Here is a 107,732-nt window from a genome sequence, read left to right on the forward strand (position 1 = left end):
CTTTTCAAATGCAGTAACTAGTAAAGTAATCTCATTACAATTTACAGAAGTAACTAGTAACTAGTAACTAGTTACTTTTTTTGAGTAACTACCCCAACACTGATCTTTAGATTACTTGTGCTTCTCATAGCAAAGATGTCATATTTCACAGGAGGTGGGATCCAGTCTTGATATATATGGGTTTAAATATATCCTCCATTCTTACTAGAGGGTTTGTTTAATGAGCTTAAATATGCAGGTATATTTAAGTGTAAATATGGAAGGAATATTGTTTATACAATCATCTTTCTTTCTACTTTTTTTTCTAGATTGATTTATAGGAGTGGTGAGCCATAGCCTAATAATATTGTTTTTTTCTTCGATTTTACGTTATGTTTGTAATGATTGAAAATTAATAAACACACAAAAAAAAGGTCAACTACACTCGACTGTACTAGTTTTTGGAGTCAAGTTTTGACACGCCTAATGAAACCTACAAGTGCCAGCAAATTCCCATACTTTAATTGCGTGACTTTATAAAAAACAATCCTCAACGCCCGGTTGTAAATTGCGCTGCTGGATCTATGCTGGAGCGTTAGTGAAACCAGACCCAATTTATCATCAGTATGAAAAGCCTTGGATTAATCTTTGTTTTCTCATTAGTTGTGAGCGGTAAGTGCAACGCTTTGGTTTTATTTACTGGTGGAAACGTGTTTTAGAACCCTAGTGTGTTTTTTCCAGCCCAATCTCATGAAAGTGCATATCTATAGCCTACCACGAATGTTATTTCTCGTTCCATTTATGTCAAAAAGTTTTTGCATGCATATGATACGCACTTTATGGTGCACTTTACTTTACTAAATATGATATTTATATCATACCGTTGAGTAAAAATCAATGTCACTCAAGTCTTCTTCATTGTGATTTGTTCTGGTGATTGGTTTGTAATGATCTAAGTTAATCATATGACTGTCAGTTCTACTGTGTTAAGCACTTTTTGGTTAAGTATATATGGCCTTTGACCTAAGCTAAGCATAAGCAACGTAAATAACTGTTTCTGTGTGTTCTGCAGATGTGTCTGGTGCTGAGACAGATGTTGTGGAGTCTGTATCAGTGATTGTGGGAGATTCTGTCACTCTACATACAGATGTTACAGAAATACCTGATTCGATTGAGTGGAGGTTTGGAAAACATCTCATTGCTAGAATCAGTGAATCTGATGAGGGCAAACCCACTAAGCCTAAGAGAAAGAGACTGCAGCTGGACCATCAGACTGGAGATCTCAAGATCAACAAAGTTAGAATCGCAGACTTTGGACTTTATGAACTTGAGATCAACAGCGACACCACCGGCTTATCATCAAAGAAATTCAATATCAGTGGTGAGTATGTCAGGTATTTAGATGAGGTTTGAGACTCAATGAGAAAGTGTTTGCTCTCTGACAGAAATGTTTCTGTTCATTAGGTGTGAATAATCTAAATGGAGTGAAGCTCGTGCCGGTGCTGGAGAGAGACTCTGTCATTCTATCGCCTGGTCTTACTGAAATACAGAGAGATGATCAGATAACCTGGACGTTTAATGGCACACTCATTGGTCAACTAAAAAATCAAACACCTGAAATCTTTGCTGATGTTCTTGATGGGAGATTTCAAGGCAGACTTCATCTGAACCAACAGAATGGATCGCTCAGCATTACTAACGTCGGACCCAACACCGCTGGACCTTATGTAGTGGACATCACCAAGAGTGGCAGCAGTTACACCATACACAAGACTTTCAGAGTTACTACCATTGGTGAGTCACTTTAATATTGAAATGCTTTAATGATCTCATTAACAAATAATTTCAAAATCGAGATGTAAACGCACGTGTCAAGTTCTCAGAAATGTTTTATACCATTTTTCAGTGTTTTCATGAGAGAATACCACACTTTTCTCTTTTTTAAATGTGACTCATGATCTGAGAACAGCAGTACCACCCTAAAATTATTGACTTAATGCCTCACAAAATATAAAAAGAAATGGAAAAGAATTTAGTCTTTTTAGGTTTCAGAAGGGTGGTCGCGAGTGTCCCCTTTGCGGTCGATATGCGCCCTCGATGCGCACTTTTTACATCTTCCCGACAGTCAAAGCGGCGTAGGAAGACCGCAAGTGCTTAGAGTGCCATTATTAAATTAATAAAAAATAATCAATTTTGACATCATTAAAAGTGATTTGATTTGGCTCCTGCATGGATACAAGGCTTGCATCTTGTGCCTGGGCTACGCCGAGATGGCGTTTGACAGCCCAGCTAGCAGGGAACGTTCTTAGAACTTTGGCTAACATTCCCTACAAGTTTGGTTAACGTTCTGAAGAAAACATTTGAATATAATGTTTAACGAATATTTTAAGGATGTTTTCTCATTTTAAAAAATGTTCCTATAACGTTAAATGTAAACTAAGATATAACATTTTAACTGCAACATTCAAAGGATGTTTTGGGAATGTTTCTGAGGTAAGAAGTTGTACAATGATCTCAATAAAACATTGTCCCAATGTTTCATGATAACAAAAGAAGAACATTCTCTCTGTCACATTAGGAAAATGTTTTGAGGATATCATTGAGAGATGAGATGTTGAATGTTCTTTATAAAACGTTCTGCTAATGTGACGAGTTAACACAATTAGAACATTCTACTTGCAACATTTTGAGCATATTTTGGGAATGTTGTTAAAGTTAAAGTTTGTACAATGATCTCAATATAACATTGTCCCAATGTTTCATAAAAACAAAAGAAGAACATTTTACTTGGAACATTTTGACCATATTTTGGGAATGTTGTTAAAGTTAAAGTTTGTACAATGATCTCAATATAACATTGTCCCAATGTTTCATAAAAACAAAATAAGAACATTTTACTTGGAACATTTTGAGCATATTTTGGGAATGTTGTTAAAGTTAAAGTTTGTACAATGGTCTCAATATAACATTATCCCAATGTTTCATGATAACAAAAGAAGAACATTTTACTTGGAACATTTTGACCATATTTTGGGAATGTTGTTAAAGTTAAAGTTTGTACTATGATCTCAATATAACATTGTCCAATGTTTCATAAAAACAAAATAAGAACATTTTACTTGGAACATTTTGAGCATATTTTGGGAATGTTGTTAAAGATAAAGTTTGTACAATGGTCTCAATATAACATTGTCCCAATGTTTCATAAAAACAAAAGAAGAACATTCTCTCTGTCACATTAGGAAAATGTTTTGAGGATATCATTGAGAGATGAGATGTTGAATGTTCTTTATAAAACGTTCTTCTAATTTGACGAGTTAACACAATTAGAACATTTTACTTGGAACATTTTGAGAATATTTTGGGAATGTTGTTAAAGTTAAAGTTTGTACAATGGTCTCAATATAACATTGTCCCAATGTTTCATGATAACAAAAGAAGAACATTTTACTTGCAACATTTTGAGCATATTTTGGGAATGTTGTTAAAGTTAAAGTTTGTACAATGATCTCAATATAACATTGTCCCAATGTTTCATGATAACAAAAGAAGAACATTTTACTTGGAACATTTTGAGCATATTTTGGGAATGTTGTTAAAGTTAAAGTTTGTACAATGGTCTCAATATAACATTGTCCCAATGTTTCATAAAAACAAAAGAAGAACATTCTCTCTGTCACATTAGGAAAATGTTTTGAGGATATCATTGAGAGATGAGATGTTGAATGTTCTTTATAAAACGTTCTTCTAATGTGACGAGTTAACACAATTAGAACATTTCAAATGTAACATTTTGAGGATGTTTTGAGGATGTTGTTGAGATAACAGATTATATAATATTCTCAGTAAAACATTGGCACAATGTTCCATAATAACATAGGAGGAACATTATCAAATCAACGTTTGTAAAATGTTTTGAGGATATCACTGAGACCTGAGATGATGAGTGTTTTTAATAAAACGTTCTTGTAATGCGACTTGTTAACAAAACTAGAACATTTTAAATGTAACATTTAGTAATTAAACTACACAATTATTGTTAAATTGAGCTTGCTGGTCAGACAGCAGGCCAACGGGGTTCACGATGGAACATATGGTGCTTTTAAGTCCTCCTGGGAAGTTTGTATTCATGAGGTTTTACAATTTTTTTTTATGTTTTAAATTAATGAAGCCACTGTAAACTTTATCATCACATATTATATTGTTATATTATAATGCTATCATATTTTGTGCAAGCATTAGCTTACTTCATTGTCACTGCTGAATATCTAAGTATAGTGGTATCCCACAATGTTTCTCTCTGACACACCCCTAACGCTTCAAGATCGGGGTTAAAGAAAATCCTGAGCTTCCTACTCATATTCTCATCATTGTGTTGGCGTTCAACTTGTAAATACGATCTTTATGACATGACTTGAATGCACCAATAGCTCTAGCTTAATTAGGGACAATCCATACAAACACTCTTTGCTAAAATACATTACAGACTGTCACAGAGAGAAGTTATTCATCATGTATCAACGCTAAAGGCCTAACCACTGCAGTCAACACCTTGGAGTCTATCTATGCTGTTAAATAAAAGTCTGTAGACAAGGGTTAGGGTTAGAGTTAGGGTTAACCTTAACCCTTAATTTCTAACCCAGACCCGGTTTCACAGAGTTTAGATTAAGCCAGGATTAGGCCTTAGTGCATTTAATTAGCTTTTAAAAATGTGCCTTAGAAAGAAAAAAATAAACATTACTGGTGTGCATCTTGAGACAAAACAATGGCACTGACACATTTTAATATATGTCAGTGCAAGTTGCTTTCAGGTAAAACAGCTCAAACGTACATTTTAGTCTGGACTAGGCTTAAACCTTGCCTCTGAAACCCAGGGTGTATGTTGCAACTTGTATAGAATTATGCCAATGTTAGCAAAGTGTTGTGTTGGACAGAGGATTAACCCTAAACCAACAAGTTGTGTAACAGTGACACACGGGGTGAAAAGCAAGTTGACATTATTAGGCATAAGAGTGTTTCAAAGGAAAGGTCAATATTTTGTTAAAGTGCAAAAGGATCATTATGGGTCACATGAATGTCCCTCTAATGTCACCATGATACCAATCCATTAGTTCCCTTTCGAAGGGAACTCAACAATACGTCATCGACGCTATGGGGAACGCCTCAGGCGTGACAGGTGTCTGAAATCACAATCAAATCACGGCAATCACATTGACCGGCGACAGCCCGTGAATCATTACGTGAATGATTAACGTGCGACCTGGAAGTATATAAGGGCGCCTTGCAAACATGACAAATCATCTTTTCGTCTTCAGGGACTGTATGTTTGAACGCAAATTCACGAATAACGGAGAAATGAAGCGTGCAGCAAAAGCCAGTTGCTTTCTGAAGTGTGCCGACCCGTGTCCTCGATATCTGACGCCGGAGGACACACACCAGCTGTGCGTTTTTTGCCTGGGTGAAGAGCACGCACGGGAGGTTCTCGAGGGAGCTTCCTGTGCAAACTGTGAGCGTTTTTCGTTGAAAACGCTCCGCTCTCGTCTGTCCCTCTTCTCGAGTGAAGGGGGGTCAGCATCTGGAAAGCCTCGTGGTTCAGGTCCCGCTCGTGCCGAGGCAGAGCGGCGACTTGCGTCATGGGGCTCCCAGATGGAGCTTGTCGATCACCTTGAGAGGGCTGTAAACCTCTCAGATGGTTCGACAACTGACGAGGGTGAGCTGCAGGTGGATGATGATAGCCTTTCACCGACTATTCCTGCAGCTAGTGCTCTTCAGGATGCGCAGGAGATGGCTGAGGAGGTTGAGAGTCAGGTGGATCCTGAACCCCCTCAGCCATCCTGCCCCGTGTATGCGGAGCTGGTGGATGTGATGGAGCGCGCCGCCGGCAGGCTGCAGCTGCCATGGCAGCGCGCTAGAGGAGAAACCGCTCGTGGCAGGCTCGACGATCGGTTTCTCCCCGGCCATAGACCACCAGCTCAGGTGAGCCTTCCATTTCTCCCCGACCTCCACACTGAGGTCGAGAAGGCATGGAAGAATCCATACTCCGCCCGTATCCACCGGCATCAGCGGGCTAGTTTCGCTGATGTCGAGGGGATCGGAGAGTATGGATATGTGTCGATGCCGCCCATTGACGAGACGTTTGCGAACTATCTCGTCTCTGGACAGGCATCGACACTGAGAGCTCCAACCCTACCATCCAAACCGCTGAAAACTACGGCTCGTTTGAATGGTAGAGCATACTCGGCAGCAGGTCAGGCTGGTGCGGCCCTGCACACCATGGCGGTTCTGCAGGCGTACCAGGCCGACCTGCTGAGGGATCTCGACCAGGGGGCAGGATTGTCCCCTGAGGCGGTGGCTGAGCTGCGCCGCACCACAGATCTGGCTCTCCGGGCCACCAAACAAACCGCTGCTTCGATCGGCCGGTCGATGGCAGCGATGGTGGCCACGGAGAGACATCTGTGGTTAAATCTGGCCGACATCGGGGAGAAAGAGAAGTCCTTTCTCCTCGATTCGCCGGTTTCGCCCTCTGAACTCTTCGGCACCTCCGTAGAGGCGGTGGTGGGGAAGTTCAGGGAGGCAAAGGCGCGCTCAGCAGCTTTTAAAACATGCATACCGCTGAGATCCGGGTCCGTGCCCAGGCAGGCGGGAGGACCTGGCCCATCCCGGTCTGAGGACCAGAGGCGGGGCCAGCGAGCCAGTGTCACCTCTCGTGCGCCCCCTCCAGGTAGGAGCAGGGCGCAGAAAAGGCGTGACTCCCGCAACAGGAGGGATTTGAGGGATGTTATCCAGCAAAAACGTCAGCGCCGCTGAAGGATAACTCCCTCCGAGGGTCATCAAATCTGCCCTCTCCTGCTTCCGACTCCCCAGGCGTTCATCACATCAGGCCTGGGGCGGGGCCTATGATGAGAACGATGTTCTGATGGCCCGCCTAGGCTTGGCCTGTGAGAGCGCCTCTTTCAGGCATGTAAAGTGATGGACCCCAGGTTCATAAGAAACTACCTGGCGAGTCTTCACTCCGCACGCCGCAGGTGAGCTGTCTGGTCTTCTTAGAGTAATTTCTGAAGAATATATACTAATATGTATCTCTCTACAGACCTCGTTCCCTGTATAGAGTCATGGGTATGTCATTGAAGGACAGAATAAGGTAAGGAGGAAAAATCTGGATTTTTTGGGGGCCCTGAAGTTCCCCTTTAGGTGGCTGGAACACTAGGAAGAAGCACCATCTGTTGGGGCTTCTTTTGTGAAATTTGTTGGCCCTTGGGCTCTTAGCCACCTCAGGGTAGAGTAGTTGGTCTCTCTCAACTAGGATTTTTTGATCTGAGTTTGACTGACGCTTGAGCTTCAGATAGATCTATATGTCCGGCCCACGGGACCGTTTGACGTCCTTCCTGAGTACATCGCCCCCTTGAGCTCTGTCTGGGTTTTCATTGGGCTGAGCGATTCTGCAGCCAGTTGTATGAAATAATAACTATTTTTCTGTTAGGCTGTGGCTCCTCCGAGCCCTCAGGTAGATCTATGCTTGCAGGTTGGCCCTCACCAGGGCCGCCTCTGTAGCTGGCCTAGGCTGTGCCAGGGTTAGTAGAGGCGCTCTGCTTTAGCATTTCTGCCTCTGAACCTTCACTGTGTGAATTTAGGTTCCTAGCATCCCTGTATGACAGCCTCCTCCAATGGAGTCGTTAGGCCAAGGCCCGCCCCCTTCTCTGCATTCTGGGGCGACTAGAGTAATGCAGCGTGGTGCAGAGGTATGGTTTATAAAGATCCTGGGTTAGGCCTCAAATAGGCCTCCCCGGTACAATGTGTCTTTATTGAGCAGGGTGAGGCCGCCTTTTGCCTCACGAGGAGGCTGGGTCTGTCTGCCCGACCCTGCCGTGCAGAACTAGCATACGGAGTACTCCCCTGTGATACAAGGCAGGTCTGAGTCCTTCACTTTCAGTTCTGTATTATCCTACCTCGCACCACTGTGGCTCGGGTTGAGCGGAAAGTTCTAGCCTTCACTTCTTTTTGGTCGAAGTACGCTCCCCTGAAGCCAGAGCATTGCCATGAGCTGACGCCCATGCTTACAGTTGGTAGGCCCCTGACTTTGGGGCCTCCATGGAGGCAGGGTGGCGTATGTTGTACTCCCCTTGCTCAAAGGGTGCTAGCGCTTTTGCTGAGTACACTGCCATGGGCAATGTGATTAGGTACCAGAATGCTGTAGGCGCTGTCTAAACAGCTTATCTGCCAACGAAGGCTGCGCCATTAGGTAGTAGGCCTCAGCAGGCCTCCTGAATGGACAGCTCCCATGAGGGCGCTGTAGGCCAGCTCACCTCATGTGGCTGGCCTTGGTGGTTCGGGCAGTTGACTCACTGATGGGTAGTAGGCCCTAAACAGGCCTCCTCGGAAGTGAGTCCCAACATTGTGGGACATACTTGTTGGTGTGGTATGATTCCCAACAGTGTACCTTTGGAGCAGATTGACTTGCTGTCAGCTAGTAGGCCCAACCAGGCCTCCCTGATAGGCGAGTCCCCAGTGGGCTGGCCTTAACAGGCCGCCTTCGAACTGTCACCCAGATTCAGGGCTCATAGCTACCAGTTGTTTAAGATTACTATCAGGTAGTAGGCCTCCTCAGGCCTCCCTGAAGGTGAATTCCCACTTACGGTGGCTATCAGGTAGTAGGCCTTACCAGGCCTCCCTGTAGGCAAGCCCAAAGGACAGGCAACTGGACAGCTAGCCTGACCTAATATCAGGTAGTAGGCCTCACCGGGCCTCCCTGAAGGCATGTTCTCAATCAGGTTACAGGCCTCACCAGGCCTTCCTGGTCATGAGCTCCCACATGCTGGGGTTATCAGGTAATAGGCCTCACCAGGCCTCCCTGAAGGTGAGTTCCCACATACTGTGGTTATCAGGTTACAGGCCTCACCAGGCCTTCCTGGTTATGAGTCTCCACATGTCAGGTTACAGGCCTCACCCGGCCTTCCTGAATGTGGGCTCCCACATATTGTGGTTATCAGGTTACAGGCCTCATCCGGCCTTCCTGGTTTTGAGCTCCCACACACTGTGGTCGCTAGGTTACAGGCCTCTCCAGGCCTTCCTGGTCATGAGAGCTCCCACATACTGTGGTTATCAGGTTACAGGCCTCACTAGGCCTTCCTGGTCATGAGAGCTCCCACATACTGGGGTTATCAGGTTACAGGCCTCACCAGGCCTTCCTGGTTATGAGCTCCCACATACTGGGGTTATCAGGTTACAGGCCTCACCAGGCCTTCCTGGTTATGAGCTCCCACATACTGTGGTTATCAGGTTACAGGCCTCACCAGGCCTTCCTGGTTATGAGCTCCCACATACTGTGGTTATCAGGTTACAGGCCTTACCAGGCCTTCCTGAATATGAGCTCCCACATACTGTGGTTATCAGGTAGTAGGCCTCCAGGCCTCCCTGTGAGTGGTTCCCCAACCATGCTGGGTTCTGGAAGCTAGGGGCCGCCTGCTATCAGTTCAGCTGGCCTTATTAGGCCGTTGCTAAAAGCGAGCTCGTGCCCTGGCTCAACTAAAGTGTTCATCCTCTGCTTCTGGTTCCCTCCGGGAACTTCTTACTCTGCCTACAGCCTGGTTTCCTACCAGTCGGTCCATTGCTCCCCTCACTGAGGGTCACTATGAGTGTTGGACTCTTGAGTCTGGTCAGACGGTTGTAGGCCTCTCGTGAGGCCTCCCAGTTAGATCAGCCCCTAGGCCTTCACAGGCCTCCTCAGTGTTTCAACACAAACACTGGGTAGATCCGTGGATCGAGTAGAGAAACTCCCCTCTCTAGCAAGGGTTGTAAAGCACTATGCTGAGTCATACTCTCCGGGATATCCCGTCTCTGAGATCCGGGCTGAGGGTTCACTGCCAGCTTCGCAGTCCCTCGGGTTGGATGCCTTACCTAGGGCAAATGTCCAGAGGCTCTGTCTCCGGACAGACAGGAATTTGGCCAGACTGAAGTGTCCGACGTAGTGACACCAGGTCAGGCCGTCCTGGTGGCATTTCGGGTGGTATATTCCCCCGTATAGTGACTGGCTGGGGTTCCCTCGGGTTCCCTAGCCACATTCCCTAGAAGGGACCCCTTCTAAATTGAAGTTGTGGTCCTAGGCCTTTGAGCAGGCCCAGGTAGGCCTTCGGATTACATATTTGGAGTTCCTCCTGTTAGGCTTATAGCTTGGGCTATGACCGTAGGGAATGCTGTCACTGACAGCCCAGTGTGACCTGAGGGTGAGTGGTTCTTGCATTTCTTTTGAATTTGCTGGTTCTGACAGTTGTCACTGCCTCCTGGCATGCACTCCCCTTAGCATGGCGGCGTGGGTATATCGTTCCCCATAGCGTCGATGACGTATTGTTGAGTTCCCTTCGAAAGGGAACGTCTCAGGTTACAACTGTAACCTATGTTCCCTGAGAATAGGGAACGAGACAATACGTCTCCCTGCCATGCCTCGGGGCCTGCCTACCAAACAGTCCCTTCAGACGAAGGATGATTTGTCATGTTTGCAAGGCGCCCTTATATACTTCCAGGTCGCACGTTAATCATTCACGTAATGATTCACGGGCTGTCGCCGGTCAATGTGATTGCCGTGATTTGATTGTGATTTCAGACACCTGTCACGCCTGAGGCGTTCCCCATAGCGTCGATGACGTATTGTCTCGTTCCCTATTCTCAGGGAACATAGGTTACAGTTGTAACCTGAGACGTTTTTCATGTAGGTAGGTATACCGAATTGTATATGAATAGCCTACATTATGCAATGTTTGCTCTGTTTAATATATAATATGTTTGCTCTTTTAAATTGCTGTTTGGCAGAGCAGTGGTAAATATATGTTGTTATAGCCTATATGGTATATATTATTTATGTTATTTATTATTATTATTATTTATATGTTATTTGTATGTTATTGTAATTTTTTTATCATGCACTGCAATGAAGACACCATTTAACCAATTGATTAAATATAACAGCCAGCTTACAAATACAACTAAATAAATAGCATGTGTACATTTTTTTCATATTCTTTCTTTTAAAACATGTCATCTTTTCCTGTAATTGCAATGTTACCACATTATTGGCTGTCTCTTCGAGTTGTTTTGAGCATGATTGGTTATTCAGACTGTCATCCAGGAATCTGGCCAATGACAGCTATGCGCGCCTTTTACAGGTCAAGTTTGAATATTCGTCTGTTGGAGTGAGTGAGCGAGCGAGTGAGTGTGTGTGTGTGTGTGTGTGTGTGTGAGTGAGCTGCTCGGGATCTTCAGTAGGCCTCCTTCGGTTCTGTGGCTTTTACATTGTTTAAAACATGGATTATTTTGCATCGTGCTGTTACATTTATATTTTGAGCGAGTTGCGGGATGTAAATGGACAACGAATTTTAACAACGTGTGTAACGGACATATTGCAATGCAATCTGCGGAAGGTAAATAACTTTATTTTATATAAAAAATACATTCTGCTATCAAAATGTTAAATTGAGAATCTAATGTTAAATGCGATTAGAGCAATATCGATATTGTGTCAATGTTTCAGGCTATGTGTTGTCAGCTAACTTAGTTTTTGATAAAAATAAATAAAATAAAACTCAGCATAGAAGCTTTGCAATGAGTGAACTGAGAACATTGTGTCTTTATACAGAGAGGAACTCGAACCACATGCAGACGTTAGGCTTTTGAATATTGTTGATCGCGGGATATCGGCCCGTTACCGATCCGTCAAAATGATGTGTCATCATAAAATGTTTTGAGCTGGTGAGTAAAATTTTGCACGCTTTTGCAAATGTCTCTTTTAGTAAGTAAATACAAATAGCTAATAATATTGCTGTATGTCTGTGTTTCCCTCATTATCCAGGAATTTTGGGAATAAATATTATCCAGCCACACGATCTTCAGTTGGTGAGTATTGTCATAGTAAAATACACGTGAAATAGAGGCAGAACATATAAACTATGCTCAAATGCACACTGGTCCAAACCCTCCAGACAGTATTTTACCTGTCTTCTTGATATGAGTTTACGGGCCTAGCTGACCCAAACATAAATGTCCTTTCAAAATTAAATTATTTTCAAACCTGTATGACTTACTTCTCTGAAACACAAGAATGTTGGGAATAAAACAAAACTGGAACCTAAAACATTGGAACCCATTTTATTAAAAAAAAAAAAAAAAGTGAATGCATTTCTCAAGATATCTTAATTAAGGTTATACAAAATAAATTCATACAGTTTTGGAACATCATGGAGTAGCCTTAAATAACGAGAGAACTCTATTTTTTGGATGAGCTGTTCTTTGGACATGTTCCTAGGGTCCTTTGCAAAATTAACCATGGTTTGTATTATAGTAAAAGTGTAGAAACCATGTTTTTATGGTGGATAATTTATTACCATTTAGTTAGTGTAGCAAAACCATGGTTAATGTTAGTAAGGGTTCTCCAGATATAACACTTAAGGAACACATAAAAAATGGTCCTGTGACCCAGATCAATAGTCTGTTAACACACATTAACACACTTTTTACATTTTCTTAAGATCAAGCATTGGAACAATGTTTACGGAGCAGAACAGGCACCAACAAGAAACAAGTCCATCACTAGTAAGTATCCACTGCAGTTTATAAAACCGTAGTCAATTTTAAAGGCACAATGCACTCCAAAATATAAATGATCTCTTTTTTCTCCCTCGTGCCATCCCAGATGTATATCTGACTTTCTTTCCACGGAGATTTTTAGAAAAATTATCATTAAAGAGAATCATATAAAGAGAAATGTGGGAGGAGCTTGAATTTATTGCCTAGCCCTGTTAGTTTGAACCGCGAGAGCCGTCAAAGCTTATGCTACTCCTACGTCGTACATTGACAAGAGTTACTCTTTGGGCGTAATTTGACTTGCATATGGCTGTCTGCCGGAAGCTCGTTATTTAAGTTGATAAAGTTATATGGTAGGGCTGGGGAAATGAACGCGTTAATTTGAGATGCTTAACGCGTTTAAAAAAATAACGCAATTAACGCAGCACTTTTTTTGCCTCGTTTTAATGACTTCCTGTTGCGGAAAAGGCTGAAAATATGCCATCCCGCCCCCCCGTGTTCGAAGATCAGGTATCATTCTCGCGCAGCTTTCATGAGCGGGTCTTTTCCGCACCGCGCTCTCCATTCCGTGTGTGTGTGTCGCACTGACACACACAATGTTGGGTCACATAAAACATTGAGCTCTTTGCTCAATGTTCTGGTCCGTGTTTGCGCTGCGCGTTCTGCTCTGTCGTTAACGGCCCAAACACTCCAATCATGTACCGATCACGCACTGGAAAAGCAAAGTCAAATAACGTGAAATTTCTCAGTAGTAGTCTTCTGTGAAATAGCCCTACTGAGCTGGTATAGTCATGCTGGCAACAATGGTAAAATTACATGCTCTTGTAATAATAGCTTTGTAGGACTATGTTTTCAGCCCTAAAATATGGATATGTTTCTTACACGAACGCATCACTTCGCTTCACCTTTCGCCTTGATTAACCTACCAGAGATGTGTGGAGTGCTTTTATCATGGATGGATGCATTTTTATGGACTTATCAAAAAACTCCCACCGGGAGCTACAGAATAAGAAATCTTTAAAGTCCACTTTTTTAATGTCTGTTTCCATCAGTAAAATTACAGGGGTTTTTTTTTCTCAGAATTGTGAGGCAGGAACACACAATTGCAAGAAAATATCAGAATTGTGAGCTGGCTTTTTTACTCCCCTCAGAATTCACCCTTCGAGGGAGTTTGATTGACAGGTATTTATTTTTTACATTCTATTTTTACAAAAAAATATTTTTTTACAAAAATTACACAAATTAAACGTTGAGACTTTGTTTCATATAAAAAGTAACCTGCTCTGTCTTGTCTCGGCGTTTAGACGTTTCAGCGTTTTTTCTTTGATCCGCAATGTATTTTTCATTGCATGACATGATGTGTGGCGTGAGAGCGCCATGGCTTGTTGGACATAGCAACAGTAACTAAAGGGCAAATTGCAAGTTTTGCAAATTGCATTAACCATGGCTGTCTTTTAATTATCACTGGACTACTTCGCTCTCGCATCTCCCAAAAGTTATTTTTTGTTTTGTTTTCTTGATTCCATTTTAATGGTTTAATTAAATTGCTATAACCAATTATTTAAAATGTAACGATTTAGGCAAAACTTTCTTCAAAGGTTAAACCAAACTTTTATTTTGACGGATTGCCGTGTAGACCTTTGAGTCTCTCTGTGTTTTATGATATGATGATCGTTTTTTTCAAATGAAGCTAAAATGCTGCGGAAGTGACTCTCAGAGCGGCTGTATTGATGAAGTGCATTAATGTCCTCATATAGGCTAAAAACATCGCAAGCGTCATGCGTGCCTCAGTGTGTGTGTGGTAAATGAAACAGCGCGTCTGTGCCATTCATTCACAGAGACACAGAACATGCACGATTCCTATTTAAATGGTCTTTATGCGGTTTAATATTGACAGACACTGGTCTATATCGCGATTTTATTTAAGTTTACTGACCTACTTTTCATCTAAAGGTGTAACTAAGTAACCACCAGAAGTGAGTGCACTGCTTGGCGATTTTGAATGTTCCAAAACCAGGAAATGAGATAAGGGCCTATTGGACTTGATAACTTGCAATTGTACCTTTATATCTCACAATTCTGAGAAAAGACAGCAAAAAAAAAAAAAGCCAGAATTGCTTTTTTTTCTCAGGTTTTACTAATTTATCCTGTGATTCTGACTTTCAAACAGCCAATTGTGAGTTTATCTCGCACTTCTGAGAAAAAAAAGTTTGAATTGTGAGTCGCAATTACCTTTTAAAAAAATTGTATTCCATGGCGGAAACAAGCTTTCATATGCACAGACAGTAGCTCACATTTAACATGCAGATTGTGCGCACACAGAGACCTACTGGAGCACAGAAAGTTAGTGTCAACACTGTCCTGTGATTTCTATATAAGAAACTGCGTAGAAACAGAAGTTATAGCATTTCTTTATGCTTTTGAAGTAACTAAAACTTACAGCTTAGCTAATAGTAAAGAGACGATACACAGGTATGATTAAATCACACTAGAAATTGTTCTATCGCCAATGCATTCAAATGCAGTGCTACTTTATCTGTATCTGATTTAAAACAAGCAGAAATCTGCAAGAAATGTAACAATCCATAGACAGTATATCTGATGAAAATGAGCTGTTACGTCAGAGCAAAAGCCTCGTGGGCAGTGCTGTGACATGCTGCAGCTGTGCTCAAGGCGACCTGAGTTCAAGGTCCACACTTCTCAAGCCAAGTTTGTAGTTTGTTCACATAATTTAGCCTCTAGTTGTGTTATTAACATGTAGCCTATATAATGGATTAAATATATGTTTTAAATAAACATATATACAAAATAGATATAAGGTATTATATTTATACTTTTAAATATTGCTTGTGTTCTTAATATGTAATATGTATTTGTATTCTTTCTATTTACACTGTTGCATGATCTTCTTTTATAGGCTATGAGGAAAAACTCTACCATGCACACAGAGAAAGGAGCTCAATTCTGCTAACTGGGAGAGCAGCTGAAAAACAAGAAGAGAAGAACAGTAGAACACCTATTAATGCAGATGACTCTATTCTTTTTCTGCAAGAACCAGCAAAGACTGATGATGAGCGCTCTGAGCAAACAGCAGTCAAGACGTGTGATTGCACATTGGACTTTACTGAGTTCTTCATGTAATGTTGGGCATCTACTGTACGCAGAACTTCTAATCATTAATGTGGATGCCATTCATAAACCTGTTAGATTTTTGTGTTTTATTTTTAAGATTAATAAAATTGTATGTTTTAACAATGTTATTGCTAAGCATTTTTTATGTTTAAGAGAACATTTTGGGAACAAAAATAATAATTCCCACTAAAAACTTTATAAGAATGTTTAGTATTTTTAGGAGTATTTTTAGAGAATGTTATCCTAACTTTTAGAAGAACATTCTAAGAATAAAAATAAAACTTCCTGCTAAAAACTTTATGAGAATGTAAAGGGATAATGTTCTAAAAAATTTATGATTAAACCTTTATAGAAGGTCATCACAAAACATTTTTAGAGTGTTCTTAGAGAATGTTATCCTACCTTTTAGGAGAACATTCTGGGAACTTTAATAAAACTACTCAATGAAAATGTTATAAGAACATTAGGGAATAATGTTCCAACAATGTTATCATTAAACATTTTTTGAATGTTTTTAGAGAATGTTATCCCACCTTTTAGGAGAACATTCTGGGAACTTAATGAAAATGTTATAAGAACATTAGGGAATAATGTTCCAACAATGTTATCATTAAACATTTTTAGGGTGTTCTTAGAGAATGTTATCCCACCTTTTAGGAGAACATTCTGGGAACTTTAATAAAACTACTCAATGAAAATGTTATAAGAACATTAGGGAATAATGTTCCAACAATGTTATCATTAAACATTTTTAGAATGTTTTTAAAGAATGTTTTCCTACCTTTGAGGAGAACATTCTGGGAACTTAAATAAAACTACCCGCTAAAAATGTTATAAGAACATTAGGGAATAATGTTCCAACAATGTTATCATTAAACATTTTTAGAATGTTTTTAGAGAATGTTATCCCACCTTTTAGGAGAACATTCTGGGAACTTAAATAAAACTACCCGCTAAAAATGTTATAAGAACATTAGGGAATAATGTTCCAACAATGTTATCATTAAACATTTTTAGAATGTTTTTAGAGAATGTTATCCCACCTTTTAGGAGAACATTCTGGGAACTTAAATAAAACTACCTGCAAAAAATGTTATAAGAACATTCGGGAATAATGTTCCAACAATGTTATCATTAAACATTTTTAGAATGTTTTTAGAGAATGTTTTCCTACCTTTTACAAGAACATTCTGGGAACTAAAATAAAACTACCCGCTGAAAACATTATTATAACATTTCAAGATAATGTTCTCAGAACAGTTTTAGAACAAAAAAATTCTAGCTGGGAGGTCCGGCTGTCAGCACTGTGAAGAGGTAACTGTCGGGATGCTGCACACGAGGTTCTCTATTGTGCTGAGCACGGTCTCTGCTGCCCCTCTGCTGCCATTGAGCCATGGGACAGGAACCAGCGCCAGCCACGCTCAGGAGGCTCTTTTACCCCTTTTCCACAAGCAAGAACCAGGTGCTGGTTCAGAGCTAGAGCTATTGCCGGTTCGGAGTTGGTTCTACTGACGGGTCTTCTAAGAACCAGTTTGCCTTTCCACAGGCTAGAGAGCCACAACAGAGCCAGATCTTACGTCACTGTTACCCCTTTTCCACCAAGGCAGAGCTGGTGCTGGTTCGGAGCCAGAGCCTAGTTTCAAATCGGTTCTTTGTTTTTCCACCGCCAAAGCACCAGCTCCGAACCAGTAAAACTGGTTCTTAAGTAGCACCAAATCATTGCAGGGTCTAGAACGGAGCCAAGTAAGAACCGCTTGCGTCAGGGGCTGGGGGCGGGGTTACCGTGACCAACAAGACGAATAGAAACTTGTGACCGCCATTTTTAAATAGCAGCTAGTCGAGCTAATAGCAGCTCGATTATAATATCCGTCTATGTAAGTTACGGCGAGCTGCACGAACGCGTTGGATTCCGATGTATTTTTGCAATCCCATGAGCATCCATAGTATTGCAACGTCCGTTATTGTTGATGGCTTGTTCGAGATGCATCGGAGCGGCGCGGACCGATCAGAGCTCCGGGAGTGTGTGGAGAGCATACGACTCCTTGTGCTTTTGATCGCTTTCGCAGTGCTTTGATGTCACGCGGCGATCGGTCTGCGAGAAGCCGAACCATCTCGAACAAGCCTGGTGTGTTTGTGTTTGGCGCTGCCGCGCTAGCGTTGCTGGGCAACATGAGATGTATACACAGTGACGTAAGATCTGGCTCTGTTTTGGCTCTCTAGCCTGTGGAAAGGCAAACCGGTTCTTAGAAGACCCGTCAGTAGAACCAACTCCGAACCGGCTCTAGCTCTAGCTCTGAACCAGCACCTGGTTCTTGTTGGTGGAAAAGGGGTATGTGTATACATCTCATGTTGCCCAGCAACGCTAGCGCGGCAGCGCCAAACAGAAACACACCAGGCTTGTTCGAGATGGTTCGGCTTCTCGCAGACCGATCGCCGCATGACATCAAAGCACTGCGAAAGTGATCCAAAAGCACAAGGAGTCGTATGCTCTTGTTGTGGCAAATTCTTTCAAACAAACATCATCACTGAATAAGAGACACTCTGAGTCCAAATTAAAGTTTATAAAGTATTTATTCTCTTGCAAGAGAGATCTTCGTCACCAATACACATGTGTGAGTCAGTGAGGAGAGATAAGGAGAAGCAGTGCCAGTCTGTTTTATATCTTATGACCTCCAAGGCCTTATTTTTTCCCTCCCCTCACAGGAGAGATATTCTTTGTTATTTATATCTCTCCCTGTCCCCGAGAGGTACAGTAAATGCCCTCTTAACCCTTTAGGCTATAAAGTACAAATGCACTCAAGATGACCCCTTGACCACCTGCTCTTCCCTACCTCCACTGACTCCCAAACACAGTAAATTATCACACAAAGGCCCCCTCTCACTGCAAGCGAGAGAACAGATGAGGCCATCATTAGCAATCACTGAAAATCAGAGTAATACTGAAAATTTCCATTACACTCTCCAAACACTCCCGGAGCTCTGATCGGTCTGCGCCGCTCCGATGCATCTCGAACAAGCCTTACATCAACAATGGCGGTCGTTGCGTTACTATTGATGCTCATGGCTTTGCGAACCTACATCGGCATCCAAACACGGCGGATCCAACGCGTTCGTGCAGCTCGCCGTAACTTACATAGACGGAGATTACAATCAGGCTGCTATTAGCTCGATTAGCTGCTATTTAAAAAATGGCGGTCACAAGTTTCTGTTCGTCTTGTTGTTCACGGTAACCCGCCCCCAGCCCCTGACGCAAGCGATTCTTATTTCTAGTCCATCAATGTTTTGGTGATACTTAAGAACCACTTTTACCGGTTCGGAGCTGGTGCTTTGGTGGTCGAAAAACAAAGAACCGATTTGAAACTAGGCTCTGGCTCCGAACCAGCATCAGTTCTGCCTTGGTGGAAAAGGGGTCTTTGAGGCTCTCTCAGCCCTCAACACCAGCCTTGGGAAAAGACGACTGGCGCCGTAGCTTGCTCCAGGAAGAGGACGCTTCCCACAGTAAAGTGAGTGAGCTGAACGGTTAGCCCACCAATGCTGATTAAGTGAGAATCCTCTCGAAACCAGGGGATGAGCTTAGACTGGACTGAATAACGAATTCTATAGTTATGCGCATTTAAATATATGTGCGCAGGTTTGTAATCCCCTACAAACCAAGCCTTAAACTACTTGTCTGGCCTTAAAATTTGGAAACAGAATATTATCACTTCGGGGGTAGATACGCGAATCCGAAATTATCCCGACAACGCTTTATCTGTAGAGTGGTAAAGGGATCCTTCATAGGGGAGAGACTAGTTGGCACTTCAGCACTGCGTTGTCATCGGGTCCAGGCAAAGGTCCTTCCAGGAAGAACAGCTCGTTCCGCGTGTCATACGTCATTACGCTATTTAACATCATTGCACATGCGCAGTCCTTTCAGCTTCGGCTTTCAATCCGATCAAGCGTTTACATGTTCTCTCGATCGCATTACAAAAGGAATGCGCTCCCCCTCCCCCAGCAGGTGAAAAAGTCCCAAGGCAAAAATAATCAAATGATCGATCGTCCATTGGCAAGGAATACCAATCGCCATACTCCAAAATCATACAGTATGCATTAATGACATTCAGTTTATTTTTCAAGTATAACAACATATGTTTGTAACCACCACATACACTCGTTGCACGTTTAAATTGAATGGACAATTCAGTTTCAGAGAGACTGTCTCACTGGATTGTGGATTGGTTACATGCTTTAATATGGGCGTATTTGCGGTTGGCTGATCCTTTGGATGTGTTGTGTGATGTATTGCTCTTGAGCTTGCTTGCTATTGGAATATTTGAGCCTGTCTTTGACATGCTGCTGTTTTGGCTAATTGTGACTTCCATTTCCGAGAAATGGATGATCTTTGTAAAAAGGCAAATGCCTAATGTGTAAATGTTTTACTTTATACTTAATCTCTGTCTGTGAAAGTTATCCTGTGTTTTACTGTATGTCGAGACAGATGGAGGGAACAGGATGTCGGTGATGGAGGGAACTTCTGTCACTCTAGAATCTGGTGTTTCTAAAATACACAGAGATGATCTGGTCATATGGAGGTGTGAATATGGAGACTCTGTGATAGCAGAAATTAGACATGGGAACTTCGCTACATTTGATGGCCCTGATGGGAGATTCAGACGCAAACTAAAGCTGGACTTCAAGACCGGATCTCTGACCATCAGGAAGACAAGAACTAAACACGCTGGACTTTATCATCTCGATATCACCGGCAACCGACGCACCATATTCAAGAGATTCAATCTTTCTGTCTATAGTGAGTATCTGAAGTCTTTTAATGTAGGCTAAAAAAACATAAGATCAGCAGTGTGAAATGGTAAATGCTCTGAAATTAGCTAAGGTTAATTAAGTAAACTATTAATATTATAGTGTAACTGACAACCAAAACAGAGAGGTGCAAACGTCAGTCAGAAATGATGGTCAGATCTCTGATTGGTCGATCTCTTTATCATTACAGCAAGAGATTGGTCTCCGTGTGTTATAGCAGTAATTGGTGTTGCTGTTCTGCTTCTGGTCGTGGTTGCATTTGGAGCTGTTGTGACTTGCTTTTTGAAACGGCTTCTGGTCAAACAAAAAATAGTAAGTATTACAAACAGCTGATATAACAAGTGAAGCATTTTAGTTTTTTTTTTTTTAAACCGGCATCAGGAGGAATCCCGGTAAGATACTTTTTGCACTATTATTTGCAGCACATATAATAAAATTACTAACAAAATATGTTGTTTGTGCTGGCTTTGTTTTTGATGTGTTTAACTTTATTTTGTGGCTTTTTTTTATTTTCCGAACTGGTGCCGTCATCTGTGCTCAGCTTGTCAAACATTTGGCAAATAACACCAGTCTTGTCATCCAAATCACTGCCTTGTTTACTTTGCAAATGTTAGTTTTGGACACATCATTTTTTATTATAGTTAAAAAATTTAATCGAGATGATAAAGTACGCTAATTTTAGTGTCTTTGTTTATCCCGAGGTTTTCCCGCAGCCTGCCGGAACCAGGCTGTATCCAGATCTGAGGAAGGACCTTCGCCTGGACCGGAGGACAATGCAGTGCTGAAGTGCCAACTAGCCTCTCCCTATGGAGGATCCCTTTACCACTCTACAGATAAAGCATTGTGGGAAATTTGCATATCTACCCCGTAGTGATAAAATAAAATAAAATTCTGTATCAAATTTATAGGCAGGACAAGTAGTTTGTTTAGGCTTGGTTTGTAGAGAATTAGAAACATTCGCACATATATTCAAAACGCACATAACTATAGAATTAATTCTTGATGCGCAAGTTTCCCTACCGGGTGACTGTTTGATGGTGGTGGACTCTGACACCATGAAGACAGACTTAAGGTTTAGGTAAATGGACTATTTGTACAGCATCTTTTTAGTCTTTTCAACCACTCGAAGCATTCAAGTCATTCAAAACATTCAACATTCTGTGGCCTCCCCGGGGGAAGTACAGCTGAACATTCTAGGAGGAAAAATGTACAGTGTGTCTTGAGTAGAAGACAAGTACAAGAATCTACAAGAATCACATTTTAGTAACCAGGTGTGTGTGTGTGTGTGTACCTTCCAGTTGACATGTTTTGCAAGAGCAAAGGACACCACCACCTTCAGAGCCGAGGAATATCATCCTAACAGATTTAACGCAAAACTGAGAATGCAGTCAAAAACTTACTGGAAAAAAAGAAACTGAGAATGAGGTTTTCACCTGATTAAAGTCAAATGTCCAGTCCAGGGCCATATACAATGCATACTAAAATAGACAACGAATACCATTGAGAACATTGAAATACTAGAATGTACTGTCACCAGCTATTCTGTACTTTTGTTGTAAGTACACTGGACCATCTATATCTCAAATATTGTATGTCAATTAAACAAATCTTTTGACATCACGATTCGCAATACTTGCCCATAGTCCGTAATTTCACAACTTACCATCAGCATGGACACACCACAATCGGGTCCCTCTGTCTGGGTCGGAATATTCTGCAAAATGATAGATAGATAGATAGATAGATAGATAGATAGATAGATAGATAGATAGATAGATAGATAGATAGATAGATAGATAGATAGATAGATAGATAGATAGATAGATAGATAGATAGATAGATAGATAGATAGATAGATAGATAGATAGATAGATAGATAGGTCTGCAGGATTAGAAACATCCAGGCAGGTGTTTTTGAGGCGGTTTAGAGCTACACGGTGGCCCTCCAGGAGCAAAGTTTACACATGTGATCTAAGTCAGGGGTCAAGGTTTGTCTGGTTTATATGGTCTGTTCACCCTTGCTTATACTGTAGATGTTCAACTACACTGTAAAAAAAAATTGCTGCGATTATTTAGCACAACTTAAAATCCAACATTGTTTCAACTTTAAAAAGTATGTGTTCAAGCTTGACTTAAAATATTAAGTTTAGTTAACTTTAGTTTAGTTTGGTTAAGTTGGATATTTAAGTTATCTCAACAAATTTTAACTAATCGCAGCCACATTTTTTACAGTGTACACCATTATATAGGGGAAATCACCTTTTATACACGCAGCCATTCATTCATGGTATTTTTATAGTTTCAAAGTCACACACTTAAAACATCTTGCGAGATGTAATATTTAAAGTGATCAGTCACATGGTATTATCAGTCAAGTGTCACGATACACGCACACAAAGAAAAAAGCTAACAACTGAGAAAAATGGCATTAAACTTGTTGAAAATGCCACTTTTTCATTTAATTTAGCTTGATTAGTTTTTTTTCCTTCCTTCTGGAAGCTGTTCTTCATAAAATGTGCAGCGCACAGATAAACGTTGGGTTTATAATGTTCAGGAACAGTGTTTAAAACAAATTAAAATAAAAAATGTTTGTCTGCCTTAGGAAGGTCAAACAAATAAGTTTTGGAAACGAGGTGGACAAAACAACGTCTCTTTGACACAGGGACAACACTGTCTTCTCTAACACAGCTCAACCAGGCCCGCACCTTTTTTTGTGAATTACGTGGGTGGAGACTATGAATGAGTAACATTGTGACCCGGGAAAAATGCGTTGTAGTCCAAACGAGCTTTGTATTGTAACCTTGGAGATCTTTTTTATTCTCAAACAGCAAAATTACAGACTAATTAAACTTGAAAAAGTATAATACGACCCCATAAAGAATCGGCCACAGACGTATTTGGACATGGGCGTGGCTTCTGAAATCACACTTGGATGGGCGTGGCTTCTGACATCACACTCGGATGCGGGTCAGGTTGGATGTCGTATTTGGACATGGGCGTGGCTTCTGACATCACACTTGGATGGGCGTGGCTTCTGACATCACACTCAGATGCGGGTCAGGTTGGATGTCGTATTTGGACATGGGCGTGGCTTCTGACATCACACTCGGATGCGGGTCAGGTTGGATGTCGTATTTGGACATGGGCGTGGCTTCTGACGTCACAGTTGGATGTGGGTCGGGTTTGAATGTCCAGCTAAGGCTGCAGCGAGTCACTTCTCGCACATTTCATTAGACTTGTTCGACTTCATGCACCTCTGCGCAGACCAATCGGCGGCTGACTTGAAGCAATGCATGCCGGTTCGAAATTTTGTCCGACTTGATACAGCGCCGACGCCACGTGACTGTGACGTATGCCATCAAAGTAGCGCTAGAGCGATTCGAGAGCAGGAGCGGCTGCATGAGCTCTGATGTAGACACCTGTTCTACGATTGGCCGGATTCACCGCATGACAACAATCATGTGTTTTTCAGTGTTTATTCGCAGACCTTTAGTTCCAATAAAGCTCACAAATCAGTTTTTTTATGACAGTAAACACTATTTTCATGTAGTCGTGACTCGCGATGTTGTATTGTGTCATGTTTATCAAAATAAAGCTGATTAAAAAACGTCGACTCCACTTCAATGATAGTAGCTAGGCTTATGTTGAACTTTATTCTTATTCAAACAGACGCTGTATGAAGCAGTAGCTACATAAAGTATTGAATGAAAATGGCTCTGGAACATCTGTGTATTTGGCAAATATTGCATGTATTTCACTTCAGCTGTGGTCAAGTATGCAAACACCACGTGAGTCACTACGGGAACCAGACTGACCAGTCTGACTTCACGTCTCCGTTTACACGCGGCAACTCTCGCCGATCGTTACATCCAGCCGCAGCCGATGTACGCTCGGAGGTGTGACGTTGGATGACCAGGCTAAAACCAGCGGGTTTCATGCTGGCTTGTTTTACTATGCGTTTCTTTTTTTTCTTTTTCTTTTCAGTTGCTCCTCACTGAGATTTTTTTATTTATTAATATTTTGCATTTAATAGAACTGCCAAAGCAATCATAGCAAAGTTTTCAACAGTGCTATTTCTGCCAGTATTATTATATTAAAAATATAAATGAAATACTTTTGGACCCCCGCTGTCTAGGTATTTTAGTGGCATTTGATAACTAAACAACAGGATAAATTCCTTACTGTTTTGTATCAGATGGCAAATGAAATAGCCTAAATGAAATAATTTAAAAGACACAAAGAGGCTATGTAATATTTTGTAATAATCTTAACAGCTATTCTTCAATATAATTATAAAAGTTTTTTTTTTTTTTTTTTTACATTTATTTACATAAACATGCTTTTTGTGTGTGTGTTGACTAGTTAAAACTTTGTCATTTTTCCAGTCAGATTGTATCAACTTATTTTAGGCTGAATTATCAAGTGTAGCCTATTTGCCACATTAAATTAAATGATTAATCCATTGAATTCTGCATATAAACATTTAGATGTTTTCCTGCATATAATCCCTAGAATCGTTGTGTTTTAAAACTCCTTACATCTGGCTCAAAGTTGAAATAAATCTCAATAAATATTGTTTTAAAAAAGATGTGTTACCATTTATACAATGTTTAGCAAATTAACTCATCTAGGGATGGAGAAATTAAGCCCCATGAACCTCTGAAGCTTTACTACAGCATTCAAAACATTAACCTGGAAATATAATGTATATTATTATTGCTTTCCTACACGGAGGAACTTTTTCTATCTGATGTCATTCTTGCAGAAGAAGCTTTTTCTTTATCCCTCACTGGGCACCAAACCACAGAAAATAAACCAAAATTAGCAACAAAAAAACATGTTTAGTAAATTCAACGACATGCTGCTTAGAAATTATTCACAGTAAATTACACTCAACTGTAGCCTACCGGTTTTTGGAGTCAAGTTTAAACACGCCTGGTTATGATGATAAGTGCCGGCAGTTTCCCTTACGTCCATCACGTGACTTTCTGAAAACAATAACCTCGACACGCTCCGTTGTAAATTGCGCTGGTCTGGATCCATGCTGGAGCCTTAGTGTCCCCAGACTCAACTGATCGTCAGTATGAAGAGCCTTGGATTAATATTTCTTTTCTCATTAGTTGTGAACGGTAAGTGTTGGGATTTTTTCTTTTGTTTTTGGTTTTGTTTTTATTTATTTTTTGGCAACGCTCCAAATGTGTTTGGTTTAAGTTGCTAGTGGAAACATGCTTTAGGAAGTAAATGTATGTTTTAGGAATGTAGAGGCTTCCGGGTCTAAGACAACTAATGATTTCCCCCCCTTTTTTTATTCTATACACTACCATTACAATTTTTAGATCAGTAAGATCTTTTTATGTTTTAAAATAATTATCTTCTGCTCACCAAGGCTGCATTTATTTTGTACCAAAAAAAAGGAAAAACAGCAATTTTTTGGAAGAACATTTTATCAATGTTGAAAACAAACAAAAACAAATTCAGGATTATTTGATGAATAGAAAGTTCAAAGAACAACATTTATCTGACATAGAAAGCTTTTGTGACATTATAAATGTATTTATATTACTGTCCGTTTTGATCAATTTAATGATTTCTTGCTGAATAATTTCTTATTTTTTTCAATAATTTCAATTTCAATATTTTTCTTATATATAAAACAGTAGTTTATAATATTTTATAAAAAGCTATTTCCTCTCATTTGTAGTGCATCTCATTTCTCAGAATTTTCTTCGAGAAATTAATTTGAGTAAATCTGTCGTATTTAGGTGATGGGGGATTTTATTTCTGCTTACATTTAATGTGAAATTCAACGTAAATAACGGTTTCTGTGTGTTCTGCAGATGTGTCTGGTGCTGAGACAGATGTTGTGGAGTCTGTATCAGTGATTGAGGGAGATTCTTTCACTCTACATACAGATGTTACAGAAATACCTGATTCGATTGAGTGGAGGTTTGGAAAACAGCTCATTGCTAGAATCAGTGAATCTGATAAGGACAAACCCACTAAGCCTAAGAGAGAGAGACTGCAGCTGGACCATCAGACTGGAGATCTCAAGATCAACAAAGTTAGAATCGCAGACTTTGGACTTTATGAACTTGAGATCAACAGCGACACCGCCGGCTTATCATCAAAGAAATTCAATGTCAGTGGTGAGTATGTCAGGTATTTGAGGTTTGAGACTCAATGAGAAAGTGTTTGCTCTCTGACAGAAATGTTTCTGTTCATTAGGTGTGAATAATCTAAATGGAGTGAAGCTCGTGCCGGTGCTGGAGAGAGACTCTGTCATTCTATCGCCTGGTCTTACTGAAATACAGAGAGATGATCAGATAACCTGGACGTTTAATGGCACACTCATTGGTCAACTAAAAAATCAAACAGCTGAAATGTTTTCTGATGTTCTTGATGGGAGATTTGAAGGCAGACTTCATCTGAACAAACAGAATGGATCGCTCATCATTACTAACGTCGGACCCAACACCACTGGACCTTATGTGGTAGACATCACCAAGAGCGGCAGCAGTTACACCACACACAAGACTTTCAGAGTTACTATCATTGGTGAGTCACTTTAATATTGAAATGCTTTAAGGATCTCAGAATGCTTTAAGGAACAGCCGTACCACCCTAAAGTTTCACTTAAAAAATACAAATAAATGAATTCAGCAATTTAAAGAATGATCCTCACAGAAGAGGCATATTCAAGTCTAAGTATTCATCAGTGCAGTCATCAGTGTTTGAATGTGATTATTATGAGTTTGAGTTTGTTTGAATCATAGATGCTTAATTTTTTTCTCCATTGTTCAGACATATTGTGTTTTTTTAAACACCAGATGCAATGTGATAAGATTCCAGTGATAATCATTTTTTTCCACCATACGTGACAACATTAATCACAAATCACAGCCAATCAGAAGTGCTCATGGGCGGGCTTACTGTCTCACACTTGCAACAAATTGGATAATTAGGCTACCACATTATCAAATTAATGAAAATGAAACAATTTTGACATTCAAAATACATACTTCAGGGCTGGTACAATATATTTTCTGGTACAATATCAATATCTGGTACACACTTGTTTGTTCAGGGTTTGAACATTCTTGTTTCCTTATATAAAAGCCATGCGCTTATATAAAAGCCATGCAAAGATGTCAACCACTGTGTTGCAGAAGTAAATATCATTAAATTAATATAATTCCCCTGTTCCTTTTCAAGATCGGTTCATTGACATTGCATTAGTAGCTGACGCTATGAGATACTGAAGCCCAATTTTATTGGCCAATGACGCTCAAGGCGCACATGTGATGGCCAGAGCCATCCTCTATATAACATGACACTGGCCATCATTGCCTCAGAATATTTCTCCTTCAAGCTATTGGAATATGACTCTTACCATAGATTTATGCTCTCAAGAGGAAAACACTCTCTTCACAAATCCCCTTCAGCGTTCCAGTGAAGAAGTGGATGGGGCTTGCATCTTGTGCCTGGGCTACGCCAAGATGACGTTTGACAGGCCCGGCTGTCAGCACTGTGCAGAGGTAACTGTTGGGATGCTGCGCATGAGGCTCTCTATTGTGCTGAGCGCTGTCTCTGCTGCCCCTCTGCTTCCTCCTCCCGCTGCCATTGAGTCATGGGACTCATGGGAAAGTTCATGTGCATGTAAAGGCAGACGTCCCAAAACGTTTGGCAATATAGTGTATGTGGCTGCTATCTCATCGTTTCATGCCCAAGTAAACCAATGCTCGGTTGGGAGGCATAAGTTGGTGACGTGTTGTTTTAAAGGGAGCGAGGCAGCTAAACCATCCTCGCTCTTCTATGATGGCTCTCTGGGATTTGGCATTAGTTCTAAAGGCCATTTGAGCCGCTTCGCTCTACTCAGCTGTGAGTGATCTCATTTAAGACGTTAACCTCGCTTGTCTGGAGTTTGGACGGGATGATTGTGTTTTAGGCTGCCATATACCCCAAAGGAGTTAGTTATGGTTTACAGATACCACTTATGCCTCGCCGCTGTGTCCTGTACACTCGTTTCAGGTTTACATTGAAATCAATCCAATTTCAGAGAGACTGTCTCACTGGATTGTGGATTAGTTACATGCTTTAATATGGGCTTATTTGCGGTTGGCTGATGTTGAGGATGTGTTGTGTGATGGATTGCTCTTGAGTTTGCTATATTGGAATATTTGAGGCTGTCTTTGACATGCTGCTGTTTTCCGAGAAATGGATGATCTTTGTAAAAAGGCAAATGCCTAATGTGTTTTACTGTATGCTTAATCTCCGTCTGTGAAAGTTATCCTGTGTTTTACTGTATGTCGAGACAGATGGAGGGAACAGGATGTCGGTGATGGAGGGAACTTCTGTCACTCTAGAATCTGGTGTTATAATACACAGAGATGATCTGGTCATATGGAGGTGTGAATATGGAGACTCTGTCATAGCAAAAATGAGCTATGGGATCTTCGCTACATTAGATGGTGCTGATGGGAGATTCAGAGGCAAACTAAAGCTGGACTACAAGACTGGATCTCTGACCATCAGGAACATAAGAACTAAACACGCTGGACTTTATCATCTCGATATCACTGGCAACCGGAGCACCATATTCAGGAGATTCAATATTTATGTCTGTTGTGAGTATCTGAAGTCTTTTAATTTAACAACAATCATATTTAGATCAGCATGTTTTCAAATTACCTGAGGTTAATTGAGCAATCTATTAATCTTATAGTGTAACTGACAAGCAAAACTGAAAGGTGCAAACGTCAGTCAGAAATGATGGTCAGATTGCTGATTGGTCGATCTCTTTATCATTACAGCAAGAGATTGGTCTCCATTTGTTATAGCAGGAATTGGTGTTGCTGTTCTGCTTCTGGTCATGTTTATTGGGACTTGCTGTCGAAACAGGGTCTCTCGTCCAAAATGTTTTGGTAAGTATTACAAAAAGCTGATATAACAAGTGAAAAATTAAAAAACATTTTTAATCTGATTCATGTTTTTAAAACAGACAACTGGAGGAATCCGGAACACCAGGTAAGATCCTGTTTGCACTATTATTTGCAGCACATATAATAAAATTGGGAACAAAATACATTTTGTTTGTACTGCCTTCGTTTTTGACCTTTTTATTGTCAGAACTGGTGCCGTCATCTGTTGTCAGCTTGTCAGTTTAAAAAAGAATACATGTAACAAGAAACTTTTGGGATAAATGATACCAGTCTTGCCATCCAAATCGAAATCTTATTTACTTCGTAATTTTTTTTTATTTATACTTTTTTTAAAGAAGCCTAATTTTGTTTTATTGGCTGTATTAATAGTTAAACATCATAGAATTATTTTAGTTCAAACAGTGAAAGTCTATTTTCTGCACGTTGCTGATCGTATCTCATGCTCTGAGCTTATCTCTGGTATTTGTGTTTCAGTTAACGTCTCTGATGTAATATGAGAGTTATTGTTTGCATTTTTGCGTGGCTTTATCAGATTTGTGCAATCGCGTAAGCTTATTTACTGGAAGGAAGGTGAAAATCAAGTTCAGCACAAAAAATATTCAGAAAGCCTCGGGCAGCTTAATCAGAAACACTGATCTCAAACGTTTTGTAATAGTGTTTATTACAGTTAAACACAGGACAGCAGGTGGCAGTTTCGCTAGATCTTTTATTCCTCTCCTGAAGGGAAACATCCACTGCCTCTGAGTGAATTGCCCTTAACGTTCTCTCTCCCATTCAGTTACAATGTGAAAAGGAAGAGGTGAAGACAGAACGGGAAATTATGTTTACTTCGGACATCACACCACTTAAAGGGAAAGTCACTCAAATTGCATTCACACATTTACATCAGGTATGTGTTAATGAACAATTTTGTGAGAATTCTAATTAATGATATTTAACAGTATCATTTGTATACCTGTTACTCTAGGAGCTTGTTACAAAGGCTATTGTTTGCTGTCACTCTAACCTCTCTATTAAATCTCTCCCTCTGTACTTTCAGGAACGAGTATACACAGCACATTGCTTTAGCGAAACTTTCTCGGCAAACATTAACCGCATGATCTACCCCACCCTCACAGAGATGGAAGATCACAGTGAAATACGGAGACGCCCGCTAAACAAAGAGATGTGATGTGCAGCAAAGTATGGTGTCCCATTCATGGCTTTTCTGATCTGCATTTCACCCATCCAGGTGCACGCACACACACACACACAGCAGTGAGTACTAAACACACACACACCGTGAACACACGCCCGGAGCAGTCGGCAGCCATTTTTCCTGTGGCATCCGGGGAGCGATTTTGGGGTTAGCACCTAAATTCACTGCTTATACTGAGACTCGAACCCGCGACATTCGGACTTTCTAAACATTAGGCCACAACTGCCCCTGTAAAGTTACAGCAGCGTAATAAATAAGTGTTTATATTTCTCCTGATTTATGAGGTGCTGTGCATAAATGCAAAAGTTTGCAATCTTTGACTTTATACATGATGAGTTCTGTATCTCTATTTTATACGGGTAAAAATGTTGTAAATTACTTATTCTGCGCATGCGCCGTCTTTGCCTTGCAGCACAGCGCTAATAAGGTGTCAGGTTACAAATGTCGCTGCATATAATATAAAGTTTACATCCTGCCTTATATTTGCTTTCAATCATTTGCTAATAATGTTCATGTTTAATTATTCATCTTATTTTATGTATGCTGTATTAGTGTCACCATCTTTAATTATCACTATTATTATGTATACTCATATGTCACTATTTCTATTTTATAGAAAACCACAACCACTCATAAACACCCCCATCTATAAATCTGATACTTCTGAAAATCAATTACTCAATTACTACAATCTTCTGACAATTCATGGGTTATTCCCAGAAAACAAGTTTGTTCTGTCTCTAACCGGCCAGACGTTGGGGAGTCAGCACCCTGAGCCGGCAACTTGTCTATGGTGAAGAGCTACTAAAAGCCAACCATTTATTTCATAGCTTTTCAAAAGGAATCATTTCAATAATTAAAGCCCTGTTGTTTTAATATCCATATTGATCAATGATCAAGCACCGCTGCTTGGTGGTTTTAGTTTGTTTGACAATATAATGTTACTGTAGGATTTCCACACACATTTATATACATTACCTCATGAATGAAAATATAATGCAATCTGAGTAATTTTGTGTCATATCTAAAATACTGTCAGACTCCTCACACCTGCTAACAACTTTATTTTTAGAACCAAGGAAAATACTTCTATAAAATGTCAAGTGGGTTTTTGGAAGATCTTTTGTATGTTCATGTAAAAAACTAATTACATTTAATTTGAAATGTAAATACAACAGCTGTGAACTTGTTTGTTATTAAATTAATCTGATGTATGAATTTATCATCATAAATAATGTGTACTGAACTGTCACTGAATCATTTAAGAGCTGCATTTCAGACCTTGCTTCAAGAAAGCAAACGTACATCTCTTTTGTTACTTCATTTATGCTGTTTATCGCCTTTAAATAGCTTTTTATATTTGCTTATTTTATTTCATATTTTTCTGTTACTGTCAAATCTTATGTTGTAGGGCACTTCATGATCTTCACAATTGACTTAGAGATAAGGTGAAGTCTCCATTTCAACGAATGCTTTTGTTAACCGTGTGCTCTCAATGTGCACTATGTTTTTGTTTTTATTATTGATTGATATTTATGTATGAAATGTATGAAATGGCACGTGATGATTAATGGGGGGGGGGGGGGGTGTACATTTGTGATTGGTTGTTTAATGAATAAAATCACCTTGAGTGAGCACAGCTGCAGCTGTGTGTGTTGCAAGTCAGATACGTTGTTGCGTTTACTCTGTGAACAGGTTATGGGCCCAGAACGTCAGGAAGTCAAGCGCTTGTTTTAGTAGAGCCATGAGTAGGCCTAACGCCAGAAAAACGGAAGATAGCGGTCGCTGGTCGCGGCTACTGTTCGACGGGGATGAAAAGAATTATGAACTTTGGGAGGTTACGTTTTTCGGCCACCTCCGGTTGCAAGGCCTGAAAGAGATAATTACTATGGAATCAGTGGGTGTGGAGACACCGGAATAAGCGGCTTCAAATGCCGAGGCATATGCGGAATTAATCCAGTTCTTGGACGATAAAAGTTTGTCGCTTGTAATGCAAGCAGCAGCCGACGATGGGCGCGCAGCGCTACAGATTTTGAGAGACTACTACGCAGGTAAAGGAAAGCCACGAGTAATAAGCCTGTATACTGAGCTAACCTCGCTTCAAAAATCAAGCAGCGAGAGTGTGACTGAATATGTTATTCGTGCTGAAACTGCTATCACGGCTTTACGAAATGCTGGAGAGACTTTGAGTGACGGACTGCTGGTGGCTATGGTTCTAAAGGGGCTTCCTGAGACTTTTAAACAGTTTGCCATCCATATAACGCAATCGGATGACAGGATAGCGTTTGCTGAATTTAAAACAAAGCTTCGGAGCTACGAGGACATCGAAAAGATGCGTGCTCCAGCTGTAGAGGATAATGTAATGGCTGTGCAGACAACTGAACGGGATGTGGTGTGCTACAGATGCGGTCTGAAGGGACACATTGCCCGCGCTTGCCGGCGCAAACTGTGGTGCAGCCACTGCAAGAGTAATACTCTGTGAACAGGTTATGGGCGACGTAACCTGCAGGAGGAGACGGCGCCAGGACGCAACATGGAGGACCACCGAGGAAGCGACCGACGAGTATGTTTTCAGGGTGACCGATGGAGCGGCAGGATTCCAGCCAAACAACCAGGGTGTCGACGTGAGGGGCCTGATGGTCGACTGCGGGGCAACCTCGCATATCGTCACCGACATCTCCAAGTTCAAAAGGTTCGATGATGAGTTCCAGGCAGGGACTCATTACATGGAGCTAGCTGACGGCACAAGGTGTAAGGGAGTAGCAGAGCGCAGAGGTGATGCTGAGGTATGCTTGGTGGACATTCGAGGACGCCACCAAAAAACAATGCTGAGATGGGCGCTGTACATTCCCTCAATACCCACAGGACATATTTTGAATCTCCTCCATACTTATTATAAATGTGGCGCTCAAAACTGATTACTGTCCGTCGCAGACTGGGAGGAGCAGTTTATAATCTTCCCGGTACTTTAGACCGCGGTGTAAACGCAGAAAGCAACCGGTCTAGGGCAAAAAAAGTTCCTGGGAAAAAAGTTCCTGGGACAAATTTTTCCGGGTAATTTCGGTGGAAACGCGGCTTATGTTTCTCACCAGGCATCTGATGAGGAAACTGATCAGGTGCAGATCAACATAGATTACTGTTATAGAGTGACATGTAATATACCTGTGACTTTCACAGAAGCTGTAACCTCGGACAGATCAAATGAGTGGGTCACTGCAATGGATGAGGAGATGCAATCACTTAGAGAAAATCACACATTTACCCTAAGTAGTTTGCCTGAGGGTAAAAAAAGCAGTGGGGGGCAGATGGGTTTATGCGATTAAGAATAACATAGATGGATCTGAAAAGTGCAAAGCACGTTATGTAGCCAAATGATACAGTCAGAAGAGAGGTGTTGATTATAAAGAGACTTTTTCCCCTACAGCTAACTTGACACGTATCCGAGTGATAATACAAAAAGCAGTACAAGAAAACATAATTTTGCACCGCATGGATGTAAAAACTGCCTATCTGAACGCACCAATAGATCACAAAATTTAAACAGAACAACCAGAATGAAGAATGGGTTATGAAGTAAAATCTGGCACAAATGAAAAATTGGTTTGTAGATTGGAAAGGTCATTGTATGGGTTAAAACAATCGGGCAGAAACTGGAACAAGGTACTACATGAGTACTTGACCAAAAACCACTTTGTGCAGAATCAAGCTGACTATTGTGTGTATACAAGGGAAACAGCTAATGAAAAAGTGATCATTGTAATATGGGTTGATGATTTGTTGATTGTGGCAAGTGATGAAAATGTTCTTAGACGTGTGAAGGACATGCTTACTGAAAGATTCCAAATGAAAGACTTGGGCAAATTAAGGCATTTTTTAGGTGTTGATTTTAACCAGAGTGACAACTGTGTGAGAATGTCACAAGCAAAATATGTGACAAAAATATTGCAAAGGTTTAACATGCAGGATTGCAAACCTAGATCGACTCCTTGTGAACAAAAAGTTGACTATAATAATGATGCCGAAAAGATGATTGATGTGAAAAAATATAGAGAGGCAGTGGGAAGCCTAATCTATTTGACCATCTGTACTAGAGCTGATATACGTTTTGTTGTAAGCAAACTGTCACAATATTTCACAGAACCAACTGTTGAGCAATGGTCCACAGTTAAACACGTACTGAGGTATCTTAAAGGTACACTTGACAAAGAACTGTGGTACAGAAAATGTAATGAGACACTGGGAATAAGGGCATACAGTGATGCAGACTGGGCAGCTAGTAATGACAGACGTAGTACAACAGGCTATTGTGTAAGTTTAACTGAATGCGGTGCTTTGATTTCATGGAAAACAAAGAAACAGCCAACTGTCGCCCTGTCCACCTGTGAGGCAGAGTATATAGCCCTAGCCACAACCATACAGGAGTGTCTCTATCTTAAACAACTGTTGGAAAATCTTGATACATGTCAATACTCGCAACCTGAAGTATATGAAGATAACCAAGGTACAATCGCCTTAGCAAAAAATCCTGTGAGCAGGCAAAGATGCAAACATGTTGACATCAAATACCATTTTATTAGGTCTTCTGTAAATAATGGTGACGTTACATTAGTGTATTGTCCCACTAATGAGATGGTAGCAGATGTGTTGACAAAGCCTGCAACCAAGTGTAAGATGATGAAGTTTGATGCATTTATTTTTGGAAAATAATGCGTTCTATGTTATCAATGTGAGAGCAAGTGGGGGTGTTAACCGTGTGCTCTCAATGTGCATTATGTTTTTGTTTTTATTATTGATTGATATTTATGAAATGAATGAAATGGCACGTGATGAATAATGGGGGTGTGTACATTTGTGATTGGTTGTTTAATGAATAAAATCACCTTGAGTGAGCACAGCTGCAGCTGTGTGTGTTGCAAGTCAGATACGTTGTTGCGTTTACTCTTTGAACAGCTTTAATTATGATACTTGTTGCATCTGCTCAAAGTCTGTATATATAAAGCAAGTTTGAGTTTGACATTTACATTTGATTTTTTTTTTATATATAAATAAATTTTTCTGAAACAAGGAAATTAATTATAAATGTGATAAATGCCAATAAAAACACATCTGATTTCCCCATATAGACTAGAATATTTCAGAGTTTGCCATGCAATTATTGAGTTTGTAATCAGAAATAACTCAAGTGATTGAGACTTTTTAATATTATTATTATTATTATTATTGGATTATGGCGCAAATCTTGGAACAGTGAATTCCTGGTTAGGGCACTACATACTGCACTGTAAACGCGAATAAGTTGGCAGAACTCAAAACATTTAAGGCAATCAATTGCCTCAATTTTTTTAATTTCTGAAATTCAAAGAAACATGAAACATGGTTACTACTGTAAATTAAATTGCTTTGTGATTTATAAGTGCACAATGTTCTTTGTGGTGAACATTTTCAATAATTCTGATATTTACAATAGTAATGGTGAACATGTTGCCTAAGCAGATGGCATTACACAAGCATAAACTTCTGTAGGAATATGACCCATCCCTCTAGTGGTCAAATGCTGTTAGTTTCATTTCTGAGGGTGCTCTGCAGCACAGGTAGGAAGGCAGTGAGGTAGTTGTAGATATATATATATATATAAAATGTGGGGGCTGGGTAAATATGACAGAACACATGTTGGGTTATTAATGATTACGGATTACCTTCAGTTTTTTACAGTATTGCATATTTCATATATTTTAATACATATTGCCTATATTGCCTATAGTCCCGTTTTCTCCGCAACAGCGCTGGATCTTGTGCAGGTGTTGTGCCGAGTTTCGACCCCCTGCCAAATTATTACCCCCCTCGTCGAAGTCAGTACCTGATTGCCGAATCCTATCCTAACCACACTTAATCCTAACCCCTCCCCAAAAAACTAATCATAAACCTACCAATGTTAGGGGGGGTAAGAATTTGGCGGGGATCGAATTAAATATAATAAAAATGCATCCAGATATTATTAAGTAATCCCTGAAGTAATTCATCCAGTAGCTTTTTTTTCTGTGACAACAAAAGCAGACTTCTTTTGTTAGCAGTTAGCACTTAGCCTTAAGCAGGGACTCTGGTGAGTTTTTTTTTTTTACATTTTAAAGATACATTCATTAATCTGGTGCACTTAGAGTCCCCCAGATCCGCTGTTAAAAATAAATAATCCACCCGCCAAACCTATGATATTCTCTGATATCTGCATCACATTACAATTATTATTATAAATTATCAGTGTTAAGCGTGATAATATGGTAAAATATCACACTGAAGTAGGCTGATTTAAAAATAACATTATTTAAAATAAAAGTTCTTCTTTTGTCAAAATTATATTTCCTTAATAGCCTCAACAGAGGCTTTACTCCCTTCAAACTTAAATTGTCAACTTTTCATTACATCACTTTGGAATTTGTATAGGTTTATAAAGGGACTGAGGTCACGTTAGTAACCGAGTAGTATGTTATTTCTTTTTATATATATATATATATTGAAAATTGTTTTAATCAGGGCATTTGTCTGGTTGGGCAAGTAGCCTACAATTCCCTTTCACTTGTCCCTTAAAAAACACACTACGTGTCAGGGACAAGCGTTAATGTCGAAACTATATTCAGATCAGTAAATTGCCAACCAATCATAAAATAAAGAAATATTATCTTACCGTCATCGTGAGGTGAAAATGAGGATCCACTCTGCCAGACTCTCGTGAAAGTGCTTATCTATAGCACAAAATTAATTTCTCGTAGGCTACCATTTATTCGTTAAAAATAGTTTTTGCGTGCATATGATACGCAGTTTCGCGGGCAGACAGTTTGATACGCACTTTATGGCGTGTAGGCTAATACGCACGTACTCCACACCCCTAATCCTACCCAAGGGGTTTGCAGTGCGTATCATTTACAAGCAAAGAAAAAACTATTTTTGGCGTATTTTGGCACGATAAATAAAATCTATCTGTTAACAAATTCAACAGTCTGTAAATTCCTTCAGAAAACAGCGTGTGGCGCACTTGAGCGTCTTTTCAGACGCAAATCTAATTTGAAGTAGCCTACTTTCTAATGGCAGCGGCATATAATATAATAGCTATATAGCCTATAGGCTACCTAATAAATTATGTTTCTATTATTTTGACATACCAGGGGACCCCCCAAGGTAATTTGTTTGGGTCTTATCCCTTGATGCTTATGGGGGGCCCCTATATGCCAAAAAATCTTGCCATAGCATTTTGCAGTTTATCTCTGCTAGTGTAACGTTCAGAGAGGGTCCGTGTTTCACTTATTTCCTAAAACGTTTACTGATACTGAGAGGTTTTAATATGATAGTGCCATTTTCGATAAATTTATTTAAAATTAAAGTTATTTAAAATTGAATGTTTATCATATGTTCACATCTCGCTGCGTGCCGCCATGTTCGCGTGACGTCACTTGCTATCGCATCTCGGCAACAAAAGTTATGGACTTCCCGCATGAGTTGTAAATCCAATTTAAGAGACTTTTCTTTGCAGAAGTTGGAAAGTATCACTTAGTAGGTGGACTAATTAACATTCAATCTTAAAAATAATATTGCACAGTTACAATTTGCAAGTAGCCTACAAATTATCCCATTTACGATTTTCACCTGGTGAGAGATACAAAAAATGTCCACAGACAGAAAGAACGACTGAGGGAGCAGAACTTTAGCCTAGTAAACAACCACACAGAACACCCTAGCGACCGCATAGCAAGTCTCTGAAACCTCAGACTATACCTTTGACATGTGCTTTTGCAAAGCTAGAGAAGGTGCAGATCTTCATCAGTCCCTCAGAAGTCTGGAGTTTAACGCCATAAGGATTCCTCAAGGTAGTGGTGGGCAGATCGAGGCTTCGTGAAGCAATTAAACAGTTGAACCAAATGTGCCATATTGTAGAGGCTTCGAATCAATCCGACACCCGTCTTAACGGTGACACCTAGTGGTCACTTGCAGGTGTTGATCTGCTGATCTGCCATTAATTATTTTTTTATTTTTTTCTAATATGTGAAGCTTTATATTGTAAGCTGTTATTTTGGTCCTGCAAAATGAATATTAATAAAATAAATCAAGCCCCAATGTCTCACTTTTTTAGAGATTTTTATTAAAAAATATTAATTTATCTGCTGTGGAAGGGCTTAGCCTACTTCTTTTTTTAAAGTTAATTTCTCCAGCTGAAAAAATCCTCTCACAAGGGACACTTGTTGCTGGCATGCAAATATATATTTTTAGCTAGGACATAGAAATGAGGAAAGATTACTGCTCTCTCTTTCCAGTAAGTTAGTGGATCATGAGTTCTGGGCAAATACGTATCATTGATGTATTTTTTCACTTCCACTGTGGCATCAGCTGTAGCATATTGTGTAGTATCATCTGGGTTTGATGGATACGAGTATCAAAAAGTTCCCATAAATTGTCCTGTGCTTCTGTTGAAGATGATGATGATGATGGGTCTGATGTTGACATTTCTGGCTCTGAATAGAAATGAAAACAGCAATTAGTAACAAATTCTAAACTGACGGCATATGGCAGAGAAGAAAACCCGCGTAATATCAAAATACTATTGTTATCGTGTCACGAAATGTAATTCTAAGAGTGTTTCAGTCGAGAATGTAGTTGTTTAAAGCTCAAATCTGTGGTTTATTTATAAAGATAGCGCCTATTTGAAAAATGTATCTGACGTTTTCGAAGTTGTGAGATCCAGGCGATCACCGGGCGTTCAGCGCTCAATAACCCCGACTGGACCAGCTTTTCCTCGGCTAGTGCTTCTGATGTTTGCCGCTGGCTCTGGTGTCTTTAGTCTAGTGGTTAAACATGAGATATTATTCGTCTTGTGTATATCTAACGGGCGATCTTTGGTCTCATTAATCTATAATTTGTTCCATGGCAAATCGTTTTGGCTGAGGGCAAAGTGAAGTTTCATAATTTTATATATTTAGGCTATTTAACTTGAGCTATAGGCTATTTTAAGCTGACTTATGTTTGACTGAGTTGTTTGCTTTATTTATTTTTATTTACTTATACTTTTATACTGGATATCAGATCATTAAAACGGACAGGGTTGTCCGGGTTGTGTAATTTTATTTTAGGCAATATATTTTAAAATATATATAATATTTTTTATATTTATTTTATTATACATTCTCTTCACTGTACATATAATAAAATAAAATGACACAACCCCGTCTGTTTTTTAAATGTCAGTTTTAATGTTCAATAATGTTTAATATTTTTAAAATTAAAGCAAAAAGAAGCAGGGTTGCGTTTTATTTCGTGTTGTTATAAATATATGCAGTGAAGATAATCAATGTACACGTTGCCTGAACCACATTTGTGTGGCCATTTAATGTGTTTAAGATATTTTTTAAATGAAAAGAGGCAGAGTGTTGTTTTATACCATATTTCGTTTTATTGTTGATTAAATATAGCCTACATAAAGAGATAACCGGGGTAGCCAGAGCGTGCTGAGTGACGCGATCAAGAACGCTGCTGTCCCATTTGCAGAATAACCGGACTTGCGTCCTCTCGTCCTCGGGAGTTCGTTCTCCTAAGTCGAACTTGGCAAGTCTGAACTACCAAGGACGCAAGTCCGAAGTTTGCGTACTTGGTATTGAGAAACGGCCTTGGCTTCGTTTGGCCGTAGTCACGTGGCATGGGTGTTTTGAATACGCTTTCTGATCAGTGTTTCGAAACATCTGCGCTTTGGGAACTCGAAAAGCCCCAGCCCCTGTCCCCTTTGTCTCAAAATGTATTGTGCCCCTTTCTGAATTTGTAAATAATAATTGTTATTATAAATATTATAATAAATAACAATACACTTGCACACCATTGCCACTAACAACAATAATAATACAAACAAATATTATATTTAAAAAAAAATTGGCGAAGGCATTTGGCGGAGAAGTGTTATAGGCGGATTTTCCTTTGCAGAGCCTACGCATTTAACAATTCTGGTGCGCACTACGCAGCAGTTCGAGCGAGTCTTCAAACTACACGAGCAGCAGGTAACGTTTAATCTAATACGGAAAATATAAATTTATCCTACCATGCTACTCTAAAAGTTGCCGGCAGCATGCGAGTTATCCTACTTAACTATAATAAAAGTATAACTCGATTTCAGACGCATTCTGAGTCTGTACAATGTCATTCGTTTTTATCCAAGGCCATAGCCAGTGTTATTAGCTTGGGGAAATACATCTAGGTAAATTAAATCTTAAGTCCATGTCTAACTCTAAATTGTAAGGAATTTATATCTTTGATTTCATAGTAACAGTTTACAATAAGTTTCAGTTGTTCATTATTCATGTTTGAACTAACCATGAGCAACACATTATTTGTTCATCTTAGTTGATAATACAACTGTAAATTGTTTATTCATGTTATGTCACAGTCAGTGCATTAACTTGATAACAAATGCAACTTTTGATTTTTAATGTTTTAGTAAATGCTGAAATTAATATGAACTAAGATTAATAAATGCTGTAGAAGTGCAGGTCATTATTAGTTAATGTTAACTAATTTAACTAATGAAACCTTATTGTAAAGTGTTACTGATTCATGATAGCTAACACTTTCATACATAAAATACATGCATTAAATTTACAACATCAACAAAACTAAAAATGAATTTTCCATAATTACCTTCTTGATTATCACTGTTTTGTTTGGTAAAGTAAATAATATTTAGTAATATTATCATAATTTCCCTATTTTCATTTGATGTGTTATGCATTCTAACTGTATCAACATATTTTCTTAGAATGCCAAGGAAAGAAATAAAAAAATAAAATAAAGTAACTCTGATGGTGATTTATTTAATACATAATTGCATTTAAATTCTGTAAAAAATAAATTTGATTGTTATTTGAAGTAATACTTTTTTTAGTGCCCTTTTTGGTCCCTCCGCCCCTGCCCCTGAGGAGGTCTGTGCACGCCACTGGGCCCATTGACTTCCATAAAATATCAAATAAATTGTACTGGAAAAAAAAAAAAATTGGTTACATTCAAAAGAAGAACTTTTGTGTTCAACAGAAGAAATTCATTCAGGTTTGGAACGTCTTGAGCGTGAGTAAATTACAGAATGTTTTTTTACTATCCCTTTAATTTCTGACCATGAATCTTTTCTAGTAGATTTTCACTAGCAACAATACAGAGAACGAAAAGAGCCCTGCATGAAGTGGATCTTTACTGACAGCCATTTGCAACCAAACTAATGCATTGTCTGTCAGTGTTGAAGGTCTTTATTAAGATTAACTTACGTGTGAACGACTCTTTACTGCAGATAAATCCATTTTAGACCTGAATAAAAAAATAAAAAATGCATGAAACATTTTAAAGTATCTGTGACTTATCAGTATTTTGGTAAATGTTTTATTAATTTTCCTAAAATTACATTCAAACTTGATTTGTTGCTCTACTGTGAGATCTATTTATATTGCCCATCTGTTAACAGTAGAGCTACAGTATTCTTGAACACTAGAGAGCGCCAGACTAGTAGTGTAAACACGTGGTATTATACACTCTAACTGCAGGGCCCAGTTGGTCAATAGTCTGATCGGAGTTCGAAATAAAAATAAAAAAAGATTCAGAAATAAGATTAGAATATTTAATATTTTTAATAATTAATAAAAAAATATTGATTGTTCTGATCTGGATTAAATCATCAGTTTGTGTTGTTCAAAACTTTATAGTTATATTGGGATACTTTTAATCCTTTAATAATACAAAAATCTGGATTTTACTGATCCCTGTCAAAACTGTCGGTGAAAGCGAGGCTCGAGGGAGAGGTTCTGGCGAGCGTTCGCGGGTCACATCGGACTCCTGAAGTCTCTGGGAGCGGCGCTTCTTCTTGCGCGGCCCGCCGGTGACAGACGGAGTGACAGCTTCAGCGTCGAACACGGCAAGTCGAGCCCGCAGGCCAGGGTCGACATTGACATCTCGTCGACATCTCGTCGACATTGACATCTCAATTCCTGAAAAATTATGAAAATATATTGAAATATAATAATTTTCTCTCTGAAAATCACATTATTTACAGTAACTGCCACACAATTTCTAGGAGTTATTTGCCACCACAATGGCAACAAGAAGTCTTTGATTTTGTCTTATCATGGAAATGGACAGTAAAACAAAGCTTAAGACGGGATGCAAATGTACATATATATATATATATATATATATATATATATATATAGGCTATTGACAGTGAAACCTTTTGTATAACCCTATATATAGTAGATAGATGGTAACATGGCAGACGACCACCAAAACAAATTAATTTGTATGTAAAGTATGTCATTTTCCTATAGTCCAGTCTAAAAGTTTTTACAACAGTACTTTTCAGTTTGATTCTGAGCTCAAAAAGAAGGGAACATTATGTGTCCTGGCATCTGTCTGCATGTTATTGCATTTTTGTTTGTGTCCAGTACTTTCTTTTTCTTAATGTGTGGACCTCTTGTGCTTTGTGGTTTTTACTGGCAAGTGAGGGCAGTGTATGTGGGAAGAAATCCTTTTCCTCCTGAAATCCTGAAATCTGACAGCTGTGTGAATTTGCCTCATGGAAACGGGTCACATAAATCTTACTGTGCTGCCAAAACTTTTCATCTCCTCCTAAAAATAAGCACAAACAGTCCTGAGGTATTTCAGAGAATGTGTATGTCATATTTTATGAGAAAAGATGAGAACACAAACAACCCAATAAGTGACTATTTGTAGAATATTGATCTTTTGATACCTATAATTGATAGCAAAACATTATCAAACTGTCCGAAGTTATGACAGAACTGTGGATGATCAACAGTCATATGTGTTTGTGCCATTGCAAGTGAGTACAAGTTCTGGCATACAGGGACGATGTGGGAGAGAACAAATCTTCAGAGTATATAGTATGGAGTAAATTCTTCCCAAAAACTTAAAAGCAGTTTTGTTTTGTTTTTTCAGCTGTCTATTCCGATGCTTTTGTGGACAATGGGGAAGAACCGGTTGTTACTGTATGCCCTTTTGGGTATAATGGCTTTTGGTCTATTCCCAAAACTTGAAGCTCAGGATGGTAAGTTAAGTCCAGCATTTTTTTTTTTTTCACCCTAATATCTGCCGCAACCGATTATCAAGCAGTAGCCTAAATTATGCCTTATGTTTGTGCAACCCGATCTCACGGCAATTCGTACGAATTTTACGAGGTGGCTAATTCGTACCAATTCATACGACCTCACTCGTACGAATTTGTAAGTTTTTTGCTAAAACGTACATATTTTACGATTTGCCAAAATCGTATGAATTCATACGAATGACCTACCCCTGACCCCGCCCCTAAACCCAACCGTCACGTGGGTTTAGACAAATCGTACAAATTCGTACGAGTGAGGTCGTACAAATTCGTACGAATTAGCCACCTTTTAATCACTCGTACAAATTCGTACGAATTGGTCGTGAGATAGCGTTGGTTTGTGACATAAATCAAGCGTAGCGTCAGTTCTGGCAGGTCACGTTAGTCAAGCTCGCATCATCTGACTCTCAGCTGATCCACATCTACCTATAGGAATACGACACCTATCACCGTACACAAGCTCCTTCAGTATTATCAGCAGCTATTTCGTTTCTCAGGAGCGAATTAAATGGCGAAATTCGGCATACATTAAAATCTTGAATTAAATATATTTGCATACATTCATGTTGGTTCTGTTCGGTTTACCCCAAGGGGGGTTATTGCTGCTTTCCTGCTGTTATCCATGCTAGACATGGATGCGCAGGGAGTTCTCGCCGAGAACGGAACCATACCGCCAATCCAAACTGTATGCTAATTGTCAATCATATTTGACGATAGTGGTCCTGACAGAACTTTCCTGGTCTATGACGTCACCTGACGTCCCGCTCATTCTTTGGACTGATTTTACACGTGCTTCATGACGCAACAGTTGGAAGTGTTCCCATTGCGTAAACGCAGCGGGAGTTCCCTTTATAGGGAACGTGACATACGCATGCAGTGTTTACAAATGAGCCAAACAAACATTTATTTTTTAGTTCACTCTTATTTTCAGAGTTTGTGTTTTCTATACAATATTTAGACTAAACCAAGGGTAGCACATCATGCAACCCATTAACACACCTTGTATTCAGGATATTATTCAATTTAGGTCATAGCATTCGTATCTATTTCTATTCTTTGAAATAAATGATCACTTTATGCTAATTGATTTCCATTATTTTTACTACTTATATGATTTATATATGTTAGCTTTATGACAAGTAAAACAATAGTGATAGTTAATACATTGTATCTGTAAAACATCATACATTTTAAATAAATGAAGTTTTATGTAAACAAAGTTCGGGAGGAGCATGTTCAGGTAATCATCCAATCAGCACAAGAAGGAGCCAGTATAAATAAAGCCTTCCCTTACCTCCTGTCTCATGACTAATTTCTCAGCATCCCACCTCCACCCCTTCACCCCACATTTGGCTGGGTCCGTTCATAGATACCTATGATCTCTAAAAGTTATGGGGGGAGTACTCTGGGGTCGGGCCGAATTCTGAGCTCGGAGCCCTCCCCCCGGACAGCAAGCCAAATACGCATTATAATATTACATCTGATTTCATTAACATGTAAACTCGTGAAATAATGATAGCTAACTTCTTCATAGGTTACCTGATTTTGGTTCGAATTTACAGAAGGACTAAGCAAAAATATTTTTCTTTTTTTTCCTTTTAGCTTTGGCTGTTGGGAAAAGAGATATCATTTTCCTCATTGACAGTAGCATGAGTGCCACCATAATCACTGCAGTGCGAGAATTCATCAAAAGGTTCATTAACACCGTGCCAATTGGACCTGATCAGGTGCAGGTTGGAGTGGCCATGTTTTCCACCACCCCAACGTCCGAGATCAACCTCAACTCATATAGTTCAAGAGAATCTCTAATCTCTGCTCTCGCAAGAATAAAACCCGAACCTTCGGTTGAAATCAATATCGGGGCTGCCCTGGATTTTGTGAGAACCAGCATGCTCAGAGCTGAGAGTGGGAGCCGCATTCAAGAACAAGTGACACAGCTTGTGTTGCTCCTGACCAGTAAACAATCTAAAGACAGTGTCCAACAGCCAGCTGAAGCTCTTCGTCAAATGGGTGTTCTAACTCTGGCTGCAGGCTCCAGAGCTGCTGATGAGGCTGAGCTCAAGCAAATTGCTTTTGATGAAACTCTGGTTTTCATCCTGAAGGACTTTAGGATGTTCCTGCGCAACCCCGGAGTAATGATATCCTCTCTCTCTACATTAAATGGTGTTGCTGTGACAGAGGGTCAAACTGAAACGGGTAATATTCTACAAACATACTCCTTTTGTTTAAATAGAAAAAGCAGATTGTGTTATTAATTTAAATAGATGAAAAACGGTACAAAACTATATATATTTTTATGAACTTTTGCCCATTTATTCTATCTTATACAAATTGAGATTCTTGAACTTAGTTTTAAAGGTACTTAGACATCTAAAATTGTGGTCATATTAAATATTCTAGGCCCATCTGTTGATGTTACTACAGTCCACACCCAAAGTGTTGTCCGAGACATTGTCTTCTTGGTGGATGGATCTACCTACGTTGGAAATAACTCGCAACCTGTGCTGGACTTCATCACTGGCGTGGTAAACAGGCTAGACGTTCGACCTGAGCGAGTGCGCATTGGACTAATGCAGTTTGCTGAGGGGCAGAAAACTGAATTTTATCTGAACACTCACAACACCAAACAGGATGTTCTCTCTGCCATTGCTCAGCTGAGTTTGATGGGAGGACGTGCACTAAACACTGGCGCAGCCCTACAGTATGCCCTAGCCAACCACTTCCAGCCCTCAGTTGGGTCTCGTGGGAGACAGGGGATCCAACAGGTACTGGTGCTAATAACAGGAGGACCATCTCAAGATGAAGTCAAGAGGATGGCTGACCGTGTAGCTATAGAGGGTGTTTTGACTTTTGCTGTTGGAGCTGGCCAAGTTGAAGAGAGTCTTCTTAAAACTGTTGCTTTTGTTGAAAATTTGGCATACTACAGAATAAATTTTACTGATTTGTCAAGTGTTGTTGATGAGATTATGACACCGCTGACCACTGTTGTTGGGGAGATTGATATAATAATATCAGGTAAGCTGAATCATGCTGACATGACTTCATACTTTTTCAGTTTTGTTGAATAATGTTTTAGTTAATACATTAAGACTTATTGAATGAATAATATAAAACAATTACTTTTTTATAATATAATATAATATAAAGAACACTGTCATATTGGTCAACATCTACAAATTACTTTTTGCTCCTCTCTGTTTTTTAACACTTTGTACATTGTTTTACTTTTGTATTCAGAAATGTACAATGTAACTTCTTGTAGATATTTAAGCATTTTATTGTATGTAATTAATATTTATTTTTGTTTGTTTATCTTTCACAGAGATTGCAACACCAGGTCCCTCAGGTGGAGAAAGGGATGTTGCATTCTTGATCGATGGCTCTGATGATGTCCGAGGTGACTTTCCCTATATCCGTGACTTCATTTCCAAAGTAATTGAGCCTTTGGATATAGGCTTTAATAAAGTGCGAGTTTCTGTGGTCCAGCATAGCGAGAGACCAGGTCCTAGCTTCTACCTGAACACTTACCAAACCAAAGATGAGGTGCTGAGAGCTGTAAATGGACTCCATCTGACAGGTGGCAGAAGTTTGAATACTGGTGCTGCCTTGACTTTCATGAAAAACACCATCTTGTCACCAGCATATGGTGGTCGATCTGGCGAAAATGTTACCCAATTTTTTATCGTTTTGACGGGGGGGAGATCAAGAGATAGTGTCATTGGACCTGCGGTAGCCCTAAAGACCGATGGAGTTGTATCTTTTGGTGTTGGAGTGAAAAATGCAGATCCTAAACAGATTGAGGCCATCTCTCACAATCCATCATTTGCTTTCAATGTGAAGGAATTCAGCCAGCTCAACACAGTTCAGGAAACGCTCAAGAACTATGTGAACCTTCCAGATCAAGAACTGAAGGTCTTTCTAGAGAAAGGTGAGAACATTTTAGCTTTTCATTTTGCTGTGGCCTTCTATATGTTGGTGTTTATTTTTATTTTTTTGGGTGCTGTGCTATTCTTTGTTTCTAAATATTTCTCATTTGTTTACTGTATCTTCGTTTATGCCCAAGATATCGCAAAAAAAAATATTGTGTTCCTTTTGGATGGTTCTGATGGTACTAAAAGTGGATTTGGTGCAGTGTGTGATTTTGTTCAAAGAGTTGTTGAGAAACGTAATGTGGAGGAGAGAAAATAGAGTATCTGTGGTTCAGTACAGTGACAATCCAGTGGTTGACTTCTATCTCAAAACCTACTCAACAAAGACGGAGGTTCTGAATGCTATTAAGGTCCTGAAACAAACACAAAGGTGGACAAATAGTTAACACTGGTGCAGCCCTCAATTTGTGAGGCAACAGGTTTTCACTTCTTCATCAGGGAGTAGACGACTTCATGGAATTCCTCAAATAATAATATTGCTGAGTAGACCATCTAGTGATGAAATAATAGGTAAATAATAGAAAAATCTTAAAATAGGGATAGTAAGCATTGGTGTGAAAAATGCAGATCTAAATGAGCTGAAAACGGTATCAATCCAGTCTAAGGCTGTGTGTCCACCAAAGCGTTTTTAGCCAGCTGAAAACGCTAGGTGCTCTGCTGAAAACGCCGAGCTGTGTGCGCCTGAGAGCGTTTTGGCAGCTCAGTTTTTTTTTTCAGATGAGACGCTTCGTTGCTATGATACAGAATATCCGTTGGTCGGTGACGGTGTGGTATTAGTACCATAGACATGTATAAAGGCTAGATGGCTTACCGGCGCTGAGAGCCAATGGGACCCGACGACGTCACACGGCGGCCATCTTAGGACAGCACCGCTCGTCCAGTTATAACATTAAAGTCTATTGTGCATGTAGTGCTGAAATTACTATATTTTGCTCAATTTTCAACCGATTTTCAAACGGCTTGGTGTGTCATAAACGTCAGGGATGCCATGAAACACACAGCTACGCTGCAATGTTAAGCGTTTCTCAAAACGTGAAGCTACAATTTAAACATCGGCATCAGCACAAATCATAGCCACGTTAATAAGGTTTGTAATAAACCAAACCGTTTGTAAATCCGTCAAGAATTCAGCAAGTTACGAGCATTTGTCACTCAACTTCCGTCCACAGCAGCAGGGAGCAGCTGCGCAGTCCCCTGACCTAAGATGGCCGCCAAAGTGGCGACACAGCTGACTCCGCCTTGAGCCATCTAGCCTTTATACATGTCTATGATTAGTACTGCCCCTCCTCCACTGTGATTGGTCGGATGGGTAAAAAGTGACAGTGATGAGCGCTGCGTTTTACCCAAAGTTGAACATTTTCAACACTCTCAGGAACCTGTAAAAAAACGCAGAGCGCTCAGCGCTTGAGCGTTAAATACTTGCTCAGTGCCTCGTTACGCTCCTGGCGTTCTAAAAACATAAAATATTTTATATTATATTTTATACACAAAAATATTTGAATAAACACGCCAGCCGCGTGAAAAAAAACGCTTTGGTGGACACACGGCCTAAATTCACACATTATATTGATCGATTTGATGATCCTGTATAGGCCTACTGTTACAAAAGATTTTAAATAAATGCTGTTCTTTAATATTTTTTATTCATCAAATAATCCCGAAAAAAATATCACAGGTTGTAAAAAATATTAAGCAACACAACTGTTTCCAACACTGATTTAAAAAAAAATCATCATATCAGAATGATTTCTGAAGGATCATGTGACACTGAAGTGACACTGACATGCCAGTGACAAATAAGGTTTTCAACTGAAAAACCTTTCTCCTTTATGGGGATGTTTTTTTACTTATTACTAAAATCTAAATTTCAAACAATGTATATTTTAAGCGGTTTAACTGAGAATCATGTGACGACACCAGTCAAAATGTCATACGGGATAACGTTAATGCATTTTCTAAATATAATGATATTAAAACTTTTCAAATCAATAATACTTAATGAATATATAAATAGATGCAGTAAACAATATTTAGAGCTCAGAAAAATAAAATTTGCACAACAATTTTTTCTCATTATATTGTGATTTCTTTAAACGTGACCCTCACTACTTGTTCAAGTTCTTTACCCACATTTTAACACTGCAATGTGATTTAAAATGCAAAATGTCTGAAAATGTTTTACAGGACTTGGTATCATGTTATTATTGTTTCCTCAACTCCATGAAGTGAAATTATGCATTTCAATGGGAAAAAAACAGCGTTATCCCGCCTGACTTAAATTGTTACTCGGTATGACACCATATGAGTTAAAACATGAATTGTCGTTTTTTACAACACTTACACATAATAATGTTTATAAATAATTAATGTTTATGTTATGCAATGTTTTTCCAAGGAAATTAATTAGGCTCCACTGTAAAGAAATAATTTTCAGTGTGTAAACTGTTACACAGAAACTCAGTGTGGTTTCTTCCCATATTTGGCAAGTATACAAATACATTAAATTTTTTTTTTAATGTTTATGAATATCATAACAGTAAAACTTTTCAACATTAGGTTTAATGTAGTACTGAAAAGTAGCCTACCTTGAATCATTTTATTGATGATCATAGTGTCTGGGTATCGTTCGTTCATTTGTTTTTGCTTTCACATATAAAAATGAAAAAAAAATGATTGCTTTTTAGAAAAATGAAAAAACGAAACTATGATTTGATTTTTGGTTTAACGTTCTTGCACGGAAATCAGAAAAAAACACTTGATATTCTGATTTTCCCCTGTGGGTGGTGCTAAATCTGATCTGAATAGCAGGAAATGCATTCATTATTTTTCAAATTAAGAGTTTTACCCACACTGTATTTGTTAGCCTCTAAAATTAATAGTCTATATGCATGCTATTTGTTACCCAATTATTTGGCTTAACTGACTGAAAAAATCTATTGACATAGCCTAAATGTAAACATGTTGTTCATGCATTGACAGTTGTCGACAAAAGACTATTTGTTATGACATGTAGCCTATGCCTCATTATTGATCTGAGCTTATACATCTTGAATTCAATCGAGTACTAAAAAACATAATTGCTGGATAATTTTGACTATAATAAATAAGCAGATTTTATCTGTCACTTTGGAGAAAGAGAAAGATTTTGAGAAAATGTTGGCGTAGTAGCCCATTAAGATACAAATGAATACAAAACAAAATTCACTTTAGAGAAAGGCTTTGTGCTTTCTGTTTGAGGTCTCTGTGAAAGTTTTAAAGCAGTAGGCTATTTTAGTGCAGCTTTGAGCGTCACGCCCATAACATTGTTTTTTCCACATAGGAAATGCGAACACAAAAAATTAAATAAAATTTATATTTTATGTTCTGTGGAGAGCCGACCTTTCTTCATCCGGGGGGTAGTATTAGCCTACTTTTGGTTTGCGCAGTGTAGCCTAATTCACTGAATAAGCCTACTAAACAAATATTTTGTCAAACATGTAGCGTGTGTATTTCCCTCATATTAAATATAAAACGCACATGTAGACTTACATTTTTCTAATGTTTGGACGCCTTTATAAAGAGAGTATGGCTTTAAGTATTCGTTTAGGCTTTAAAATAAATATTGTTTGTGGGCTAATTATTTATTTTATTGTATTTATTTTATTGGCTACTTATATTTTTCATTTTTGTTTTGCATTGAATAGCCTACCATTTAAAGGATTTCCTGTGCACCGCAATGTCATCCTCATAGAAAGCCACGTTTAGAGCCACCTTTATTTGCTTTATAATAAAGGGTTTCTATGGGAAGAAAACGCTTAACGTGTAATTAAATGCGTTGCGTTCATATTCTGGGCTCGTCTGCTTTTCTGTAGGATAGTTTATTAATAAGGTGTACAGCATTTGATCTTTATCACTGAAGTAGCCTATTAAGCCACATTAAGCTTTTTCTTTATTAGAAGTCAGCAGCCATATCACCCTGTAGCCCAAGACTGGTGTCCCACTGAAGCTAAGCAGGGCTGAGCCTGGTCAGTACCTGGATGGGAGACTCCTGGGAAATCCAGGTTGCTGCTGGAAAAGGTGTTAGTGTGGCCAGCAGGGGGCGCTCACCCTGTGGTCTGTGTGGGTCCTAACGTCCCAGTGTAGTGACGGGGGGATACTATACTAAAGAGCACCGTCCTTCGGATGAGACGTTAAACCGAGGTCCTGACTCTCTGTGGTCATTAAAAATCCCAAAAGAGTAGGGGTGTAACCCCGGCATCATGGCCAAATTTGCCCCTTGGCCTCTCTCCATCATGGTCCTAATCATCCCCATATACTGACTGGCTTCATCTCTGTCTCCTCTCCACCAGTAAGCTGGTGTGTGGTGGGCGTTCTGGCGCAATATGGCTGCCGTCGCATCATCATGTGATGCTGCACATTGATGGTGGTTGAGGCGATCCCCCCTTCTGTAAAGCGGTTTGAGGTCTCCGATAAAGCGCTATATAAATGTAAATAATAATAAGGGTTTTCTATGGGAGGAAAACGCTTAGCCTAATGTGCAATTAAAAGCAACGTTCGTAGGGCTCATCTGCTAATCATTATTATTAATATAAGGTGTGAGAAGTATTTGAGGTTTAAGATTTATTTTAAAATCGGCATCAGGAGTTATCTCGAACATCATGTAAGATCCTGTTTGCACTAGCCTACTATTTGCAGCACATCATACAATTGCTAACAAGATATTTTGTGTTGGTGCTGGCTTTGTTTTTGAGAAAAGAAAGTCAATTTTACATTACTTTCTTTTTTAAACTGACAAGCTGACCACAGATGACGTCACCATTACGGACAATAAAAAAAGCCACAAAATAAAAATGAAATACTTAAAAAACGAAGCCAGCCCCAACACAAATAACAACAGTCTTGTCATCTAAATCACTGCCTTGTTTACTTTGCACATGTTCGTGTTGGACACATGTTGTTATTATTATTTTTATAGTTCTGTTTTTTAAATTAATAGTCAAACATCATGGAGTTACGTTTAATACAACTTTATTTCAGTTCAAACAGTGAACGACTATTTTCTGCATGTTGCTGATCTGATCTTCTCTCTTGTATTTGTGCTCAGGTAACCTCACTGATGTAACAAACAGTAAGAGCCTGGCGTGATCAGATATGTGCAATCACACTGGAGCTGATTTACTGGAATAAAGGTAAAAAAATGAAATTCAGCCAACCATATAAGTCGCAGGAAGCTTCATCAGGAGGAATCTTTTTTACTATGAGCTTTTCAACTGGAATCATTTAATGGATTAAAACACTGTTGTTCTGATGTCCACATTGATCAATGTTCAACCCCTGATGCTTTGCAATTTTATTAGTTTGTTTGACAAAACAATTTTACCTTCACCTTTAACATGTCAGGCTTCTGATGCTACTGTGCAATGTATATTGACAAGAAATATGTAGGCCTCTTGTTTCATAAGTAGTGATGCCCAAATGAAGCGTTTCGAAGCATTATTGCTTTCTGATACAATTGTTGAAAAATGGTTCATTACTCGAAGCTTCATTCAGATATAAATTGCAGCACCATCTCCTGGTGAAGTAAATGTAATGCAACAAAGCTGACAACCATAAAATGCAAGTAGGCTTATATGTTAACGCCCCGTTCATGACGTGTTTACCGAGGCGATTAAAGCTGAAACAGTGTTACATTTATATAAAACTCATTTATGTAGGTGAATTTTACAGATACTGATGAATTGCATGTGTTCAACTTGATAATAAAACATTAAGCATGATGTGTGTGTGTAATTATTTATTTAGACAAGGACAGAAGATCAGACCAGCTTAAACAAAGTTGGAAACCATCACAGAAATTATAATGGTTTCTATTAAAATACCAATAGGAACCAATGGCTTTTACCATTTAAACCAGTACAGAATTATTTTTTTGTAGTGTGTTTGGGACATATTCCATTACGATTTAATGCCCCCACCAATAGAACCCAACACATATCAGTAGAGACCCACAGAGACCACTATAATTCCCATGAAAACCATTAAATCCAATAGAATTTCTGTAATGGTTTGTATAGTTTTTTTTAGCAGGGCAGTATCATGTGTGAAAGCTTTATCTTGTTTAGCTGTGGAAAGCAGAACTCTATAACTTGTTAACTGGTGGGACTGATATTTTTGTATGTTGAAAAGGATGTGCTTGTGTAACTGGTTGTACTTGTATAATGTAGCAGAGGGTTTTTGAAGTTTCTGTCTTTGATGCATGTTTTTATGTAACTATGTTCTCTAATTAATAATAATAAAAATGTGGCAGAGGGTGTGCTTTGGGTACATGCTTAGACAAAGTTTACACTTTTATAAGAAATACAGCCGCCAGGTTTCAAACCTGTCAACACTGGATTGGGCAGTCAGGTGGTTCACTACAGGAATGAACCAGTGTGTTTGCTTCAGAAGTCATTTTCACAGGACTAGTGGCGTAATGATACAAGCTCCGAAGCAGTGGTTCATTGCAAGGACCGTTCGAGTTTTAAGCAAGCTTCGGAGCGTCGGTGTCAGACGTAACATCACTATTTATAAGGTGTAATCCTTCTGGAGCCAAAAGAACTCTTTCCCAAGTCAAAATGAAACACAAAAACTTTCTCCAAAAATGTAATATTTTATTTTAACTGTAAGATCAATGTCTTAAGTTACTTTTACAGTATTCTTCCTATATAGCTAATAGAAAGAAGGCTAAGGCCCGTCTAACTGGCGGGGGTCCACCTCCACCTCCTCTCACCCCATCTGAGGAGTTGACTCTTTCACTTAATAAAGGTCGCCCTGTGGTCGATGGTATTCCAGAGGGATTTGCTACCTCCCACAACAACTCAAGTGACTTGGTACAATGTAGGTATACCATTGAAGGATCGGTCAAAATCCCTTTTCTCTTCAGTCAGTTATATATATATGTTTCATTCTATATCCTTTTGAATGCTTACATTACTTTTATACAAATCAATAATCAAATATATGCATTATCACATAATCATTTCTATATTCTTTTGTGCTTGTGAAATTATATTTTTCTCTTGAGAGCAATTCCATTTCTCTGCCTTTCTTCCTGAGGAGCTATGTTTTGGCTAACTGATAATATGAAGCTCAAGCACTCTTCGGCCTTGGCGATGTTATTTGGTGGTGTTCTGTGTGTGTGTGTTTGACTTTCTACGTAGGCATTTGGGACCCAACGCTCAGCCTCATCGATGCTCTCCTCTAACCTATGAGGTTAACGCTGACCTAAATCTAAGGATTGGCGACAGCTATCCTGACTAATGGCGATAGGCACCTTTTATCTGCTCACATGTGTGAAATTGTTTATGGTTCTATATTCTCTTAGCCAATCAGATGTATGATGATGCGATGCTTGCCCTTGCAAAATGGTATAATTGGTGTATTATTTTGTGTAAGGGAGAGTTGGCTTGCGACCTCCTCGTGACACTTTGACGCTCGCTCTACCAATGAAACTGCAAACTATTCTTCAGTAAATTTTTATCTTTTTGATTGAACTCCACTTCTCTTCTTTCATCATATCTGGTCTCGGGTCTGCCACCCCATTTAATTGAAGTAGATGACAGAATTTCTGAGAGCAAACCTGCCACCCTGTGGAATTCTTATTTAATAAAGAGCACTGGTTTATGGCCAGGGAACTGTACAAAAGTGTGTAGAAACCGTTTCAGTGCCATGCATACTGTACGAACGGCTCTACACACTGTTGCCTTTCCGACATGCTCTGCATCGCCCACATTGTAGAGAAAACTCCTTGTAGCAAAAAACTCCTTGTAGCTAAGCGCTGACCCGCGGTTTGTCACGTTTGAGATGTGTGGTTTTAGTAGGTTTGTTAAATAAATTAACGACTCCCTAGAAAAACGATAGCTCCAAAACAATAACACATCGATACGTGGTCTTATCACCCTCTCACGGCGAAAAAAACCCCGTATAATCTGTGCCTATACGTCCACAGGATCCTCATCAAGAGGGCACGCCATGCTCGGAAACCTCTCTGAAACAAACTAACCCTGCAACATAACCTGCTCCGGAGCAGGTTATCCTCAGAGTCAGTTGCTATGGTTACTTACATAACCCGAAAGTTACCTCCGTTTTTGGAACCGAAAGCAAACGTTATCCGCTTACTTACTCCTAAACTTACCCGGGTAAATCACATAATCTGCTTTCTGGAATACACCCCTGGAAACAAAGTTTCTCAATCTGGACTTCCCTTCGGTTGTGCCCCTCGTTTAGACGCAAACGGAGAATTCTCCTCTGAAAACGATTATTTCTAAAAACTCCGGCCAGAGTGGAGATTTTGGAAAACTCTGTTTGCACGTTTGCATGTAAACTGGGAAAAACTGAGTTGTAGGCAGTCGGCGTCACAATATGCGACAGAACTTGCACTGCGTCAAAAGTGCGACCTATATTTTCGGGATTCTGATTGGCTAATGTGGGCTTGAGCTTCTCGTTACACTGCCACCTATAGGTTGGGCATGCTCTTGACGGCATACACGGGTTCGTGTAAACGAACACTTTTCTGAAAACGCAGAGGGTGAAATGTCCGTGAAAATAACCGGCCACCTGTAAACGTAGCCTAGGACAACACCATGCTTCCCTTTTCCAAACACACCTGACTTCCTCTACTCTACTAGTTTAAATCAAAGGAGCTTTAGCGCTCAAGCGCCCCCTAGGAGTGTGTATTAAATATTACATGGGTAACAGCTAACACTAGGCTACTTGGTTGGACCTCGTTATTGAAACACAAAATAACCAATATGATCTCAAGCACCAAAGGCATACTAATCCTCTAAATTATCTTAATCTGGAAAGTATGCACTTTTAATATATTTATGTATAGGCCTACACGGTTGCAAAAACATTTAGGCCTAGTTAAAATCTGAAGTGCTATTGTTTAAATTCGTATTTATTTATTTGTTTTTGCTGTAGACGTTCAAGAGGAACATATAGATGAACAAAAGACGTTCGGTTATTGTGCTTTTACATTTTATGCAGTATCTTCCTGACAAAAAAAAAAAAAAAACATATCGTTTTGAATCGAGGTGCGATAATACAGTAGGCTAATGTCCGGTGGTGTAGCTATATAGAATATGGGTAAAATTCAACAATCTATGGGGTTGAACCATATAGGGCCTTTAAAATGAAGATTACAAAAGAAAAGTTTATTAAGAATAAGAATATAAAATGATTTTAAAATATATTTATTACCTTTAGAGTTACAGGCACACAAACTTTGGAAAATACAATTTAGGGCACTCAGTAATGTTCAATTGTGTTGATAGAAAAAAAAAATACATTTGTTTCAACATTATTTGTTCTTCAGAAAATGTGCGACCATTGAAAATGTGTACCAATTTACTCATGGAGCCTTAACATCCATGATATTGGGACTTAAAATTAACCATATTCGGCCTTAACAATTAAGAAACCAAAAGAAAAGTTTGTTAAGAATTAGAATCTTGAAGGATATTAAGATATTTTTATACGAGTTGCAGGCATGCAAATTTTGGAAAAAAAAAAACAAAAGTAGCTAGTGCTTTTTCCCTTTTTTTAAATCTCACCGTTCATAGCTAACGAAACAAAGATGGCTAAAGTCAACCGATTTAGCTAGACCTAACAATCTCTGTGTAAAAGTAAAATAATGATTCAGTTCTAAAGTCATTTTAACCCCCCTGCAATCTCTCAGGTGAAAATGGTCACCCATTTTACAAAACTGTAAATGACTCCAATCACAATGTAGCATAATATTGTGGCTTTCTTCTTCATTTACGTTTATCTTTCTTCATAATACTTTTTCTAACAAAATAAAAAAATTTGAGCTGGGAAAGTGTCCGAAATTTGGTTGATTTTCCACGAAATTATCCAAGTTTCTGAGAACCAAATACATCTTTTGTACACATATTTAACTGCAGATGCTGAAATGAAATGCACTGTGGCACAGTTTCAGTGTCATTTTCCCATAAAGAACCACGATTGTCTCTTATTTTCCTTTCCATAAGTTGGCAACCCTATCTCTAATGATCATCTGACTAGTTCAAATAAGAATAAGCCTATGATTTGTCAAAATACAACAATCCAAAATATTTATGGATAGTCAAAACCTAGTTGTAGCTATGCCAAAACGGCTTGCCATAGCTTTGCAGTTGTTGTTGTCAAAACGTCATAGCATCAGAATAGGCTGGTCTGTGTTTCACACACTTATTTCCGAAAACGTTTACTGATATTGAGAGGTTTTAATATGATGTAGTGCAATTTCGATAAATTGCATTTATTTAAAAGGGAATGTTTATCATGTGTTCATCACATCTCGCTGCCGCCATGTTCGCGTGAGGTCACGACTCACGCGCTCTCGCATCTCGGCAACAAAAGTTACTTCCGCATGAGTTGTAAATATGATGAGACTTTTCTTCGCAGAAGTTGGAAAGTATCACTTTGTTTGTGGAGTAATTAACATTAAGTCTTAAAAATTATATTGCACAGTTACAATTTGCAAGTAGGCTAATGATCACATTTACGATTATCACTTGACTTGGAACGAACGAATGAGGGACCCGAGCAGATTCATAGTTGATTTGACTCTAGCTATAGTAAACAACCACTAGCAACCACACGGAACACCTTAGAAAGTCTCTGAAACCTCAGACTAACTCGACAGGTGACCTTTGCAAAGCTGGAGAATGTGCAGATCTTCATCAGTCCCTCAGAAGCTGGAGTTTGACAGCATCGGGATCCCTCAAGGTGAGATTTTGTTTGGTAAAGCGCCTTTTTCAGACACATTTTGAGATTTAATTCCATTTCCCTGAGACTCTAAGTGCTCGAAATGTTGTTGTTTCAATGATTTATTTACGTTTGAATACGATTTTAATTATGCATTTCTTGTAGCCTATATTTTGGAGTTGTAGAATTTGAATTGTTGCAGAATCGTTTGTAAAGGTTCTTACGTAAATCTATTAATGGCAATGTATTAGGGTTAGCCTATGGACCGTTATGTAGATAGCAATTAATTGTAGCCTATTTATGTTTAATAAAAGAGGCCCTGTCTGTACCGCAAATCACACTCATATTCTCTGTTGCCATTAAAAAAGTGTTTAACCCTATATATAAATTTAATAGACATTTCCTTATTTCGCCAATAATGTGTCCGGGATTTTCTGTCGGCTGTTTAGAATTAGAACCAATCCGATTCGTGAATGAATCGTTCTTTTGAGTCGGTTCTTTTCAATGAATTGGCCAAACGGGTTAGCAGAATTGTTTGAATCGAATCGCGAATCACTCTGAATGATTCATTAAAGGGATAGTTCACCAAAAAATGAAAATGCTGTCATAATTTACTCACCCTTGTGTTGTTCCAAACCTGTATGAATTTCTTTCTTCTGCTGATAACAACATATTTATTTTGAAGAATGTGGGTAAGCATTTGATGTGCCAATTGACTTCCATAAATTGTAGTGAAGAAAAAAATGGTTACATTCAAAAGATCTTCTTTTGTGTTCAACAAAAGAACATTTATACAGGTTTGAAATTGGAACGTCTTGAGAGTGAGTAGATTATTAGAATTTTTTTTTTTTTTTTTTTTTTTTTTTTTTAACTATCCCTTTAATGTCTGACCATGAATCTTTTGGAGCAGATTTTCACTAGCAACAATACAGAGAACGATAAGAGCCCTGAAGTGGATCTTTACTGACAGCCATTTGCAACCAAACTAATGCATTGTCTGTCAGTGTTGAAGGTCTTTATTAAGATTAACTTATTTGTAAACGACTCTTTACTGCAGATAAAACCATTTTAGACCTGAATTTAAAATGAATAAATACAAATACATGAACAAATTTAAAGTATCTGTGACATTTTTCTTTTTGGTAAATGTTTTATTACATTTCCTAAAATTACATTCAAACTTGATTTGTTGCTACAGTATTCTTGAACACTAGAGAGCGCCAGACTAGTAGTGTAAACACGTGGTATTATACACTCTAACTCCAGGGGCCAGTTGGTCAAAAGTAATCTGATCAGATTTTGGCTATCGGATTGGATCAAATCTTTAAAATGGATTGTTCAAAAGAAGAAGAAGAAAAGATTCAGAAAAAGGATTAATCAAAAAATCCAATCTTGGATTTGATCTGGATCAAATCGTCAGTGTGTATTGTTCAAAACCTTTTTTTTTAGTAATATTAGGATATTTTTACTCCTTTAATAAAAATAATCAGGATTATACTGACCTCAGCAGAAAAGGGTGGATTTCAGAAACAAAAATATAATTAAACTTTAAAGGGCACCTATTATGACATTTAAAATGTTCCTAATGTTGTTTAGGGAGTCCCCAACAACAGTTTTACGTGCATGCAATGACAAAAAACACTTTTGTTTTCGTATAATATGCATTTATTTTTACCTGATTTGCTCACCGACTCCCAAATGAATCGTTCAACGACTCATTTTTCCAAACCCCTCCTTTGCGCGACGCTAATCTGCGATTGGTCAGATGACCCAGCAGTGTTTACAGAGATAATACTTAGTTTAACACGGAGTACAATGATGCTTTTATCAATTAAATCGTGTTATAATAATGATTATAGTCCACTGCTTTGTAGTTTGTAGTAAAAAACTAAAAATAAGATAAAGAATTTAATGTTATGTTAGCGAGCATAGCCCAGAGTTCATATTGTAAAAGCACAATCAGTCTTTGTTTGCATTAGCTTGATGCAAAACGTTTTTACAAAAAAAAAATGCAGTTACGTTACTACGAGGTATTATTCTATTCTTTAAGACAACTCCAAAAACAACGACAAACACTTCACATATCTCAATACAATTGTCATTGAAGACCTAGAAGCTAAACGGTGCTTACTCAACAAACAAAATAATAATTAAGCATGCTACATAAAACATAAAAGCAACAATTATTAATAACACTTACAGGCTGTGATACGGAGGAGGAAGCTGATGCAAATACACTTGGAACTGAACCTTCCTTCAATATCAGCCGGCTCGCGAATCCAAGTTTGATTGCATTTAAAAAGCAATCGTCTTCAAAATGGCGCGAACAAAGCACAAGGCTCGGACTATACTTCTGTGGTATAGTTATATATATGAATTGTAGCCACTTAGTCTTCAAATGCTCCTCCTTGGGCAGATGAAAAAAGTTGGCTTTTGAGTTGCACTTCAGAACACAGCGTCTCGTCGCCATGATGTTTTCACGTTAGTTTTCCCTCCCTGGCTGGCCTTGGAGCGCAATAAGTGGGCGTATCGTATTCAAATAACTTGACAAGTTGACGTCATCTAGTCAGAGAAAAAGCTTCGGTCTTCTAACGATTCATAAAAATGACTCCGAGTCGACTCTTACTTTTGAAAGACAATAACTTTATATACGGTGCACTTTCATATTTCAAACTTTGCAGGATGTTTTTGTTCACTTATATCTATGTTACACACTACATGAAAGGTACATTTCAAAATTCCATAATAGGTGCCCTTTAAACCTGGTCAAAAATACAACATTTGTATCATGTGTGACAGCGTGAGAGGTTCAGGATCTTTAGTTTGTGCAAGTTCCCAGTAAACACCACTTCAACAGTCTCTTCGGTACATAGGTGTGTTTAATAATTAAACAAAAAAGGTTTACAACTTAAATCTCTTCAGCTCAAAAGTAACTTAATCTTCTTTGTCATTTCCCCAGCCACACACACAAATCAGCAGGTTTTCACACTATTAGAGCCTGCTGCTGGCCTCATTAGCTGCAGCTGTCTCTCAGGCAGCCTGGGTTTTGTAGTCCTTAACAGACGGCCATCTTGCTCCAGCCATCTGAGGGCAATGTATCTGCCCTCTAGAACACGCCCTCTCATGATGCCACACATGTAGAATACAACATTTGTATCATGTAATATAGGCCTACACACACACTCATATTTTTATTTTGCTTTTGAATAGTTTAACTGTTAAAGTGATACATTAGAAGTAGAAATAAGTGTATATTAAGCCTTTCGGTAGCCTACTGTAAAGTAAAACATAGATTGTGGCGCTATGAAATAATCCCCAAACTGCTGTTAAAATCAAACAAAAAAATAAATTTCATTCAAAGTGTTGTTTTATCACTGTTTCTAAACTACATTGGCACAATCATAAGAGATGAACCAGTCAAAATATATTTGCAAGCGAACACAAAGTTGTTTTTTTTGGTGAACGCTTTACAAAACTTTTCTGAGAACGCAAAAGCATTGAAATATATATTTTTATATACATATATATATAGACTTTAAACAATGTAAAATAGACGTGTTTTTCACTGTCTGCTGAAAAAAGTTTTCATTTAAGACAATTATTATTTGTCTTAAATAAAAACTATAAAATATTATACTAATGAAAAATTCACAGTAAGAAACTTCCCAAAGTTGATGAAATCAAAATAAATCATCACTTATGCATGATGCACTTAAAATATTGCAAACACAATCAATATTGCAACTGCCAGTAAATAAGACATTGCATTAATTTTTTTAAATGATTCACTTGTTTGTGTCTTTGCTAAAAATATAGATGGACTTAGGCTTGATAAGAATAGTGGAATCTTCTTAAAAACAAGTAAGTGTTGCTGGGGCTGCAAATAACATTGAAATTAACACTTCTTATCTGCAGGATCACAGCATGAGTGTGAGCTCATGGAAATATAGAGAGATGCAAATGCTGCTAAATATCAATCTTATATTTCACATGTGTAAGTGTATGATACAATTTTCTCATTCACACAGAAAAATCTCACAGAGAGTATATTTTTATCAAACGTTTTCCATTCTGTACTTTATCTTGCAATAAAACATTGTTTTGCATAAAGAGGAAGTAAAACTGTGGAAGATCTTCAACCCCACTAGATTCACAGAAACACACACTCACACTATTCACAGAAAACACTGATGCACATTAACCACAAACGTCCATTTAATGAAACATGTTCTCACGCTCATGCTCTCAACTGATGAAACCACATTTATTTCCAGATCTGAAACTGAGGCCTTCTGTGGTTTGAGTCTGTTGAAGGCAACACTGTAAAAATACACCAAAAATATCTGTTTGCTGCTAATATTTATCATGAAATCAAACCGGTACTGTTATTCTGCAGATTTATGTATATCGATCAGTGACTTTTAATCTGAATGCATTGAGAACGTGCTGCTAAAACACAAAATGGCTGTTTAACGTCAGCTGGGATTTCCTGAACATACACAGAGTAAAACTGAAAATCACCCTGCGTAAAATACATACTTGTGAACAAATATCTGAGCCGTTCCCATGTGAGCTTTAACAGTACCATAGAGAAGGTGTTATCTATGTAACTTTGCATTCTCCCCATCAATTTGTGTTAAATTCAGTTAATGTATGATAAATGTCTGGTAAATGTGGATGAGTTTTGGGCTTAAGAATCCAAAGTAAATGTTCAAAGCTAGAAACTCTTGAATAAAATCCGGTTAATGTCCCATGATGCTCAACCATCTCTGTGATTTTTTTTTTTTTGTATTTTTTTTTTTGAGCTTTTAAACATTAAACAGAAAATGTAAAAAAAATTACACAACACACCTAAAAACACAATTGAGAAAAAGTAACGTTAATGTTCAGAGTTTACATGCACACTAGTTTATTTTAGCATTCAGAAATGCAGTTTTGGCATCATGCTCTTAATGCTCTTAACCTTCATACACAATGGCTGATATCAGTAATCCGCTTTAATCAAACATTTGTGTTACTTTAGTTCTCACACATGCACTCTTCAGAAAACCGTTATAACGCAGCTAATGCTTTTGCATGGCCATAAGCTGCTACTAATACAGTGCATGTAAGCATGAGCAACGCTATCAAATCTTAAACCGCCTGGTTGCAATAAAATCATTAACGAGGAAAAAGACTTTCACAGAGAGTTTAACGTCTGGCGACGACACCTGCGTATATCACCTCATCCTCCTGTTTAACCCTCTGAAAGAAAACACACAGAACATACAAAGACACAAATTGTCAATATACATAGTATGCAAGTATCCAAGTTAAGTAAAAAAAAAAATTGCTAATAATAGAGCTAGAATTGAAACGCTGGAAAGAGAAAGAGAGGTTTTTCATAGTTAGTGCCTTTGTTTATGGTTATGGATTAATTAAGTCAGTGGCTGATTTAGGCATAGACAGCACAGGCACATGTTTGAAAAATCATAATTGGGCCATTTTACCAAAAAAACCTTATGCGAGTAATTTATTTAACAATAGCGATATATATCAAGCAGTGATGCGCGGGTTGATCCAAAATGAGCGGGTGCCTGCGGTCACCCGCGGTCACCCGCGGTTACGAGTCATCCAAAAATATTTTTAATGATATTCGGGTCGCGGTCGGTCGGTTAGTTTGAAATAAAGATGCCAATTAAACCTTTGTAATTTATATAGTACTAGACACAATGTTCTATGAAATACATAGGTGTACACTTTATTGGCTGAATAACTGCGCGAGGATGACGCACGAGCTCAGTCTGCAACAGAGATGACAGCGGGAAATCCTTATTTACCTGAATGTTGAGCGCGTTATTAACTTTTGAATAAAAGCTGACGCGGGACAAAATGCCCGATTTCCCAACACGTTGAACTGAGCAATGCCATTGTGCCATTTTAATAGGCTACTTTTAAACGCATATAGCTCAGTAATGTCAGTTTTATGTATTTGCTGAGAGGGGGCGGGGTTTTTGTTGGGAAAGTCGGGGGAGAAACGCGCACTTCGATTAGACTGGATAAACACATGCAGCATCTTAATTGTTAAGAAAATGAAACGAATTAAATGAATAAATCAAGCCTTTATTACAAAACACTAGGCGATATCGTACAGCATTCAGAAAAATGCGCACCCCTAGTTCCTCCGTCTATGGCCCATGACGCGATGAGCATTTACTATAGCTACTTTTAAAAAACGCGGGTCAGGAAGCGGGTCGGGTACAATATTTTCTTTCTCTTTTTTTGCGGTCCGAGTTGCGGGCGGGTTATTGAAAACGTCGGTCGGGTGCGGGTTGTTTATACATTGACCCGCGCATCACTGATATCAAGCATGTATTTGCTGGAAATAAGGTTGCTAATATGATATCTAAATTTTAGATACCAGGGAAATTTCACAATTCTCGATACTAATTTCGATAATATGTTACTAGGCACACAAAAAAGCTAATTACTAACATACAATAGAAAGATACAAATGAAGCAAACAGTGCTTTAAGATTTTCATGCGAGTATCAACAAGCTACTATACGAATTGAATAATCAAATGTAAAATAAAACAGCGTAGTCTTCACTATAAGAATTAAACTGTTTTATTCTTAAAGCTACTAAAATCATTTAGTCAAGAGCAGTAAGTGATTTTCCCTGTTTTTTGTTGTTTGATTAACATAAATGACATGGGCGGCATCAGGTTTATTAGGCTACTGTCACTTTAAGACATAAGGCACGGATCCAATATACTGATACACACTCAATTTTCTCGAAACGTTTTACATTTAATGATGTTTTTACTACCTTTCTGGGGCTTGAAAGTGGTAGTTGCGTAGACGGTCAGTTAAATCTCTCAGGCCCCATCCACACTACTGCATTTTCGTTTTGCTACGTTTGCACCTCCCGTCCAGACTACAACGGCAAAAACGAAGACCTAAAACGGAGAAGTTTAGAAACGCAGCCCACCCCGTTTTACGTTTTGAATCTTCGGAGGGCGTTTTAGTGAAGACGGTCAAAACGGAGGACATTAGACACTATGACACAGAGGCTCACGCTCGGCTCTATTATTGGGTGTCATCAGTCATGGCGTATCCTTCCCTGATTCGTCAGTCACCCATCACATGACCCGTCCCCGGGAAGAAAACATACAAAAACAGCCTGGACTACGTAACGTTAGTGACTGCAACATGGATAACGAATTACAAGCGTTACTGACTTTGATGTCTTTGCTAGCAGCTGTTGTGCAAGCAAATTCTGCATTTTACAATAACTGCCTACATGCGCCTGTTTACACCGGCACGCGCATGCCCAGTGTTGGTGAATGGTCACGTGATCCACATTTTCAGTCGTTTTAATGTGGACGGAGATCAATTCTAATACGCAGCAAAAACGCTGCTGTGGACGGAGATCGTATTCGTTTTAATTCTCCGTTTCTAAACTAAAACGCAATAGTGTGGATGAGGCCTCAGATTTGTTGTTTCGAAGATGAATGATCGTTTTACGGGTTTGGAACGACATGAGGGTCAGAAATGTACATTTTTGGGTGAACTATCACTAACGTTATGAAGCGTCGGAACTCCCCTGTCAGAACGTTGACTCATTATTGTCCAGCTCCTGCGTCAGCATCACACACGTGTCCTGCTCACGTGACCAGCGTCAACGGCTCCAGGCACACTTAAAGCAGCCCTCAGTAAGATCTGGATTTCTTTGTTTATCCTCGCGTTTTGCTCGGAGGTTTCTCTCTAGAGCTCCCCCCGCAGCTTCGGAATATATATTTGACAACAACTGTTAAAAACTCGCTGGCTATTCTCAGACACTAGAGGCTTAGTAGATCAACGACATCAAAGCAGATGGGAAACTCTTTGCAACGTCGTCTTCATTCGGGTTCCAACAGCGTGAGGGAGTGCAATAATGACAGCATTATAGCAGATTTCTTTTTGCAGTAAAGCAATTCTTTACCTCGCGAGACTTGGGATCACACGATACTTCCAGACGAAGAGGCCGGCGGGTCGCCGGCCCAAAGTTGCAAACGCTGTTTTTCCGCTCACAGGCACCAGGGGGGTGCGAAACCACCACCATTCAACCCAAAATAAGTCATATAACCATTCCAGTGACTCCGAAGTTGATCAGTTAAGGTAAAAAAGTTACTTAGTTCACCTTTAACTGGCACACTTTTCTGGAAACACTTCTGGAGTTTCAAAGTCGTGATCTGATTGGTTGAATGGCCGGGAGACGTGCGTGTCTCGTTTTTTAACTGTCCACCTGGAAACAAATGCTGAGAACGGCGTCGTGTTTACAACTGTGACAATAGCCGCGTAACGCGTTTCCATTACAGATTTGCGCAAAACGTTTGCGATTTATTTTTTCTTTTTTTTTTTTTTTCTAAATATCGAAACTATTGCGAAATGACAGCGTTTCCATTAACCGATGTTATGCGACTAAAACTTAATTTTTTCCTCTCACGATAAGTCATTTAAAAAATCATGGCAACGGATGTTGGTAGGTTTATATATCACAGCCACCGCACTAGACATTATTATTATTAACGGAAGGAGACGTAGGCATGTTATCCAAGCATTAATGGAAAGAATACTGTAAGAATACTGAAAGATACTGTAAGCGGCACATATGAAGAGTTTCTGGGTGTTCCTCCCTCATTTCTGCTTCGAGGTCTTGATTGTGGCATTTCTTTGAGGTTTAGAATCCAGTATTCCTGTAATTCTTTTGTCTTTTATGAATTTAATAAAGAACTCCGTCTCGTATTCTGTCCAAACACACCTCGGTGCCTTCTACGTCAGCTGGCCTGTAAATGTGCAAAAACTGTTTCCATTGCAGTTTTGCTAAATATTTCTTTTTCGAATTGCCTGAAAAACCACCTCATGCGAGCGTAAAAACTATTTTGAGATAAATGGGAGTTTTTGCGAAATTTACGTATTTAATGCGGCTAATGAGCGAAAACCAGGATCAAATAAACGCTGGATTTTCCAAAAGTATGTGAAGTTCGTGGCTCCATTGTTAAACAGTAAACAGTAGATGCACGCTGGTCTGTTATTGTAGGGACATCAACTTTACATTTTCACGCCCCTAAACATGACGCTGAACCAAACTAACTGTGGTTGGTTGCATTACATGTCAGTCAAATGCCCTCTTGGACGGCCCTTGACCAATGAAAGTCCAGACCTTCTGCCGTTAGTGTGAAGATCTGGCTACGCGAGACTAGTGTGTTTCACACACGATGGGAACAAAACTGTTAAATCATGAATTTTTTTTTTTTTTTGGTCATATTTGTGGTCTCGCAGATTTTTAAAAAAATGATAAGATTGTGAAAATCTTTTAGTGTGGGTCAGCCCACAGGTGTAAATAGTCCAAAACGTTTTGAGCTTTTCCACTTTTAAATACTTCCAGAGATAGAAAACTCATTTGACCGGATTTCTTTCGTACACTGTAAAACCGGATAAGTTAATATAACTCAAAAAAATAGTTGAAACTGATTACATCGAAAATTTTAAGTGATACTAACTTAATTTTATAAGTTAAAGAAACATCCTTTTTTTAAGTAACTGGTACTAGGCAATTTTAACTGATACCAACTTAATCTTACAAGTTACTATAACATTATTGATCAAGTCATTTTACAAGTAGTTTTTGGGTTCACAGAACATATTAAAATTAATTAAAGATAACTGAAATTTTTTTGTTACCTTCATAACAAGTTTTTATTTCTCAGTAACAATTTCTTATTTTTTAGTTTTTAAATTATCAATTCATTATCAAGTAACTAAATTGCTAGCTATACACATTCTAAAATAAAATAAAAACAGGTTAACACACACAATTTAAATTCAAGTTACTCTTTTATTAAATAACCACAAAACATCAACAATAAATTGTTTGTCAAATGGAAATTCTCCAAAACAGTACAATGCCCTTGATGTTTGCTCAATGATTTACTACACTGCACATAACCTTATTAGCATACAGAAATCAAAGATATGATTACTACAGTGTAAACTGCAATGTCGTACTGTACGTTGAACAATCATACTTAAACACATCTGCAAGCTGTTTTCAAAGTACAAATTGTCTTGCTCTATGGTGTGCACTAAAAAGGACAGAAGTGTAATTTTAAATGAAATTTAAAATTAAGGAGTACCATTGTACAGGTAAAATTTGAGTACCGTGCAAAAGTTAATTTTATTTTATTTATTATTTAAGGCGTAATTAGATAAAAAAATCATGACAAGTGCATCAGCCAATGTGAGAAAATCTACTGTATAACCATGCTACCCTCAAGTACAACCGCAATCTTCTCTGGGCAGAATAACGTGGCATCTGTTAAATTGCCATTAATGGAGAGGAGACCGAGTGGTACGCCATCAATGCCTGGTTCATCAGAATGTTCTACCTGAAGACAAGAACAGAGATCTGTTACTTTAAACTTCCAAAAGAGGACAGCTAATAAGTGACAAGTGACATATATTTACCTCTATTCCAAACCATTCTATCCCATACAATAACTACAATTATAAAAAAAAATTTTTTATATATATATATATTAAAAACCTGGAACTAGGACCAGAATGACTACTGAGTAGCAACTGAGATGGTTGGTAACCAAACAGTGAAAAACTTACATCCCACGTCTTGAGAAAGTTGGGAGTCATCCTCTTGCAGACGAGCAGGGAGAGCACGAAGGATGGCAGCTCGTCGTACATGGACGTCAACTTTTTCCTTCAGTGTGAGAATTAGAGACATGAGTATGAGAATCTTGATTTAACATGGAATATTGTGGCGAGCAGGACGAGGTCGAGAGACGTGAGAGAACAGTGCGAGACCAGTGACGAGATTACTGATAAGCGACACCTGCGCGAAGCACCGGAGGAATCGAATCTCTCACGGAGGAGCGGAAGCATAAAAGGGAGAGCGACGACAGTGGAGATCGAGAGAGGAACAGGCCTGAACTTGTGTTTTGTGTGGCCAGCAGTCGTCCGCGAAGGGCTGCTGGCTTATACTTTCGTTTTGTATTTGTTATTAAAATCTTTGAATGTTCTCCGGGTCCCACCTCCTTCCCATAACAACGAACTGCGTTAAACTGGTGCCGAAACCCGGGAAGGAGGCGGCAGGAACCGGTGAACATTCAAAGATTTTAATAACAAAATAAAACAAATCTCGCGGACAACTGCTGGCCACACAAAACAGAAACAAAAAATAACATAAAATCAGGCCTGTCCTCTCTCGAGCTTCACTGTCGTCGCTCCCCCTTTTATGCTTCCGGTCCTCCGTGAGAGATACGAGACCGGTGCGTCACACAGGTGTCGCTCATCAGTAATCACGCTGTATGTGCCGTCCTCCCACAGCCCTCGACCTAGTCCTGCTCACCACAAATATAAACTGCACAGCCACACAATACTATGCATCACCCTAAAATGTCTGTAAATACTACCAAAATATTTCAAAATCCACTGCAGTTCCTATATCAGGCATCAAGAAGTGTAACCAACTGACCTGGAGGTAATATATCCTGAGGAGCTGACTCAGTACTTCAGACCACTTTCCCTGTGCGAGCAGCTTTCTTTCTGGACAAGCTCTGTAGACGGGGAGCATGCTGGTCCAACACGGCATAAAAGTGGTTCTTCAGGTTGACGTTTCTACATTTTGTCAGATCTGCACAAATTAATAAGTGATTAAGCCAAGATTTATGTACAGAGTATACATTTGTGATCCTGTAGAAAAAAAAACATGTAGCTACTGCAAAATAACATTTTGTGTTAAGTGTAGAGTTTAAACCTTGACACACTGAAAAAGAACCAAAAATAAAAATTTGCTGTCAGTTCTCACCATTCGGCCATCCAATATGTAGGTTACTTTCTTTTTTCAGTAGAACACTAAAAACATTTTTTTTTTTAGCTGAACCTGTTGGATTCCAATAAAGTCAACAAGTGCCACCACTTTGTGAGTCAAAAAGCAGATATATAGACAACCGATTATAACATTATTACCAGGGAAACAAGAGTCTGAAGCTCAAGATTTGTGTCACAGGTATTAATTTTGTGTTGCTTGTTTATGTTTTTTGACTCGCAAAGTGACAGCACCTGTTGACCTGCATTTTATGAATCACCAAGGACCATGAGTTCAGCTAAAAATCATCTTTAGTGTTCTACTAAAGAAAAAATGTCACCTACATCTTGCATGGCCCGAGAGAGAGTAAATGAACGGCAAATGTTCAGTTCTAGGTCAACTATTCATTTAAATATAAAATATTCTCAAGTGAACTAAGAAAAATATGTTTTACCTGTGACTCCGTTTTAAAGGCAGGCCAGCAATCCAGGATCTCACCAAAAGGTTAGGTTATCAGTGATGACTTCTTTACATCTCAGGGCAAGGCCATCTTCTTCATTAACTCCTTTTATCAAAGATAGAAGCACAAAGTTTGCACTTTAACGCACGCCATTGATTGTTTTCCCTTTTCAATTTGTGTTGTGCACTAAATAATATGAATTCACATTTTAGTATGCAATGAAAGTGTATTAAAATTAACAATTAGACATAAACATACCAAACTTAAAGGGATAGTTCACTTTGAAATTAATTTTTGATATGTTTTAGCTTACCTCAAGGGCATCCAAGATGTAGGTGTCTTTGTTTCCACAGTATTTTCAATTTTGATATTTTTAGGTCAAACCGTTGTTGTCTGACAGTCATATCATGCAGGTCTATGGGGTCCACCTCAAAGAGCATGCACAGAGAAGTCCAAATTAAACATGATTTAATGACTCGTAAATGTAAGTACACATTGATGGCCTAAGACACGAAACGAGCGGTTTGTGTGAGATAACGAACAGTATTTATATCGTTTTTACCTCTTGTAACACAGCCATGTCCAAGTGATCTGAGGGCGCGCACGCTTCCTGGTGTGTGACATGTGCGCAGACTGGTGCATAGATGTATACTAAACATATCAAAAATTAATTTCAAAGTGAACTATCCCTTTAACTGCCAGCTGCTTCACTTTTAGCCTGAAAAGAGAGAGATTGAGAAGTTAGTCAGGTTGTAATATTTGCCAAAACTACTAGGAAAAATATGTGAAGCACATGACGCTAATCAGTTACTTAATCGACATTGCTCAGTCTGATCAACCTTAAACGTTTAAAAAAAATATTGTACAATTTGACAATAGAGACATTAAGAACATTAACGTCTCTGCTAAATAACACAAGCTTTACATGGTATGGCTTGAGCATACTATTTTAATAAATTTAAGAAATACATGTCCTTACAAAAATGTAAAACACGTGGAACAAATTGCATCAGATTATTGTCAAACCTCTATGAAAACAACTAACGTTACTTTATAAGCATGCGCGCCAATTAAATATGAGTCACAGCCCGCCATTTTGAGGTTATTAAAATGTGTTGCCCGAATAACGTTAATGTGTGCACAACCGATGCAAAAAGACAGACTTTAAAATATATATATTTTAATACTAACAGTTAAATACAGTTGCTTCAACAATTCAATCCATATTACCTTTAGTGAGGCAGGATAAAATGACTCAAAACATTATTGTTTTTGCAAATGCATAAAATACATTAACTGCAAAGGCACTAAAACTATTTGCAGAAAATAAAACAGGAAACTTACCAGATTCGCGTGCCCAAAGAGAAGAGGTTTTGAAATGGTGGGCAGCACAACGAAGAAAAGCTTGTCATCAGCAGGTTCAGAAAGCAGTTTCCTCACAGACAAAACCGATCAAAATCCAATTCCCGATCGAAAAATCTCATCCTACACTCTTTTTATAAAATACTAGCGAGTTTTTCGTGCGTTGCAAACTTATTTTCATCCGAGGCGAGCAACAAAAACATGGCGTCTTCGTGAACTTGCAACCGCTAGTGAAGGAGGAGGAGCACGTACGCACGTGCCTGACGTCATACGGGATTATAGTAAAACTATTTGAGTACACTGACAAAAACAAATGAAAGCATTTGAGTGCTGTATACTTAAAAGTTTACTTTCGTTCTAATTACACAGAACATTAAAGGTAAATTAACTTTTTAATTTTTTTGAGTAATTACAACCCATTATATTTATCAAAGTTGTACTGTTTGGTTTTAAAAGCTCATGTGGTTGAGTGTGTTCAAACAGCCACAAAAGACAGTCTACTGTCCTACTACTGACCTAATGCGTAAACATTATGGGAAGCGCGCTAGCCAGACGGGATTTAAACTTTGTCGGCTGAAGACCCAAGTTTGGTTTGAAGATGAAAAATGTACCATTACATTAATTAATTAGATTAATTAATTAATTTAATCCCCAGGTGTAAACAGGTGTGTGTCTGCATCGTCTACTTGTGATCTGATGGACCAAAACACATCAGGTGTAAACTGGGTCTTAGTGATATTTGGTGCCAGTTTACCATGAAGTGATGATTTTGATCTCTTGAACCAGGGGTGCCCAATCCTGCTCCTTGCGATCGACTGTCCTGCACAGTTCATCTCCAACCCTAATCAAACACACCTGAAGCAACCAATTAAGGTCTTCAGAGAACGTCAGGATCACTTGAAAATTAAAGGCAGGTATGTTTGATTAGGGTTGGAGATGAACTGTGCAGGACAGTCGATCGCCAGGAGCAGGATTGAGCCCCCCTCTCTTGAACTCACTGGATGGAACCGGTGCTTAATTCAGAAATATTTTATGCGATATTCTAATTTTAAATTCGCAACTTGACAATGACACTGTTTTTTTTTTTGTTTAATACTGTAAGCTATTTGCTTTTAAGCAATACATTTGTATAGAGTGCAATCTAAATATGTGATGTGAGTTTACTGGAGTTCTGAATTGCAGATCTGGTGCAAACATCCACATCGCTATGATCAGATCTTTCTTAACTGCCGATTTCTCAACGCTGTCATTTTTGTTGTGTGTTTATTTTGTTATGGAGAGGAGCATGCTTCATATACAGTATATACATATTCATCTAAATAAATATAAAATATAAATATTCATCTAACAGCTCTCAGCAATTTCGGCAGTGTCAGGATTTTCGTAAATATATTGAGACATTAGGGGTAATAGACACATGAACTGCCCCTGAATCTCAAGCGCTTGTGAAAGAGGTTTGTCTTCGGCTACTTTGTGAAAGTTGTGATAGTGTCGGCAGATTGGGATTGGGAACTAAACATGGTTCTTATATATATATATATATATATATATATATATATATATATATATATATATATATACACAGGCATGGTCAGCACGGTTTTGTGCTCAGTGACCCATTTTTGTTTTGATTTTGATATTTGTTTTTGGATCACTGTCCTGTTGGAAGATCCAAACATGGCCCGTTATAAGATTTCTAGCACAGTCTGTTAGGTTTCGATTTTTTATCTGTTGGTATTTGATCCAATCCATGATGCCATGTATCTGAACAAGATGTCCAGGACCTCAGGCAGAAAATTAGGCCCACAGCATTAAATATACAGCAGTGTATTTCATTTTACACATGGCGTACTTTTTTATCCCTGTGTGCACCAAACCCATCTTACGTGTTGGCTGCCAAAAAAGCTATTTTTTTGGTTTCATCTGACCATAGAACCCGTCCCGTTTGAAGTTGCAGTAGTGTCCGGTACTTTTCAAACGTTCTATTGACAGAGGAACCAAAAAAAAAGCTTTTTTGGCAGCAAACACTTAAGATGGGTTTAGTGCACACAAGGATAAAAATGAAATACACTGCTGTATCTTTACTGCTGTGGGCCTAATTTTCTGCCAGAGGTCCTGGACATCTTGTTCAGATACATGGCATCATGGATTGGATCAAATACCAACAGATAAAAAATCGAAACCTAACAGACTGTGCTAGAAATCTTATAACGGGCCATGTTTGGATCTTCCAACAGGACAGTGATCCAAAAACAAATATCAAAATCAAAACAAAAATGGGTCACTGAGCACAAAACCAAGATCTGCAATGGCCATCCCAGTCCCTGGCCTGAACCCTATAGAAAATTAGTGGGCTGAACTGAAGAGAAGAAGCACCAACATGGATCTGGGAATCTGCAGGATCTGGAGAGATTCTGTGTGGAGGAATGGTATCTGATCTCTTGTCAGGTGTTCTCCAAACTCATCCGGCATTATAGGAGAAAACTCAGAGCTGTTATCTTGGCAAAAGGAGGTTGCAAAAAGTATTTAATAAAAGGGTGACAATAATTGTGGCCAACGTGTTTTGGAGAAAAACATTTATTTCATAATGTGATTTAGCCCCACTTTCAATTCTCTTGCTTCAATGAAAGGTTAGAATTTTGGCAATTTTTTAAATTAAAGATCAAAAGGATAAACAATGCAGATTAATTTTTTACAGCCAGTTTTTATCAAATTTACCAGGGGTGCCATTAATTCTGACCATGCCTGTATATATATATGTTTCATCACTCTTGAGTTTGGGTGAACTTCCCATTTAAATGTTAAACATTTAACTTTTTTTTTTACATAATTTGTACCCACTTAAACTGCTAAGGCATTAATTTTTAGTGAATGTTTGAAGTCAGATATTCACACTAATCAGAATCAAAACCTTTCATTCAAGTTATACATTAATTTTGAATACCAGTTTTTGTTAGGACAACTTTGATTAACTTTTTTGATCCACTTCAAATGTAAACATCCATAGATTTTAAACCCTGGTGCACCACATTCAACTGGTCGTGTCAGATTAATGTCATGCTGTTAGTGTTCCTGTTTTTTCAGTAAACCCCACTATAATCAAAACTAGTAGTTTTATTCATTTTAATTTAACAATAAAGAAAATCATACCCATTTACGTTTATACAGGAAAACACTAAACGCATCTAAATGTGATTCTGCTGATAATGACACAGATGACAGTCATAAATGATCTTACCGTTTTCTGTGCGTTTCTCTTGTAGAATGTTGGATCAGCGTAGGTTATCTCTTCATCACGAGTCTCAACTGTAAACAATAATAATAGATGCGTTAAATTAACAAAGTGAAATCACTAAACCAATTTTCATCCCAGAAATACATTATTTGAGATTGTGATGTCCAAGATTTGTGGCACACATAATTCTTATAGATTCAACTTTCCATTGATCAATAAATAAAAGTACATTACTATATTGGTTTGGTTTAAGATCTTTATGTGTCATTGTAAGTCAGTGTATGGGCTTAGTTAAACATTAAAAACAGTAAAAATCCCCTTTAGCTAAAATGTGATTTTTAAAAACATAGCTAAAGTTGTTAAAGTTAATTTTGTGTTTAAGATTATTTGAAATGTTTATACCTGGTGTGTTGTGGGAATGGACCAGCCTAGTGTCAAAGAGATTTAAATTGGAAGTTTATCTGTTTGTAGAATCTGGAATTCTAAAGAAAATGAGACTGTACCAACTTTGATGTATTAGAGCGGACATAGGGAAATGTGATGTCTTGATCAATGTGATTTTTGTTTAATATAATTATTTTTGCATTAACTTAAATGTATCAATTACTCTAAATTTAGTTAAATGTATTGTGTTCATTCCAGGGTTTGTGTTGTTACTGTTGTGAGAATTTGTACGGTTTTATTTCCCTTTTTTTTTTTTTTTCATGGTGCTGGCCACCTCCTATAAATTCAGTGTATGTCTTATCTAGAGTGTTTTGTTACTTATTGTACCCTGGAAAAGTGGTGCTGATTTTGGTCCTCTGTCAGTTTGAGAGGCTCAAGCATGATTATGTCCTTTTTGAATACTTCCTATTCCCTGTGATGTAACCTGAATGGAATGTGACTTTTGGATTTTTTAACTATTAACATTTTTGCCTTTTTCCTCTCTAATGAGGCTTGATCACTTTTTTTGTGCATAAGAAAGATTCAATAAAGACTGTCACAATTGAAGACCACTTTGCCCCTTTGTGGCGTTAGACTATTTTTTTTGTTGCGATTTGCTAAGACTCCATCACAGAGATGCATTATAAAAGTTTATAATTATTCATTAATATATAATACATTTTTACAGTTGTATCAGTAGTAGGAAACACTTGCCGCCTTGATCAGTTTTTCTGTGTTTCCTGCAGATCCAGATCATCCCAAATGCAGCAACAATCAACAGAGATCCAGCAGCAGCAGAAATCGGCACTATCAGAGATGTAGGACCTGAAGGAGGACCTGAAGGAGGACCTGAAGGAGAACATGAAGGAGAATGTGAGGAGTTTGTGCATCTGGTGTTGTAGTGGCTAAAGAGAGACAGTCATTAGTAGGAGAAAGTGTCAGCTCTGTGTAACGTCGCTGTCATGGAAGCAAACAAAAACAATGGTGTAGAGGACACAGGTGAAGTTTATTACAAGGTTAATAATCCAAAGATAGTGATGGCAATTTCAAAACAGAGTCACATGATTTCAGTAAACGAGGCTTAATTACGTCATAACTGTTTTGAGACACTTCAAAATTTCAATGGTTCACCGCTGGGGGCGATGATCTCTGTCAATCCATGAACAATAAACAAGTGTCTGTGGGTTTTTCCTGATCTCTGATCAGTTTTATACATTTGAAGACGTTTTAATTAGACATTAGTATAATTAAAATTAATAAAGGTAGTTAATAGTCTCTTATTGGCCTGTTTAGCTGAGCCATTTATAGAACAAAACAAAAAAAAATGAAAATTGATTAAAGAACATATAGACACTTGATAATATTATTAAATGATTAGATAATTGCATTTTAAATATTTTACTTTCAATAAAAAAAAAATGCATGTTTGGCCTGAGTTTTTGTTGCATTTACGCTGTTTTGACCACTAGGGGTCACCGTGGAGAGTGTTGTCGGAATGATTGTTTCGAAGCCTCGACACAATATGGCACATTTGCTATTTAAGTGTTTCACGAAGCCTCGATCTGCCCAACACTATCCAAAGATGTGAAACATCAACTAAGAACTTGACTTGACTGATAACAATAACATGGAAACAGCCTTACATTGTTGAATACAATTCAAAGTAACATGGCAAACATAAGGGTTTAAAGACTTGGGATCACATGACAAAAGCAACCAATGAACAGACAGAACTAATGAAACCAGAACCAATGAGTACCGGCAAATGACACATGAAACAAACGAACTAATGAAAACAAGGCACATGGAAAGGTAAAGTACATGGCTGCGTTCCAGTCCAAAATCGTCATGCCCTTCACTCGCTAACTTCCCTCCGTCTCGTTCACTCTGATGTATTGCTTACGTTGCACAAGTGCTCACTACAGGCAGAAACTGCAGTGGGACAATGAACTGGAACATCCTAAGCCCTTGGCTGCATTTCAGTCCACATTTGCAAACTTCCCTAAGCACCCTTGCCACTTCCCCTTGGGGGAATCCCTGCATACATATGGATGCTGCATTAAACAAATTCTTGAAAGGAAAGAAATATAAATAATAAATCAACTCCATAGCTGATTCCAAGTGATCAAGGGCTTAGGACGTTCCAGTTCATCCCATTGCAGTTTCCGCTTGTAGTGGGCACTCATGCAACATAAGCAATGACGCACATCAGAGTGAACGAGACGGAGGGAAGTTAGCGAGTGAAGGGCTTGACAATTTTGGGCTGAAACGCAGCCTTGATCACTTGGAATCAGCTGGAGTTGATTTATTATTTACTTTTCTTTCCTTTCTAGAATTTGTTTAATGCAGCATCCATATGTATATAGGTGTGTGTGGGCTGTTTTCAATAGAATTTATTTTATATATCATAGAGTTGTTTGTGGTGGTGGTGATTAGACGAGATCTGCGGTGACGTCACAATCGTGTTGAATTGTGGTATATGGAGCCGTCTGAAGTGTACATATGAAGTAGACTCGCTCCCTCTGTCAAAATCGAGGGAACAAGGGTCTGTCCATATAAACTTTCCTAGTCCACGAAGTGGAACGCACTTCAAAGTGGCGGCAGGGATTCCCTCAAGGGGAAGTGCTTAGGGAAGTTCGCAAGCGTGTGTCTAAAAGTGGACTGGAACGCAGTCATAGACAGGATAACACAAAGGGAACAGGGAATCACAAGACTAAATTCCAAAATAAAAGACATGACAACATGAACAAAACCTAAAACAGACAATCTGTAAAAAAAAAACTAAAAAATATCTGCATTATAAAAGTGAATTGGAATGTCTGTTGGTGAGAGATTATTGTGATGATAAACTTGTGATGAGAGAAATAATTTCACAATACATTTTCCACCTTTTATCTGCGATGGAGATTTTCCTGTGTTGACGTGAAAACGACTTCTTTCTCCACATTATAACATCACAATGTTGAAGCTTGGTTTCAATAAATGTTTTCAAGTGAGGTTTTGAGTACTGAAATCTGAAGTATGTTTTTATAATGCAATGACCTCGATATGTCAAATGATCAAACACAATTTCAGGTGAACGTTCAGGTCCTGCTGAAATTATCACGGATAAAACCGGATTATAAGTTATAATCTTTCTGTAAAACACTCCCAGAAGCTGCTCTGTTTGAATGGAAGTCAATGGAGATGTTTCAGTTTACAAACATAAAAAGGTTTTCTACGGAGACGGTTCATCATATAAGTATATGGCTAAATATCATTTGGACTGAGCAATGTGTTTTTATATGAAAAATTGTAACAGTGTGACGGAGGAATTATTTATGACACTACCCACTGTCAGTTTTCAGGGTTTTTAGAGGCATATGGATTAAAAATTTAAAATGAAATTGAAGTGTCATAGAGCATTTATTTTATTTTATTTTGTAGTATTAAGAGGAATTATAACAATAAAATGGCACTTCTGTAATATATAATAGAGAGAGCTGTATTTCTCTACTCACCATAGACAGTAACAGTGAATCTGTGTGTAGGCGATGAGTTGCTGCCGCTGATCTTAACTTCATAAACTCCAGCATGATCAGTTCTGATGTTCATGATGGTCAGAGATCCAGTCTTCTCGTCCAGCTTCAGTCTGTCTCTGAATCTCTCATCAAGATTATCAGGGATCGTATTTTTCACTCCATCATTTTTAGCTATAAGATGCCCGTTAGATCCAAATGTCCACGTTATTTCTTCATCTTCCTGTATTTCAGTGACACCAGAGTTTAGAGAGACTGAATCTCCCTCCATCACTGACACTGACTTCACTGCATCTGTACCAGCAAACACTCCTGAAGAACACACACACACAGTCTCTCAGTCACACATTCAACTTTAAGTTGCTATAATGAAGCTTTAACTGTTAGTTTTGAAATGTTTACTAACTTTGAGATGTATAAAGATAGAAACAGCATTATGGGAAATAAATGGCAGAGTGGAAAACAGATATCTTCACACACCTTCATATAGTTTACATTTTACGTTTTGCTTTAGTGTTATAAGTTACATAAGTAAATACAACAGTAGGAAACTTCTCATAGTCACATCTACATCTCAGTAATATCTGGTAATAAAAGCAAGAGCATCTTATGACCGATTTAAATGGTGTATTGTTGATCTGAACTAACTTCCACCAGAACCCCCAAAAAAGTTTGTTACTTACCATCCAGACAGCAGAAGCACAGCCAGAAAAAAACTGTTTTTTCTTTAAACATTTTCTTCCAACAGCTCTGAGGTACAAAATAGGAGTTTAGAAAGATTATCTGATTGCGATGTACATCTACTTCTGTCTCTGTGTCTCGGCTGAGTGAGCGTGTGTGTAATGCGTTGAGGCTGTAATCCAGTTTCTCAACACTGAAGTCTATTCACATTTTCATTGGGCAGTGTGTCATTGTGCTAATGATGCTGTATTGATTCAGACCAACAAAATCTTGGACTTGTAAGTCCAAAAATAACTGGATGATATATGTTTTCAAGAGAACATGATTATGTAGAGTTAAATTTTTTCCCTAAATATAAAATTAATTTGTTGCTCTTCTAAACGATTTTTTGAGAACAGTTTTGAATGGATTGTTTATGCATTTAACCGTAATGTATTCTTAGTCAGTTTGAGTCCATACTTGAAAACGTACACAACTGTACACAAAACACTGACATTATATGATGCCACTTTGATTCATAGACTACTCATTTAAATGTTGAATGTGTGTGACAGACTGTTAATGATCCATCTATAATCTGGGTTGGGATTTCAGCATAACACTTTGTACACATTACATATTCCACATAGTTGGTTAGGTCACTAAATTATATGGGTAGCCACACAGGAGGATGTGTTTGTTGTTTTTGCTCAGAAGTGTGCCCTCTCATGGTGACTGTGAGAGATCTTAGAAACAACAGTGTTGTCAGTGAATGATCCTTAAGTCTTGTGCTATAAGAGAGAGATATTTATCTTACCTACTAGCCAGCTATCACTGAAATGTATGCCCTGACATCTGTCTGTATGACAGCCTGTAAACAGCAAAAAAATTATATTTTAAATGTGAGAGACTTTAATCAGAAACATTGAAGGCTCTCTTACCGGTCAATCATTTTGTGCATTCTGATTGGCTGACAGGTCTTTGAGACGGGCTTTGGAGAGAGGGCGTGTGGTTGGAGGCAGGGGGTGTGGCCTAATTAAGTTTTGAGGAAGTTAACAGAATAGTTTAAACTGTTAACAGCTTGTTATCTACACATCTTCACAGCAGACGCGCTCAGATACTTAAGTGTAACTATTTCAGACCACTGAACTGTTGAAGAAAATGTTTTACACATTTGCTTTTTGCTGTCTTTGCTGTTGCTGTCTGGTTGGTGAGTTATAAACATGTTTTATGATTTATAGTTGCATGTTATTTGTGTGGAGCTCTAATGAACTTCAGTTTCATCGACAATGAGTCAAAATGGAGATATTTTCTTACTCTTTACTTGTGGAACTAATAACACTAAACCAAAATGTAAACTATGTGAAGGTGTGTGAGAAGTGATAGTATTCTGCTTATGTCAAAATGATTAATGGCTTTGACCTTTGACCTTAGGGAGGTTCCCTACTCCCTTACCAGATCCTTCCAGACAAATTTGTAAAACAGAGCCCAGTCTTTTTCAGGAAATACAACACAGACGTCTTCACCGGCCTGAAACTCGCCTATCCCGTCAATGGTGTAGAGCATAACAACTCGAGATGGTTTGAGAAATATGTATCCGAATACACGGTATCAGAAATTCAGCTTTAGTCCATTCCGAGATTTCATGGAGAAAATTGGTCAAACAGACGTGTCCAAAAGCTTTTCTCGGTGCCATAGGCAGACTTTCCAGTATCTTGCTGGTCAGCCCCTCCTCTGGGGATTTAGAGGCAGTCAAACCATCCATGGTCATGTAGATCATATTTCTCTTTATGGTTTTTGTAGAACACACAGGACCCATTTATATACGCTCACAGTGTGGGAGGGAGGGGGACCTGTGACATACATATAGGCCTACCCCATTCTTCAAATGATCAAAACCATTCATCAAAAATAATTGGAAGACATTCTGTCAAAACCATGATATATAATAGGGAGGGGCACAAGGTCAAACTACATATCACTTGATCAATGGCTAGCTAGGTCAACGGGTCATAACAACTGTCCAATTTACATGATCGGTTGATAGCAGGTCAAAGGTCAACCCTTTGATCTCCTATATCAGAGGGAGTGGGGAACCCCCTAAGGTCAAAGGTTAGCCTTTGATCCCACATACCAGAAGGGGGCGGGGTGGGAAACCCCCATAAGGTCAAAGGTCAAAGCCATTAATAATTTTGACATAAGCAGAATACTATCACTACTTGTGTGAACTCCGATATCTGTGTTTTCCACTCTGCCATTTATTTTCCATGATGATGTTTCTATCTTTTCTACTTTCAACTAAAAGTTGACTGTGTGACTGAGAGACTGTGTCTGTGTTCTTCAGGAGTGTTTGCTGGTACAGATGCAGTGAAGTCAGTGTCAGTGATGGAGGGAGATTCAGTGTCTCTAAACTCTGGTCTCACTGAAATACAGGAAGATGAAGAGATACTGTGGACATTTGGATCTAACAAGACTCTTATAGCTAAAACTGATGGAGTGAACAATATTATCCCTGATGATATTGACGGGAGATTCAGAGACAGACTGGAGCTGGACAAGAAGACTGGATTTCTGACCATCATGAACATCACAACTGAACATGCTGGAGATTATAAAGTTAAGATCAGCCGCAGCAGATCATCGTCTATATACAGATTCACTGTTACTGTCTATGGTGAGTAAATACAGCTCACTCTATTATATATTACAGAAGTTGCATTTTATTGTTATAATTAAGATGATTCAACTTTATTGTCATTGTATGTATAGATCTTATGAAATATAAAAATGGGACATTATGCAGTTTGTTAAAATGCTTTCAGTGGTGATCAGGATCTGGAGAGGATAGATTAACTATTGTTGGCCTCCTCTAGAAGTAAAGACACATTTGTGCATTTTATTATATGACTCTGTATCATATTAGCACTACAGCCACTTGAAATCATTTTTCTTATTCAAGAAGCAAGAGCAACAGCAGTGCTTTTGTGTAATGACTCTCAACTGCATCTCAACTCAGTGGATAGATGTTGGCTCTTCATCATTGGGCTGTGGGTTTGAATCTCACAGTGTTAAAATCTGCCTCTATATTTATTTGATGTTTTGCATTGTGCTTTGTGGAATATAGGTCATGCATGGCCTCATAATTTATTCTTATTTCTCTCTGATCTTTCATGTTTTTCAGCTCCTCTGCCTGTCATTAGCAGTAACTCTTCAAACTGTTCATCACCATCAGGATCATCAGTGTCCAAATGTGTGCTGCTGTGTTCAGTGGTGAATGTGAGTGATGCGACTCTGTCCTGGTACAAAGGACACAGTGTATTGTCCAACATCAGTGTGTCTGATCTCAGCGTCAGTCTCTCTCTACCTCTGGAGATTGAGTGTCTGGATGATTCCTACAGCTGTGTGGTGGCTTCTTCATTCACCAACTGGACCACACATCTCAACACTGAACTCTGCCAGACATGTCCAGGTACGTCAGCAGGTATTTTATGTGTTAGTTTATGTGTTCCTGGTCACTGATTTCATGTATTTTTATCAACAAAGTTATTGATAAACTGGACACTAAACTCTTTCTAGATTTTCGATGATTGTTTTTTCAAGACAAATTATATTTCAAAAAATATTTTTAAGCAAGTTTAACATCACTTTATTGTCAACTTGTCTTGGCTTTTCTCTCTGCTGAGATGCTTTCATTGAAATAAAGGTACAGATAAATACCTTTAATAAGGTATAGATGAGTGTTCAGGAAACCATTTTGAAACCGTAATTAATTTTGCAATTCCATTTTGTGCCACTAGTGATGCAGAAAGTACACACTTAACATTCAATGATAAATAAATGCAGTATTTAAGATTCCTTCTGTTACTCTGGGGTGAAATGCTGTTGTTATCCAAATGTTCTGTTCTGATTCATATTGTTCTTTTATTTCCTCAGACTGTGTTTTCTGTTGTCATGTTTCTGAAGCTGTCACCCGATTGGTCGTCTCTGCTCTGGTGGGTGTGGCTGCTGCCTGCATTGTGGTGTATGACATCACATCCAGAAAACAGGAGAGAACATAACAGACATCATCATCATCATCATCATCATCTTCAGACCCTCACAGATTAATCATGTAATGTTACATTATGAGGAGGAGGAGGAGGAGGGAAACAGGGCTTTGCCAGATTTTTTTTTTTACACAAACTGGCTATCAGTTGATCTTGAATGAATTTACAGATTAAAGTTCAGTTCTTTCAATGATTAATTATTTATCTTTTAATAATTATTTTGACACTTATTCTGTTATATAACTGAGATTAATGGGATTCCTGGTTTATTTTACTGTTTTTTTCTGGTTTATGTTTTTCTTATTAACATTACTTATTATTATAAGCATCACTTAAGTATTATCTATTCTATTGTGAAGAGGGTGCATTAATCTGTGCATGTGGCAAAGTTTAATAACATAGTAGCAGGGAAGTATCACTGTTTTTAAAATAATTTAGCTTTTCAGTGTTAACAGTATTTTATTAAGTGAGGTATTGTTGTCAAGGCTCTCTCTTTCTGCCTGTGCCCCATTCGGCTTTCACCTGTTTTTTGTAATTATGTTTTCAATGGATATTAAAATATATTTTGGAAAGGGGGGAAAAAAAAGCTTGACCGTGAGGACCTGGAATCTGAATTGGGATATTTTATTGCCGTCCAGTTAATAGAAAATAACATGGTTCTTTCTTCAAATGTCAATTGCAGCATTGATAGTCAAACATTTATATAAAAAAATGTAAAAAAAAAAAAAAAATGACATGACATAATCAGTAAAAATATAAGTAAATTATTTAGGGGGCACTTTAACTTTGAAGTAGGGATGCACGATATTGGATTTTGGCCGATATTCGATATGCCGATATTTTCAAACTAATTTTGTCTGATGCCGATACTGATGCACCATAAAACTTCAAATAATAACCAAGTCCCAAAAACGCCTGTCTCTTTTACACGCCTGGTGTGGCACTACAGGTTTGGATAAATAAAGGCTGGTCTCAAATAGAGGCCTGGTCTGTTTTTTAGTTTCGGGTTATATTTAATCTTCTAAAACCTGTCAGATTGTATGTTTAAGCCAGTTCTATGTTCTATGTCTCACTCGACGTCTTAAAGGGGTCATGACATGTTTTTTTTTTATTTTATTATTATGTTCCCTTAGGTGCAATTATAGTATTACTACAGTTTTTTTTTACAAAAAACTTTTAAAATGTAGTGATTTATGACTTTTTCCCACCCTGTTTCTCATCCTCTGATTCAAACAGTCTGTTTTGGGGGTGTTTCCCCTTTAAGAGTTCAGTGTTAACGCCCACTGTTATGATTGGCTAACGTCAGTGCCTATGCATCAATTATTAACGCCCCCAGCCAAAACCTGTGCGGATTCAGCGTATTTAAAAAGTAGTTTAAAGTTTTAAATACATTACTTGCAGTTTGCGTCGTCGTTGTTGAGCCCAGAATAGTCAGCACGGACTTATCTTTGAGCAACAGTTTTCTAGCAAAGCCAGCATCATTTTAGGATTTGTTCTCAAAACAGTCATCCTTAAATGTATAGAACAAACGCTTAAACTAACACTGCCGTGACTGGGACGTCCGCAAAAAATAAAGTGCATCCATTTTTCCCTGACGACTGGATCTTTCGGCAGCGTATTCAAAGATGTTGTTTGTCCACAGCCAGGAACAGCACATCTGCATGGCATCGTAATTTTCCTGTACACAGACCCACTCGCTGTCCGTCGACTGAACACTTGTGAGTTACAAAATGATACGAAATGAGCGTAGTTGTCTTGTGCTTTAAACGTAGTTGTCTTGTGCCGGAGGCGGTCATATGCAAACGCTGGTACTTCACTTCGTACCGTGACGTCACTTCTTACCATGGATCCAGAACGAGCTGTATTTAGAGCTTGATTAAATAAATGATTCGTTTATAATGGGGAGGACGTCTTAAGCTATGAAACTTGCAGGACGTTTTAATGGCACAAAGACCTCTTATATACCAAAAGATCAAGGCAAATTTGGTTTCTCATGTCATGACCCCTTTAAAAAAAAAAATATTCTGCTATTTATTCCATTCATTTTAAGACGCAGATGTCACGTAAATCACGCGTGGCAGTGAAGTGTCGAGTCAGACGTTACACGTCATTCACGTGTGGCAGTGAAGTCATTTATTATTATTTTCTCTAACACGCACTGCACACGCTACTCAACACTGCTCAGTGCAGTGTGACAGCGATTGCGATCGGTTCTTTAATTATGGAAGGCCAAAAGGGACAAAACGGGTGAAACTGACGCGTTAACACGCATTTATGCGTTAACACGCAATTTACGCGTTAACAAGTCTTTACGCGTTAACGCGTAAATTTCATGTTAACGCGTAAATTTCGTGTTAATGCGTAAATTCCGTGTTAACGCGTAACTTTCGTGTTAACGCGTAAATACATTTTTGGGACATTGGCACCACCTACTGGTTTGGTGCTGCTCTTGCTCAAACACAGAGAAAGCTTGTAAATACCAGTTTTAATGTGAAATACATGTTCAACAATGTACTTTTCATAGGTTAAAACTAGGCATATACATATAATTACAGCATATTTTAAATGGGCCTCTGAAAGTCATGACCAGTTTCACAATCACAAAGTCTTGTTAGGATAATTAATTACACATTTCCTTCAAATAGTATTTTCATGTAGCCTACACTCCTACTGTAGCATAATTCTAAAGCATATTTTTATAATTTAACTATTAGTTAGCTGATTCCTATATATGCCTAGAAACAGCCCTGGATACACGTGTGTGAGTATCTCTCTGTTCTGGAAATTATTCTGAGTATTAAATAAACTTTCTTCATCATCCTGTTCTAGTCTGTCTTCCACTCAGTTCGTTGTGACAATAGCCAGCCCAGAACAGAGTTGTTTATTTACAGAAACTGTCCTAGCGGCATTGTAATCCTGAAAAGAAGTGTGTTTAATATAGTTACTTAGGAGTAAAATAAGTGTAATATAGTTAGGAATCTATCTATCTGTCTATCTATCTTTACTTATTTGTTGTGTTATTTATAATAAAGTTTATAATAACTGCATCCAATTTCTAGAATTTTTGTAATTGTGCCATCAGTTTATTTGATTGGCACCTCATCTAAAAGTAGAACGTTTTGATCATGAAGAGACTATCAGAGAAATCACTAAAAGTGTGACTTAACTCGTCTCTGATTGTGAAGTTCCATGCCCTTCTAAGAAGGACTTTTTTTTCACTTTTTAGAAACACCATGAGGAAACTTTACAGTTTTTTTCCATTCATACAAGGTTTTAAACATTTCCTTATCTACAGAATATTGACAGCCAAAATGACAAATTCAACAAAGATTGGTAGGTTTATTTATATGAATTGTGGTTGAGACTCATTATTCTTTTAAAACATCACCATAGTTAATTGGATGTTGAATGCTTCACAAAACTATATGTAATGAACCAATCATTTATTGGCCAGAGCTGTGTACAATAGTAAATTGCATAGAAATGCAGGTCAGAAAATAAGCTTCTCAGGTGTGGTGGGTGATGGACATTATAATTAAAAAGTAATTTCATTTAAAGAAGAGCATAGAAACCATTTTTATAATATAAAACAATATACATAAAGTTATCTACTTGATAAACAAAAACATCTGCCACAACATTTCTGTGTAAAATGTATTGAGTTTTTTTTAAAGCATTCAATCATGAACTCGAAATTACTTTTATAGTAAGATAGTGTCTGAAAATTACATATTTTATTCATATTCATCTGTAAAAATTAGAATGTTAGACAAGAGAAAACCATGGGATCAAGGACAAAATTACTACAGCAGGACAATATTTATTATTCAAATATGTATTTGGAAATATATATTTCCTTAATTTTTTGGGTATACCCATGCCTTCTACACCAGTGTGTTTTTGTGTTTACTTGTTTACAAAAAAGATTACATAAGAATGATAACATTACATTACTAAACTGATAAGATGTAGGCCTAATTTTTTATGATTAATGGTTAGTCATTATTATCAATTAATTTGGCCAACGTTCTAAAGCATTGCTAAAGAAAACAACTAATTCATCTGAAGCTTATCATTTATGATAACCTTTGATAAAGTAAAGATTCAGTAGGCTATAAAGCAACATTTAAAGCATGCAACAACATGCAACTCCAAGTATGTTGTCTTGAGCTATCAGCCTATAATTTGAAGGCTATATATTTTAATAATATGCAGACAACTTTATGAGACAGAATAAAAACACAAGAATATATTTGTCAATATGTATTTTGTGGTGTATTTAGTACTATTTAATATGTGCATTAATGTTGTCCCTAAAGGCTTGCCGTAGTTTGGCAAGTGTGGATTCTGCGCATGATATAACGAGTTTGGAACATAGACAGTATATAAGATGGACACAGCGACCCCATAGACTTCAACGGAGAAAAGTGAAGCCCATTTGAAGCACTCACTTCCTGATCGCCAGGCGAACTGCGCAGGCTCAAACTGAGCTTGAACACGTGAGCAATGTGTCTGACAGCTGTCAGTCTTCTAGTAGCTGTGCGGAGAGAAATCTGAATCATTCCCTTCCGAATCTCGCAGAGACGGAGAGCGTGAGTATTAGCTGTCCATGAGCTAGCAGCAGGAGCAACTTCATCACTCTCTGTGGGCTTCTCCCTTCACTTTATCGGACTTAATGCCTCCACGTCCCCCCGATTGCCTGCGAGCTTCTACGCCGGTCTATACGGTAATTTATCTACAGTGCGACAGAGAGTCGCGTGAGTTATGACGCAATCGTTAGCCTATTTTTACAAAAACGGCTTCTACGGGGCCATAACGTAAGGTACAAGGTAATGGAGCCTTTTATACATTGTCGAGTTTCTTTAGAAATAAATAATGGACAAATGGAGTCTTTGGACGCCTCAGATATAAAGTTATTCGCTGTCAAAGTGACGCAAAAATGAATGGGAGTCAATGGAATGCTAACAGCAGGTGAAGTTCTGCTACAATGGCGGCGCCCGCGGAGGCTTCAGTTTCCGGCGGATGGATTACACCCTTGGTTTGGAACCTGTATAGAGCATCACAGTCCCACCCACAGCCGGTGCCGGAAGTAAAAATTCAATACAATTTCTCCATAGACATTTGGGGTATAAGCCATAAAAACGTAACCATACATGGTAGACTTAAAACCAGCAACGGCTGTACTAAGCGATTGTATATGCTCATATAAACGCCAAAAGTTCATGGGGCACTAACCTTGATTTGAGATAAATGCCTTTTATTCGCGATGTCTTGGATAAGTACTTCATTACCCACAATCCTAAACAATCCCACAATCCCACAGTGATGCATCTGATTGGTGGATGTCGTGCAAACCCCGCGAAGGTCAGAGCGTTGCCATGGAAGCAGGATTCTAACAGTAGAGACCAGAGCCCGTCTACATTCTCTGGTAGAGACTTGAACGGACTGTTTTCTTTAGCGGAAGCCATATAAATAGTTTTTAAATCAATACATTCCTTTTTAAATTAATATTTTGTGTCAAATTATTTATTTATTTGGTAGGTAGCCATGTAATAAGCGGGATAATGTATAGCGAGTTGGTTGTTATAGCGAATACAACTCCCTTCAGGCTCCGCTTCGGGCTCATAATCAGCCTTTCGCGAGTTGTATTCGCTATAACAACCTTTACATTATCCCTTATTTATCGTTCACTTTAGATAGGCTACTGTAACCTTCATATGGTATGAGTCATATCAAGCATTTTATGATGCCACTGTCAAAACAATATTAAGCCTAGCCATACCTCTTCATGCATTTACTGAACATTTGTGTAGGCTAATAATTCATGGCAAGTTAATAAACTGAATATGACGGTCCAAGAGCAGACCATGCACCGGTCCATGCATCAGACCGGTGGCGCTGTGCACTTTCTGGTTTGCTGACCATCACTTTTTAATTTACACTCGTTGTGGATATTAAAGGTAGGGTAGGTAGGATTTATATAAAAACTTTTTACCAAATTTGATTAAACTTTCTATATATATCAATGCATAATTAAAATGTAAGTACTCTGATAAAAAGAGTATAAAAATCGAGTGACTCTAGACCGTTTAATCTTCATTAAACACAGCTCATTATTTCCATTCGGGACGAATCACAGGATTGGCTTGCGCGACTGTCACTCGACGTCGCCATGACTACCGCCGTTATTACTGGCTCTGCCCACGTGCGCGCAGTCGCGCACCCGTTTTTAGGTGGGAGTGAATGGAATTAATGAGCTGTGTTTAATGAAGATTAAACGGTCTAGAGTCACTCGATTTTTATACTCTTTTTATCAGAGTACTTACATTTTAATTATGCATTGGTATATAAAGACAGTTTAAACAAATTTGAATAAAAGTTTTTTTCTTCTGACCTACCCTACCTTTAAGAAAATACATTAAATGTTATTACAATTAAGGATGAACTATAACATCATGAAAATGAGCATGGACCTCAACCTGTCCTGTCAGCAGAGTGTCCTGTGTCATAAAGGGCTTTGAAATAAACACACAAACTAACGTTACACACTGACTGAACACACGTGTGTTGATGACTGAGCTGCACCATGTTGCTACCGTTATCGTTAACCGCTTTCACACACGCACACAATATATTATTATTTTTATTTACACGATTATTACTGAAATAACTGCTATTAACTACACATTTACTATATAAAATTCACTCAAAAGGCTCTTTCGCGGTTGGCTTCAGTCGACTTCAGTGAGGCGCGGTGGTTTATGGGATGAGTAGTTCCTTCGCTCGGAAATGAAAATATGTACACAGTCTTGTACCTTTGCCTTTTTTTGGATTTTCTCTTCGTTTTTTTACTCGAAATGATATGTTGTATGCTTATGAGTTCAGCCATAGCTGGTTATCCTCAGACATGCTCTAAAACTCTTTAAATACGGATTTTTCCAAAAGTCAATGGGAGAAATGAATGGGAAATTTACTTCCGGCACCAGAGCTCTCTCGGGCTGTGGGCGGGACTGTGATGCTCTATAGAGCGCGGGATCGTGACGTCGGCGGATCACAGTAGCGCAAGGCATTGTGGGACTTTAGGTCACGGAGGTTATGGGAGAAACGTAGAGTGGCGGTAATATTAGTATTTGCGGTAGTATATTGGTATATTTTAGAAGTAAGTTAGGCTAATTCAGTTCAGAAAAACGACAGAATGGTGAACACATATTGCATTACACTGTCATAATCGTTGTCACGATCGGCGTGGAAAAAAAACAATGGAAATCAAGTCGCAGAGCTACTGTAAGACGGACAAACATCACCTTCAGCAACATTTCCCGACACATGTTCGTGTGTTCACGGCATTTTCACACAGGTAAGTTATCATTACAACACCTTTAACTGTTATGTGGTTACCGCTAGCTGCCCATAAAAACTTTTGTTTCAAAATGTTGTAGCTAACGTTATGCAGCCAGCACTCGGTTGTGCAAAGTTAGCTAGTTAAACTAGTTGCAACCCAAACAACCGTACAAGGTAGGGCTGTAAAGGCTGTAACTAGTTTAGCTTAGTTGAGTTTAATTTTATAGTTAATATGCAGCCAGCTAACTTTGTTGTGCAAATTTAGCTAACAGTAACGTTAGTTAAAACTAGTAACAACACAACAACCGTAACATTAACTTAACGAAAGAGTACTAACTTCGCAAAACTAAGTTAGCTGGCTGCATAGCTATAAAATTAAGCTATAAAGGAAGGAATCTCTATAACGTATGTAACTGTTACATTATGTATCTGTAACCGTTCATCCGATCAACTTTACACTTGAGTGTGAAGTTATTTGGATGAGCAGGTATCCAGACAACTGCAAGCACAGACTAATAAATCCTGTTTTGTTTTATCAAGCAAACCAGAAATGCTGGAGTGTCATCCCGACTGAGTACCGTCATTACACCTTGGCCACACAGAAGTCAAAACAACACACACACACAGCGTTTTAACCGGAGGACGAAGAGACCGCAAGCTGTACAGAGGTCACAGGTGGATGAAGCTGCACCTCCAGATGAAGCTGCACCTCCAGATGAAGCTGCACAGAGTTTATAAGTGGATGACACTGCACCGGAGGATAACAGAGAACAGCAGGAATGCAGTTTTTGTAGCCACAGGCGTGCTGAAATTAACTACTTGCTGGAGGAGAACAGGATACTGAAGGAAGAGCTCTCCCAAAAGAAGATGGATGAGCATTTCTTTAAAGATGATGATGTGAAGGTAAAGTACTACACTGGGCTTCCATGTTTTGATGGGCGTGCTGCAGCAGCTTCTTCCTTGCCTGCCACAGACTGTCCGAAAACTTTCGCCTTTTCAGATGCTCGTCTTAACTCTGATGCGCCTGAGGCTGAATCTGCCAATCCAGCACATTGCTCACATCTTCTGCATAGACCGTAAGACTGTTTCCACCACGTTCAGAGACACTATAGCTACAATGTTTACACACCTTAGCCCTTTGGTGCACTGGCCTGAGCGACATTGCTTGCAAGGTAGCATGCCACATCAGTTTGTTGAGGCTTTTGGCAATCGTGTTTCAGTTATTGTAGACTGCTTTGAAATTTACATTGAGAGACCATCAAATCTGAAAGCTAGAGCACAGACATTTTCTCACTACAAACACAGGCACACCCTCAAGTATCTAATTGGCAAGTAATCATAAAACATGCCATAAACCTTATGAACTGCATGTTACATACTATGTGTTAAAGGAGAACTCCGGTCAATTTTAACATTGAGCTCAATTTTTAGTAAATTTGGAGTGCTGTCAATACAGAGAACAACGACAAAAATCGGTGTTGCCTACACTGTGTTATCCTCTTTTTAAAATTTGCACCCTATTGACTTGAATGGGGCAAGTTTTAAACCTGCTTTTATCCTCTTAACATCTTTGATGTGTCATTACAAGTGTCCAGCCATGTGAGTGATTCCTTCGGAGTGAACACGAGTGAATCTGACTGCAGTAGATGTGAAAGATATGAATAAAAATGATGTTATATCAGCCAGCGCAAATACCTGTATTTAGTTCCTGTTTTCGGTCGAAGTCCAAAGTAGTCGATTGTCGAGTTCACGCGCGTGATCATAGTAACTAAACCTATGCGCGTGAACTCGAATATCGACTACTTTGGACTTCGACCGAAAACAGGAACTAAATACAGGTATGTGCGCTGGCTGATATAACATCATTTTTATTCATATCTTTCACATCTACTGCAGTCAGATTCACTCGTGTTCACTCTGAAGGAATCCAGCAACATGACTGGGCACTTGTAATGACACATCAAGGATGATAAGACTAAGAACTGGTTAAGTTTAAAACTTGCCCCATTCAAGTCAATAGGGTGTAAATTTTAAAAATAGGATAACACAGTGTAGGCAACACCGATTTTTGTCGTTGTTCTCTGTATTGACAGCACTCCAAATTTACTAAAAATTGAGCTCAATGTTAAAATTGACCGGAGTTCTCCTTTAATAACCTAACTTTACCTTCAAATGGCTTCATGTTTAACTGCTTCTTTTTTTCTCTTTTTTATTCTTTACATTGTCTTGTTTTTTTATTTTTTTATTGCATTGCCTCCTTGAAATGTATTTTAACTGTTTTGATCTGTAAGGTGTCTTTAAATAAAATGTATTACAAAATGTATCACAAATAAAATGTATTATTATTATAAATGATGGAATAAATGATGGAAAACTGTCAATTCTAAATCTTTTTATTTGTGTCACATAACATGAACTTAGTGCAATGCTGAAGTAAATATGGTAAGTAAATGAGTAATTATAACAGGACCTGCACAGTAACAATGTAGTGTAAATATAACAAGTACAATAAATAACAACTTGAACTTAGTGCAATGCTGAGGTAAATATGGTAAGTAAATTAGTAATTATAGACATTTATAATTTCGGAACTGCTCAAATGTGTATGCGCTCACACCACAAACAAGGTAAGAAAACACGTCAGGAAATGTTGTTTGCGGTAGCTTGTTCAGGTCAGTCAACCACTCTTTGTGTTCGTACGGATCGAGCCCGTTAATTGCCTTTATTTTGTCCAAGTAGCGCTTGGTAGATAACCTTGAGCTTTATCTTCGCACGGTCCATGTGTGTTTGTTTACCTTTTTCTTCTTCTCTACACAACCTCGTTTGGCAAACAAAGAATTACCACCACCAGCTGCCTGCTCACTATTATTTATTTATTGTTATTTATTGTGCCAAATGTTCGTATGCGTTTTTTCGCATTCGTGATTCGGTGGCTCTGAATTGTCAAAGAACCATTCAATCACGCTTGCACACTGCCTCCGAAATGTTCGTCCGTCATAAAAACATCGAAACGGGTTCGATTTTCTGCGTTTTTCGCATCCGTGACAAGCAGTTTGAATGTTGTTTAGATGGTGCTTTGACAATTCAGAGCCACCGAATCACGAATACGAAAAAACGCATACGAACATTTCGGACTCAGTGTGCAATGGCCTAGAGTTACAACAGCCGTGTCCTAAAAGATGGCCGCCGCTACCCAGAATGCTTTGCGTCGTGACGTAGTTGCCCATTCTCTATACCCACATGTGGAGTTTTGTATGTGATGCCCCGATATTGGATATAAAGCAGTTTAACGCGTGCTTAGCCTAGTTATTTAAGTAGGCTACACCACATAATTGGCGACGAGATAAATCGGTTTAGTGGAAATGGCATACTTTTCCCAAAGACCGGACGAGTTCAAGCCGGAGAATGAAACATGGTCTGCCTATGTTGAACGCATGGAGTTGCTGTTCGAAGCTCATGAAGTCAACGATGGAAAAAAAGTTCCAATATTGTTGAGCTCAGTCGGCGCATCAACGTATGGCCTTCTACGCAACCTTGTCCAGCCTGACAAGCCAAAGGACAAAACCTTTAATCAAATTGTGACCATTCTAAAGGATTACTATGAACCTAAACCATTGGTCATTGCCGAGCGTTTCAGGTACCGTAAATGTGTTCAGAAAAGCGGCCAGACAGTGACGGAATATGCTGCCGAGCTGCGCCAACTCGCTGCAAAATGTGATTTCGGGGATAGGCTGGATGAAGCTCTACGTGATGGCTTTGTCAGCGGAGTCAGTTCTGAGGCATGCCAGCGCAAATTACTCTCAGAGGATAGACTGACTTTTGCGAGAGCCGTAGAGCTTGCTGTTAATATGGAGACAGCCCACCGAGACGCGCAGCAGTTGCGGAAAGGTGATGACGTCACCGCTGTTCACAAGGTAAAGGAGAGACAGCGCTCGCCCTCGAAACAAGAAGGGTGCTATAGATGTAAAGGAAAGGGTCATAGCGCCAGCGATTGTTTCTATAAAAATGTAAAGTGTCATAAATGTGGCAAAGTCGGGCATATTCAGAAGGCATGCAGGACTGGGGGGCAGACACGTGACAGGCAGGAAAAAAGGGGGAAGAGAAACAGTGAGCGCAAAGATAAAAAAATGATGGGCTACGTTCGAGCTGACGAAATAGAAGATGACATTCTGATGTTTTCTGTGTTCAGTGCAACTGGTGCTGGCCGACGGCCATGGGAAAAAAGTGCCTATGGAAATTGACACAGGAGCAGGAGTCAGCATTATATCAGAACATGTGTATGAGCAGTCATTCTCAGATGTGCCACTGGAGGGCAGCAGCAGGCAGCAGAATAACTGAAGGGTTATTCAGGAGAGACTATTCCAGTGAAAGGACAGTTTACTGCAAAAGTGGCTTATGGAAATCAGATTGCTGATCTACCGCTTATAGTAGTGGCTGGAGGAGGTCCCTCTCTGTGTGGGCGTGAATGGCTGGATCAAATCATACTGAACTGGAAAATGATTAAAAAAGTCACAGAAAGCGTTATACACCCAACAACTAAATCCAAGTCAGTTCAAGATGTGTTAAATAAATATGCTGATGTTTTTAAAGACGAGTTGGGGACGTTAAAAGACATTAAAGCAGCAATTTCTGTGAAGCCTGACGCAGTTCCGAGGTTCCATAAAGCCCGTGTCCTACCCTTCGGAATGAAAGAAAGGGTAGAAAAAGAACTGGAGCGTTTGGAAAAAGATGGTGTTATCAGCCCTGTGAAGCACAGCGAGTGGGCTGCTCCAGTGGTCCCTGTAACCAAGCGGGACGGTGGACTCCGCATGTGCGGCGACTATTAAGTAACTGTGAACATGGCTACAAACACTGAAACATACCCACTACCGCGCATTGAAGAAGTTCTGGCAGCATTATGTGGGGGGAAGATATTCTCCAAAATTGACCTGGCAGCCGCCTACCAGCAGGTCCTTTTAGATGACGAGTCAAAAAAGTATACAACTGTGAACACACATAAAGGACTGTTTGTGTACAATCGGCTTTGCTTTGGCATTAATTCTGCTGTCAGTAATTTCCAAAGGATCATGGAGAACGTGATGAAGGATCTCAACGTCGTGGTCTATTTGGATGACCTGCTGGTGATGGGCAGGGACGAAACTGAGCATCTGCTGAACCTGGACAGAGTTCTACAGCGGCTGCAAGAAAATGGCCTAAGAGTTTGTTGTGGCAAAACAATATTTAACAAACGCAGCATTCCCAGGCAAAAGAGACGTCAATATTCAAATTGTATTTAAAAGAAAATATACATTTATTCTGCAGAATAGTTCCCATTCTAGCCACACAGGCCAGCTGCAGGGTGAGGGTGAAACCCACCAACCCTACAGACCAGTCTGCAGGCAGAGTGAGACCCAGATAGGTGTTCTTTCTGGAGTCTTATAATGTTCTCATCAAAGCATTCTTTAACCCACCTCATAGGGCAGGAACAAAGGAACCCCCTCCCTAGCTTGGGGTCTTTCTCAGTGTCACACCCACACAGCTGTATCAACGTTACAACAGGAGAATTCCAAATACAGAACACGTCATTCGTATGTTAAATCATTGAGAAAACAAAATAAGAAATAAAAGATTAAAACTGCCACTACAATTTCTCCCTGTTTTTCATTCTCTGAAAACCCAAATAAATGCAACAATTTTAAGTCATTTCATCATATTTATCCCTTTCATTTAAATCTTCCTGTTATCCCTTCCGTGACCATGTGACTAAAACCCAAATTTTTAGACATTCAAAACTGACCAATCAGATAATTACAACTTCCCTCATTGTACCAAATGTCGGACAATTTCATACCCCCAAAATACACACATCTTAGGCCTACAGGCCTTGATAACTATCAGCACCTCGGTGCCTTTACAGACTCCAAATGGTCATTATGGAAATAGGTTGTCAAAAACAGTAAAGCAGATGTCTTTGTTCATTTCAAATATCTTGGATTATTTTCAATCCCAATTTCCCATTGGTCCCGTTGGCCACACACATGGAGTCCAAAGGTGACACAGTTCATCTTTCTGTTTTGTACAGTTGCATCTTCAGACTTTTCGTCCAAGCTTTCTATCAATAACAGTTTGTCAGTTGTTCAGTCTTTTGTTCACCATCCAGCCCTGCAGGATTAGGCTCTATCAAATTGGGTTGCACCGTTATGCAAATCATCCATCGAATACCTGCACAAGAACAGGCACTGAATCTGGGAGCAAACGCCGGTTCCTCTTTCCGAGGAGGACACAGAATGTGAACTTGGGTTGCAGGGATCCTGTGATTCTAAAAGAACATCTAGCACAACGACACAAAAGCAGACACATCTCATTTGTCATTGGTCAGAGGATTGATATGGTCAGATTGAAATTAGTCTTCCTGGCAGAAGTCAAATGGACAAAATACAAATAAACAAAAATCAAATAAGTTTCAGAAAAGTTTCAAAATCATCAATGAAAATACAAATAGTTATACTTCGGTTAAAATGAGAAATACTGACATACATTTTAAAATAACTTGGTCAGACAAATCATTACTTAATTGATAAAGTAAATCCAAAGAAAAACAAAACAAAGAATTTTTCGTATAATTGATCACTTGAACCTTGTTGAAGTATCAAGCAATTAAATATTAACTGAAGCAGGGCTAAATGGGTAAGCTCTGTCACCACATTCCCGAATTCGGACCCGCATTCACTCCAGTATAAACAAGAAATTGTATAGATTGTCATAGTATGAAAACCATATCAATTCAACACCCCTGGTTGATTTGAATAAACATACAAAATAGTAAAAATTATAACAAAACCCCTCATTTCAAATCCTGTCCTTGTACGTCATCTCGTAACACGCATGACTGTTGCTTTTAACCATTTTTACATTTCATCGTCTTCAGAACGAAAAGAAAACAAAACAAAACAGAACAGAACAGAACAAAAACATATCTTAACTCAATTAATACATTTCACTGTAACTTCCGCTACTCAAATCGTCTGCATAATTTTGTTCATCCTTCTAACCAATGTAGTTTTTCAAAATTGACTCTAATATTTCCATTATGGACCGTCTTTTTTGCTTATTACACATCAATTAATAGATTTTCTACATTTTCACCAATCAAATCAATACCTAGTTTGAATCAATCAAATAAAATCATCAACATCATCACAAAACAGATTCTTCTGCTAAACCATTAGTTGGTCAAATCGTCTTTCTCCCTCGTACGTAGTGGAGGCTGTTTACTAGCACAAGCCTTTGATCCCTCACTTTATACTTCGTTGGCATGTGTGGTTGCTGATATTGGTTGGTGTAGTTTAAGGTAAGATGCTTTGACACAGTTGTCACAATCTCCAACCTTGTTTTAGGACTGAACCATTTCCTGGCTGCTGTCACCTGTGAATGCAGATCTTAAAGTGTTTTTGTTAGTGACTGCTCGTCCCTCTTGATTCGACCTGTGGAATCATCAACCTGAAACATTATCACCAGATAATTTCTTGCACTCATAGTCCTTTTCCCCTGAAACACACTCAACCCACTTTGCTCATGTTAACAAAATAACATTTATACATTTGGAACAGAATCAGTTCTGTTTGATGCAATCCATCCTGACATCCTGCAAAATAATTTTTGTTTTAATTATGCACTGTGCATGTGTGGCACCTGTCTTTTTGCCACAAAAAATAACCCAGGCCAGGATATTTTGTCAAATTCATCCATAGGCATATTTTACTGCACGGTCTGCCGTGTATCAAAAAGTCTGCATCCTCTGTAAAGAAAAACAAATGTCAAATAGTTAATTCTTTTGTTGTTATGCTGCTGCATCTGCCCTGTTTCCTGTTGAAAACACTTCTTGTTAGCATACTTTTGTCCACCTGTGCGATGGCTTTGGGAACACAGATGGCTTTGGGAAATCCCAAACCATCACAAACCATTCCGCATTTTTGATGCACCATCTTACTTGTGCATCAAATTAACATAATTGTGTTTTGATTCAAGGCAAGGCAAGGCAAGGCAAGTTTATTTATATAGCACATTTCATACACAATGGTAATTCAAAGTGCTTTACATAGAAGAAATTAAAATAATCAAAAGAAATAAGAATAATTAAAACAGTTTAGAGTAAAAAATAAAAATAAAATAAAATAAAATACAGTGCAAACAGTCGGACGAACAGTGGCACAGTGCTCATTCAGTAAATGCAATGTTAAACAGAAGTGTTTTGAGTCTGGATTTGAATGTGGCTACTGTAGGAGCACACCTGATCTCTTCTGGAAGCTGGTTCCAGCTGCGGCTGGCATAGTAGCTAAAAGCGGACTCTCCTTGCTTTGAGTGAACCCTTGGTATTTCTAGTTGATGTGATCCTAATGATCTGAGTGATCTGTTGGGTTTATATTCAGTGAGCATATCTGCAATGTATTGAGGTCCTAGGCCATTAAATGATTTATATACCAGTAATAATACTTTAAAATCAATCCTAAATGTGACTGGAAGCCAGTGTAAAGACCTGAGGACTGGTGTGATATGTTCATATTTTCTGGTTCTGCTCAGGATCCTGGCGGCAGCGTTACGAGCTGCAACTGTCTTATGGTCTTTTTGGGAAGGCCAGTGAGGAGTCCATTACAATAATCCACCCTGCTGGTGATGAAAGCATGCACAATTTTCTCTAAGTCTTGACTGGAAACAAAGCATCTAATTCTTGCAATATTTTTTAGATGATAGTATGCTGATTTAGTTATTGCTTTGACATGACTACTGAAGCTAAGGTCTGACTCTAGAGACACACCAAGATTCCTGACTTGATTTTTAGTTGTTTGACCTCTGGAGTGAAGGTATGCATTCACCTTGAGAACTTCATCTTTGTTTCCAAACGCAATGACTTCAGTTTTGTCTTTGTTTAACTGAAGAAAGTTTTGGCACATCCAACTGTTTACTTCATCAATGCATTGGAACAGGGAGTCAATGGGGCTGTAATCGTTAGGCGATAGGGCTAAGTAGATCTGTGTGTCGTCTGCATAGCTGTGGTAAGCAATTTGGTTCTTTCTCATTATTTGGCTCATTGGAAGCATGTACAGGTTGAATAGGAGTGGCGCAAGAATTGAGCCTTGAGGAACTCCGCATGTCATGGATGTCCACTCAGACTTATGGTCTCCTATACTCACATAATAACCTCTCGCTTCTAAGTATGACCTGAACCATTTTAGGACTATCCCAGAAAGCCCCACCCAGTTCTCCAGCCTGTCAAGAAGTATGTTGTGATCGACAGTGTCAAATGCAGCACTGAGGTCGAGTAGTACCAACACTGATAATTTGCCTGTATCAGTATTTAAGCGAATATCGTTAATTATCTTTATGAGCGCTGTCTCTGTGCTGTGATGCGATCGGAAACCAGATTGAAAATTGTCAAAGTATCCATTCGAGCTTAAGAATTTGTTCAGCTGATTGAAAACAACTTCACTAAACTAAACACTGTTCTGCAGACATCTTTCTCTGCTTCTGGAACACATATCATTTAAAGCCACAGTATTTATCAAAACTGAATACAATTGTCATTCTACTTCTTCCCCTCCTTGGGCTTTACTGTCTTTACATCTGTGAGATCAAAGGTGTTATCTTATGGTCAAAATGACCCCTCTGTCCTCTGAAGATAATGATCCTTGACCCCCCCTGGTTTGATAACCCCTGTCTTTTCCTGCCTGGCAGGATGCTGATTTTAAACCTTTTACAAACATTCACACATACCCTGAAGAGAAACAAATACTTACTACAATTTCTAATAAAGTTAATATCTAAACAAAAGGTAGAAAATATGAGTTTTCTACCACACCACATTCTCATCTTCCTATTAATGTGTTTGAAATGCAAATGGCCCTCAGTCATCTATTGTCTTTCTTTAAGACTTTCTTTTGTCAGTCGAACAGCGTTCTCGCCCTTATCAAGACATAAAACTGCAGTCATCATCAAACACACCTGACTATTAACCGTTCATGTTTCTTATCTTTTCTCCAAAAAGATTTACATTTAAATCAAAATTTTAAACTTACATTTTGCTGTAGCTTTTACCAAATTTTTTACATGGCCTCTTAACCATTTTCAAAACATGTCTATTCATTTGTTTTTTTGTTTTGTTTTTTCAAAAGTCAGCTGTGTTGTTTTTTATTTTATTATCATTACTTTGCTTCAGCTTTCCTTTAGCTGACCATAACAGAAAGAAAACATGTCAAACCTTCCTCAAGCAGTCTCTCGTATCACGCATGACTGCTGCTTTCTCTAAACAAATACTCTTTTCAACAGCCTTCTAAGACTGTAATTTAGACAAAATGTGACAATAAATTCATTACAATAACTTATTTTATGTATTAGTTCCTTCGTTACTCAATCTTTTCCTTGCACTTTTGCACTTTCCAAAACTTTCTAACTTCTAACTTCATCTATCATCTTGTTAACTCTAGCCTAGTTATCTTTTCTATAAATTACATGCATTTTCAATTCAAGCATAATTTTTATAGTTTCCTTTGCCCCTATAGGGAATTTAGACATTATAAATTCCTACTCAGAATGAGTCTCTGTTGCACTGAAACTGTTTCAGCACACATCAAATTCAGATAATCAAATTGTTTTCAACCAAATCATAAACTTTATCTTATTTACAAACAGCACATCAGCTTGTAGGTCTTTCATAGTCAACACTAACAAACTTTTGTTTAATCAAATGCCTTTTACGCATTTAGCAACTGTTACTCCCTCAACACTGCTTCTGTTTAGCTTATTTGATTCTTTAGAGAACAAATTATTATTATTGAGTCTCAATAATGTTTCAAATTTCATCTAAATTTTAGTTGTCATGTTCTCAAATTACCATAGTTTTAATATCCTACTTCCATATTTTCTCTTCTATGAGTTTATCACTCTGCAATTACGATCATCTAGAACCTTTTTTAAGCGTTTCATTAAAAGACAATCATTTTATAGCCTTCTTCAGATCTTCTCTCTGTAATTTTCTGTTTATTCTAATACGACCATCTCTAACTGTAATAGATTGCCCTATCTAACTCTCCCCTCCTAGGTCAAATTGTCTTTCACACCTAGGGGTCTTCATTTTATGGTTAAATTACTTTCCGTGCCTTCCTGACTGAAAAGTTTCCCGTGGCTTAAGGTGTTAAAAGTCTCCCAGTAGCATGTGTTTTTGCTATGAGCGAGCCTTAAGAAAACAGACATGCATTCCAGAAGATAAACATGCTTAACACCACACAATGTCTGAAGAAGTTAAGAAAAGTTTTTCGTTTCATTAACACTACATTAATACACGTCACTCTCACATCATTTAGATGTAACCTACTGCTTGACCACAATAAAACACTTTTTCGTTTGATCACGACCAGCCTCCGAATTCACCCCCACTGCAGTTCTGTCCCATTCAGGAGAACAAACAACAATACAATCTCTCAGTTGCAAATTCAATCACAATAGAAATTCTCTGTATTCTTTTACAATCTCAGTTCCCGTAAACTAGATCTATGGAGTAAAATAGAATACAATTCTAAATTCCCCTGAGTCTTCTAAATTCCCCCTCGGGCTTTTACTGTCCTCACTTCCCTGAGGTTGAAAATTCTTTGTTTGTGGCTAAATAATCTCTATCTTTCCTGAAGATAATTACCTACACTAAAAGTTCAAAGGCCATTTACCATTTGTTTCACTGTTTGAGTTTCATACTGTCTGATCACTATCATCTTCTGAATGCATTCCCCATTCACTGCAACATCCCATTCAGCAATGCAAAACAGAGCTATAATGCAATCTCAGTTGCAAATTCAATTACATAGCCAAATCATAGTAACATCACTCTATTTTACTAATCCATGTTAACACAGAAGCTTTCTTCAAATTTGTATCATTTTGGCATGTCTATGATTATTGTTTCTTTACAATCATAATCAAACTTTTACAAAACCATCATTTGCAAATCTCTTTAAGGTGAAAGCTTCAGCTGGTTACAACATTTGCTCTCTTCTGTCTCACTACTATTTATCAGAACTGTTCATACAGTATAAAGACATTTAGCATGTCATCAATTTCATTAACACTGTTTGAAAGCTTATTCTTCTATCAAATGGTTAATCTGCAGACTGCTCAACATTATTCCTCAGTCCCACTTATCTCTACTGTTTCAAGGAAATCACAAAATTATTAATATCTCAGCCCCTAAATTACACAGACATCTCTCATAGCTGCCTGCACAATCAAATCTTTTATAAACTCTGTTATAAACATATGGAAATCTATTCTTCAATATCCTTGTTTTCCTAACATTAATACAATAAAGCACATTCACATCATAATTAACACTGACATATAGAATTTTGCCCATTCTGCTTAATGAAACATTCCCTTTGTATATCATGTTAATTCCTGTTAATCATACTCAATGCCTTATTTTTATCTAAAAAACTCACTTTTCAGACCATTTCAACTTAATTTAACTTTCTTTTCGCTCTGCTTCATCTAACCAGTTCAAGCAACACTGTTTGCTTATAATCCAACAATTCTCAATCCAACATTTCAGTTTCTTTCTACATCTGTTCTCTTTATCTGCAATCCAACAATTCAGTTCAACAACTCACTCTTTTGTAATTTCCATCAGAAAAAACAAACATTCTATTTTCTATACTTTGCTACTTTTCAGTTCCTTCTCTTTCATCTTCAATTCAACAATTCTTCTTTTATTCTACCTGCTTCTTCAGTTCAACAATTCTGTCTGTTCACAGTTTTACACACACGCTGAACACGATCACAAAAACCCTTTTGTTAACAATTATCCGTTCCCCAATTTCTTGCATGCTTTTTCTGGCCATAATTCTTTTTCCCATTTTACAGAACAAAACAACCGGTGTATTAAAATTATTTAGCTTACTCTTGTGTGACCCCATATTGGCTGATCCTATCTCTCCTGGATTTTCCTTCGACGCGCGTCTATCCGATTTTGTCACCTCAAATCGGCAAGGGTAGCAAATATGCTCTGTTGGCTCTTCCATCCACGATATGGCTCTTCCGTCCACGGTATGGCTCTTCCGTCCATACTTACGAGCTAGTTTTCGGCATAAAATTGGTTACAATTTCCCCCTCGAAAACTTTCTGTGCCCGCACCAAAGAGATAGTTCCAGCCACTATGGTTCACCCACAGTTATACCAAAAGTTACCCCAACAAAACAAAATAATTTGATTGTCTTTTTTACCAGAAATGCTCTTACTGCCACCGGTTCTTTTCTTAATTCCCGTGGAGTTACCCACTGGCTCTGATACGATCGGCCCCATCTCTCTTAAGTCTACGAGGTAGGGCTGGATTATACTTTTAGGTCCAGGTTGATCAATCACCGTTCGCTCAGGGCCAGCGGTCACTTCCAAGGAATCCTCACTTCTGACACCAATTGTTTTGGCAAAACAATATTTAACAAACGCAGCATTCCCAGGCAAAAGAGACGTCAATATTCAAATTGTATTTAAAAGAAAATATACATTTATTCTGCAGAATAGTTCCCATTCTAGCCACACAGGCCAGCTGCAGGGTGAGGGTGAAACCCACCAACCCTACAGACCAGTCTGCAGGCAGAGTGAGACCCAGATAGGTGTTCTTTCTGGAGTCTTATAATGTTCTCATCAAAGCATTCTTTAACCCACCTCATAGGGCAGGAACAAAGGAACCCCCTCCCTAGCTTGGGGTCTTTCTCAGTGTCACACCCACACAGCTGTATCAACGTTACAACAGGAGAATTCCAAATACAGAACACGTCATTCGTATGTTAAATCATTGAGAAAACAAAATAAGAAATAAAAGATTAAAACTGCCACTACAGAGTTAAAAAAGCTAAGTGTGACTTTGGAAAAACACAAATTGAGTACTTGGGTCACATGTTGGATGGAAAAGGAGTCTACCCTTCTAAAGACAAGGTCAGAGCCGTGCATGATGCTCCAACACCCACAAACATTAAAGAGCTGAGAGCTTTCCTTGGGTTAGTGAACTATTACGGTCGATTTTTGCCGCAGCTTTGGCCCCACTTTACAGACTGCTGAATGACCAAACGAAGTGGGGGTGGAGTAAAATAGAACAGAGCGCTTTTGATAGGTGCAAAGAAATGTTGGCCAGCGACAGGGTGTTAGTTCACTATGATCCGAACCTGCCGCTCTCTCTTGCATGCGACGCTTCAGCGTACGGAATTGGAGCCGTTATTCAGCACACAACACCTGATGGGCAAGAGCATCCAATAGCCTATGCGTCTCGTACGCTCTCGCCAGCGGAGAAGAACTATTCTCAAATTGAAAAGGAGGCGTTGTGCCTGGTGTATGGAGTGAAGAAATTCCACATCTGTGGGGGCGAAAGTTCAACTTAATCACCGACCATAAACCTCTGCTCACGCTGTTTGGAGAACATAAAGGGCTTCCAACAATGGCAGCAGCGCGTATACAGAGGTGGGCCATTATTCTGTCTGCCTATGATTATCACATAATCTATCGCCAGTCAGAAGAACACGGTAACGCAGATGGTCTGTCTCGTGTTCCACTGCCGGAAACTACGGACGCAGGAACAGAGAAAATAACAGCATACCTGCATGCACTAATCTGTGAACACCTGGAAGATGCACCACTGAGTGCAAAACAGATTTCCAAGGCGACCCGCAAAGATGCAGAGCTATCTAAGCTGCACCGATTCATCATGGAAGGGTGGCCGAAAGAAGTACCAGAAGAACTGAAAGTGTACTACAAAAAAAGAGAGGAACTGTCTGTTGAGCAAGGTTGTGTTCTATGGGGAACAAGAGTAGTGGTGCCTACAAAGCTGAGAACAGCAGTGCTTAAGGAGATCCACAGTTGACATCCTGGCATTGTAAAGATGAAGACAATTGCAAGGCAGTATGTCTGGTGGCCGCATGTAGACATGGACGTTGAAAAGCTCTGTAAGCGGTGTGACAGGTGTCAGTTGGAGCAGCGTATGCCACGCCCAGTTCCTCTGCACCCATGGGAGTTTCCAGGAGAGGTTTGGAAAAGGCTCCACATTGACTTCGCAGGTCCGTTCATGGGTCACATGTTTATGGTAGTTGTAGACGCATATTCTAAGTGGCTGGAGGTTTTCAAAATGGCACAAATAACATCCTCCGCAACCATTTCAAGGCTTCGGAGACTTTTTGCGTCATATGGATTACCGGAGCAAGTTGTCACAGACAACGCCACAACCTTCACGTCAGAGGAGTTTCAGCTGTTCATGAAGAGGAACGGTATCCTTCACACAACTGGTGCACCGAGGCATCCTGCTACCAATGGCCTCGCTGAGAGGTATGTTGCCACATTCAAAGCAGGCATGAAAAAGCTGAATGGAGAGGATTTGAGTGTTGAGGACAAAATCTCGCATTTCCTGCTGCGATATCGCACAACTCCCAATAGTGCGACTGGAGAGTCACCAGCAGATTTGCACCTAAAGAGACATGTGCGTTCGCGGTTGGACTTTCTAAAGCCAAACATCGCCATGAGGGTGAGGAGGAGGCAGTATCAGTAGAAGGAAGAACATGACAATCGGGCTGTTGAGAGACAGTTTGATGTGGATGAACCGGTGTATCTACGAAATACTGCAGGGGATAAACCCAAATGGATCCCAGGAGTAGTTACACAACAGACAGGTCCAGTGTCATACCGGGTGCAGGGGGAGTTAACTGACCAGGTATACAGGCGTCATGGAGACCAGTTGCGACCTCGTTACCCTCAGGGTGATTCAGACCCAGAGCCTCAAGGAGCAACTCAGTCAACTGAGCAGGAGAGTGACCTTGCTGTGTCAGTCTCCGCAGCACCTGCACCAACACCACCTTTTACGTTGGACCAGCCTGGGCTGCCCGATCCAGTGACTGTGACTTTGAGGCGCTCGGAGCGCATGACTAAGCGACCGTCACGTTACAGAGATTAAAGATAGTAATGATACTGGGACTTGTTACTAAAGAGGGTTTGTGTTATTGTAAAGTTAGCATGTTTTGTTTAAATTGCCGGTCGTTAAATTAACCGGAGTGAAATCACTATTCTGTGAAAGAAGTATAGTTTTAAGTTGGGGGGTATGTTTATGCACCATGTGGGGATTACCTTTAATTTTAAAGGGGAGGTAATGTGGTGTATTTAGTACTATTTAATATGTGCATTAATGTTGTCCCTAAAGGCTTGCCGTAGTTTGGCAAGTGTGGATTCTGCGCATGATATAACGAGTTTGGAACCTGTATACCCACATGTGGAGTTTTGTATGTGATGCCCCGATATTGGATATAAAGCAGTTTAACGCGTGCTTTGCCTAGTTATTTAAGTACACCACATATTTAAACAGCAATCATACACATTCAAAAAGCTTAATATCAGTCATTCACTTAAAACGAACAGTTCATAGAATGTCAACAACAACTAATCCG

The 107,732-nt window shown here is 38.7% G+C and overlaps 5 protein-coding genes and 2 long non-coding RNA genes across 9 annotated transcripts; 5 read left to right on the forward strand and 2 right to left on the reverse strand.

Annotated features, from left to right (window-relative positions):
• Positions 1–509: 509 nt before the first annotated feature.
• LOC306987875 (uncharacterized protein) lies at positions 510–22,522 on the forward strand. Its single transcript, XM_079592489.1, has 6 exons — positions 510–651; positions 1,052–1,360; positions 1,444–1,773; positions 20,159–20,470; positions 20,672–20,793; positions 21,183–22,522. Exons 1-6 carry the CDS (start codon positions 606–608, stop codon positions 21,264–21,266), a joined length of 1,203 nt encoding a protein of 400 aa, XP_079448615.1. The 5' UTR covers positions 510–605; the 3' UTR covers positions 21,267–22,522.
• On the forward strand, positions 11,693–15,588 carry LOC306987948. Its single transcript, XR_013795276.1, has 5 exons — positions 11,693–11,718; positions 11,819–11,862; positions 12,495–12,558; positions 13,630–13,731; positions 15,467–15,588. It is a non-coding gene; the product is annotated as an uncharacterized lncRNA (long non-coding RNA).
• A 2,878-nt stretch (positions 22,523–25,400) lies between the features above and the next one.
• Positions 25,401–32,729, forward strand: LOC306987868 (uncharacterized protein). Its single transcript, XM_079592470.1, has 8 exons — positions 25,401–25,610; positions 26,319–26,627; positions 26,707–27,036; positions 28,797–29,105; positions 29,292–29,402; positions 29,480–29,505; positions 30,199–30,309; positions 30,460–32,729. Exons 1-8 carry the CDS (start codon positions 25,565–25,567, stop codon positions 30,589–30,591), a joined length of 1,374 nt encoding a protein of 457 aa, XP_079448596.1. The 5' UTR covers positions 25,401–25,564; the 3' UTR covers positions 30,592–32,729.
• Positions 32,730–41,663: 8,934 nt separating this feature from the next.
• On the forward strand, positions 41,664–53,963 carry LOC306987862 (collagen alpha-3(VI) chain-like). Its single transcript, XM_079592461.1, has 6 exons — positions 41,664–41,706; positions 43,582–43,690; positions 45,350–45,943; positions 46,148–46,762; positions 47,070–47,675; positions 52,760–53,963. Exons 2-6 carry the CDS (start codon positions 43,594–43,596, stop codon positions 52,798–52,800), a joined length of 1,953 nt encoding a protein of 650 aa, XP_079448587.1. The 5' UTR covers positions 41,664–41,706; positions 43,582–43,593; the 3' UTR covers positions 52,801–53,963.
• Positions 53,964–57,835: 3,872 nt separating this feature from the next.
• LOC306988458 (uncharacterized protein) lies at positions 57,836–84,670 on the forward strand. Of its 2 annotated transcripts, XM_079593460.1 has the most exons (5): positions 57,836–58,425; positions 76,475–76,601; positions 82,251–82,580; positions 83,088–83,375; positions 83,840–84,670. In XM_079593460.1, the coding sequence occupies exons 3-5, from the start codon at positions 82,292–82,294 to the stop codon at positions 83,962–83,964; spliced, it is 702 nt and encodes a 233-aa protein (XP_079449586.1). In that variant the 5' UTR covers positions 57,836–58,425; positions 76,475–76,601; positions 82,251–82,291; the 3' UTR covers positions 83,965–84,670. The 2 variants fall into 2 exon arrangements, with proteins under 2 accessions (XP_079449586.1, XP_079449585.1); XM_079593459.1 differs by lacking the exons at positions 57,836–58,425; positions 76,475–76,601 and adding an exon at positions 80,797–81,116.
• Positions 68,249–72,329, reverse strand: LOC306988460. Of its 2 annotated transcripts, XR_013795404.1 has the most exons (7): positions 72,053–72,329; positions 71,271–71,426; positions 71,022–71,136; positions 70,703–70,813; positions 69,916–70,074; positions 69,045–69,141; positions 68,249–68,815 (listed from the first exon to the last, which is right to left on the reverse strand). It is a non-coding gene; the product is annotated as an uncharacterized lncRNA (long non-coding RNA). The 2 variants fall into 2 exon arrangements; XR_013795405.1 differs by having other exon boundaries at positions 71,022–71,426.
• On the reverse strand, positions 74,895–80,142 carry LOC306988459 (uncharacterized protein). The gene is made up of 4 exons (XM_079593461.1): positions 79,930–80,142; positions 79,229–79,558; positions 76,443–76,577; positions 74,895–75,376 (listed from the first exon to the last, which is right to left on the reverse strand). The coding sequence occupies exons 1-4, from the start codon at positions 79,979–79,981 to the stop codon at positions 75,246–75,248; spliced, it is 648 nt and encodes a 215-aa protein (XP_079449587.1). The 5' UTR covers positions 79,982–80,142; the 3' UTR covers positions 74,895–75,245.
• Positions 84,671–107,732: the final 23,062 nt, after the last annotated feature.

This window comes from Phoxinus phoxinus (assembly GCF_949152265.1).
Source record: "Phoxinus phoxinus genome assembly, chromosome: 20".
NCBI classification, from domain to species: Eukaryota; Metazoa; Chordata; class Actinopteri; order Cypriniformes; family Leuciscidae; genus Phoxinus; species Phoxinus phoxinus.

Excerpts from the sequence above, each read along its gene's own strand:
- LOC306987875 (XM_079592489.1), top strand. The coding sequence starts at position 606 with ATGAAAAGCCTTGGATTAATCTTTGTTTTCTCATTAGTTGTGAGCG. Across the intron at positions 20,471-20,671 it reads ATTCAATCTTTCTGTCTATA|CAAGAGATTGGTCTCCGTGT; the intron begins GTGAGTATCTGA and ends TTATCATTACAG. Across the intron at positions 20,794-21,182 it reads TTCTGGTCAAACAAAAAATA|GTTTTCCCGCAGCCTGCCGG; the intron begins GTAAGTATTACA and ends GTTTATCCCGAG.
- LOC306987868 (XM_079592470.1), top strand. The coding sequence starts at position 25,565 with ATGAAGAGCCTTGGATTAATATTTCTTTTCTCATTAGTTGTGAACG. Across the intron at positions 26,628-26,706 it reads AAAGAAATTCAATGTCAGTG|GTGTGAATAATCTAAATGGA; the intron begins GTGAGTATGTCA and ends TCTGTTCATTAG. Across the intron at positions 29,403-29,479 it reads CTCTCGTCCAAAATGTTTTG|ACAACTGGAGGAATCCGGAA; the intron begins GTAAGTATTACA and ends TTTTTAAAACAG.
- LOC306987862 (XM_079592461.1), top strand. The coding sequence starts at position 43,594 with ATGCTTTTGTGGACAATGGGGAAGAACCGGTTGTTACTGTATGCCCTT. Across the intron at positions 45,944-46,147 it reads AGAGGGTCAAACTGAAACGG|GCCCATCTGTTGATGTTACT; the intron begins GTAATATTCTAC and ends TAAATATTCTAG. Across the intron at positions 46,763-47,069 it reads GATTGATATAATAATATCAG|AGATTGCAACACCAGGTCCC; the intron begins GTAAGCTGAATC and ends TATCTTTCACAG.
- LOC306988459 (XM_079593461.1), bottom strand. The coding sequence starts at position 79,981 with ATGTTTAAAGAAAAAACAGTTTTTTTCTGGCTGTGCTTCTGCTGTCTG. Across the intron at positions 76,578-79,228 it reads ATTCACTGTTACTGTCTATG|GTCCTCCTTCAGGTCCTCCT; the intron begins GTGAGTAGAGAA and ends GTTCTCCTTCAG. Across the intron at positions 75,377-76,442 it reads CAGAAAAACTGATCAAGGCG|TTGAGACTCGTGATGAAGAG; the intron begins GCAAGTGTTTCC and ends TATTGTTTACAG.
- LOC306988458 (XM_079593459.1), top strand. The coding sequence starts at position 81,068 with ATGTTTTACACATTTGCTTTTTGCTGTCTTTGCTGTTGCTGTCTGGTT. Across the intron at positions 82,581-83,087 it reads ATTCACTGTTACTGTCTATG|CTCCTCTGCCTGTCATTAGC; the intron begins GTGAGTAAATAC and ends CATGTTTTTCAG. Across the intron at positions 83,376-83,839 it reads ACTCTGCCAGACATGTCCAG|ACTGTGTTTTCTGTTGTCAT; the intron begins GTACGTCAGCAG and ends TTATTTCCTCAG.